The 144,179-nt window shown below is 41.0% G+C and overlaps 1 protein-coding gene and 1 pseudogene across 8 annotated transcripts; both read left to right on the top strand.

The window, feature by feature from the left end:
* Positions 1 to 12,074: 12,074 nt before the first annotated feature.
* RNF182 (ring finger protein 182) lies at positions 12,075 to 70,156 on the top strand. 8 transcript variants are annotated; one of them, XM_025382820.1, is made up of 4 exons: positions 12,493 to 12,649; positions 51,367 to 51,449; positions 64,358 to 64,512; positions 67,039 to 70,156. In XM_025382820.1, exon 4 carries the CDS (start codon positions 67,250 to 67,252, stop codon positions 67,991 to 67,993), a length of 744 nt encoding a protein of 247 aa, XP_025238605.1. In that variant the 5' UTR covers positions 12,493 to 12,649; positions 51,367 to 51,449; positions 64,358 to 64,512; positions 67,039 to 67,249; the 3' UTR covers positions 67,994 to 70,156. The 8 variants fall into 8 exon arrangements, with proteins under 8 accessions (XP_025238606.1, XP_025238610.1, XP_025238604.1 ...); XM_025382822.1 differs by lacking the exons at positions 12,493 to 12,649; positions 51,367 to 51,449 and adding exons at positions 12,887 to 13,121; positions 33,182 to 33,303; XM_025382821.1 differs by lacking the exons at positions 12,493 to 12,649; positions 51,367 to 51,449 and adding an exon at positions 12,075 to 12,201.
* On the top strand, positions 39,495 to 40,063 carry LOC112622845 (annotated as a pseudogene).
* Positions 70,157 to 144,179: the final 74,023 nt, after the last annotated feature.

Genomic DNA, 144,179 nt, shown 5'->3' on the forward strand with positions numbered 1-144,179 from the left:
AACCTCCACCTCCCGGGTTCAAGCAATTCTCCTGCCTCAGCCTCCTGAGTAGCTGAGATTACAGGTGCCTGCCACCATGCCTGGATAATTTTGTATTTTTAGTAGAGATGGTATTTTTCCATGTTGGCGAGGCTGGTTTTGAACTCCTGGCCTCACATGATCAGCCCACCTCAGCCTCCCAAAGTGCTGGGATTACAGGCGTGAGCCACTGCGCCTGGCCAGTAGTTATCCTTCTTGCAACGTTATCTTCCTTAAATCAGCTTTCCACAACCGTCCTCCGTCAGCATTTGTGCTCCTCCTGTCTCTTTACAGTATTGGCAGCTAGTTTGCCCCGAGGTCCTCTGAGTTTTCTTTGAGGCTGAGCTATCTTTCTGTTCCCTGGCATTTCAGTCATCCTTCTTGAATTGCTCAATTGCGCTGTTCATTCCCACTGCAGTCTCTTAAATGGCTCAAAATGGAGCACAGCTTCAAAGAGCACTCTGATATTTGTAGTCTTACATGTGATTTGTAACCTTGAAGGCTTCCCATGGAGGAATTTATATATCTGTGGGCAATGTTAGATTACAACGTGTTCAAAAAGAACATTGCAGTAAACGTGTGAACGCCAAGACATGGGGGATGAGTAAATCCATGCAAAAGTAAATAAAATAAATTTGAGGCGAGAAAGAACAACACAAAAACGAAGGACACAAGGAGGCATACTGTGAAGCAGTGATAAGAGATAAATGACAGCTATAGTCAGGCTAGCAGGAAGTGATAAAGGTTGGGTGACTCAGTTTGAATGAATGAAAGCTGATGGTGATGGACAGATTGAGAGGAATTTTCCCACAACTCAAGACAAGCCTCCACGTCAAATAATTATACATAAGCCCCTATTTAATTTAGCAGTCAACATGAAAACAATGAATAGTGATAACCTTTCAGCTTAATTTAGGTGAATATAAGATAGGTGTTTTCGGTAACTGTGTATAAAAATATTCAGGACAATAAAACAAGCTACAGCTTAAATCAAGTGGACAATCCTGGTCTTTTACATTCAACCTTTCATCATGATCCCTGTTGATGATGATGATGATGATGATGATGATGATGATGATACCAATGTAGGTTATTATTGTTATATGACTGGGTTTGGATTCATTTACATAGGAAATTCTTCATTCGCTCACAAAAGTGCTGATTTACTGTTTATAAGAACCTTGGCATTGAACTAGATGGAGAGCAGTAGCAAGCATTTGGCAGGTGTTGCTCAACAACCGTTTCTTTTTCATACTCTTAGAAGTCCTTTTTTTTTTTTTAACCTGCCAGTGTGTCCAGCCCCAGGGAATGATTTGATTGGCCCATGCCAATCACAGTTTCAGAAATTCCCTTTGACTATGATTGGCTCAGGGATGAGCACGTGACCCCATTCAATATATTGAGACTTCAGCCACTGAGGGTTTCTGGGAAAAATGTTGCTCCCTGATTAAAGGGAGTAGGAGGATGAGAAATGCATTTGTCACCTTCCATTTCCTTCTGTTTGGATGTATTTGTGTGAAGACATGAAGTTCGCAGCCATGCCAGCCATTTTGTTCTCGTAAGGGAAGCTCCTGCCAACCAACTGGGTAAACAGAGCAGAGATCACAAAAGCCCAGCCTTTGCTGACACCATGAGCTGCTGGAATCGCCTACCTCTGGATGTCTTGTTTTGTGAAATAAACACCTATCATTTGGACTGCTTTTATTCAGTTATTTCCCTCCTCATAGTTAAAAGCATCCTACCTGACAGGAGAACTTTAATAATTTAACATTTGCTGCCACAAGCGTGAAAACAACCAGTGCATCCATCTGAGGTGTATGCAGTGAGTTTGTCCCCACGTCCCCTGAGGTGAGCTGGCTTTCTTCTCCCCAGCACTTCAATCATCTTAGTCATCTGATTTTGTGCACGTGCATTACAGTTTTACAAATAAAGTCCCTGAAGAGAAAAACAAAACCAAATTAAAAGTTTGCTTAAGCAAATTGATCCTGTAAAATCCTTTTGGAGTAAAAGCTGATGAAAACAAATGTGTCTCCAGTACTAGGGTGTTCAGGGCTGTTAAACAGGGCAAAAGTCCAAGAAAGGAAAAAGACCTTCCCACAAAAGAAGCACCCATGAGTAATTAGGGACTGGGGAAAGGAAGCTCAGACTGCAATTCCAAAGCTGTGCTTTTGTGCCAATAAGAGTGCTTTCGGAGCAATGAGGCAAGTTAATTTCCAGGCCACATTTTACAAACTGGCATCTCTTCAGTTTGCCTTAACCCCAAAACAAACAAAACCCCAAACAACCAACCACCACTTCCCATACAAAATAGAAAGACAAAACAAACCTTTGATGTGCACGTTCACTGGTCAGCTAAACATAATGCCACAGCAGTGACCCCTGATGGAAGTTACACCTGGGGTGGGAATTCTATGTCGAACAAAATACGTAACTCGTTAATTCAGCAAAATAACTACCAAGGGAGGGCAAGACGCCACACTAGGGGCTACGTGGGATTCAAAGATAAGGCACCAAACTTTTGTTCTTGACGTATGCAAATGCCACTTGAGCAAAAAAATGTAAGGTTGTAAGCTCTGCAAGAGAGATACAAGGTTATATGCTACAGGTGATGATAGATGAGACAGAATCCATCCCACCCAAAGAATGAGAGATTGTTTCCTGCCAGTGAGGGCATTTGAAGTGAGCATTGAAGGGTGGGTACTATTTGAACCTGGGAGAGTGGGAGGAAAAGGGCACTCCAAAGCTGAATGAACATGTTGTTACAGAAGAATACTGTATCTTAGTTTAGGCAGGGCATGAAGACAATATAATGGGTGTTACAATGGGAAAAACGGAGACAGCAAAAGAGTTGGGTAAGATTGTCGTTCTGTAGGCAATGGGGAGTCATGGAGTATTTAGGGGCAAGGCATGACATGTTCAAAGCTATGTGAAGGTTAAGCCAGCAGCAAAGAGTGGGATGACCAAAGATGGGAGAGATGGAAGACCACATGACCAGTTAAGAAACTATTAGGATATTTCAGATAAAATACAGAAAGTCCTTACCAGGATAGTGGAAATGAAAGGGAGTAGGAAGGTCAATCTGAAACCTGAATATGGAGTTGATAGAATGCAGCAAATGGCTAGAGCCAGGAGAGAAGTTTCACCCCAGCTTGCATCTGTAGTGTGAGTTTCTGAAAGAACAGGGTACCCTTCCAGACTAAAGATTTGTTTTCATTAAAATCCAACAGTTCTAGTGAATGTCTTTTCTGTTAAATAAGTTAACTGAAGCCCCTTGTGAGTCTAAGGTCTCCATCAGCCAAATCAACAGGCAGCTTTGGGGGATTCCTGGCCCCCTGCCTGTCTCTGGCAAGCTGTCATTGATGAGGCTAACAATGGTGCTGGTCTTGGCGACACTGTATATCTGTCCATGGAAACCAGGACTGAAACTGTCCATGGAAACCAGGACCGAAACCAACAGGCCTGTTAACTTCCAATATACTTCATTATTAATCACATTGGGCTTTTAAATTTGCTAAACTCATTTGAATGCAGTTTCATAAATAATGCCAAAGAGCCTGCAAGAAAGGGTGTGTGCATATGTGTGGTCACTAACAGATAAAGTCCCAGCTCCTCAGTGCACAGGACAAGGGAACCCTCAGGCCAGCCCAAGAATGACAGCATAAGCATTGAGAGTTCCAAGGGGAGGTAAAATCTGGGAAGAAGCAGTGCCATATTCTGGTCACCAGTGAGGTCTTGGTAACCAGGAAAGCATTTTTCCAGGGTTAGATTTTACTATTCTGGATTTTAATGTTACTAAAGAAAATGAGTTTTCTGCACACAGGTCCATACAATCTGGGACCTTGCTACTGGCCTGGTGTCATTTCCTGCCATCAGCCCATGAACACCCTGAATTCTGTCCCTGTGGAATTGAGCCTCAGAACTTGATATGCTGGCTCAGTGTCTCCACGCCTTGCATTTGTTGCTTCCTCTACCTGGAATGACCTCCCTTCTTCTGTTGCCTCAGAGGCCAGTGCCAACATTACCTTCTTAATACCCTGCAGGGCCCCAAGCATGATCTTCAATGGTTACATAGCACATACCACCTAGGCTGTTATTAACTGTCACCCTTTCCTTATCTGCAGACAGCCTTTCCTCAGGGCTGGGGCCACCCGTTATTCATCTCTGGATCTCTGGCCCAGCCCAGAGATCGTACAGAGAAGGAAGAAGGAAGGCAGCACATAATATTGCATGAAGAAATAAAATCTTTGAATTGGCCAATGTCCATCAACAGGTAGTAAGTTAGCATCTCACATGATGGATTTTCCTTCTCTTGACATACCTGTTCTAACATTTACAAACCTATAGCTCTTCTTATTAGAGGTATTAGAGGCTGACCTAGTTGACACATTCCCTGGCCTTCATCCAGCCCTTCTGCTCGCTTAGACTCCTATGTGTGTTCTGGTTCAGCCCTTTTGTTGGTATGAAAAAGAAGCCACTCAAAGGATATTTTTTAAAAAAGTTATTTTAAGGACATGGCTATTTTATAGCATCCGAGGGCAGGAAAGAAATGAAAGCTGGCTCCCTGTGAACTAGAACCGGGCACTGGGAAGCTGTCTGTTTGCCCTTCGTCAGGTGTTTACTGAGTGATCATTGTACCTGGTACTGTTCTAGAAGCTGAGTTGTCAGCATGAAAAAAACAGGCAAGTCCCCTTGGACTCACATTCTAGAGGGTGTGGTGGCAGAGAAGGACAATACACATGTGAGCATCATGACAATGTCAGAAAATGGTAAATATTTTGAAAACAATAAAAGAGGGCAATGTGATAATGAGAAACTAAGGACTATTTCAGATTAGGTTGTCAGGGAAGTTCTCTTTGAGTAGGTAACATTTGAGTGGAAAGCTGAGAGCTGAGAGGCACAAGTCTTGTGAGACAGTCTTGTGAGAAGCTGGGAGGAAAAGCATTCCAGGCTGGGGAACGAACAGAAGGGCAGAGGGCCCAGAAAGGAATGCATTTGATGAGTTCCAAGACCAGAAGGAAAGAAAGGCTACCCTTTGTGACTCATAGGAGCCACAAAGCTCTTGTCTCTGTTTCTCTCTTTTTTTTGAGACAGAGTTTCACTCTTGTTGCCCAGGCTGGAGTACAATGGCATGATCTTGGTACACTGCAACCTCTGCCTCCCGGGTTCAAGCGATTCTCCTGCCTCAGTCTCCTGAGTAGCTGGGATTACAGGCATGTGCCACCACGCTCAGCTAATTTTTGTATTTTTAGTGGAGATGGGGTTTCACGATGTTGGTCAGGCTGGTCTCGAACTCCTGACCTCAGGAGATCCACCTGCCTCGGCCTCTCTGTTTCTCTTTGCAGTTGCTTATCTTCCCCCTACCCAGGGATCAGTACAGCGGTTAGTCTTAGTCATGTATCATGACATCTCAGCTATATCCACTTCTACCAACTGATCCCAGTCTCTTCTTTCAGGAAAGATCATCAAATTGGCTCAGCCTTTCTCCCATAACACAGAATCCTTCATGGAAGGCCAGAAACCTGTGGGAGATTCTTGGCACTTTCCTCTCCCTTATGTCTTGGAGGAGGCCCCTTACTGAGTCCTCTCTGTTCTTCCTTCAAAATGCTTCTTTAGAGTTTTTACCTCTCTCTGCCTCCACCGCTACACACCTTGACCCCGTCCCATCCACTATTTTCTTTTACCTAACCTCCTGAACTATTCTGCTCATGGGTCTTCTTGACTTCATCTTGCTCCCCACAAATCCACTCTCCATAAAATAGAGTGGTCTTTAAACCATTAATTAGGGGGAAGGTGGCATTCATGGTGGTGGTGCATATTTGGGGTGAATTTCTTAGACTCTACCTCCTTGTTGGGCAATCTGATACATCTCCAGGGAAATAGAAGTGAGGTGTCTCTGATGGGAGGGTTTGGTTTTGTGAATGGTACAGGGGCAGAGGCCACCCCTTGAGCCTATTGTTTTGGGCCTCACTGTCAGTTTGCTTTGGTTAATGTGACCTTAATCTTGTGCCATTTCTAATAACTTGCTCTTCCTCTCCCTCAGCCTCCCTACTTACTTTGCTGACTGCTTATCTCTTATTGGCCATTGACTAATATTGTGTTGATCTGGTTCTGCTCACTAGAATAGGATCTTCCTAGGAGCCACATCTACAAATATTAAAATCTTCGCTGAGCTCCCTGTCAAGGGTTAGTTGATTTAGCAAATAATAATACAGGATGCCCAGTTAGATTTGAATTTCAGATAAACACAAAGAATAGATGGTTTAGTGTCTTTATGTTCCAAATATTGCATGAATTGTATTTCATCTGGCAACTCTACTCTCCCCCTTTCTAGATCCACCCCACCCCAGTGAGCGGAGCTTGTTCCAGATCTTCACTCTGGCCTAATCTGCCACATCTGGCTGCAGTTTATAAGCCTGTGTCTGGGTATTTCCTGTGATCTGTAGCTATCCAGCAAAGCAAGGTACATTCTCAGCTGGGTGGCCAGGTGTCAGTGGAAAATGCTGTGTTGCATCTTTCCCTTGACATACTGAGTACCTCATCCATGAAGAGCCTGTCTGGTCACAACACCCTTGGCTTGCCTTTGATGGTGCAGACTTCTTCATTTATAATGTTCAAAAGATCTAGTCACAAAGAGGACCTTTAAAATAGTTTTACTATTATAATGATGATGTGTACCATATACAAATTTCCTTTGATAACCCTCTCACTCTAATAGTATTGCAACATTAGTCTCAAAGAGCCTTTGATCAGTGAGCTTTACTGAACGATCTAATTCTTTCCTGGAGATAAGAACAGACCTCACCACCCTCATTTTATAGATGAGGAAACTAGAAACAAATCATTTCCATTCTGCTAAGAGCTAATTTGCAGCTGTGTCAGAGATCAATAAATGAGTAAACAGATAATGAAATTTAAAACAGATACTATTGGAACTAGGTTATATTCTGACACATTTTTGCCACTGAGATGAGATAAACTGTGAGTGTGGGGAAGATGGGATGTGGAGGGGCCGTGAAAACAGATGTCTCTACTTAATGACCCAAGAAAAGAAATGATATCTTTACACTAACTCTCTAAATACAACATTTTTCAAGATAGCCAAAAGTTAATTTATTTAAAACAAAATTTACTTAAAATCAGGTTAAAGTACATAAAAAGTTTACTTTCATCTGATCTTATCAATATCAAATTATACGTTCAGTTGAGATATTATGTTGGATCTCTCTGTAGAGAGCTCTTGGCAGAGAGCTGCAATGTATTAGTTGCTTTCTTTTCTTTTCTTTTGCTAAAATTTGATGACCTGCAGTTTTTTAACTCTCTGTTTCCATGCCGTTTTCCCCTTTGTTAATAACATATATATTTTTAAATGACCTATACAACAAACACAAGGGCATAAGAAATGATGAGTAAGACAGTGCTTCTCAATCCCATTTACTTTTGGCTATATTTTCCAAGATTCTCAGAGGATACACTTCTGCAATCAGTGGCAATTACTGATGTGCCAGATAGTTTGGTGGTTAAATGTATCACCACTATCAATTATTGACAAAATTTTTCACAATGCTTGGTTTAGTAGCAAGGATATTTCAAAATTTATCTTATCTCTGTGGAATGGACTGAAAAGAGAAGATAGTCTCCTTTGCTTCTATCAGCAATTATGGGACTGTTTGGCATTGATAAGAAAGCTGGGTGTTCTTTAATTTCTTTATTGCTAAAGCCAGTAGGGTAGACCATAGTCTTTGTAAACCAAGGCATCATACACAGAACTCATTTCAAGTTGGGTAGAATTCTTGTCATTTGGCTGAATCTTTAATTTCTCGAAGAGATTCACCTATGATTAAGGAATTGAGAAGGTTAATTGGGCACCCCTTGGAGCCTTTGAAAAAAATTTGATTTAAACTCCCCACTATGGCCACAGGTTGTTGAATTTGAGGGACCAACATAACTCCTTGGAACAAGGATGTTCAAACCACTTAGGAGCAGTGTATTAAAAAGTACATTTTTCTCTACTTACAGGCATATCTTAGTCAATATTTGCCTTTTAGAACAGATTTGCCCAGTGCCCTAAGGGTGGCTATTGGGAAGATAGGAAATTGTGAGTTCTAAGTTTCTGGCTTCTATAGACTCAGCTGAGATGTATTTTTCTTTTTCAACCCTTCTAAATGGCTGGGGCTAGGTTTTTCCAGTCAAATTCAAAAGCTATCCATGAAGAAAACTAATTTTAAGACATAAACAAGTATTTTAACAAAAAATCTAAGACATAAACAAGTATTTTTAAATGTGTTTTGAATGTATTGATATCACCTCATTAAACAATGTCAGAACATGGCCAGAAGGCAGGGGTTGAAGGAGTTGTTGCTTAATGAGATAGTAATGAGCAAACATCAAAGCTTGCATTTTCCTTCTGCTTATTCCAAAATGCATGACTTAGTGGGATAAGATAATTGATCTCAAGCTCTTAAATAATTTTAAGATATTTCTTAGGATAGTTGCTTTTCCTTTTAGTGTCTGATTGTGTCAAGAAGTAAAGGTTAAGAAATGTTCTTTTCCCCTTTGTTGAAGCTGTAGGATGTAGTGGTTAATAGTCTGGTAATTCTGCTACTAAATAACTGTGCAACCTTGGACACAGTGTGCAATAAATGCCAGTTATGATTATGATGTATAATTGAGGAAAAAATAAGGATTTGGATAGACAAATTTCAAGTTAGGGAATAGGAAAATTTTTATACAAATGTTTTAGTAGGGATGTATTATTTACTTTAAATATTAGAAATTTGACTACAATAAACTGACTTTAAACCACTTGATAACATTTGCTGCATTTTGTTAAACCTAAAAAATTTAATATTTATCAAAATGAAATTATTATAGATGCTGATCTGGTTATTGAAATTTCTGGTTTATTTTACTAACTTGAATCAAAATATCTCTTTAATTTTGATAACTTTACAGTTAGTTCAAGGGTAAAGAGAATGAACTTTTGATGTCTCAGTTACAGTTCCAATCAGACCATTTAAAGGAAGATGAGAGATTTATCTATATATATAGATGAATATATATAGATTTATATATACATATATAGACTAACTTGAATTGAAGGTTAATAGAATAAGTGAGAGAGCTGGCCAGGCACAGTGGCTCACTCCAGCACTTTGGGAGACCGAGGCGGGCCGATCATGAGGTCAGGAGATTGAGACCATCCTGGCTAACATGGTGAAATCCCATTTCCACTAAAAATACAAAAAATTAGCTGGGCATGGTGGCACGCGCCTGTAGTCCCAGCTACTCAGGAGGCTGAGACAGGAGAATTGCTTGAACCAGGAGGCGGAGGTTGCAGTGAGCTGAGATCATGCCACTGCACTCCAGCCTAGGCAACAGAGTGTGACTCCGTCTCAAAAAAAAAAAAAAAAAAAAAAGTGAGAGACCCAGCAAAGTATAATAATAAAAGTAATAATAGTTAACATTTATTCAGCATTGTACACAATCAGGCATCTACTTTTTACAACTCAAGGAGGTAAGTACTATTATACTATTATAATCCCTATTTTATAGGTAAGGAAACTGAGGAACAGATGTATTAAATTGCTTGCTGAGGTCATGTAGTTGATAAACAGAGCTGGGATTCAGGTCCAGGTAATCCAACTTTAGTGTCTGTGCTAAAATCTTTCTAAAATATAAACGCATAAGCTAATGCTTGCATATAATAGTATTCTAATAAGTTGAAATTATTTAACAGAAATTGCCATACTGTGGCATATTTATGAGTTGGGGAGCATTAATGAGGTAATTACATTTTCACTGAAGGTTAAGAAGAATAGCTAACTTTAGATTTCTTAATGATATTTTGCTATAAACACTAATTCTAAAACAGAGCTGTCCAAAATGTCAACATATATAATTTAAAAATTTCTAATAATCATGTTAAAAAAGTGAAAAGGAACAAATGTTAGTGATTTTAATAACATATTTTATTTAACTCAATAAATTCAAAATATATTTTAACAAGTAACCAATATAAATACTATTAATACCATATTATTTTTTTAAAGTTATTGTTCCAAGTCTTTAAAATTTGGTGTGTATTTTGCACTTACTGAACATGTCAATTCAGTAGCTAATTCATATGTGGCTAGCAGTTACTGAATTAGACTGTGTAGCTCTAGATCTTTTTAGGAAAGCAAATTCATTATTTTAACCTCATTTCAAAAATGGTGAGAATAAGAAAGACTAGTTATGTATTCATACATTAATTTTTAAGCTTTAGTACCTTCATTTTCAGTTTGGCTAAATAGACTAAAAGCTGCCACTTAACCTATTCAAATGATATCCCCTGGTAAGTAAGGTGGCACATTTTAAGATGGTTTCTTGACAAGTCTTTTAATTTTCTCCAAGAGGGAGAATGGAAGCAGATCTTAAGATAAAGCGAAACCTCTTTTGGAAAAGTGAATGTCTGGAAGAATGTCTCACAGAATAAGGCAGGACCAGGTCACTAAGCAATTCTCTAAGTGCGGACGCAATGTGGACTTTTCCAAGCCTTCAGCTGAGGGCAGGGATGGCCAAGTTAATGGTCCCTCCCTGTTCCGTATTCAGTTTTTGATCAGGCAGTAATGTGCATATAGGTCAACAAACATTTATTAAAGCTCTTTGTTTTTGATTCTTCATTGATAAATTACTAATAAATGCTCATTTAAAAAAGCCAAACCAACCAAATATGTGTACCAAATTGTGCATCGTAACAGGTAACTATCCCTTCAATTTTTTTTGTAGTTAACAGGTTACCACCGGTAGCAATTAGGTAGGCATTCTTATAAACCTTTATCTCTATGTTTTTGTTCCGTTTCTATCTATCTAGTTTTTTTCTTTTGTACAGAATGGGATCACCCACACATACTGTTCTGAGTCCCCCTTTTCCATTTAATAAGAAATCAATATCTATGAATTTTATATATATTATTCTTATTAATGGATGCATAGTATTACATGGTATGAATGTGCTACAATATTTAACCATATCACGATTGATGGTCATATCAGTTGCTTCAAACGTTTACTATTACAAAACTTTTGCAATGCATATCCTTTTATATCTATCGTTACACATCTGTGTGTTTCTGTATGACAGATCTCTAGAGTTGAGATAGCTGGGAGAAATGTATGTGCATTTTGAATTTCGGCAGGTATTGCCAAATGCTTAAGGGCCTGCCAAAAAGGCTTGTCTTTTGACTTCATCTGGAATATTTTTGACTTCATTCAGAATATTCCCATTACAAGAAAGTGGCCAGTCTCTCCGAGGAATAAACTGTTTTCTTTTTCCACCATGAAATAGATCTTATCTTTTCATTAGTTAATATATGTGTACTTTCAAATGGCAATCACATTGTTCTGCTTTGTGACTTCTCAGATAAGTAGGAAACCCAGAAAACATCAGCTACCGTGGATTGTATTATAAGTTATTGACATTCCTTTGGTGATTCACGAAAGCCAAAAAATAAATGTCATGTTCCCCAGGGTTTAAAGAAAGACACTGTAGCTTTTGGATTCAGCAACGGATCTTTCAAGAAAACAGTATGGAGGGGATGACTCACTCCCCCCATGGAGGCTGTCCTCTAGCTCGTCCTTTAGAGGAAGCATGACCAAGGGTCTGCTAGTACTTTTCCTCTCCCTAAGAATTTCCTCAGGAGGGGAAAAAGTTAGCTTTCTTTTCTCTGCTCCTGAGTGCCATGGCCTGCAGTACGTGACCGGTCCTTGGCACAGAGTCACTCAGGGTTCATGGTAGATGCTTAGGCAGTCACGGCCAGTAGCTGCGCATTGTGGCTGCAGCTGAGATCCATACTGCAGCCTGAAAGTTATGTTTGAGCTTGTGAGGTTACAAGTGTATCCTGTGTTTACATCAGAGATAAAGCCCCCTTTCCCCTCTCTCCTACAGGAGCCCTCAACAAGACAGATACACGGTTTGGGTGGAGTGAGACCAGATCCAGCAGAGGCAAAGCTTGGTAAAAGAGGGAGGAGGAGGAGGGGGAGAGGGAGAAGGCGGCACGGCGTCCCTTGGCAGCTCCGTGCATGCTGCGGCAGTTGCAACAGGAGCACCGAGTCACAGTTGCTCAACACTTCATCACTTTGCCTTGCTCTTTCTCCTTCCTTAAGTTAATTTCCATTTTGAGGGTACAGCTCCACAGGAGAAAGGTGTGGTGGTGGTGGTGGAGGGTGTGTGTGGGGGGATGGTGGTGCGACGGCAGTTGGAATGTCCAGTGTGGGAAAGCAAAGGAGTGCCTACTAGGATGCGAATACCACTTGGCCCTGGGCTCGCTCCGCTTTAGCCTTCCGCTCTCGCTGGGGAGAAACAGGCGGTGTGTGAGGGAGACTGAGAGAGGGGCGTGTTTGTGTTGGTGGCGGCCCATCGGGGGTCCTTGTCCCCTCCGAATACCCGGACTGCTGAGGGGAAGAGCTGGGGGGGGCCCCGGCGGTTGCCATGGTGACGCAGGGTCGGCGGCTCCGCGCAGTGGAGACAAAGCAGCCCGCCCGCCAGCCCGCTAGCTCCTCGCGCGAGCTCCTCCTCCGCGGGAACCTCCCTCCCCTCCCAAGAGCCGCCGCAGCCGGAGCGGCTCCCGGGCCCTGGGCCGCCGCCGGCCAGGTAAGGCGAGCGCGCCCGCGGCCGGGGAGGGGTCGGTTGGACGCCGAGTGGGGTGGGGCACGCCTGGCGCGCGGAGGGAGGGGTGCCCGCATCTAGCTGCGCCCGAGTCCCCGGGGGCGCGTCCCCACCGAGGAAACGGCCGGCGGCCGCCCCCGACGCCGCTGCCGCCGCGGCCTCCCCCACGCCGGGGCAGTCGCCAGCCCCGCAGTCCTGGACCGCGCCGGGCCGCCTGAGCGCGCCGAGGAGAGGGGGCGGCAAACTTCAGGCCGAGCGGCGCCGGGGCCGGTGCGCGGAGTCTCCCTCTGGGCACCGCGGAGGCCGCCGTCCTGGCACCAACTTGAGGGGCTGCGCGGCGGAGGGCGGTTCCGGAGCGCCCGCGCGGGCTGCACCTGCTCAGGGAGCTGCCCCTCTGTTGTTGTTGTTGTTGTTTTTCCTTCTTGGCGTGCCATCGAGGCTTTTAGGGGAAAAAAAGGTATGAAAATATTTACCTTTGGATTTTCGTGTTTCATGGTATTCTCTTGGAGGAGGGCATGGAGGGACAAGCGAAAGATTTTTACAAATCTCTGAAAAGCGAGCCCATTTTTATGCCTGTGGCTGAAGAATTTTGAGGGGACTTCTGAAGTTCGTTTGGATATTGAATCGAAAGACCTTTTTCTTTGGACGGTGCAGTTGCACCTATAACTAGATAGTAAGGGTAGCCCGAGTTTCCCCGGCTGGCGAGACCAGAGTGTAGAGCTGTACCGATACTTTGTCGAGGAGATACTTGGCACCCAGGTCATTGCTTTTGTTTCTGGAAGGTATTGTGTTCATGCTGTAAGGAACTGGGAAGTGCCATGTGTTTTTTTATGTGTAGGGAGGCAATCCAAAGCACCTATGGAGGCAGGTAGCTGAGCGGTGTTTGCCTCGGTGTTTATGAGTGTGATGATAAGGACCACGATGCGGTTGCCATTGGGGCACTGGATATATTAAAGGTACCCCTGCCCTTTCTCAGTGGCCCCAAGCCTTACAATCATTTCGTGATAATTAGTTTGTTGCAGACGCGAAACACAGATTTAAATTGTGACTGTGAAGACTTATTTTTTTGGTACTTAGACATCATCTTACATGTAGTAATATGAAAGAAAACATACATTTTCAGAAATACAGTTGATCAATTCAGAAGGAACTTGTATATATGTTAATAAGATCTGTTTTAAATCATATTTAATATGAGATGTCATATTGATAACTGGAAAATTATCTAACATATAAAATTGTATATCCAACTTAGTAAAATAATGTATAAGTTGGAATAGGTCAGTTAAAGAACTCTATATGGAATGCAAGAAGTTATATTTTTGCTAAAAAGTAATTAATGAAAACAAACAGTACCAGTGATCATTTTGAATTGCAGTTAAGTTGATTGGAATTCTGGATATTACAGCTATTTGAAGTGTCAGGCAAAGAGTGATTATCTAATATTCCTCTTCCTTCTTTTGGGATTTCAACACCTGTTAGCCTGCTGATTACTAGGTTTCTCAGTCTGTTCATATTTGCCAGCAACTTTAAGTAATGTCGCTTCATTAGAAGATTGTATTGGAAACTAAAGGATTGAAGTTGCAATAACAGTTTGCAGGTTATTTCACAATTGGGCTTGTTTTTAAACTGAATTTTACCTGTGGAAGATTCACATATGCTCTGCTAAATACTCTTTCATGACGGTAATGAAATGGTACATTGATTAAAACGAAGTAGATCTGTTTTGAGAAGATAAACAGGAGAGAAAAATAAGTATTTTCTCACTTAAACGTGAACAGCAAACAGGATATTGAAGCCTAGGCACATTATATAGACAGAGAATGTAGCTTTATGTTTTGTACTAAAAATAAATTATTTGTGTGTGTGTGTGTGTGTGTATGTGTGTGTTTTTCCTAAGGGACCAAGAAAACAGCTTTATTCAGATCTTTGTTAGCAAAATGAGCATTCAAGTTAAAGGACTTGGTCCATGCTTTCAGCCAGATGAAACCCACACTGTGAATTCTAGCCTCAACATTTATGTTGAGGCCGTTAATCTGAGTGACGAAGAATGGAGATATCCATGGTGAATTTAGCACAGTAAGAACTGGTACTTTGCCTTTCCTGCTAGCTCACGCAAGCACAACATTCAGTATAGTTTGGCTTCTTCAAAACTGCATCATTTTCTGCCAAAATATAAAGTCAGTATACAGAAATCAACAATCACGTATTGCATGCACTGCTTGGTTGTAGTTATAAGAGCTCTGAAGCATGAAATGAAGCTTGTGTCAGTGCAGTGGAAAACAATAATCTGGCATGATTATATGTGTTACTAGTGTTCTGAGGTATGTGCATAACCAGATAATGAAACAAAAAATACTATGATATCTGCAATATGTCCTTAGAAAATGCAAACAGAAAATGTGCTTTGTGTCCATGGTGTAGCCACCTGGTGGAAGCAGGCAACAGCGCTGCATATCCCCAGGTGTAAAATACTAGTCATCACTCTTGCTGATTCACGGGACTTTTCCTGCATTTCTAGCTTCCGAGTTTTAATTTTATGAAGTAAAACTGGCCCTAATATTTGGTATAAGCTGTAAAATATGGCTTGATGATCGTCACCATAGCTGTATTCTACCTGAAAGAATTCTGTAATTTAGTTTATGAAGCATATCCAAAGAAAAAAAAATGAACCACAAATGTTCCTAAGTTAGGATTAACATTATATTTGTGCCATTGAAAGTCAGTTGTTTGTAACCACATAAGCCTGCATGGGCAGCCTAAAACCACTGAAGCCTTTATTAGCTGTTTCTGGGTCAACATTCTCTTGCGATTTCTAGTTGCACTGTGATAACATGATTACTGGCTGGTAATTTAGTATGTAGTGCAATGTGTCGTAGCATTTATAAAAGCACATTTGTGAAGGATGGTAGTTTTTAAATGATTTCTTCATTACCAAAACACTTAGGTTTAGATTTGTGCCTGGGGAGAATAATGTGACCCTGAGACCTCAAGACAAAATGCTGTAAATATAAGATATTGGTAACTGACCTGCTGTGCACAGTGGGTATTGATCAGAACTACTGTACTGCGAAAAGGCACAGGAGACACATGGTCATGGTGATAGGATGTGCTGTTTAGTAACATGGATTATTAATAGTGATTGATAGAAGCTGAAAAACTTTTGTGAGCATGTGTTTCGTTTTTCATGTTTTCAGTTCAAATGAAGATAAGATGTCTTAAGCTGGTAAGCCACAAGTGCTTGGGGAAAATATATACTTTTATACAGTATTGTACATAATTTAAGTGATATAAACATAGTTCAAGGTAAATGATTGTTTTCCTTATGTGCCAATTGTTTGTAGCAGTTATATAGTATGGTTTTGGACATCAGTCATCAAATGTTTATCAAATGTTTCCTTCTATATATTCTGTGTTGCTTGATGAAAGTCAACTGACCTCTTATAGTTGGGGACTTACTTGTTTTTCAACAATTAGGGTTATTTATTTTATATGTAATTCTTTATGTATGATACCCAGATATTCTCCTTTGGTCTTGTTTTCAGCCTTCCTTTTTTCAGAAGTCGTTAATTTTGTAATGTTTTTAAAAAACGTTTTGTATTTCCAGAGCTTATTTTAAAAATGATTTGGTTAATGTGTAATTTGATCAGAAAATAGTGTGCATAAAAAAACACATTATAATCTTTATATTTTGCGTTTTGAGTATTTATAGACATTGTATGTTGGAGAGTAGAATTTGGGATCCTCTTAGGTGATGGCTTATTTCCATACATGTTTTGAACTTGATCCTTGCTTCTTTATCTTACAATCGTTTGAAGTGAAAACCAAAGAACTAGGAGGTGGAGGCAGCAGTGAGTTAAAAGGTGTTAAAGAGATCAGTACACACTGAGAGTCTGCGGGTGTAGTGGCCAAAAGTGGTGCGGGGGTGGGGGTGCAGTGCTGGTGGTTGGGAGGGCAGGGTCAGGGAGTCTGGGGTTGGAAGCTGGGAGACAGTGATGGCTCTAATAATCTCTTTAACACTTTATGGTCCAGACTCTAAAGCAAATTACCTGAGGTCTTTACCTAGTGACCATTTCCAAAGGCTGGCCAGTCCTACAAAAGAGGTGCGGGTGCTGGTCCTGGTCACTTGCCTCTGTTTTTCCTCCCAATTAACTAAAACATGACTCTCTCAAATTGTGATTTAAGTGCACTTTAAATATTGTAAACCACAAATTAAGGCCCAATAATAAAATGTTTCCACATGAGTAATGTTATCTAATTGGTCAGGTACATGATTTAGATAATCAAGATAGCAATGGAACTATAAAATAAAACTGTGTGTGTTTGGCTAACATATTTGATGTATTTGAGTGAGAAGTTGTGTTTCCGAGCAGTCTATTGTGAACCATCTTCCCTCTTCTATAGCTATGGTCATTCAAGGCAGACATGGTGTTTTACATAAGTTGATCACCATGTGATGTGTCAGGCATAGTTACACTGAAGAATTGTTGTTTACTCAAAACTCTTGAATTTTAAATCTACAATAAAAGGTTTCTGTGTGGTCTTCTCTGGCCTTTTTTCCTTCCTGTATATTGGTTTCCTGAGACCTTGTTTAGTCTGATTGCAGTAATTTTGACTTCCAGCTCTTCTCTGTCAATCAAACGTTTATGAATTCTTCCCTATGGGCCACTTTTCCAAGCACTTCAGAAATACCAACTCATTTAATCCTCACAACAACCCTTTGAAGTAGGTACTATTATCCCCATTTTATGAATGAGGAAACTGATATGATCTCTTTCTGTTATGTTAACCCAAAGGTACACAAAATATACCAGAATCCTGGCTTTGTGTCAAGGAATGCAGCAAGCTTTATTTTCTATTTACTGATATCTACTAAGTGTAGAAATAATGACACTAATTATTATGCTTGGGCTTTCCTCCCCCATCTTATATTTTCTTTTTGCTAAAACTAAAACCTAAAGTCATAAAACAAGAAGCATTTCTTCATAACACATTGTGACATGTACCAGTATTTTTTTCTGTACATAGAAACTAGAATAATTTATGAAAAAGATATTTTCCAAAGGTGGTTGTTCTTTAATTTATTATTTGTATTCATATATTTAAAGAATATAGTCAGCCTTGTATATCTGCAGATTCTATCAATTATGGATTGGAAATATTTGGAAAAAAATAACAATACAATGATAAAAAATAATACAAATAAGAAACCCAGTCTAAGAACTATTTACATGATATTTACATTGTATTAGGTATTATAAGTAATCTACAGATGATTTAAAGTACATGGCAGGATGTACATAGGTTACATGCAAATACTATGCCATATTATACCAGGGACTTGAGCATCCTCAGATTTTGGTATCCTTGGGGGTCCTGAAGCCAACCCCCCTGCAGATATTGAGGGGTGACTACATATTTTCTGTGGTATTGGCCGTGCTATATACATGTAAATCTATCTTGGAAATGTTGATCCATTTGCATTGCCTCATGGGGTTATCCTCAATCTGGGCTCACCTGCTCTTCCCTAGGCTACCTCTTACATGTGCTAAGGACTAAGTGATACTCCCTTCTCACTCTCTCCCAGTGGAACTCTGTGCATGTCCCTCCTCTGAAATAACACATGTTCTTACTGTCTCCATAGAAGAATGAGTAAGCATTTTAATTTCAGGAGCCTTATTTAAGCTATGTGAAAAGTAGTACTAAATAAGAGACAGGTGTTCATAAAAGCAAGTGAGTAAACATAGTTCTGTAGGTTCATTTAATAGTAAATTTTGTAATAACTACTATTTATTAAGCATTTACTTGGTGCCAGGTACGCTATTAAGTATTCCACACAAGCTGTCTCTTTTGATCATCACCATAATTCTTGTTTCCTTATCTATAAAAGGCTAATAAATAGCTTATCCAAGATGGTACAGAGTTGGTAGATTTAAAAACATGATTTGTGTGGATAAACCACAATCTGAATTTGACTATGATTGCGTTGTTAATTACCAGCAGACAAAGAATGCCTTCGTGCTGCAGTGAAGATGCTTTTGGGATTATGTTACTTTGGAAAGAGTGGCAGTTGAGGACTGCCTGGTGGAGCAAATTCAGAGTGGCAGGTATGGATGGCTGAGAAGGAGGAGGTAGTTCTCTGGAGGTAGCCAAGAAAAAGACATTGTTGTTTACAATTATTGCTGCAGCCCTCAGATGGGCTTTTGGAGTAGAAGGAGGGAGAGAACCCCTATCCTCAAGTCGAATTTTGGAAAAAAAACCAACAAAATTAAATGGAGTTATTTTCTGTCTCCTGAATTTGTGTTTTGTTTTATACTGTGTTCCGGATTGGAAATGAACAAGGGCAAGGGCTACCTGAGTGGTATAGGATGAAATGAAATGAAAAGTAACTCAATAAATGTCATATACCGCAGGCTAAATTCTCTGAGGGTCAGAGCAACATGCTCTTTGTTACAGTGGGAGATTTCCTTGTTTTAGGATGCTGAAGGTCTGGAGCGTGGTATAAGGGATGAAGTTAGAAGCTTGGAAAGATGTTTTCATTTGGGTCATTCCCCTGCATGGCATGGGGTTTTCCTGGAATTCCTGGTGCATACTTGATAACTCCTGGGGGAAAAAAAGGAATAAGAGACTTAGAATCTTAATACTATGGAATAAAACCACTTTTATGATCATCTAATTATTTAGATCACTATGACCTACTATGGAATAAAACCACTTTTATGAGCATCTAATTATTTAGATCACTATGACCTTTTTTTTTTTTTTTTTTTTTTTTTAATGTTCAATGCCAATATGAGAAGCCAGACATCCTGGATTTGAATACTGGCTCTGCCACCTTTTAGTGATATGACCTTGAGGTAGCTGCTTAATCTCTCTGTGCCTTCATTTCATTACTGCAATGGACAGCATTCTTATGTGCCCTCCAAATTCGTATGTTGAAATTCTAACCCCCAAGGTGATCATATTAGGAGGTAGGGCCTTTGTGAGGTGATTAGGCCATGAGGGTAGAGCCCTCATAAATAGTATTAGTGCCCTTATAAAAGAGACCCCAGAGAGATCATTGGCCCCTTCTGCCATGTGAGAACACAGTGAGAAGGCACCATCTGTAAACCAATAAGTGGTCTTTTACCAGATACCTAATCTGCCAGCACCTTAATCCTGGACTTCCCAGTTCCCAGAACAGTAATAAAGAAATTTGTGTTGTTTATAAGCCATTCAGCATATGGTATTTTGTTATAGCAATCTGAACAAACTAAGACAATTACGTTTAAAGCGGAGACAATAATATTACTTCACTTGGTGATTGTAAGGATTAAATGAATTAACATTTCTAATGTACTTAATAGTTATTAAGGGTAAGTTTTGTGTGGAGAAAGGAAAATTAATATTTAATTTATTTCAGGTAGAAACAAAAATCTCATTTTCTTTGGGCCTTTAAGTTCAACTTGCATATCTTAATGCTCTGTTTATATATCTGGTGAATATGAGCAATCATCTTCACTTTTTCTTTGACTAAACTTTAATTCAAATTGAACATATTGGATTTCTTAAATTATCAGCCTCATTTATGAACTTAAATTTCAAACCTTAAATATTGTAAATTGCACATGTTACTTTAATTATTGATTGTTCTATTTAGATAAATCATATGCTTATTGGGCAAATTTATGACTCAAGTAAGTAAAACCTTACCAAATACTTAGGTGAAGTTCCTTTGAATATTTTGTCACTTACAAAATTAATATTGTATAGACATAGTCAAATACTCCTAAACATTTCAATCAAAATAAATCTTATCTAAAATCTATTACACATTTTGAACTAGAATCACAAGGCTCATCTGTCAGTTTGATGTCAGATTCTTTTAAATTGTGCACAGGCTGTTCCAATTAATATAAGACATATTTCTAAGCTTTTCTAAAAAGTAATAATACAAGTCTGATTTTCCTCATCTCTACATTTAATTCTAAACCTTCTCTAGATGGAAGTTAGTTACCCACTAGAAGGAAGTTTATAATCTCAGATAAACTAACTGAAGGTGCCATTCTAGGTGAACTTTAGTTATCTTACCATCCCATATTGATTTGAAATTGCTGTCTGACCATTTTTTAATTAAAATATGGTTGCTTATTGATCACTCATTTAAGGCTCGAATGCTGCAACTGGACGGCACACATTCTGGAGAATTCTTCCTATGACATAGATGGACAGGCTTGGCCCTCCTGTGTAGTCATCATAACAATAGGAGACTCCAAACTCTTCTTTTCAGATAGTGTTGGTTTTTTAATCCTTAGACCAGTGCTGTCCAATATGTACTTCTAAGTTATGGGTAGTGATATTAAAAAGTAAGATTTGGCCAGGTGCGTGACTCACACCTGGAGGCCGAAGCAGGAAGATCACTTGAGGCCAGGAGTTCAAGACCAGCTTGGGCAACATAGTGAGATTCCCACCTCTACAAAAAATGCTAAAATTAGCTGGGCACAGTGGTGCGCATGTGTAGTCCCAGCTGCTCTGAAGGCTGAGGTAGGATGCAGGAGGATTGCTTGAGCTCAGGAATTCAGGTTTCCATGAGCCGTGATTATTCCACTGCACTCCAGTATGGCGCGAGACTCTGCCCCTTAAAAAAAAAAGAAAAAGTAAAAAGTAATTATTTTTAGTAGTAGATTTTATTTAACCTAATATATCAAAATTACCATAATTTCAACATGTAATCAATAAAAAAATTATTAATGAGATATTAAACATTTTCATTTTGCACAAACTATTTGGAATCTGGTGTGCATTTTACACTTAGAGAACATCTCAATTTGGATGGTAAATTTTCAGCAATTAAAGTGAGGCCGGGCATGGTGGCTCACTCCTGTAATCCCAGCACTTCGGAAGGCTGAAGTGGACAGATCACCTGAGGTTGGGAGTTTGAGACCAGACTGGCCAACGTGGTGAAACCCCGTCTCCACTAAAAATACAAAAATTAGCTAGACCTGGTGGCGCGTGCCTGTAGTCTCAACTACTCAGGAAGCCGAGGCAGGAGAATCGCCTGAATCTGGGAGGCGGAGGTTGCAGTGAGCCAAGATTGCACCACTGCACTCCAGCCTGGGCAACAGGAGGAGACTCCGTCTTAAAAAAAAAGGAAAAAGAAAAAAAAAGAAAAAAAATGTGGTCTTACCAAAAGAGTAATGTTGTATTTGCAGGAAAAATATTTTTCATTGGTTCAGTTTCTAAATTTAAATTAATTGAAATTAAATGCGATGTAGATTTCAGCTTCTTAGTTGCACCAGCCACATTTCAAGTGCTCAATAGCCAAACATGACTAGTGGCTGCCATGTTGAATAGTATAGTCCTAGACTTGATTCAGAGTCACTCCTCACCCTGTCTCTCATTGTTATGGAGTCCCTTGTTGTTATGATGACTATACAGGAGGGCCAAGCCTGTCTGTCTATATCAGCTTTAGGCTTTGCCCACCAATATTTGAGATATCTTCTTTCATTCTGTTGGATTCTTCATTTCCCTTGCTCACAGTTATGTTAGTCGGTTTAATGACATCTCTTGGTTTGAAAGGCATTTTAATGTGATTTCATTAGATCCAAATATTCTATACTTTTGCCTATTTTTCTGAGTGACTTCTCCAACAATGTTTTTTTGATTTGTTTACAACAGTTGTACTTCCAAAGGTAGTGCAGTGGGGTAGGCTTATGCCATCTCTGTTTCTTCATAGGTAGTTTGCCATTTAGATAGGATTATGAAGACTGAACTGTGATCCAAGCATGAGCTCGTAATGCTGGCTGGCAGCCGCACTCCTTTTTTCTAGTCTGTTCATTATTCTTCTGTCCTGGACAAACAAAATCCAAATAAACAAGAATATTAGCAGAGATAAATAAAATTGAGATAATTAAAATAATGCAAATGAGTGGATGAGTACCTTAGATTAAAAGGTAAGGTAACATTTAAATAGGGATTTGAGTGACAAGAGAAGATCTGCTCAAGAGCAGAGCATTTCAGACAGAATCAGTCAGTGCAAAGGCCCTGAGGCAGAGAGAGAAGGCAGGAGAGTCATATGAAATGAGGTTAGAAAGAAAAGGGGTGGCCAGATTGCTCCAGACTTTGTTATTCATGGTAAGGACTTGAGTTTTATTCTATGTGGAATAGGAAGCCATTGGAGGACTTTTTGTAGAGGTGGTCCGGGAAAGATGGGAGTACTTTGGTTAACATTTTAGAAATATTATTCCATGTAGAGAATGAATCTACATGGAAGATGTAAGGGGACAAGATTGGTACCAGGGAGACTTGTTAGGAGCCAATTTCAGTAGTTCAGGTGAGAGATGGTGTATTTACCACAATTTTAATTTTACATTTATTTATGTGATAGATTTATACCATCCTCAGTAGACTGTAAGCTCCAACAGGGCAGAAACAATGTCTTTTTTTTTTTTTTTTTTTGCCTAAAGTTGTAATCCCAGTGTAGTATTCCCAGATGTAGTCCCCGTATGTTGACTTAACTGTCAATTCAGCATTTTCCATATTTCACACATAGAAGATATGTGTATGTATCATGACCAAATAAATTACTATAGCTAGCAGGAAAGTATTCCTAAAGTCAGAATATCAAGGCCTTTATTCAGATGTTCAGATTAGAGTTGGAAGTCCTTCACTCTGATTCTGACAGTGAAATGACTTACAAACCACTTATTAACAAGTAGAAGATATTTTCACAGGAAATCAGAACATTTGATGATCCCAAAAGATAGCACATTAGTTATAACCATATGATGTCACTGAAACTTTTGAAATTGTTATGATCTCTTAATCATGATAATGTATGGATAGAAAATTTACTCAGCAATGTATCTTACATTGAATATATACAAAAGATGTTTAAAAATAATACATCTTGCTATGATTCATTTGAGATAGACATCACTTATCATAATGGGGTACTAGAAATGCGCTATGCTGTTGATACAGTTTTGGTGGGTGAGTGTATTAGTCCATTCTCACGTTGTTATAAGGAACTACTTGAGAGTGGGTAATTTATGAAGAAAAGAGATTTAATTGAGTCACAGTTCTGCAGGCTGTGCAGGAAGCATGGCTGGGGAGGCCTCAAGAAACTTAACAATCATGGCACAAGGCGAAGGTTAAGGAGGCACATTTTACATGGCCAGAGCAGGAAGGAGGAAGAGAGATGGGAGAGGTGCCACACACTTTCAAAGAACCAGATCTCCTGAGAACTCTGTCACGAGACAGCACTATGGGTATGGTGCTAAACCATTAGAAACCGCCTCTTTATCTAATCACCTACCACCAGGCCCCACCTGCAACTTTGGGAATTAAAATTCAACATGAGATTTGGGTGGGGACACAGAGCCAAACCATATCAGTAAGGAACTAGCATCATAGAAAAATTAATGTTTTCCTTTTCCCTGTCTTTATAGACAATGATGGAAGAGTTAGAAATCCTTAAACAGCTTTATGTAGACAAATGGACACATAATTAGGAGAAGCTTAAAGCATTTTAGAACTCAGGATAATATCTCTGTTGAGATTCAGTTATTCTTTGATCTGCAGTAAATTTAAATGGTCGTGGTTGGTCTATAAATATAAATTTTTCTTTCACAGACAGTTTTAAAAGGGGAAAATTTAGACAGCTCTTGTAAAAATCTCACATTGTAGAGTAGGAAATTTCTTAAGTAACACTGTGCTAGGCTCTAATGACTCAAAGATGAACAAATCAAGTGTAGCCCTACCCTGCTGATACGAACAGAAGAAATTACAGGTAAGTGTCTGGTCGTTACACAAGTGTGTATCATGATAGGGCATATATATGATGCCTGTGGGATCTGTAAGAGAGGCATCCAAGCAAGATTTGGGATTTGGGAATAATTGATGTCTATACTGGATGAAGGATGACCCAGGAAAGCAGGCAAATATGGGACAGTTTGGGGTGGTAAGAGTGGGTAAAAGAGCTATAAAGAGGGAACTGGGCATCGTAAAAGCTTAGAATCCATTTGAGATGATATGGCTTCTTTTGGAGAGTAAAAAGAACTGGGGAGGGGATGGAGTGGGGTCGGGGAGGAGAAAGGAGTAAGAGATGTGGCTGGTGAGGTAGACAGAGGCCGGATGAGGAAGACGGTAAAATATTTTAAGCAGGGGAGTAAATGATCAGATTTGAGTTTTAGAAAATCTCTCATGGTGTTACGTGTAGACTTTTCACAATCACAACATTACCTGTTTTGTGTTGTATGTATCCTGTATAGACATAGGAAGCATTACTTTTATTTTTAGATACACTTGTTATTGAAGGTTAACGTACATATAGGAAAGTGCACGAATCATAAGGGTATACAGCTTTCATGCATTTTCAAGTGAGTCCCCTGTGTAACTACCTACTCACATCAAAAAATAGAAGATTACCATCACCCCCAAATCCTTCCTTTGCCTTTTTTTCAGTTATTACCTGCCCCCAAAGGTGACCCATAGTCTGAATTCTAACACTGTTGATTAGTTTTGCCCGTTTTAGAACTTTATACAAATGGAATCAGGCAGTGTGTACTTTATGTGTGTTTGTATGATAGCTTTCACCAACTATTTGGGATATTCATCCTTGCTGCTGGATGTAGTAATAGTTTGTTTTTTGTCTCTGTCATTTTGGTATAGTATTTCATTGTTGCCTGTAGCACACTTTTTAAAATCGTACTGTTCATAGACATTTGGGATGTTCCCATTTTCAGCTATTACAAATAGTGCTGCTACAAACATTCTCATACATGTGTATGTGAGCAATTCTGTTGTGCATCTCTTTAGAAGTAGAAAGGTCATGGGTTATATGTATGATTTAGCTGTGATATTGCTATCAAACTTTTGCCAAACAGTTGTCCAGGTGGTTATATCAGTGACATTCTCAACATCAGTGTATGAAAGTTCTAGTTGTTTCTCATTCTTGCTCATAGTTGTATTGCCATAGTGGCAGATGAAAAATGATACCTCACTGTAGTTTTTGTTTGTACTTTCCTAATAAGTGATGTTGAGCATTTTTTCATGTTTTATTAGCCATTTGGATAGCCTCTTTGATGAAATGCCAGTTCAAATATTTTTGTCCATTAAAAAAGATTATCTTTTTCTTACTGATTTTTATGGAGTTCTTTATATTTTCTAGATAGAAGTCCTTTGTGTGATATATTTGTTGTGGAATTCTTCCACATTATAGCTTGCTTTTAACTCTTATAATTTTTCAATCAGAAGCGTTTAATTTTAATGAACTCATTTATATATATTTTCTTTTAATGTTAGTGCTTTTTGTGTCTTAAGAATTTTTTGCCTGCTCCAAGATCATGAAGATATTCTCCTATGCTACCAAGAAGTTTTATTGTTTTACTTTTCACATTTAGATTTATAACTCCTTTGAATTGATTTTTGTGTATGGTGTGAGGTAAGAGTCAAAATGATTTTTATCTATGTAAATATCTTGTTGACCCAGCATTATTTATTGAAAGGATTATTCCTTCTCCATTAAATTGCAGTGGCATCCTTTTCATAAAAATAAGTAATCATATGCTTATGAATCTCTGTCTGGATTCTGTATTTTGTCCTTATGATGCATTTGTCTAATAAAGTGCCATACATAATCCCAGCACTTTGGGAGGCCAAGGTGGGTGGATCACTTGAGGTCAGGAGTTTGAGACCAGCCTGGCCAACATGGTGAAACCCCGTCTCTACTAAAAATACAAAAATTAGCCAGGTGTGGTGGTTCACACCTGTAATCCCAGCTACTTGGGTGGCTGAGGCATGTGAATTGCTTGAACCCAGGAGGCAGAGGTTATAGTGAGCCAAGATTGCATCACTGCACTCCAGCCTGGGCGACAAGAGCAAGACTCCATCTCAAAAAAACAAAAACAAAAACAAAAAAGCATCTTACATTGATGTAATCCTGATATCAGGTAGTATAAGTTCTTCAGTTTTGTTTTTTGTCTTGATTTTCTTTTAGCCCATTTTTAGTGTTTGGCATTTACATACAGATTTTAGGATCATCCTGTCAGTTTCCACAAACAACTGATAGATTTTGATCGGAATTTGCATTGACTCTGTAGATCAATTTGGGAGAGTTGACATTTTTGTAATATTGAGTCTTCTAATCAATGAACACAATATAGCTCTCCATTTGTTGTCTTTAATTTCTCTAAGTAATGTTTGGAAGTTCTCTCTGTAGTATTCTCGTACTTCTTTCATTAGATTTGTTCTTTTTATTGTTATTGCAAATGCCATCTTTTAAAATTTCACCTTGTAATTTTTTGTTTCTTGTGTATATAAATACATTTTTGTATCTTGACCTTGATTCCAGGGATTTTGCTGTATTCAGTTCTTAATCTTAATAACTTATTTGTAGAATTATTTGGATTTTCTATGTGCAAAATCACTGTATGTGATGGATAAAGAGCTTTGTTTCTTTCTTGTCTGATTCTTATCTCTTTCACTTTTTTTTATTGCCTCATTGCTCTATCTAGGACCTCAATTATAATTTTGAATAGAAATGGTGATAGTATGTACTTTGTCTTATTCCCAATTTCAGGGGGAAAGCATTCAATATTTAAAATATGGCTCTTGCTTAGAAGTGTTGAAACCTTTTTATCAATTAAGAAAATTCTCATTTCTAATTAATGGTTACTTTAATCATGAACATGTGTTGAGTTTTAGCAAATGATTTTCTGCATTTATTGAGATGATCATATGATTTGCTTCTCCTTTATTTTGTCAATATGGTAATCACATTTTTAAAAATGTTAGAACAGTTTTGCGTTTCTATCATAAATTCAGCTGATGTGCTATTATTTTAGTGTTTTGTTGGACTCAGTTTGGTGATATTTTGTTTAAGAATTTGTTTAGGAGAGAGATTGGTGTAAGTATCTGAATAGTGCCTCCCTTATCATTCTTGATATTTACGATCTGTGCCTTTCTTCCCCCCTTGCCTGGGGTTTATCAAATTTATTATTTTATCAGTGAACTTACTTTGACTTTTTTTTTTTGCTATTGTATGCTTATTTTCTAATTTATTAATTTCTGTTCATAGTTAGTACTTTCCTAATATTTTTGGCTTTGGGTTTTCTGTTTTTTCTAACTTTGTGAAAATGATACTTAGATTATTGATTTTCAACTTTTCTAACATATGCATTCAAAGCTCTGCATTTTCCTTAAGCATGGCTTTAATAGTATCCTCTTAAATTCTGTCACATTTTTTCTGCTCAAAATATTTAAAAATAGCCATGTGTTTTTTTCTTTGACCACAAGTTATTAGACATTTATTGCTTAATTTACAATGGTTTAGGATATTCTAAAAATCTTGTTGATTTCTAGCTTAATCCAGCTATTGTCAAAGAACATGCTATTAACATTTTAGTCTTTTGATATTTTTGAGACTATTCTTATGGCCTGGATATGATCATTTTTGCTGAGTGATAGACATGCACTTGAATAGACTACACAACATATTCTGTAGTTGTAGTTGCAGAATTTGGTGCACATAGATTGGGTCAAATTCATTAATTGTATTGATCAAAGTTTCTATCTACAGTTTTTCAGTCTGCTTATTCTGTCAATTATTGGGATGGATAAGCAAAATCTCTCACTGTGATGATGAATTTTTCTACTTTTCATTCTGTCAGTTTTTAAATATATATTTTGAGGATATGTTATTAAATACATACAAACTTATAATTGTTATAATTCCTTGGTGTATTATACCCCTTTCCTCTCTGTACCTCTCATAATGGTTCTTGACTTACTGTTTACAGGTCTTATAGTAGTATATACCAACTCTCCTTTGTTAGTTGGTTAGTGTTGCATGGTATATCTTTTTATATACTTTAAATTTCCTGACTCTATTTTTAGTTGTTTGTTTTATAAGCCGCATATAGCTGGCTTTTGTTTACTTATCTCACCTGACAATCTTTGGAGCAGCTAATAGTTCATTTACATGTAAAGTACTTGATAATATAATTGAGTTTAAACTTCCCATTGTACTATTTATTTTCTAACTGTCCTATCCGTTCTTTGTTCTTCTTTTCTTCTTTCTTGCTTTTAAAAAAATTAATAAAGCAATTTTAATTCAGTTTTCTTCTCTCTTTTCTTGATAGTTACACATTGTGTTTTACTCTTTTGGCTGTTATCCTAGAGATTATAGCATCTATTTTCACTTATGAATATACTTTAAATTAGTATTTTAATCCTTCCGTGATGATGTAGTGTTATTAGAATACTTTGACTCTATAAACCCCTTCCTCTTTTTGGAATGGTTGTATCATTTTAATTCCACACATGAATAAAATAACCTGATACATTATTATTGCTGTTTTATACAGTATTTATCTATATTTATCATTTATTTTCATTCCTTCATGTAAGTCTGTGTTTCCCTTTGGGATTATTTTCTTTTTGCTGAAAGAACTCCCTTTAGTATTTCTATTTTTACCTGTTTGAAAGTATTTTGTCTTAATTTTTGAAGCATATTTTTGTTGCATGTGGAATTCTAGATTGACAGTTTCTTTCAGTACTTTAAAGGTGTAATTTCATTGTCCTCTGTTTTCCATTATTTTTGTTGAGAAATCGGCTGTCAGTCTCACTTTAGTCCTTTAGAGGTGATGTGCCTTTTTCCTCTGTGTGTTAAAATTTTTTTCTTTGTCTTTGGTATCGAGGAGTTCTATTATGATGTGCTGAGGCACTTTTTCTTTACTATTTATCTTGTTTGAGGATCATAGAGGTTCTTGAATCAGTTTTAGAATATTCTTTAATTACAAATTTTTTTTTTTGAGACAAAATCTTGCTCTGTGGCCCAGGCTGGAGTGAAGTGGTGTGATCTCAGCTCACTGCAACCTCTGCCTCCTGGGCTCAGGTGATCCTCCTTCCTCAGCCTTCTGAGTAGCTGGGACTGTCTACATGTGCCACCACACCTGGCTGATTTTTTTTATTTTCAGTAGAGATAAGATTTTACCATTTTGGCCAGGCTGATCTCAAACTCCTGACCTCAACTGATCCACCTGCCTCAGCCTACCAGAGTGCTGGGATTACAGGTGTGAGCCACTACCTCTGGCCAGTTTTAGAATATTCTTAGCAGCTGTCTCATCAAATAGTATTTCTTCTGGTCTGATCACTTTCCTCCCCTCCTAGAAGTACAATTTTATATCCTTTAGATCTTTCACCCTGTTCTATTTGACTCCTAAACTCTTTTTCCTATTTTCCATTGTATTTTTTCCTCTTTAGTTTGGAAATTTTCGAATGACATATGTTTCAATTCACTAATGTTCTCATCTTCTGTTCTTATTTTTATTTTATTTTGTTAGGGCTTTATGGAAGTATAACTTATACACCATAAAATTCAGCCATTGCAGGTGTAGCATTCAATGATGTTAGTTAAATTCACAGAGTTCTGCAACCAGAGAAAGAAAATCTTACCTTATTCTTTGTCTTTTCTGAAATTCTTATTTGGTAGATTAGTAGATACAAACAGCCCTGATAGAGCTATAATTATTTAATTACATTCAGGGAATATCAGGGAATACTAGTGGCTACCTTATCTAAATGGTGAAAGTAGTTTCTAAATTATAAAGTACTATTAATATATACTTTTACTCATCCAAATAAAAAATTATATTTAATAACATATATATCTAAACCCTTGGTAAAAATAAAATGCTAAAATGCTATACAATGTAAGGTGTTATTACCATGTGCGTAGAGGTGGTTCCTGCTGGTTTTTTTTTTTTTTTTTTTCTTTTTTTAGAAATAGGGTCTCACTATGTTGTCCAAGTTGTTCTTGAACTGCTGGGCTCAAGTGATCCTCTTGCCTCAGCCTTCCAAAGTGATAGCATTAGAGGCCTGAGCCACTGTGCCTGGCTGAAGTCTGTGTTTTTTTGATGGAGATATAAAAATAGGACTTTTTTTTTTTTAAGCAGTAAATCATGTAGGCTACTGGGTAAGTGAATATTGAGGTGCTAGTAGAACTCTGTACCATTGGTACTTACCTTACTGCCTTGGAACTCCTATATTTTGCATACATGCCTGTACCCCCCTGTGAATTACAAATTTTTTGAGGAAGGTGACAATGTCTTGCTCATTGTTAGTATCGCTGTATGGTACCTCGAACATGGGAAGTATTCAACAAATGTTTGCTAAGTGAATGAAGTTTTGCAGCTGACACTTTAAAAAAATGATAAGACATATTTTATTCAGTACTACTTCAGCAGGGGAGAGACCTCAGCGTTACCAGAGCTTAACTGAACTGAACAAAAGACAGGAGCCCTTTTAAATGCTGGGATATACTAAACAAAAGGTACTAAAAGACATTAAGGGTGATTTGTGTGTGTAGTTAGGCAATGTGGGTTTGTTAATTGGTGTTTATCTGGAGAAGCAATTGGTTCTTGTGTCTTTAGGACAGGAAATATAGCTTTGCAATTTGGGACAAGATGCCCACCACTTAGGCTCTTGCCCTCCTACAAGAACTGGGCAACAGGAGAGGTATCTTTCTGGATGTTTACGTTTCAAAGAGGTGGCTCCCAGGTCCTTGAGGAGCTGTTTCTGGGTGGTAGAGGATTTACATCTCAAAGGTACAAGGAAAAGATTTACAGTTGCAAGCTTTCAAGAGTAAACGCTCTAGAAAAGGAAGGTCAGGGACCTATTATCAGGTGTTGGCTAGAATGAACAGAAAGTTATTTTGGCTTTAGAAATAATTTGAGAAAGCTCTGAGCTTTCTCAGCTAGGCATGTTCAGGAGGTGGTGTTGTCATCGTAGGAACATGGCCTTGAGCTGACAGAACCTGAGCTAGTGTTTGTTCAAATGTCTTAGTATGGAGGGTTGATGAAATGGGTTGTGCTGAAAGTTGCAGTTTGTATAGGCCAAAGTGGAGGCCTAGTTGAAAAGAGGACTCAGAGGAGCCTGACTAAAGTTTGGTCAAGGAGAGGGTCTTTGTCAATAATGCAGGGCAAGGAAAGGTAATTTATGCATGGAAATTCAGGATGAAACCAGAAAGGGGGTGGAAATCAGGCATACCTATAAGAATTTAACGTCCAGCACTGGCCGAGAAAGAACTAGTGTTTAGTTAACCAGGTCTGCTATATCTGTTATTTCTACTTAATCGTTTCAATACACCTGTGAGGTCAGTACTGTCTGTATGTTACAATCAAGAGACAGAAGCACAGATATTTTAAATAACATGTTCAGGGTCATATAGTTAGTGATCAGTGGAGTTGGGATTCCAACTCAGATTGTTTTTTACTTCAAATGACTCTGATCATCAGTATTTATTTTAATATTGTTATATAGCAATTTGCTTTCCTCAGAAGTGATTTACATTAATAACAGTTAAGATTGCTAAGCTGCTTACTAAGTGGCTGATCCTAAGAAGAACATTTAGCCGGGCTTAATAAACATTGAGGAGTGAGAACATAAGAATCTTAGTAGAGCTTTGTTTTCTTTTTTTTTTTGAGACGGAGTCTTGCTCTGTGCCCCAGGCTGGAGTGCAGTGGCGCGATCTCGGCTCACTGCAAGCTCCGCCCCCCCCGGGTTCACGCCATTCTCCTGCCTCAGCCTCCCAAGTAGCTGGGACTACAGGCGCCGACCACCTCGCCCGGCTAATTTTCTTGTATTTTTAGTTGAGACGGGGTTTCACCGTGTTAGCCAGGGTGGTCTCGATCTCCTGACCTCGTGATCCGCCCGTCTCGGCCTCCCAAAGTGCTGGGATTACAGGCTTGAGCCACCGCGCCCGGCCGAGCTTTGCTTTCTTAGGGTAGAAATGCCCTCAGTTGTCACTTGAATTCCTGCTAATACCCCAATACATGTGGAAAGGTTACTCTTAATTATATATGATATATGTAATGATCTATATATATAATGATCACCCTATAATGTTGGAGCTGGAAGGTCTTTAGCCATCAAGCCCAGAATCTTAATTTCTCAGATAAAAAAGCCATGACCCAGAAAGTTTGTGATTTACCCAAGTGATTTACTCAAGATCTCAGTCTGTGCATTAGAGAGAGCTGGGCTTGATTTAGCCAAAAATTATTGTGGCCCACTTTGGGGATTTACCCTCAGATGTTGTCATCACAAAATGTATCAAACGTGAAACTGCCACCTCGTTGCCAGTGCATTCTTTTAGCAAATAACCTTAAACGTTGGAATTGCCCTTATGGGGAGATTATGGTACCTCAGCAGTGCCCCTCAGAGCCCAATCAGGTGATTTTGCAGAGCTTTCTGTTTTAAACACTTCTGTCTAAAGTGTTTTGTGTGATGCTATAGGTCAGGCAAAAATATAGTAACAGCAACATGACAACAACAACAAAACAACCAACGTGGATAAACAAACGAACCTTAAAATTTTTTTGTCACTACAATGTTTTAACAATTTCAAAGATTGACATAGACCTCTTCCCTTACTTATGTTAATACCTATTAGTTTATGCTGTTTTTAGTGTTAAACGGTAAAATGTTTATTCCCTTGTTATAGTCTATTACTGCTGTGCCTTAATTTCATCTTGACAGTTTTCCTCTGCCTTTTTGGCATCCCATTCATTCTGATTACACCAGTGGATCTGTTACCAGAAAGGGGTCCCAACCAGACCTCAAGAGAGGGTTCTTGGATCTTGTGCAAGAAAGAATTCGAGGTGAGTCCACAGTGTAAAGTGAAAACAAGTACTTTAAGAAAGTAAAGGAATTAAAGGGTGACTATTTCATAGACAGACTAGGGCATTCTCAAAAGCAAGAGGAGAAACACGTCTGCCTTAGGTACAGTGCTTATTTCTATATAACAAAGGAAAAAGTCATGGGGAGATGTACTTTACTGCAAGGGTTTGTGACAAAGTATTGTTAATCTTTGTGTAACTACTTTGGAAAGAATCTATATTATCTTAAAAGCAAAATATTATTATTATTATTATTATTATTATTTTTGAGATGGAGTCCCACTCTGTTGCCCAGGCTAGAGTGCAATGGCACGATCTCAACTCACTGCAACCTCTGCCTCCTAGGTTGAAGCAATTCTCCTGCCTCAGCCTCCTGAGCAGCTGGGACTACAGGCATGTGCTTTATTACGCCTGGCTAATTTTTATATTTTTAGTAGAAATGGGGTTTCACCATGTTGACCAGGCTAGTCTCAAACTCCTGACCTCAGGTGATCCACCTGCCTTGATCTCCCAAAGTGTTAAGATTCCAGGCATGAGCCACCGTGCCTGACTGCAAAACTTATTCTTTTTTTTTTTTTTTTTTTAAATTTATTTATTATTATCATACTTTAAGTTGTAGGGTACATGTGCATAACGTGCAGGTTTGTTACATATGTATACTTGTGCCATGTTGGTCTGCTGCACCCATCAACTCGTCATTTACATCAGGTATAACTCCCAATGCAATCCCTCCCCCCTCCCCCCTCCCCATGATAGGCCCCGGTGTGTGATGTTCCCCTTCCTGAGTCCAAGTGATCTCATTGTTCAGTTCCCACCTATGAGTGAGAACATGCGGTGTTTGGTTTTCTGTTCTTGTGATAGTTTGCTAAGAATGATGGTTTCCAGCTGCATCCATGTCCCTACAAAGGACGCAAACTCATCCTTTTTTATGGCTGCATAGTATTCCATGGTGTATATGTGCCACATTTTCTTAATCCAATCTGTCACTGATGGACATTTGGGTTGATTCCAAGTCTTTGCTATTGTGAATAGTGCTGCAATAAACATACGTGTGCATGTGTCTTTATAGCAGCATAATTTATAATCCTTTGGGTATATCCCCAGTAATGGGATGGCTGGGTCATATGGTACATCTAGTTCTAGATCCTTGAGGAATCGCCATACTGTTTTCCATAATGGTTGAACTAGTTTACAATCCCACCAACAGTGTAAAAGTGTTCCTATTTCTCTACATCCTCTCCAGCACCTGTTGTTTCCTGACTTTTTAATGATCGCCATTCTAACTGGTGTGAGATGGTATCTCATTGTGGTTTTGATTTGCATTTCTCTGATGGCCAGTGATGATGAGCATTTTTTCATATGTCTGTTGGCTGTATGAATGTCTTCTTTTGAGAAATGTCTGTTCATATCCTTTGCCCACTTTTTGATGGGGTTGTTTGTTTTTTTCTTGTAAATTTGTTTGAGTTCTTTGTAGGTTCTGGATATTAGCCCTTTGTCAGATGAGTAGATTGCAAAAATTTTCTCCCATTCTGTAGGTTGCCTGTTCACTCTGATGGTAGTTTCTTTTGCTGTGCAGAAGCTCTTTAGTTTAATTAGATCCCATTTGTCAATTTTAGCTTTTGCTGCCGTTGCTTTTGGTGTTTTAGACATGAAGTCTTTGCCCATGCCTATGTCCTGAATGGTACTACCTAGGTTTTCCTCTAGGATTTTTATGGTATTAGGTCTAACATTTAAGTCTCTAATCCATCTTGAATTAATTTTCGTATAAGGAGTAAGGAAAGGATCCAGTTTCAGCTTTCTGCTGATGGCTAGCCAATTTTCCCAGCACCATTTATTAAATAGGGAATCCTTTCCCCATTTCTTGTTTTTCTGAGGTTTGTCAAAGATCAGATGGCTGTAGATGTGTGGTATTATTTCTGAGGACTCTATTCTGTTCCATTGGTCTATATCTCTGTTTTGGTACCAGTACCATGCTGTTTTGGTTACTGTAGCCTTGTAGTATAGTTTGAAGTCAGGTAGCGTGATGCCTCCAGCTTTGTTCTTTTGACTTAGGATTGTCTTGGAGATGCAGGCTCTTTTTTGGTTCCATATGAACTTTAAAGCAGTTTTTTCCAATCCTGTGAAGAAACTCATTGGTAGCTTGATGGGGATGGCATTGAATCTATAAATTACCTTGGGCAGTATGGCCATTTTCACGATATTGATTCTTCCTATCCATGAGCATGGTATGTTCTTCCATTTGTTTGTGTCCTCTTTGATTTCACTGAGCAGTGGTTTGTAGTTCTCCTTGAAGAGGTCCTTTACATCCCTTGTAAGTTGGATTCCTAGGTATTTTATTCTCTTTGAAGCAATTGTGAATGGAAGTTCATTCATGATTTGGCTCTGTGTTTGTCTGTTATTGGTGTATAAGAATGCTTGTGATTTTTGCACATTAATTTTGTATCCTGAGACTTTGCTGAAGTTGCTTATCAGCTTAAGGAGATTTTGGGCTGAGACAATGGGGTTTTCTAAATATACAATCATGTCATCTGCAAACAGGGACAATTTGACTTCTTCTTTTCCTAACTGAATACCCCTGATTTCTTTCTCTTGCCTAATTGCCCTAGCCAGAACTTCCAACACTATGTTGAATAGGAGTGGTGAGAGAGGGCATCCCTGTCTTGTGCCAGTTTTCAAAGGGAATTTTTCCAGTTTTTGCCCATTCAGTATGATATTGGCTGTGGGTTTGTCATAAATAGCTCTTATTATTTTGAGGTACGTTCCATCAATACCGAATTTATTGAGCGTTTTTAGCATGAAGGGCTGTTGAATTTTGTCAAAAGCCTTTTCTGCATCTATTGAGATAATCATGTGGTTCTTGTCTTTGGTTCCGTTTATATGCTGGATTATGTTTATTGATTTGCGAATGTTGAACCAGCCTTGCATCCCAGGGATGAAGCCCACTTGATCATGGTGGATAAGCTTTTTGATGTGTTGTTGAATCCGGTTTGCCAGTATTTTATTGAGGATTTTTGCATCGATGTTCATCAGGGATATTGGTCTAAAATTCTCTTTTTTCGTTGTGTCTCTGCCAGGCTTTGGTATCAGGATGATGTTGGCCTCATAAAATGAGTTAGGGAGGATTCCCTCTTTTTCTATTGATTGGAATAGTTTCAGAAGGAATGGTACCAACTCCTCCTTATACCTCTGGTAGAATTCAGCTGTGAATCCATCTGGTCCTGGACTTTTTTTGGTTGGTAGGCTATTAATTATTGCCTCAATTTCAGAGCCTACTATTGGTCTATTCAGGGATTCAACTTCTTCCTGGTTTAGTCTTGGAAGAGTGTAAGTGTCCAGGAAATTATCCATTTCTTCTAGGTTTTCCAGTTTATTTGCGTAGAGGCGTTTATAGTATTCTCTGATGGTAGTTTGTATTTCTGTGGGGTCGGTGGTGATATCCCCTTTATCATTTTTAATTGCGTCGATTTGATTCTTCTCTCTTTTCTTCTTTATTAGTCTTGCTAGTGGTCTGTCAATTTTGTTGATCTTTTCAAAAAACCAACTCCTGGATTCATTGATTTTTTGGAGGGTTTTTTGTGTCTCTATCTCCTTCATGCAAAACTTATTCTTAAACTAAGAATGCTTTTGTTCATAAGATATTGGGACATCAGCACATTTCCTGGGTCTGTTATTTCCTGGGTTTGTTATGTCCTGGGTCTATTCAGTAAACATTACTCACTTCTTCCCTTAACTGTAAATATCCTATGACTAAAAAGTCTAGCCTCCTGGGAATGCAGCACTGTAGGTCTCAGCCTCATTTTACCCAGCCCTAATTCAAGATGGAGTCACTCTGGTTTGAATGCCTCTGGCACATTTCCCGCCTCCCATTTATAAGGGGAGCCTTAATCCTAAAGGTTGCAGAGGGATAGAAATTTATCTTCTGTAGCTTCTTCAGGCTGAACAGGGGCTATGATGTTCCTGCCTAACAATATTTAGGGTCTCTTGTATTTAGAGTTGGGAGGAGTTTAGTCAGAAAGTGTTAGTATGGTGAAGATCATTCAAAACTCTGAGTCCTGATGAAAGATGATACCTGGAAGATTAATAAGTATTTAAGAAAACACTGAATAAGCTTCTTCTAAATTATAGACAAAGAGTACCACAGCAATATATTCTAGAACTGTAAAGCGAAATCAGTAAAATTGTCTCAAATAAACTAAATAAGACAGCTCTCTATGAACTGGGGAATTGTGGGAACCAAGGTGATATGGGGTTGCTAGCTGATTTCATTATGTGTCCAGAATTAGAATATTAATTCAGATTTTTATGTTACTTATGCCGCTTGTTTCTTTTGAGCAGCAACCAGAGATCACTGGTTGGTTCACAGGAATAAGCAGGGTCAGTCTAAATTGCAGAAAAAACTCAAAAACAATGGACGAGACTAGAGTCTAATAACAGGTGTTCCATAGTTTGTGAAACGTAATTTTTCTATCTCCAGTCCCTATTTTTATTAAAACAAACCATGGTAGGACTGATTTGTTTGCAAAATAAATTTTAGTCTTATTGTATGTGGCCTGGTTGTTTGTATAAAGTGAAGCAAGAATAATAATTTGCCATATAGTGTCTTTTGACTTTGATGGAACTGTGTTCTATAATCTAATCTTAGGTTAGACTTTTTAAAGCCTTGAGACCAGTCATGGATTTATATGTGCAAATATGAGTTGGGTAAGTTTCTCTTCTCTGGGGGGTCCCAAGATATTTGGGGCTCCAGGGCCTGTCAGAAAGTGACATTCTTTACTTACCACAGGTCAGGAGCCCTGTGCAAGGCTCAAGAGTCCTGTACAAGGCTCAAGATATGAGGTCAGTTTTCTTAGGGGCTTTAATTGGCTCTATAAATGAATTTTGATTCCTTAAAGCAGTCTGTTTGCATTTGAAAGCATGTCAGTCATTCCAGTCAAAGCCTTGGCAAAATAACTAGTGTCTCCAATTGTGTCTTGTCACAAAGGAAAAAGTCTTACTGGACTTATGTAAATAGCTATATCACTGTAAGTTAAAAATACTCACAAATAGTTTCCAAATTTGGGAGAAATCAGGTAGAGAGAACGAAACGTGCTCTAAATTTTGTTTACAGTAGTATATTATACTCAATTGTTAAAAGCTGTAAATAGCTCAAAATAAAAGTTTTCTTGACTCTGAAAAACAAAACAGAAAGGCAAAAAGTCATAAATAGATTATTTTGGTCTTTTATTAGTTGTCTATGCAATTCCTGTTTTTCTCAATATTTATGAATACATTAGTTTTCCAAGAGTCTTGGGAGTTTTCTTCTATTTTAATGGCATACATTTCAAAGCTGTCAAAGTCCTGCTTTATAAGAGTACTTGTCAGAGTCCTATAGCTGATTATAAACTGCCTTTTGAAGAGAATCAAAACAAGACAATTGCTTGTGGATGACAAAAAGTCTTAGGGCAGCTATAGTCAGACACAATTGACAAGGAAATTTGGCTACCCTTGTGGCACACAATAATTTAAGATAACAATTATAACTATTAATGATAACATATACTAAGTTATACAAGAATTATTGTAGTTGTGCATAATTTTGGAACACATACCAATGACACATATAAATAACCCAAAGAATGTCCGATGCCATTTTGTATTTGACAATACTTTGTATATGATTTTAGTATGTCAAATAAGTCAAATATGCCATTATTTAACTTCAGGGGACCTCATATCTAAAAGGATTATCAAGTCAGGAAAGACTTAATTTATAATTTGATTTTGGAAAGTTTGTTAAATAGCAAAGGTGTAAAACACGTTATGTTATCAAATAGAATCTCAGGTCACCGTAAGTCATTTATTTAGCCAAAATGATAACTTAAAGATTTATAAAAGGCAGAAACTTTTACCCATTGATAGAGGGAAGAGTTAGCTTTCCAAATAATGTCTCTTTTCTCGCCTTTCTTTTTTTTCTTTATTCAAAAGGCAAAAATATTTTATATTTAAATATTACATGAAAATCTTGTTCAAAAGAGAAAGCCAAATTTTGCTTTTGTGTTGATGTACTATTAATGTCAAATCCAATTTTTAATAAAATCATACGGACCAAACCTACTCACTCCGAATCAGTTTGACTGTAAAGTAAGATTCTCATAAACCTTTTGTAATCCTTTACATTTTTTGTTGATGGCAAGATGGCTGCCTTTGCCTTTGCCAGTGTAGTGAGAGCAGCTTCAGGAATCTTATAGCCCCGAATGTTTTGGCATCTTCAGCCTACCAAAATTGTGTCAAGAATGCCTCTCTTATTTCTGCATTGTCTACTGGACGTTTTAGTCATATTCAGACACCAGTTGTTTCCTCCACTCCCAGACTTACCACATCTGTCAGAAACCTGACATGTGGGCATCCTGCAGTGATCTTTAATAGAGCAGCCCCTTTGCTTCCAAGTGTCCTGAAGCTGCCAGTCAGATCTCTAACATTCGTCTGTACACAAAAAGGCAAGGGAAAGACTGTGAAAGCTGTCATCTATAGGTTTCTTCGACTTCATTCTGGCCTTTGGTTGAAGAGAAAGGCTGGTTATAAGAAAAAATTATAGAAAAAGACACTTGCAAGAAACAAAAGCGATTGAGGGAATCTGTGTTCTGCAGTAAAACCCAGAGTAAACTCTTAGATAAAATGATGACTTCCTTCTGGAAGAGACGAAAAACTGGTATGATGATGATCCTTATCAAAGTATTATGATTGAACAAACCTGAAAGTATAGATCAGAAGTTTCACTTGTTTCTCAGCTATTGAATATGTATCTTTGTGTACATGATATCTTCGCAAAAATGGGTAAATATAAAACTTCATGTAAATTGTACCAACGAATAGGTAAACATACAGTGCCAATGTTAAACTTATAAAAGTTTTAAAACTTAAACAATTTTTTGCTGAAGAGTAGGTCAGTGCTCTAATCTAACCCTGTTGTGCGTTTTTCCAATATTCAATTTATGGAAAAACTAAACAATATCCTTTTAATTTTAGTCACTTTGTTCACACACAGAATTTCTTTTACAAGATTAATTTTTTTACAAACCTTCCACCATTTGCTCAAATTTTTAGCTTTATTCTATCTAACTTAAAATAATTATTCAGGCCTCTTTTCTTTTCTTCTTCTTTTTTTTTTTTTTTTTTTTTTTGACAGAGTTCTGCTCTGTCTCCCAGCCTGGAGTGTGATGGTGCAGTCTTGGCTCACTGCAACCTCCACCTCCTGGGTTCAAACAATTCTCGTGCCTCAACCTCCCAAGCACCTGGGATTACAGGCACACACCACCACACATGGCTAATTTTTGTATTTTTAGTAGAGATGAAGTTTCACCATGTTGTTCAGGCTGGTCTTGAACTCCTGACCTCAGGTGATCCGCCTGCCTTGGCTTCCCAAAGTGCTGAGATTACAGGCATGAGCCACCACACCTGCACCCCCCTTTATTTTTTTTGAGATAGAATCTTGTTCTGTTGCCCAGGCTGGAGTGCAGTGGTGCAATCTCAGCTCACTGCAATTGCCGGCTCTTGAGTTCAAGTGATTCTCCTGCCTCAGCCTCCTGAGTAGCTGGGACTATAGGCGTGTGCCACCACACCTGGCTAACTTTTGTATTTTTAGTAAAGATGGAGTTTCACCACGTTGACCAAGCTGGTCTTAAACACCTGGCCTCAGGTGATCTGCCCACCTCAGCCTTCCAAAGTGCTGAGATTACAGGTGTGAGCCACTGTACCCAGCCACTTATTTTTCTTTAAGTCAGTTAACCAGAGCTCTTTCATATGTAAACATCACACACATAACACATATAAATACACAGATGGAAGAACATCTAATAGTTATAATTTTTTTTATTTGCCAGTTTTAAGTTTCTTAATTGGATTACTGGCTTCAGGCTGAAGCCCTTCAAGGAACAGGACCAGAAAGGCATGCAATTTCTAGGGCCTAATAAGCAGGCACAGTTGGAAGTCAAAACAGATCCTCCAAAATTAAAAGTCCCATTTTTATACTGGATCCTTGATCCCCAAAAAGAGAGAATTAGCCCATCCCCTATGGGAGTCTTATCTCTCAGTAGGGCTGGGGACATTTCCATACCTTCCAGGTGGTCAAGAACATGCTTCTCTGATCCCAGTGTGCCAAGTGCAGAGTATTCCTCCCTCACAGCTGCCATTAGCTATCCCTAAAAGTATATGTCCTACCTGGTTATTAGACACCAAGGCTAAAACTCTCAAAATGCAAGTGATTTTGACCATTCGTTTAACCAGTTTTCACAGACAGACAGACCAGAAGCCTGAGTGGTAGGAAATTCTTACTTTTTTGCCAGCGTGATAGGTTTCTGAGTTACCTTTCTCTGAGTGGCTTCGATAGTCTTGCTTGTTGCCCCATAGCTGTGGGGTCCAAGCCACGTTACAAAAGAAAATCATCTTTTTCCATTTCATGGACGCGTAGGCAAAGCCTCTCAGTTTTGCAAGATTCCACCCAACAGGCTCTGTGGGGGAAACAAATGAACATTTTCCATTTTGTCCGGAGCAAAATACACATGACAAACATAGATACCAGTCACCCCAGTCAGCACCCAGCATCAACCTGGCAAGGCTCAAACTTTCCCCTGTTGGCCCCTGTCAACCCGTCATCTTTGATCCACTTAAAGTGGGGTGGAATGACCTCTAACCAGGAGTTTCAACATGTGGTCTCTGGGCAAGATAGAGAAGCGGACAGTTGCCCTGCATGACAGAAAAGATAGTAAAGAGAAAGGAGAGAAAGAGAGAGAGGAAAGGGAAGGGCGAAAAGCATTGCCTGTGGTGGGGCAGGGAGGCAAGGAGCTCAGGGAGGCCAGGGAAAGACCCACCCAGTGCAGCAACACTGAATCAGAAGTCTAGGCAGCTGCTTGTCAATTGTGAAGAGATCTTCTCCAGCAGGCCCATCAGCTCTCACATTTCCCCCTTTGTGGGAGAGAAAGCTTCCCAGTGTCCGACAATCCTGTACATGCCTAATCCTGTCACCCACAGCCGTCAGCAAAGAGTTCAAGGCAGATTAATCCAAAGAGAAAAGCGGTCAACATCCCATAGTGTCAAATCCATTTTTGACCAAAAGAGGCCTTACTGAGAGGATTCTCTAACCCCTTATGTCTCAGGAGGGATGCTAACCCTTCTGAGCTGGGCCTTTAACCCAACTTTGTCCTTCACCTGGGATGAAATGTATCCTACCACTTATCCAAAGTTGGCCAATTGGTGCTGTGCAGACGATTTTCCTTTGGTTAAGTGGGGGTCTCTCCAGTATCATCCCTTCATGGCTCATCACAGAATATGTTACTGAAAAGGGGGTCCCAGTCCAGACCCCAAGAGAGGGTTCTTGGATCTTGCGCAGGAAAGAATTGGAGGTGAGTCCACGGAATAAAGTGAAAGCAAGTTCATTAAGAAAGTAAGGGAATAAAAGGGTGACTACTCCGTAGAGACCAGGGCATTCCCAAGAGCGAGAGGAGGAACACATCTGCCTTAGTTAGGTACAGTGCTCGTTTATATATAAGATAACAAAGCAAAAAGTCATGGGGAGATGTGCTCTACTACAAGGACTTGTGACAAAGGATTGTTAATCTCTGTGTAACTACTTTCACAAGAATATTATTTTTAAAGCAAAACTTATTCTTTTTTCTTTTTGAGACAGAGTCTTATTGGAAAACTTACTCTTAAACTAAGACTGCTTTTGTTCGTAAGACAGGACATCAGGACATTTCTTGGGTCTGTTATTTCCTGGGTTTGTTAAGTCCTGGGTCTGTTCAATAAACATTATTAACTTCTTCCCTTAACTGTTAATATCCTGTGACTAAGAATGCCTAGTCTCCTAGGAATGCAGCCAGTAGGTCTCACAGCATCATTTTACCCATCCCCTGTGCAAGATGGAGTCACTCTAGTTTGAACACCTCTGACAGATCTCTTGGTGTGGAAACTGTGTGGCGTTTCATTCCATTCAGTCACACAGTGGACAGGTGAGTTAGTAGTAAATATGTAGAACAAAGGGATTAGTACCGCCCTGGGTGTATGTGTATGGCGGGGGGTGGGGGTGGGGTGTCACTTGTTACTGACTATGGAGCAGGAAGTAAGTAGGATAGCACTGGGTGAGGATGGGATTTTGGGGCTGTCAGGGTACTTACCACAGAAGTCAAAGGCATGTGGGGGACAGAGTGGAGGAAGAGTCCAGTGTTTTATATTAATGAGTCATGGAATAGGCAATGTGAAGCCTCTGGCTTATAAGTCACGGCCACTTAAAGAAAGGAAATCTCTCCTCAGAAGAGCAAAGTAGACAATCAGGAGAGATGAGCCATACTGTTAAAGAATATTAAGGGATGGGAATGAGGAACATGGGAAGGCATAGATGCCCCTTCTCTGCATTCCTTAGAACCCTGTGGGTCCTGCTCACGCAGCATTGACCATCAAGTGTGGTTAGGCTGAGTTCCTTATTGGGCTCCCCCTCTAGAATGTACACTTCTTGAAGGTGAGGCCATCGCCAGCACCTAGCCCAGGGCTTATGCTGTACTAAACATTCAGTAGGCATTTGTTTAATGAATGAATATACGTGGTAGATGGGCAGGGGGAGAAACAAAGCATCCATGAGCACAGATGTTGGAAAGTAGAGAGAAAGCTTTGCTAATGATTTTATTTTTATCTTTTTATTATGGAAAAAGTTTAAGCATATTCAAAAGTAGAGAAAATGGTATAATGAATCCCTTTTTACTTATCATTCAGCCTCAACAGTGATCAACACATGGCCAATCTTGCTTCATTTATCTGCCCCCCTCCCCATTGGATTATTTTGAAACAAAGCCCAGATGTCATATTATTTCATCTGTGAAACCCCAGTATGTATCTTCAAAACATTGAAGAGACTTGCCTTTAAATAATATGACCACAATGTCATTATCACACCAGAAAACAATTGCAGAGTAATTCCTTACTGTCATGAAATATTGGTATTCAAATTTCCCTTATTGTCCTGTAAATTCCCTCCTTCCCCATTGGTCAGTTAGAATTAGAATCCAAAAAGGACTACTCATGTATTTAGCTAATAAATCTCTTAGGCTTCTTTTAGTCTATAGCAAGCTTGTCTAACCTGTGGCCTGTGGGCCACATGCTGCCAGGACAGCTTTGAATGTTGTTCAACACAAATTCATAAACTTTCTGAAAACATTATGAGATTTCAAAATTTAAATTTAACTTTTTGTAGCTCTTTGGGTATCATTAGCATTAGTGTATTTTATGTGTTGCCCAAGACAATTCTCCTTACAGTGTGGCACAGGAAACTGAAAGATTGGGCATCCTTGGTCTGTGGGTTCACCCCTCTTTTTTTCCTTGCAATTTATTCATTGAAGAAACTGGATCCTTTCCTGTAGAATTTCCCACAGTCAGAATTTTAACTAACTACATCCCCATGTACTTTAATTCATTTTTCTGTCCGCTGTATTTGCTATGAACAGGTAATAAGAACCTGAGGTTTGATCGTATTTTCAGATTTTTGGCAAGAAGGCCTATGAAGGTGGGGGTGCCGTACGCTTCCCACTTAATGGCATCGGGAGGCACCTGTTGCCTTGTCCCTCCCTTTGTTGTGTGAAGCCCCATCAGTGAGCACAGGTGTTGTAAGCCTGACCCATGTGTCATCCGCCTCCTTATCTGCTTTTTGCTTTGTGATTTTGGCAGCCATTGGTAATTAATTTCTAGGTTAGGGGTTAGTAAACTTTTTATGTAAAGGGCCAGATAGTAAATAGTTTTGGCTTTGAGGGTCAATATGGTCTCTGTCATTGTGGTAGGAATGCAGCCTTGGACAGTATGTGCATGAATGGGCACAACTGCGTGCCTATAAAACATTTACCAGATTAGATTTGACTTACTGGGAGTTATCTGCCAACTCCTGATCTAGATTATTTTACTGAGGATTGCAAAATAATACAGTTCCATCATCATTGGTTGAAATGCTTCTATAAAGAATTTTACCTCATCAATTATTTGGTTACTTTAAAGGCATAACAGAAAGGAAGCTGCATATAAAGAAAAGGCAGAATAAATTCTTGTGTCTTTCCCTTGGTTATTTGGTTTCAGAGTGGGTTATTTTCCTCACATCTTCCAAAGGTGTTCATTTTGTTTTTAAAGTATCATCATGAAATCATGGCTTTTTGACATACTTGGTGTTTCAGTCTTTCTAGACTTAGGTCCTGTGGGTACACAGGAGGAGCCCCATGGCTGGTGTTGGTTAACAGTTGCACTGCAACCACAGGGCCTTTGATGCGTTATGTGCTGCATGGCAGAATGGTTTCCATGTCTCAGTTGTACTGTTACTGTAAATTCTATGAGTGGTCTCTGTCTGCAGCTTTACGATCCATGATGGTGCCATTTTAAAAAAGTTTTATTAGGCCAGGTGCAGTGTGGCTCACATCTGTAATCGCAGCACTTTGGGAGGTTGAGGTGGGAGGGCTGCTTGAGGCCAGGAGTTCAAGACCAGCCTGGGCAACATAGCAAGATCTTATCTCTGTGCCCTCCCCATTTTCATACCTTTATTAGGTATGAAAATATATTGTTTTCAAATTCAGAAATTTGATTCTTTCTAACAGTTCTACATAATATTTAAAATTTCCATGGGCTAAAACTTTATTTTGCTCCCACATTTGAGTGAGAACATGCAGTACTTCTCTTTCTGTGCCTGCCTTATTTCACTTCACATAATGTCCTTCAGACTTATTCATATTGCTGCAGATGACAAGATTTCATTCTTTCTTAGGGCTGAATAGTATTTCATTGTGTATACCTACCACATTTTTAAATCCATTCATCTGTTGATGGCCACTTGATTCCAAATATTAGCTATTGTAATAGTGACCAGCTGTCTATTTTTATCTTCTGCTGCATACTCTCTCTGCTTTGGCCTAATATATCCTGACTGTTCTTTGCTTTTTTTTTTTTTTTTTTTTGAGATGGGGTCTTGCTCTTGTCATCCAGGGTGAAGTGCAATGGTGTGATCTACGCTCACTGCAACCTCCACCTGCCGGGTTCAGTCGATTCTCCTGCCTCAGCCTCCCTACTAGCTGGGATTACAGATGCATGCCACCACACCCGGCTACTTTTTGTATTTTCAGTAGAGACGGGCATTCACTGTGTTGGCCAGGTTGGTCTCAAACTCCTGACCTCAGGTGATCCACCCGTCTTGGCCTCCCAGCGTGCTGGGATCACCTGCATGAGCCACTGCTCCCAGCCTGTCCTTTGCATTAGACTACTCTATAATGTTCTTTCTCTGCTTAATGTATCTTGGCTCACTACAAAAGTTTCCTAAGTTTCACTTCTTTCCATGGAGGTTTTCCAGACTAATTATGACCATCTTCAAGGATACCAACGGCTGAGCTCTTTTTCTCTCAACCACAAATATAGGAAGAATTTATTTATAATGTAAAAGCTTCCCCAAATTCATCATTTCCTGGGCTGATATGAAAGGAAGCCATGCTCTACTTTCTTCCTGCTCTATAGTCAGTAACAAGCACTACCCCCTGCCCCCACCATACACACACACCCAGGGCAGTACTAATCCCTTTGTTCTACATCTTCACTAGTAACTCACCTGTCCACTGTGTGACTGGAATGAAATGTCACACAGTTTCCACACCAAGGGATCTGTCAGAGGTGTTCAAACTAGAGAGACTCCATCTTGCATAGGGGCCTTTTAGGAATAGAGTATTTAGAATGTCTGTCACTAGTATACAATAAATATAAAACTATCTTTCCTAGCAATCTTCTTTTTATGTAAGTATCATTTTGTCTCATTTAAAAAACACTACAGGCTTTTACTTTATCCTAATCTTCACAGTTGAATATATGTCAATCAATAATGCCACATTATGTAGCTGTGTTGCAAAGTGACACATTCATTAAGATTGATTCTAAAAGGCCTATTGAGAAAAGCCACTGAGGGCAAATAAATTCAATAAAATTTAATCTATAGAGTTCTTTTTTTCTTGTCAAGCTTGGATCAAGGCATATATTAAATGTGGTAGAATATAGAATGTTTTTATTTCCTTTTAAAACTTTTTGTCCATTATTAATTGAGGCATTTCATTAATTGGATTGGTGACATTTTTGCTGAGTCCAAGTACAACTGGACCTTGGTAAATAGAAATCTACTTCATCTCATGAGATGTTGTAGCCATTTTTATTAATGCTGAAAAAGAGATGGTGTATTCTTTAGAATTACAGAAAGTGAGCAAAACGTTTTGGATTGTGACTTTGTTTTTATTTTAGGATAATATTATAAAAATAATACCTTTCTAGCTTTAACTGTATTTATAATTTTTAGAACATTGTGAATATTGAAATATTGTAGTGATAACTATTTTGCTTAGTATGTAAAGAAACATTTGTAGAAAATTTAAACGCCTTAAGCACAAAGTATACTTCTTCAGGTACATATCTGAACATTTACAGAGAAACAATCCTATGGGAATTTTATTCTCTGAATTGTATTAATAGATACTTTCGGTGAGCCTAAACCTGAAGCTGATTGTGGACAAATATTTATCAAATTGGAGATTTTAAATGATAAAGACAAATAATGGAATTCTTTTATTTTTTCGACATGTATTGAGAGCTTCCTAGATGCTATAAGTCTTTAATGTGTTTTTTAATGTTTATAGATTTTTTGGGAAGTTCAGCTGATTTGATATTTTCATGGACATTTTAGATTGTTAAATTTATAATCTGTTGGGAGGCCGAGGCAGGCGGATCATGAGATCAAGAGATCGAGACCATCCTGGCCAACATGGTGAAATCCTGTCTCTACTAAAAATACAAAAATTAGCTGGGTGTGGTGGTGCATGCCTGTCGTCCTTGCTACTCGGGAGTTGCCTGAACCTGGGAGGCGGAGGTTGCAGTGAGCCGAGATTGCGCCACTGCATTCCAGCCTGGCGACAGAGCAAGACTTCATCTCAAAATAATAATGATAGTAATAATAATAATATAAAATCTATAATCTGAAAATCTACATTATAAAATGTGCCACATTCAAGAATATTTATCAAGACAAAGTGCTGACTTCACCACATTCAGAAGGGTGTGGTATACCATTCACGGATAGGAAGAGGTGGGAGGAGTCTTGGAAACATTTCAATATATTTATATGGCAGGTATTTATTGAGTATCTACTTTGTGCTAGCTTATGATAGGTGCTTGTACTAAAATGGTAAGCAACATATTAGTGGTTCTTGTATTCTTACAATTTACATTGTAGTAGTAGAAATTTAGAACAGACAAATTAGTTAAATTGGGCTTCTTGAAGTTTGTTGAAGGAAGTAAACAGAGTGCCATAACAGAAAACAAGGGGTAAGTGATTTTGAAAACAAGTAATTGGGGAGGACCTCCTTGAGGACTTTATATTGAGATCTGCTGTGGTTTTGGATATTTGTTACTTCCAGACCTCATGTTGAAATTTGACCAGATCTCTCATGAATAGATTAATGCTCTTCTTTGGAGGTGAATGAATTCTTACTCTGTTAGTTCCCTTGATAACTAATTGTTACAAAGAGCCTGGCACCTCCCCTCTCTCTTGCTTCCTGTCTTGCCATGTGATATCTGCACATATCAGCTCCCTTTCATTTCTTCCCATGGTTAGAAGCAGCCTGAGAGCCTCATCAGATGCAGATGTCCAGTCCTGAACTTGCCAACCAGTCAGAATTTTGAATCAAATAAACCTCTTTTCTTTATGATTTACCCAGCGTCAAGGTATGCCTTTATAGCAACACAAAACAGACTAAGGCAAGATCTCTAAGAAGGAATGAGATTAGTATGACATTTCACATTGAGCAAACAGCCTAAAACATGAAAGACTTTGGACTGTTCATGGAACTTAACAAAGGCCAGTGTGCCAAGAAAACATATGTTCAAGACAGGGTTGGAGGGAAGGCAGAGGCCAGGTCATACAGTACCTTGCTGCATAGAGTTTGGATTTTAATCTCTATGTAATGAAAAACAATTTAAGTGTAATAAACAGATGGTAGATATAATCCCATTTACATTTTTAGAAGCTTACTTTGGTTATTGCAATGAAAATAATTTATAACAGGGCAAGATTAGAAGCATGAAGATAAATTAGAAGGTTCTGCAATGAACAGGGTCAAAGCCTGGATTAGGATGTTCATGATGAAGATGGAATGATATTGGAAGATTGGAAACATACTTCGGTTGAATTGACTGACTTGCCAGTGGATTGGACATGAGGAGTAAGGTATAATGTAGAATCAAAGGTGACTCCTAGTTTTTGAAAAACTAAGAGAATTATGGTGCCATTTATTAAAATGGGGAAAACTGCAGGAAACAATTGGGTGGTAGTGAGAGGTGAGGATTAAAATTTGTCTTAGACCTGTTAAATTTGAAATGTTTTTTTTAATACAAGTGGAGGTGCTGTAAGCACTCTGGAACTCAGAGGGAAGGGATAGGCTGCAGACACAAATTGGGGGGCAGTCATCATGTCATGGTATTCAAAGCTACTAGAGGAGATGGAACAATCCAAGGGAAAGAGTGCAAGCAAGGGCTACGGAGTTCTAACATGTAGAGATTTGATAGAAGAGGAGCTAGAAGAAAAGATTGAGAATAGTGATCAGTGATCAGTGAACTAGGAGGAAAACTGGAAGACTGTGATGTCATGGAACTGTGAGAATAGATAGTTTCAAGAGTAAGGGTATAGTCACTGGGAAGAAGGTGAAGAACAAATGAGACAAGGTAAAGGCAGGAAAGGATCCATTTGCCTTTACAATCAGCCTCTGCTTTCAGGAACCTTGTCTTGATTGTCTTTGAATCCCCAGCATCTTGCACATGGTATGACACTTAAAAGATATTAAGTAAATGCTTGCTGAATTATTAAATGAAAGTGATAATATATCAAAAGAGGGCTACATCATGAGTCCATCAAGAATTAAAATCTATCTTGGCCAGGTACAGTGGCTCATGCCTGTAGTCCCAGCACATTGGGAGGCCAAGGCAGGAGGATTGCTTGAGGCCAGGAATTTGAGACCAGTCTGGGCAATATACCAAGACCCCATCTCTACAAAAAACAAACAAACAAATCAAAAACCAAACCCAGCTGTTACTCTTTTAAGTGAGTTCTATAGCAGTTGAAGATGACTTTTCTGTCAATCACAAATGTATTGATGAAGGACAGTTGGTGATTTTCAGCCATGGCTTTGGGAGTATAATGCACTTTTTTTGACGGAGGGAGGGAGAGAGAGAGAGAGTGAGTGTGTGTGTGCGCGCACGCGCGCATGTTATATACACTATTAGTTCCATTTAGTGAAATAGGCATCAAAATAATCTACTTAAGTTTGAAATTGTAGAAATGGTACATGTAATCTATGCTAATTTCTTTAGACATTTTAGTTTCTCTTGATAAGGTTAGAGAGTTTTATTACACTTTGGCCAAAGGAAATTATGAAGGAAGAAATTAATAGGAAAGAAATTAGTCTAATGGAACAGGATTCAGTCATTCTTAATAATGTAATTTTCCGGCCATATTCTTATTAACCATGATCTTATATCTTTGCCTCTTCCAAATAAAGAGTAAGGTACTAAGCAAAAAATCTAAACTTACGAGCTTTATGTGTTATTTGTTAGTGTTCCATATAGATAGTATAAACAAAAGAGAAATAATGACATTTCCCTCTCCATTCATCAGGTAGTGGAAGTTATTACAACATTGATAAATTGTGCTTTGCTTGCTTTACTTATTACCTGCTCTATCTATAGACAGAAAACCTGTGTACCTTCTGATACTGTGTTCAATACATATTCTATCCACTACCAATTTAGAATGCTGAAGTACCATATCATTGGATCCATTATTTCTAAATTTCTAGTCGCATCCATATAGTGCTTATGTATGTAAAATATTTACACCTAAATGATTTCATTGAATCCTCACAACCACTTTGTGAGGCAGGTGTTATCTTTTAGTCTAAGATGGCAGTGTCAGAGCCAGGTCCCAAATCTCGGTCTCCTGACTCTAGATGCTATGTGCTTCCATTGTAGACTGCCCGCAAGGGATGGTCATGCTCCTGGCTGCACTTCCAGAGTCTTGAAGAAGAAAGCAGATGTGGATACCTAAATATAGGGTGCGGAGTACCTGTTTTTTTCTCTCTTATTCCTGAACATTTATTCGTTTAAAACTGCTGGCAAACAGCACAGCATAAATCACAACTCCATATATAAAAATAGTGGCCTCTCTTCCAAAATTAATAACTTAGATTGCTAGGTTATTAACTTGGCTGTATCCTAATAAATAGATTATGACTCTCCATCAAATTAAATTGCTTGTTCTTGGAGAGGGGGGAGGTAAGAGTTTTAATTGTCGAGGGAGGCTTTCTGGAATTGCTCCTTATGCTGCCAAACCACCATTAGGGGTTATGAGTATTGTGGGTTAAATTCTTCTAGAGTCAGCTGACGGTCCTTCCAGAACGAGAGCTTGGCATTCGTTGAGCCTATTCTTTTTAGGTTTTTGAGTTTTGGAGACTTTTATTATAGTGAGAAGGATTGTTTTTAATGAAAGGTGTACTAAAACCCTTAATTCTGAGACCATAATCTCTACAAAGTTCAACTATTATTAATGTTCCCTAAGGCATAACTGTGAAAATTGGGACTGAGACCAGCATATTATTGTTAGTAATTATTAACAGTAATGCGGGTCTTTCAAGCTCTAACTAGAATCCAGCTTCTGAATCTCTAGGTGGAAAAACTGGACTTTCTTGGAGGTAGATGCCACATGTGTGGTTTAAGCTTAATTTGAGACTCAAGCTCCATAAATAATGAGGTTAGGAACATCAGGTTTTGTGAATGAGCAATTGGGTGTCAGAGAGATGGCAAGCGTGTGTACTTTATCAATAGCTGAGCGTAAAAACCAATGTTCTGCCTTGATAGTCACAAAGAAAAATGATGCTACAAGTGCCAGAATCTCTCATGTTTTTGAAGATAGAGTTATTAGTCAAAGAATTTAAGACGTCATAAAAACTGATGATCAAGAAGTCAAAGTGTTTGAAGAGTGATTCTCCATTTTGCACAAAAATAAATTGAACATAGAAGCAGGTATTTAGCACCATTTATAAAAACAGAAACCATAGTTAATGAAAATGGCAATACCTTAACTTGTATCAGTTTTCTTGTTACAGAGCCATTTAAAATATATTTTCTCATCATCTAGAGAGCAATGTTTACAACATTTATTTTCCAGGATGGGAGGAGTATTTTTGGAAATGAGAGTTGAAATTTGAAAGTTGTCTTTTCATAAGGGGAAAAATATATCTCCTGTTGATGCCAAATTAAAATGGTTGATGGATTCTATAAGAATAATTCAGGCTACATGAAACTGTATATGAAATATTTTGAAGAAACTCAACTCACCCTAAGACCTATACAATTAATTCATATGGACAGTGGAGTAACACAGCATAGAGCCCTGGATAGACAAATAATAGGATCACAGTGACAGCTCTGTTTTGTTTTTTGTTTTTTTGTTTTGAGCTCTACTTATTTTGACTTTTTTTGTCCTGACTTCTCATGTAATCTTAGGAAAGGTACTTAACTTCAATGGATGTTCATATACCTATTAAGTGGGAATTATAATTTCCACTTACTGTAGTAGAGCTTATGCAGTGTTTCTAAAATTTTTGAGCTTTTTAAAAAGACTTGAATTAGTAGAAGTTATTATAATACAAATTATTGAAGTTTATGCATGGAAGAATACATAGAAACTGTATTTTGACTGACAAAACTTGCAAGATGTATGGATTGGACAGCTTCAAAGTTCATAAAAGAGTCTTCTAGGTAGGCATGACACTCATTGATAAATGAGGGAAATAATTTCTTTGGGCAGAGATTGGCTTTGGATTAGTTTGGAAATAAATAGTTTAGCATGCTATTTTGCTTATCTATTGTTACAAAAGCATCTCAAAACTAGTGGCTGGAAACAACAACCATTTTATTGGTTCATGAGTCTGTGGCTCAGCATTTTCTACTGGGCTCAGTGGGGCACATTCTTCAGCTGTTCTTTCATGGTGACACTCATTCAAATGGGTGTTGTCCCTGGTGGTTAGTTGAGGCTGGATGGTCTCTAATGGTATCACATGACTGGATTTGGTGCTGGCTTTTGTCTGGGCCTTTCTCTCTGTGGTTTCTCATCTTTGGAGAGGCTAGCCTGGGCTTCTTTGATGGTGGTCTCAGAATTCCAGGAGAGCAAAGCAGAAGCTTCAAGACACCCTGAGGTCACAAATTTGCTTCAAACTCTTAATGTTGGTCAAAGCAAGTCACAAGGCCAAGATTTAAGGGGTGGGGAAAAACAGATTACCTGTTGATCTGATGAAAAGAAGGTCGCATTGTAGAAAGTGTTTGTACAGGTCTGTGGAGAATTATTGCAGCCATATTTGCAGACAAGTTGCCACACATGATAGGGGCTAGGGCAAAGAGTATTTAGGGGAGATGGTCTACTAATAAATTTTAAAAATTGAAATAGAAGGGTAGTATCATGAAAAAGTGGGGAAGAAGACCCAAAAACAGTTCAAGATCCAAACAGCAAAGACTCAAGACAATTTCAGTTAAAAAAACACAAATGTTTTTAAAATGTAAAAAAAAGAATTATTATCTAACTAGTATATAGCAATATAGCTCTTTGAATTAAAAGGTAGAACTTGAAAGGCATTACTTAAGAAAGATAGCCAAAGGCAAAGGAAAATGATTCTCATGCCGTTGAGTGTCCAGTTTATGGATTCTTAGAATGAGACAGTTTACTATCGAGGAAGTAAAACAAAATAATGTGCAAAAAGGAGAATTCTAAAAAGTGAATTTCAAAAACAGTTAACTTAGGGATGAGTATCAGTTTGGTATATATCTTTATTTAATAGTCACTGAACATGATTAGTATTGCCAGTGTTCTCCCCAAATTAAACTTTTATCACAAATTTCCATTTTTCCATCTAGGTAACTATTTGGGAAAAACTCCAGGAATTATAATTGGCAAGGATTCTTGAAAGATAATAAGCTAAAGTGGCTTGCTATCTTGCTCTCTCAATTCTACTCTGTCTGCCTTTCCTGATCCCAACTACTTCTGGAGCCAGCAGACCCCTGAGTGCAAGTGAAACCCCAAGCTTTGTGAAAGCTGAGGGTAGGGGAGTGGGGAGCAGATGGGGGATTCCCTTCTAGGCTTGGCTGGTACCGAGGGCTGGCATCCGTTGGATGAGTCCCACCAGAAGATCAGGATGCATTGGATACTGTGATGAGCTTGACCTACAGAGGATGGGGAATCCTGGGAGGAAAACTGAAACTTACCCTCACCCCATGGTGTGTGTGTTCCACAAGAGACCAAGGAGAAAAATCAGTAGTTGGGGGCGTCCTTTGGAGCAGGAGGCCTTGGAAGGGTCCTGGCAGCCCACCTGTCACACTGCTAGATCGCAGGAGAAGAGATCGTTGTGTTTCCCCTACTCATAGAACTTCAGTTCCACGAGTCCTTCAACAATCAGACCTGAACCCCAGTGATATAACAAAGAAAAATATTGGCACTGCAGCCAAAGGGAAGACAGTCTATGATAAAAGACAACTCACGCTGAATGAGATGGAGCGGCAGCCAGAGACAGATGACAACCTGACAAAAAATAGAAAGAGCACATAAGGAGATGCAGATGCAGCACAAGAAGACTTTCTAGAGATGAAATGCATGATTTCCCCATCAAACATTTTAGTAAATGAACTGAAGGTGATAATGATCATTCCTGGGGCTTGAATTGGCAGCCTAGTTGGTCAAGTAGAAGAATATGAAAGTATAGAACGAAAATATAAAGGAATGGAAACCACAAAAGAAAATAGATCCAGGAAATATAACATGTGAGTAACAGGAGAGAGCCAGAAAGAGAAAAAGGAACAGATGGAGGAAAGGCAATAATTAAATAAATATAAGGAACAAATTTTTTGAGCTTAAAAATCAGCACTTGAGTCTGTAAATTCAAGTGGCCTATTAAGTTCCAGGTAAAATTTATGAAAAAAGACACTCTGGATTTATTGGAAAAGTTCTTGAACTATATATTAAGAATAAGAGGCAAAATCTTAGAAGCTTCTAGACAGAGCAAATTACTTACCATGAAGAAGTATCAGACTAGCAGCAGATTTCTCATCTGTGACACAGAAAACTAGAGATAGCAATTTCTGCAGGCCATGGAGATGTTACCAAAATACCAAGGGTTTGGTCTAGGCCCTACTTGCTCACCGCACAGAAAGCCAATCACGAGACAATGAGTATTGCCAAGGAAGAAGGCTTTAATTGGGTGCTGTGGCTGAGGAGATGGGAGGTCCTTCTCAAATCCATCTCTCTGAAGACTAAAACCAGGGGTTTATATAGCAGGGAAGAAATGTAACAATGTGCAAGAAAACAGGAACTAGAGAGGGGCAAGGAAGCAATCATGATCAGTGAGGGGCCCCTCATCTGGTGTGGTGATCTGGTGAGTTTCAATTCTTTGATACTTTTTTTGAGAGACATGAAAGTCCTCTCCTGAGGAAGGAGCTCAGATTAAACAAATATAAGTTTTAAGCTTTAAGATAAGAAAGGGCAATCTATGTTTATAAAAAAGATTAGTCTATAGGACTATTGGGTTGGTTTCAGAGAGAAAAAGACAGCAGCCCGAAAATCCCATACATTTCCCTGTCAGGAGGAAATTTGTTACTATGTAAGCATTCAGAAATATCACGTGTTTTCTGACAAAAATAATAATACAAAACAAAAAGTAACTGAACCAAAAGTTAACCAGAAACACATACCTTGAGGTGAAGGAAGATGACAGGAGGGAAATATTTGGAATTGAATCAAATAAATCAAGTGAGAAGGAAAGAATGAGTTAATACATGACAGCCTTTACATTAAATGTGAATGAACTTGGAAAATTCACAAATTTTTATAATTCATTAAATGTTTTAATGGCAAAATTGTCAGACTGAGTTAAAAACCAAAACCCAGGTCAGGCATGGTGGCTCATAACTGTAATCCCAGCACTTTGGGAGGCCAAGGTGGGTGGATTGCTTGAGTACAGGAGTTTGAGACCAGCCTGGACGACATGACAAAACCGTGTCTCTACTAAAAATACAAAAATTAGCTAAGCATGGTGGCACACACCTGTAATCTCTACTTGGGAGGCTGAGGTGAGAAGGTTGCTTGACCCTGGCGGGTGGAGGTTGCAGTGAGCTAAGATCATGCCACTGCACTCCATCCTGGGTGACAGATCAGGAACCTGTCCCCAGGTTGTCAAATATAAATGTCTAAATTTAACCTAGGAAGAAATGGAACATTTGAATAGGACAATAACCCTAAAAGAGATGGAAAAATTGTTAAAGATCTACTATTGCAAATGACAATGGAATCATATGAAATTACAGCTGAGTTTTATGTAACTTTTAAAGAACACATAATTTTATCGGTATTTAAACTGTTCCAGAAGATGAATAGCTCCTGTTTCACTTATAAAATAAGCATACATTTAATGTCACAACCTAACAGCACAAAAAAAATCTAGAGACCAATTTAATTTTGAGTACAGATGCAAAATTTCTAAATAAAATATTAGCGAATAGAACCCATGAATGTATTTGAGGACCCAACTGTGACCAGGTGGGGTTTATTCCAAGAATATAAAAGTCAAAATCTATCAGTGCAGTTTATTACGTGATCTATTTAAAGGTAGAAAATCATATGATCACATCAATAGATGCTGCAAAAGCATTTAACAAAATGTATAGATGCTAGTAATAAAAACTATTGGAACAGACAATGGAAAGAAACTCCATAGGCTGGCAAAACTTAGAAGTTCGATAACTATTGATGTTCAGGAGAAAGAATACTCATATTACTGGTCGAGTATGTGTTACAGCCTTTTTGGAAAGCAGTCTGGCAAAATAGATTACAAGTAGTATCTGTTTGATCCAGAAATTCTACTCCTTGTTCTCCTAAAGAAATAAAAGCACCCACATGTAGGGATATATATTACAAGGTTGTGTTTGGCATTACTGTTTGTGTTGGGGGAAAAATTTAGACAAATAAATAGCCACCAGGAGAGGAATGGTTGGATATATTCTAGTACATCCAAATGGTGAAATATCATGCAGCCATTATAAAAGTAATTTAGGGCTATCTCAGTTGAATGAGCTATTATTGAGTAGGAAAAGCAAGATGCAGAAAACTTGGTATAATATACTACTAATAAAAAACAAAAAGATTGTGTTTATTTGTGTCCTTGCAATTATATGTAGATGGAGAAATACAGATGCTTTTCTACTTATGATGGGGTCACATCCCAATAAACTCTTTGGAAGTTGAAAATACTTAAGTTGGAAGAAAATGCATTTAATATACCTAACCTACCAAACATCGTATCTTAGCCTAGCCTACCTTGAATGTGTTTAGCACACTTACATTGGTCTGTTGGGCAAAATCATCTATCACAAAGCTTATAATTGATACAGAAGGGGGTCAGGGAAGTGCTGGGTAGAGGAGGGCATGGTCCCTGGTTAGGGCTTCACCCTCAGACCTGTCACAGACCTAGAGAGGACAGGCCCTCCTGCCTTCACACCCAAATGTTCCATTTCCCAAGACCACCCTGGCCCACCACATCCCCATCCTGTACCTATAAAAACCCTGAGACACACAAGTGACTGGACGTTGAGAGGAGCACTGCGACACAAGAGCACACTGACAGACGCTGGCAGGCTGGCAGTCCATCAACTGGTAGAATGACAAGAAGTTTGGCCGGGGCAGTTGGAGGAGAGTCCAGGCGCTGAGTTGCCCGACTCCAGGGGAAAACCCCTTCCCACTCCATCTCCCTTCTGGCTCCCCATCCATCTCCTGAGAACTTCCACTCAATAAAACCTTGCACTCATTCTCTAAGCCCACGTGTGATCCGATTCTTCCGGTACACCAAGGCGAGAAACCTCAGGATACAGAAAGCCCTCTTTCTGTGCGATAAAGCAGAGGGTCTAATTGAGCTGACTAACATAAGCCACCTACAGATGGCTAAACTAAAAGAGCACGTGGTAACACACACCCTCTGGGGCTTCAGGAGCTGTAAACATTCAGCCTTACACACTGCTGTGGGGTCAGAGCCCCATAACCTACCTGTCTTCATGCTCTGCCTAGAAGTTTGAGCGGTGGGGCACTGAAGAAGCGAGCTACACCCCCATCACGTGCCCTGTGAGAGGGATAAGGGAACTTTTCCCATTTCATAATGAAGTGTTGAGTATCTCGTGTCATTTACTGAATACTGTAATAAACGTGAAAAACAATGGTTTTGTGGATACTCAAAATATGGTTTCTACTGAATGTGTATGGCTTTTGCATGAGTGTAAAGTAGAAAAATAGGAAGTTGCGAACCATCTGTATGTAGAAGAAGACATACCAGGTAGTTAATATGGGTTCCTGGGGGAAGTGGAACAGGGAAGGGTGGTATTCTGGCTGATACTTGTGGAGGAGAAAAGAACCAAATAAAAAAGAATGCACACACACAAAGGCCACTAATAAATAAGCAACAATATGTCTGGTGACCTTTGTGTATTTATATATGTAAATATGTGTTTATGTGTACATGTGCATGCGTGTGTGCACACATGTGCAAATGAAATCTTAGAGAATGCCTATTGCCTCTGAGTTGTTTTGTTGAATTATTTATTTATATAAATTTCTGTAATACTAAGTAGCAACCTAGATCTAAAACAACAATAAACTCTCAACGTCAAGTACAGCATGGTAACTGTATTAGGGCCCTTTGGGTTGTAAGTAACAGAAATCCATCCAGAAAACTAGCATAAGCATAAAAAGGAATTTATTGGCTCACAGAAATCTTCATACATTAGTGACTTCAGAAACTCAGTTTAGGTCTCATCAGGTTTGTCTCTGTTTTTTTTTTTTTTTTTTTTTTTTTTTTTTTTTTTTTTTTTTTTTTTATCTCTGCCTCTTGTTTTCCTTTACTGTCTTCATAATTTTGGCTTTGTTCTTCTTATTCTCCCTCTTGCTGCCATGGCAGTTCCTTGATACATCTTTTTCTGGTTCTGTGTCCCCTCCCCTGGTCCCTGTCCTGTCCTGTTTTTCCCTAGCTTCAAATAAAAAGAGTTCCAGGCAGGAGCTTTGAGAAGTCTGGTTTGGCTCACATGCCCATTAGACTAATCCTTGTGAATAGGGGAGTAGTGGAGTATGTGATCAGTCAGGCCTGGTCCCAAGTCCACACCTTTGGAGAGAAGGGAGGTACTATGATTAGCACAGCCCACCCACCATTTTGTAATTTGAGTAAGTAGGGAACACTTCGCCAAAGAAGTGGGGGCAGTTGGGAAGGGAGCAGTGTGATATAAAGGAGCAAAAAGATCCTAGGTAGATACAAACAACAGATGTCCACTGGAGGGACTTTGCTTTAAAATATAAGCCAAGTTTGCATCTTCACCATCAAGGGAATTAAGTAGCAGAGTAAGATGGATTTGAGTCTGATAATAAGTGGTAAACATTTAGGGCTGTGAAAACAATCATTTGCCCAATAGTCCAGGAGCTCAAGCTAATTTATGAGAATAATAGTAGGTAATTATTTGTATAGTCTTATCCCCAGATGACTTATAAAAGGATGAAAGACTGTGAAGTGTTAGTTAGGTATACCAGCTTCATATATTTGAAAATGTATGTATTTTTTTAGGAAAAGAAAACTTTGTATTTATTTTTAAGGCAATTTTAGCATACCAGATTTTTTACTCAGTGTCTGGTGAGACATACTTTAGCCCTTGTTCTCACCAAGGCATGCACAGATATGTCCATCCTGGAGATTCCATCCACTTTCCCTCTTTTCTTAATATATAATAATGTACATATTTATGCGGTACATGTGAGTGTTTGTAACATACAAAGAATGTATAGTGGTCAAGTCAGGGTAATTGGGTTATTCATCACCTTAACTGTTTATTATTTTTATATGTTGGTATTTCAAGCTTTCTGGTTACTTTGAAATATACACATTATTGTTGCTAAGTATAGTCACCCTAGTATGCTATCAAATATTAGAACTTATTACTTCTATCTAATTGTATGTTTGTACCCATTAACCAACCTCTCTTCTTTCTCCCTCCCCTACCTCATCCTGAGATAGTTGTTTAGCTCCCATATGAGTGAGAACATGAGGTATTTGTCTTTCTGTGCCTGGCTTATTGCACTTAACATAATCACTTCTGGTTCCATTCATGTTGCTGCAAATGACAGGATTTCATTCTTTGTTATTGCCAAATAGTAGTTCACTTTTTTTATCTATTCCTCTGTTGATGGGCATATAGCTTGATTCCATATCTTTGCTATTGTGGATAGTCCTGCAATAAAAATGGTAGTGCATATATCCCTTTGATATATTGATTTCTTTTTCTTTGGGTAGATACCCAGTAGAGGAATTGCTGGGTTGTAAGGTATTTCTATTTTTAGTTTTTTGAGAAATGTTCATACTGTTTTCCATAGTGGTTGTACTAATTTATATTCTTACGAGCAGTATTGATTCATAGTAATTCATGAAAATTAAGATGATAGATAAATGACATTTCAATTTTGTGGAAAAAATTAATGAACTTACATACAGATCATATGGCAAAAGTAAGTTGATCCAAAATATACATCTATACATTTTGAATGTAGAAAAATCTGTATCTATAAAAATAGCCCAAAAAGTCATACATTCCCTTTCTTTCCTTTTTCCTTTTGTTTTTCCTTTCCTTTCTTTTTTTATGGTGAAAGATAACACTAGTACAGAAAATGGTACTGTGTAATGGAGTAGCACAAAATGAACCCTTGTAAGTACCACCCCAGTCAAGAAGAGTGCATTGTCAACCACTCTGTAGCCTGCACTGAGTCTGCTTGGACATTTTCCTTTCTTCCCTTCAAGGCATTGGCTGTCCTGATAATATGGTTTGGCTTTGTGTCCCCACCCAAGTCTCATCTTGAATTGTAATTCCCATGTCAAGGGTGGAGCCAGGTGGAGATAATTGAATTATGGGGGCAGTTTCCCCAATACTGTTCTCATGATAGTAAGTTCTCATGAAATCTGATGGTTTTATAAAGGGTTTCTCATTTAACTTGGCATTCATTCTCTCTTGCCTGTTGCCATGTAAGACGTGACTTTGCTCCTTTTTCGCCTTCTGTCATGATTGTGAGGCCTCCCCAGCCATGTGAAACTGTGAGTCCATTAACCCTCTTTTTCTGTATAAATGACTCAGTCTTGGGTATATCTTTATTAGCATAAGAATGAGCTAATACAGTAAATTAGTACCAGGAGTGGGGTACTGCTATAAGGATACCTGAAAATGTGGAAGCAACTTTGGAACTGGGTAACAGACAGAGATTGAAACAGTTTGGAAGGCTCAGAAGAAGACAGGAAAATGTGGGCAAGTTTGGAACTTCCTAGAGTCTTGGAGGGCTCAGAAGGCAGGAAGATGCAGGGAAGTTTGGAACTTCCTAGAGACTTTGAATGCCTTTGACCAAAATGCTGATAGTGATATGGACAATAAGGTCTAGGCTGAGGTTGTCTCAGATGGAGATGAGAAACTTGTTGACAACTGGAATAAAGGTAACTCTTGCTATGTTTTAGCAAAGAGATTGGTGGCATTTTGCCCCTGCCCTAGAGATCTGTGGAACTTTGAACTTGAGAGAGATGATTTAGGGTATCTGGTGGAAGAAATTTCTAAGCAGCAAAGCATTCAAGAGGTGATTTGGGTGCTATTAAAAGCATTCAGTTTTATGTATTCACAAAGATATGGTTTGGAATTGGAATTTATGTTTAAAAGGGAAGCAAAGTGGCCGGGTGCAGTGGCTCATGCCTGTAATCCCAGCACTTTGGGAGGCCAAGACGGGCAGATCATGAGGTCAGGAGATTGAGACCATCCTGGCTAACATGGTGAAACCCCATCTCTACTAAAAATACAAAAAAAAAAAAAAAAATTAGTTGGGCGTGGTGGCACGTACCTGTAGTCCCAGCTACTCGGGAGGCTGAGGCAGGAGAATGGCATGAACCCAGGAGGCGGAGCTTGCAGTGAGCTGAGATTGCACCACTGCACTCCAGCCTGGGCAGCAGAGCAAGACTCTGTCTCAAAAAAAAGGGAAGCAGAGTATAAAAGTTCAGAAAATTTGCAGCCTGACGATGCAATAGAAAAGAAAAACCCATTTTCTGAGGAGAAATTCAAGCTGGCTGCAGAAATTTGCATAAGTAATAAGGAGCCAAATGTGAATTGCCAAGACAATGGGAAAAATGTCTCTGCATGTCAGAGGTCTTCATGGCAGCCCCTCCCATCACAGACCCAGAGTTCTAAGAGAAAAAACGGTTTTGTCAGCTGGACCTAGGGCCTTACTGCTTTGTGCAGTCTCGAGACTTGGTGGCCTATATCCTAGCCATGGCTAAAAGGGGTCAGTGTACAGCTCAGCCCATGACTTCAGAGGGTGCAAGCCCCAAACCTTGGCAGCTTCCATGTGGTGTTGAGTCTCTGGGTGCACAGAAGTCAAGAATTGAGGTTTGGGAACCTAGATTTCAGAGGGTGTATGGAAATGCCTGGACGTCCAGGCAGAAGTTTGCTGCAGGGGTGGGGCCCTCATGGAGAACCTCTGCTAGGGCAGTGTGGAAGGAAATGTGGGGTTGGAGCCCCCACACCGAGTCCCCACTGGGGCACTGCCTAGTGGAGCTGTGAGAAGAGGGCCACCGTCTTCCGGACCCCAGAGCAATAGATCCACAGACAGTTTGCACCATGCATTTGGAAAAGCTGCAGACATTCAACGCCAGCCTGTGAAAGCAGCCAGCAAGGAGGCTGTACCCTACAGAGCCACACAGGCAGAGCTGTCCAAGACCTTGGGAACCCAACTGTTGCATTAGCATGACCTGGATGTGAGACATGGAGTCAAAGATTTGGCTGCCCTGTTGGATTTTGGACTTGCATGGTGCCTGCAGCCCCTTTGTTTTGGCCAATTTCTCCCATTTGGAATGGGTGTATTTATCTAATGTCTGTACCCCCATTATATTTTGGAATTAACTAACTTGCTTTTGATTTTACAGGCTCATAGGTGCATGGGACTTGCCTTGTCTCAGATGAGACTTTGGACTGTAGACTTTTGAGTTAATGCTGAAATGAGTTAAGACACTGGGGGACTGTTGGGAAGGCATGATTGGTTTTGAAATGTGAGGACATGAGATTTGGGAGGGGCTAGAGGTAGAATAATATGGTTTGGCTCTGTGTCCCCACCCAAATCTGACCTTAAATTGTAATAATCCCCACATGTCAAGGGCAGAGTCAGGTGGAGATAATTGAATCATGGAGGCAGTTTCCTCTATACTGTTCTCATGATAGTGAATTCTCACGAGATCTGATGGTTTTATAAGCGGTTTCCCGTTTTGCTTGGCATTCATTCTGTCTTGCCTGATGCCATGTAAGATATGCCTTTGCTCCTCCTTCACTTTCTGCCTTGATTGTGAGGACTCCCCAGCCTCCTCCACAATGTGGAACTGTGAGTCCATAAAACCTCTTTTTCTATATAAATTACTTAGTCTTGGGTATGTCTTTATTAGCAGCATGAGAATGGACTAATAAACCTGACATGTAGTCTAATCACCTCCAGACTTTTCATAATAACTTTACCACCTAAGCTTGCACCCCTAAATGCTACAGCTTGATTTTGCGTGTTCGTGAACTTTATATAAATGGACTCATATAGTATTACTCTTTTTGAATCTGGCTTTCACTGAACATCATGATTGTTGTCCACAGCCTTTGACAGAAGCGAAGACAGGGTGGAGATGGGATGGAATGGCTGTATTTTAGAGGCCCAAAGAACAACTCTAATTATAACCCTAGAAAGGTTTAGATTTTTGGTTATTATTCAAGTTCTTTGAGGGATCTTAAAATCATAATGACATAGATGAAACTCTTTTTTTTTTAAACTCTAGCAGTTGGTAGCCTGGCTTTTCAAGAGGAACAATCACCATGCTGTTTTCTGCCGTTCCAGGAAGAAATACTTGTGTTGGCTGCATTTCCAGGGATGCTGCCAGAGCTCAAGGCTGTCACCTGGTCTTGCCCAGAAGAGCCATTCTTAGAGGCAGGACTTGATGAAGGCTTTCCTGCTGATGGAATAGGTTTGCTAGAGCTGGCCTTGGAATTAGAGTAGGTATATTTTTTATTGGATATTTGAATATTGAGTATTTTCTTTGCATGTTACCAAGAAGTCCCTTATATAAATTTTTATAAATATGAACATTATAATCACATAACACTCTATCTTAACATATTCAGTAATCTGAAAGAGTATTTCTATGACAAAACAAAGCTTTGTTTCAAATAATAGCTCAATATTGTCAAGGAAATAATTTAGGTTCAAACAATTATCAGATAGAAATTGTGGCTGGCTCAACATAAAGTGTTATTGCTACTCTTCTAATGGTTGGAAGCTTGGTACCGAAAGGAGGAATGTGACTCGCTGACTGTCAAGTGCTGATGTTCTAATGTGTTCTCACGTATTCGTAAACACTTATGTGTCTACTCTAGCTTTCTGTGCCTCTAGATGTAATTTTGCCTAGTTATCCTCACTGGATGTTTTACTCTTTTTTTCTGATGTCTTTATGCATATGTTTACATACTTTTCCTTTTTCCACATGACTTCACATACCTCAGTCCTTTCTATGGCAGTGGGGACAGACAATGCTGCTAATCCTACTGGGACCATCAGCTTCCTAACCTCTGGATTCAGGAGAGCGTTATGTCTGGGTGGGCATGTAGCTCCAAAGAACAAATTACATGTTCCATTTGGGTTGGCTGAAGTCTGTGTGTGGCTAACGGGGGTACTGTTGTAAGAGCCCTGTGTTCAGCAGGGAATGAATGGGAGCTTTCTAGGTGGCAGATCACCAGTGAATTGCCCAGGGCTAGGGGCTGTCCCATGAAGTGAGCTAGGACTGTGTGTGTTGACCAGGATAGAACTCCTTCTTGTTCTTTGGCTATCATCCTGAAGATGTTCATCCCATAGGAGGAAAAATGCCAGCCTTGTGGAACTGTGAGCAGGACATAGTCATGTTTTGCAGGGACATGGACCTGCATATCCTGAATGGGATCAGCATCAGGAATGAGGAAAATTAGGGCACATGGAAGGAAAGGAGAGAGAAGACTTGATGTTTGTGTCTGTATATCTTTTTTTTGTGTTACGCTGGACGCATAGAGATTGGGTCGTGGTAGCAGTTTTGAAATACAGGCATACATATACTATATTTTAAAAAATCCTACCAACATTTTTGGTTACCAGAGATTCTATAGATTGACTTCTTTTTGCCACCAAGTATACATCTTGCCACTGCTGTCCATTACACATTCTTGTAGAATAGGAAGTCAATTAAAAATTAAAGTCTTAAAATGAAGACAATATGTATTAATAAGTCATCTATTCATGATTTTTAAAATTATCCAGATTCAGCTACCCCCTGCCTTTCTCTGTTCGTGCAGTATGATCCATAGCAAATTTAAATGTCTAGCAGTTACTCTCTGCCCTCAGAGCTGTTATGACAGCTTTTTGCTATTATTGCTTGGAGATGTGCTCAGAAAATCAAATACATTTTGATATTTTTCTAAGCCAAACATAATTTAAGGTGAATCAACTACCAAAAATACCACATATATTAAAGCTAGTTAAAAATAATTTGGAGATTTTCTATTAACACTGCTTCCTTCCATTAGCACTGAAAATTGAGAACTGACTGTGCATATGAAATTAACCTTCAGCCATTTGTCCAAAGCCAGTAATAACCAGTAATAGTAATAGTAATAGGAAGGACTGTAGATTGTATTACACTTTCCTTTTACTAAAGAGTTTGTGTGAAATAAAGTAGATGAGTAAGTGAATGTTGAGTATTTATTGATAGCCATGCACAAGTGATTTCTTCATGTCTAGAGACATAGCTATGCATGTTTTATCTGTATTTACTTCTCTTTCTTGGGACTTAGACTTGACTTGTTTATAGTGCTTATATTGGGTGTTACATGCCTCATTCTTCCTTTAGTGAATGTATATGCACAGCTGTGGTTTTCAAGACTGGCAATGAAACAAAAAAAATTGAAATGGAATAGTCAAACAATAAAGGCTTTTATATAACAGATTTCTTTACACTGAGAAGGTAAGAACAGTCTGCTCTACTTAAATATGCTCTTATCTCTATCAAAGCACTCTCTGAAAACACATTTTTAACATTTGTCCTTAATATTCCCTTTTGTGTATTCATGAGCACTATTGACGGTATTTAGACACCTGGTATTTACACCAGCAATACTCGAATTAGTCTTCTGTTTCCGATACATGTCCCATTCTGTTTTCAGAGGCCAGAATTTGTTACAAATTTCAGAGTGAACATCTCTTGTATCTAGACTAAAGTATGTTCTAGAGCACATAGCTAGCTCTACACTGTCCTTTACACCCATTAGGATTCTTAACTCTTTCTTCACTATCATGCTTGTTGACTGAAACAGCTAAGCATGGAGATAACACTTTCCTGTTCTGATGACAGAAGTATGTGAAAAGATGAAGGGGATTTAACCTTCTAAGTTTATTGCTTCTAATCCTTGAAGCTCAGAAAATTCCATAAAGCACTTTTCAGAAACACCTTTTCAATGAACTGTTCATTATATTAGAATCTCTCTTCTTCTTTACAGACTCTTCATGTGGCCTTTATAAATATGCATTTGAGACAGAGTTATATGCAGAAGTTGAAAATGCCTGGAAGACTTCTGGTTTCTTTCACTACTTGTCCTGCCTTTTTGTGTTGCTGCCAGATTTGGATGATATGATATTCAGAGGGGCACCTTAATCAAAGCCATTCTTCAACAAGACCCACCTGGCAGAAGATTACACACATAATTCAAGATGGCTAGTCAACCTCCCGAAGACCCTGCAGAGTCTCAGGCCTCTGACGAGCTCGAGTGCAAAATCTGTTACAATCGATACAATCTGAAACAGAGGAAACCCAAAGTGCTGGAGTGTTGTCATAGGGTTTGTGCCAAATGCCTCTACAAAATCATAGACTTTGGGGACTCCCCACAAGGTGTCATTGTCTGTCCTTTCTGCAGGTTTGAGACGTGCCTGCCAGATGATGAAGTTAGTAGCCTGCCCGATGACAACAACATCCTTGTTAACTTGACTTGTGGAGGCAAAGGGAAGAAGTGCCTGCCAGAGAACCCCACTGAGCTGCTGCTCACCCCCAAGAGGCTGGCCTCTCTGGTCAGTCCTTCTCACACCTCCTCCAACTGCCTGGTCATAACCATCATGGAGGTGCAGAGAGAGAGCTCCCCGTCCCTGAGCTCCACTCCTGTGGTGGAATTTTATAGGCCTGCGAGTTTTGACTCTGTCACCACTGTGTCACACAACTGGACTGTGTGGAACTGCACGTCCCTGCTGTTTCAGACATCCATCCGGGTGTTAGTGTGGTTGCTAGGTTTGCTCTACTTCAGCTCCTTACCCTTAGGAATCTACTTATTGGTGTCTAAGAAAGTCACCCTTGGGGTCGTCTTTGTCAGCTTGGTCCCTTCGAGCCTTGTTATTCTTATGGTGTATGGTTTTTGCCAGTGTGTTTGTCATGAATTTCTAGACTGTATGGCACCTCCTTCTTGACTGATATGTAAAATAAGAAATTGGACACACATTGCCATGTTTGAGTGTGAAGTTAGATACTTTATAATTTATTTCCTTTTATGTTCTTTATGATTAGTGTCCATGACATTAACAAAGCCCTTGGTCATGTATTGACTTGATTGGTTTTCCTGTAGGTCGGAAGTAAAAATGTTCATTTCTACTTAGGGGTTAGCACAATTGTATAAGCTCACCCTTCATGGAGCACTGACAGCAATGAGTCTTCCCAGAGAAAGGGCAGGGTTTCACTCAGTACAGCCAGACAGACGGTAGTGGTGTGGTATGTTATGCTGTAGGGAGATTTAGGAATGAATGGATCCTTCCTTTCGTATTCATGGATATTCTGTGATGGCGGTTGGACACAAGAGGAAGGTTGCTCTGAGACACATCCATTTACAAAGTGTGTACTCCCTCCCCTCCCCATATTCCTGGTATTGGAACACCCTAGAATTGTCTTCAGGTGTTTTCTCTCTTAAGTCACTCTCTATAGTCAGCATTCCCATTGAGATACCTGTTCCCTCTGCACATTCTCCCTTGCCAAGAGGAAACTCAGTTCCATTCCCTTGGGTGGTTTCAACTGAATACCTGTTTTGCCACATTACTAAAGAGAATGAAAAGCACTGAGGAATTTGCATCACAGTCAACTTCATGGCAGAATGTGGCCATTTGTCCTAGAGACACACTCTTTCCTCCATGTCTATTTTCCTCTCTCCTCAGTCTTCTCTGAGAAGAATGGAGGAGAATGAACTTCTCATAGAGTGGTTACTATTCATGAAAACCTTCATTTGACTCTTTCCTTATAACATCTTAGTTTTGGTTTTTTTAAACCACATTGCCCAATCAGCCTCACCCCTTGTCCTGAAAAGGTTACGTTTAAATTAGTTGCTATAAATTCATAAAGACTTTTTCCCCCATTGTATTTTTGGTTCTATTAGGATTTACTTTACTGAATCTTACAACAATTAGAGGTGAACTGTGGCAATGAAAATCAGAAACAGTTAATGAGATGCTTCAGTTTACAGTTTGAAGTGCTAAGAACCTAAGTATTTTGCTGTACAGTACTGAGTTGTACCAAAATATGATGGTTTAGGTTTATGTGCAAGACTTTATGTTGTGGTCTAGACAAAGGGGTGGGCAAGAGACATGCAAAGCTGATGCCCTACTTGAAAAGACCCTTCAAGGAAGTAAATGGCAGGGACAGAGTGGAGCTTAACATGTTGCTATTCCTGTTGTCTTTGAGTTGGTTTTGGAATGAATTCAAGTTCTTACACAATTTATTTTGAATACAAGCATAACCTAGGTGATTTGAGTTAATGAACTTATTTCATGATGGAGGGAAAGTTGAATGTATATATTTCTGAGAAGAACTTGTTTAGCAGATTACAAGTTGGCAGAATAGAATAGAATGTTCACAGAAACTAGGCAAAAATTTGAAAAAGCATTCTAGTCTCTAAAACCCATTACTAATTATTAACATTAAAATATTTGTAGCTTAGAAAGGGGGCATTACTAAGACGACTTTAACTTGTTCGTGATGAAATCTGTTGTGTGATGCAGGTACAGTGCACCCATTCCAACTGGAATAGCAGTTTGATTTTTATTGTAAAACTAAACTTTGGGAATATGTATGCCCAAAGTTAAGTAGGATGAGAAAAGTATACATGGGATATGGTCCAATGAATAAAAGCCCCAAGATACAGCTAAATACATTTATGATTTCATAAAGTCTAGTTTAGATAGCATTGTGATGCAATTTCCAGAAATCCATTTGTGTTTAGAGTAAATATCATATTTAGAAGATGTTTTGTGGTTTGGATTTATATATTTATAAGGTTTTTTTAAAAAAATGTTCGTTTTTTCTGAATTGTAACATTGAGTAAATTGATGAGTTATATAATGAGATTTCTAGAAAGCTCTGGACATGGGTACTGTGTGTTTTGCTTATCTGTATAATGTCTACAGTGATAAATTTGTGTCTCCATGTATTGTGGCAGTCTTTTTTCTAGTTAATTTGGCTTTAAAGAGCAATCTTTGTATGACACCAGAAAACTCTTCATGCTGTTGAATGAAAAAAAGATAATGCTTTAATATTTTATTCACTGTGATACTGTTTTGTTTGTCTATTAAATTGTTATTATTTCCAAATTTAGAAGTTTGATTTCTCTTGACTTACGGTTAAAATTCAGTTGTGACTTTGCACCTCTGTTAGTTTTAGATAATGGCAAACATGAACTTTCAGAAACGTTGGTTCAGCTAATGTCTTTATCATGCCCATGAAGACTTCAGAACTTTCCAACAACGGGGACCTAACCCATCACACTTCTAAAAGGCCTTCATAGTTTGTTTTGTTTTGTTTTTGTTTTTGTTTGTTTTGTTTTTAGCAGGGGAGAGGAATTAGGGGAGATGAAATAAAAATACTATCTTTATAAATAAATTCTTCGGTTTTAGTTTGTTTGATTTCATTTCTAGGTTTTTGTCTAACTGCTCAACAAAATAGAATCCAATTTAGTTGGGAAATCACTTACCTTGTATGGTCTGGGAAAAATTAAAAAATTACATGGTATCTAAATTTGACCATTGTTAGGCAAAGTAGAAATAATTTGGGAATATGCAACAGTTCTATGCTTATGATAATTAGTGAATTGGTACCATATGTTAATCAAGAATAATGGCTTCATTCACTTCTGAAATGTTTATGTAAATGAGCAAAGAATCAGCTTAAAGAAAGCAGTTACCTGTATTGGTCATAACTTATGGAGTGAATTCATGCATATCTCCCGGGAGACCTGAGAATGATGTGTGTTTTCCAGATTGTAAACAGATACTAGGCTTCGAAGACACCTTGAAGAAATTTCTTAATATGTCAACCAAGTAGTCCCAAAGCCAAATGAATCCTGGTATTGATAGGCGAACTGATATAGCCATTGTAAGTATGAGCTCTGCAGTAGCTCATATTTATAGTTCATGGGATACAGATGAGCTGCAATTGAGTTAACTTGAGAGTATAATGCAAGCAAACTATGATTTTATGTGTTTCTGCATTTTTTGACACTTGCTCTTTTTGTCTACTCTTCTTGGTAAAAAATACCTCCACTTGCTTTGATTCCTTGGAAATGCCACAGAAACACCACATATTATTCCAGAGCTTTACTCAAAACCTGTGAGAGTCTTGGTGAGGTCCCTGAAAGAGTTTAACCATTTGCTCTCCAAGTTAGAGTTTGGGGTGCTTTCTACATCTTTGCCCTTTTATTAAATTATTCTCTCTACTTCAGTACCCTTCATGAATTTTTACTCCTTTGTGAGGAGCTATAGGCTTAGTATTGGGTCTTTCCTTACACGTTTACTTCTGTGTAAAAGAGATTTAAAAAATGTGAATAAATGTTGAAATTTGAGTAAATTCCAAATGAGTCCTGGAGGTAAAACAGATTCAGCCCAGTTCCTGATATCATTTCATACTGTGGTAGACTCCAAATCTGCATATACTCAGTGTACATTTATGGTTCTGACATGAAGGTGCTTTAAGCTTATGAATAAAAGAATCAAAAATTAAATTACATCCTGAGTACTGTGTATACTAAGTACGGATCTGTGCTAATGTATTTTTAAAAGTGGTTAAACCTTGATTTAATTAAAACATCAATTAACCGAAAAGTCACAAGCATTTTAATTGAGTTTATTAGATTTGTAACATATTAACACTTTAAATTGAGAGGGTTGGAATTTCATAGGAGAAAAGAATATGCTCTGATTGTAGGTGATTTTAGATCTTGTTTTTCCCATTAAGTGTAAGGAAAGTTTCTTTGTACATTCACATTCACATTATATTTACATTCTTATTACCTCAGATAAGAGATCGGGCCTGAAGACAGCTTTGGGAGTCTTTAGCAATTCTTTCTTCTTTTTTATAGTCTGTATTTTAAAAATTTTTAAATTGAAATACAATTGTATATATGTTGTACATAGTAGTGTTTTGATACATAATAATATATAGTGATCAGATCCGGGCAATTAGCATAACCATCTCACACATTTTTCATTTCTTTGTTGGGAACGTTCACTATGAATCTATATACTCTATTATTAACTAGGGTCATCCTACAGTGTTATAGAACACTAGAACTTACTCCTCCCATCGAGCTGTAATTCTGTATCCTTTAACAAATTTCTCTGCATCTCTCCCTTCTCTCTACCCTGCCTAGCCTCTAGTGTTCTGTTCTACTTTTTACTTCTATGAGATCAACGTTTTTTTTAGCTTCTATATATGAGTGAGAACACACGGTATTTAACTTTCTGTTCCTGGTTTATTTCATTTAACATAAGGTCCTCCAGTTCCATCCATGTTGCCACAAATGATAGGATTTCATTATGTTTTATGTCTGAATAGTATTCCATTGTGTACTATACCACATTTTCTTTATCCATTCATTTGTTCTTAGATACCTAGGCTGATTCCATATCTTGGCTATTGTGAACAGTGCTGCAGTAAACATGGGGTGCAGATGTCTCTTCCATACACTGATTCCTTTGGATAAATGCTCTGGATTGCTGGATCACAGTTCTTATTAGTTTTTTGAGGACCCTATTCTCCATAGTGACTGTACTATTCTCCCTTGTGACTGTACTAGTTTATATTTCCACCAACAGTGTATTTCAATAGCAGTGGAAGGTGAGGGGGTAGAGAAATAGTGAGGCCCAGAGAGGACTGAGAGGCTGAGCTCTCCAGGCTATAACTCTGAATGCTTAGTAGGGCAGTGGGCACAGCCCCTGTCATGGTGCAGCCAGAGGGGGAGAATGGACACCAGAGGCAGTGGTGATGGGGGCAAGGATCGGGGGTGGAGTTAGGATGATTAGGTGAACACAACAAGCAGATTCAGGTTGGTGAAAGAAAGGTTCTTCAGGCTTATTTCATGAAGATTTGCAAAGATACAGAAAAGTTGAGAAAATAGAATAATTATCACCTGTACACGTACCACTTAGAGTCAACAGTTAATCTTTTGCAATATTGTTTTCTGTCGCCCTTAAAAATAAAGAACGTCCCTCTAATTTGACTAAAACATTATATTATCTCAGACAATTAAAATACTTTTCTAATGTCATTTAATATGCATTTTTCTCAAAATTTTCTATTCTCAAATATGTTTTGTAACTGAAAAAAAAAACCAACCAACAAAAATTTTTTTAAAATACCAGGATCTGGTCAAGTCTGGCACGTTGCCTTTGGTTGTTTTATATCTTTATTCTCTTATTCTGGAATAGTCACCCCACCTTGTTTTCCCCATGTCCTTGACTTCTTGAAGAAAGTAAGCCAGTTACCAGTGCAATGTCCCACATTCTGTGTTTGGTGGTGTTTAATTTCTGTTACCTGTATTTTCTGTAAGCCGAAAATCTAGAAGCTTGATTGGACTCAGATTTTGGGCAACAAGTTGTCTTAGTCACCTTTGTATTGCATCACATTTGGAGGCATAAAATGAAAGGTTGCCCTCCCATTGAAACTGATCAAAACTCAGTTTGATCCCTCAGTTAAGGTGGTCTCTCTACTGCCCCTGTGCAACTGTGAAAAAAAATCCATGAGATGACACTTTGGATCCATGCCAGTATTCTCTTCCCTAACAATTTTCACCTGATGGATTTAACAGCCTATTATGATCCTTGCATGAATCAACTACAGGTACTTCATTTTCCAAAGATTTGGAGTGTTATTCTGGTGAGAACTAACTCCCGCCTCACTGGAGGGTTTTAAGTAAGGGTGATCCAGTTACTGACCGTCAGCTGTGTAGTGGAGGAAATGGGACCATAGAAACCAACCCCTGTCTAAAGCTTCAGTAAATCTTAAGGTTTGAATGCATCGTTCTAGTTAATGAACTGGAATGAAAATCACTTTTATCTTCCAATGTACTTTCTATGATCTCAGAGGAGAAAGAAGCCCAAATCATCTGTGAAGTAACTTTTTTTTTAACCTTTAAATAATTCACTGAACTCTAGCCTTGAACTGTCCGCTCTCAACCACTCTCTTGTTGACATTTCATACGCAGCTCTCTGGTCATCTGCTGAATCATTACTTCCTTGAAGACTATGTACTCCTTATTCTCAGTCTTTGTCAAATTTAAATTCTTTGCTTTAGACAGCTCTTTTTCCTTGTTACTGTAGTAATTAGTTCACTCCTTATTCTGTTTTGCAGAGTGATCCTGTTTGCACAGAATAACCTCTTGCCTATTGTCTGACCATTTCATCTCTTCTTAAAATCCCTGCCAGGCAGTGGGTTCCTCCGCAGCATCCACTGTGTGTTATACTATCCTGGAACTTTTCTGTATATGTACTCCCTCTTTTTAGATCTTTTTCTTTTTCTTTTTCTTTTTTTTTTTTTTTTTTGAGACAGAATCTCGCTCTGTAGCCCAGGCTGGAGTCGACCGCGGCTCACTCGAAGCTCCGCCTCCCAGGTTCACGCCATTCTCCTGGCTCAGCCTCCTGAGTAGCTGGGACTACAGGCACCCGCCACCGCGCCCGGCTTATTTTTTGTATTTTTGGTAGAGACGGAGTTTCACCGTGGTCTCGATCTCCTGACCTCGTGATCCGCCCGCCTCGTCCTCCCAAAGTGCTGGGATAACAAGCGTGAGCCACCGCGCCCGGCCCTTTTTCATTCTTTCTAGCAGCAAGTAGAATGCGTGCAGGACGCCTATCAAGTCACACAATACTGTAGTCTTTAGATAATGTTTTCAAACTTTTAGTAAGCATTATTTTTTAGTACATATATGCTGTGTAATTCTAAACTTAACATTTGCCCCTAATTCTTGCTAATACAGTCCCAATTTGGTTGAGCCAATCACAAATGAGTGATCCACCCTATGACTCAAACCTTTTGTTAGGCTCCACCTCCAACATTGGGATCAAATTTTAACATGACAAGTAAGTATCCAAACTATATCAAAAGTTAGGTAATTAGCAGTGCCACCTTCCTCCCCAGTTTCAAGGACAGAATTTAATATTCTTTGGTCTCCCGATGACCACTTCTCCATTCTCCACTCTAGCAGCTCTTGGTTAACAGATGTATACTGGACTAAAGTCAGATAATTCTGAGTTGGCTTAATGGTAAATCCTTCTCAGTAGTTAAGAATAAGTTAAACTTTTTATTGTTCCATGCCTACAAATAAGAGAGCTCATCTTTTAACATAGAGTTTCAAAAGAGTTAAAGTAACACTTTAGCTATGAAATGTTATTTTTAATGCCACATAACATCGTTAGTCAATAAATGAACATCTGTTTTTGCTATGTGCTGAGCCAAAACCTCCTGCGCTCTTTGCTTTTTCCCCCATTTCCTCTGATTTCTTTAATGTCATTTAGGACATTAGTGACCTAGCACAGTCACTGCCACCTTCCTCCACACCTCCTGTGCACACACGCTTTATATTTCAGGAAACAAAGCTCTGTGAAAGAGAACCACATTAGTCTTCCACTAGCTGGGGATTATCGATTTAAGTACTATTTTAAAATATTTTTGTGATGACTAACAACTACATTTATGAATTCTTGTAGAACAATGGATTCAGCTGCTTGTCTCAGAGGTAATTATGCCCTCTTTTGCAATATTCACCATAGCTGAGCAATGGAGATTATTCCTAGCTAAATGATGGAATGGTTGTTGACACTGCTTCAATTTGATTTTTTTTTTTTTTTTTGGAGACGGAGTCTCACTCTGTCACCAGGCTGGAGCACAGTGGTGCGATCTAAGCTCACTGCAACCTCCGCCACCTGGGTTCAAGCAATTCTCTTGCCTCAGCCTCCTGAGTAGCTGGGACTACAGGCATGCGCCACTACATCCAGCTAATTTTTATATTTTTGGTAGAGACACGGTTTCATCATGTTAGCCAGGATGGTCTCAATCCCCTGACCTCATGATCCGCCTGCCTTGGCCTCCCAAAGTGCTGGGACTACAGGTGTGAGCCACTGCGCCCAGCCTGATACGATTTTTTTTTTTTTCAAGAGATTCCAGTTTGAACTATGTGCTTCTATGATTAAATTTACTGTCATTACAAATTTTATTGTTGGTTAGAGTTTTATAAATTATGAAATTATTTCTAGCCTATAATTTGACCAACTCTTAATCACCAGTTAAGAGGGAGTAAACAACATGCCCTAATTTTGTGGGATTTTTCTGCTGCTAGAGTGGAGAATGGAGAAGTGGTCATCGGGAGACCAAAGAATATTAAATTCTGTCCTTGAAACTGGGGAGGAAGGTGGCACTGCTAATTACCTAACTTTTGATATAGTTTGGATACTTACTTGTCCCCTGAAACCTCATGTTAAAATTTGGTCCCAATGTTGGAGGTGGAGCCTAACAAAAGGCTGGAGTCATGGGGTGGATTCTTCATGAATGGTTTGGTGCAGTCCTTCACCTGCTAGAGAGTGAGTTCTTGCTCTGTTAGGTTCCCCCAGAGCTGGTTGTTAAAGGAGTCTGGCACTTCCCCTCTCTCCCTTGCTTCCTCTCTGGCCATGTGATCTCTGCACACGCAGGCTCCCCTTTGCCTTCTGTCATGAGTGGAAGCAGCCTGAGGACTTCACCAGTAGCTGAGCAAACACTGGTGCCATTCTTCTTGTACAGCCTACAGAACTGTGAGCCAAACACATCTCTTTTCCTTATACATTACCCAGCCTCATGTATTCCTTTATAGTAATGCAAAAATGGATGAAGACAACCCTCTTGCCTACTTACAGCTTTATATCCCAAATGGGAACCTTGCCAGAGTTTTTGATACAAAACCTAAACCTTCATTATTTTAATTCAAACTATTGACTACTTATGATACATAGCATACAAATATTTCTTGATTCTTTGACAAGATATCCATACATGTCACAATGCATTGGAAGGATATAAAGACAATTATAATGTTTCCAAGGTGTATCTCATTAAAGCAGTAGTTTCAAAATATATGACATAAAACATGTCTCAGTAGCTGGCCCAGGAAGGGAGGACTTCCTGGCTGTGCCTGCTCAGAAGGTGTGCCTATGCATCTTTCTTTTAGAGGTTCTCATGAGTGTTGCTACAGGAAAGGGCCTGAGAAGTAATTTGGTTAAAGAAACTTAGTTAGCAGTCTAATCGATTAATGTTTCCCCAAACTTATGTAACCATGGAAATCTTTCTCAAAACATCTATTAATATTTTGTGGAATTAGTGTTCTGTGGAGCATATTTTGTGAAATCGAGAATTGATAAAACTGTCATAATATAGAATCTGACGGCAGACATAAATCACTAAACCAGTGCATGAATCTAAAAGGCAGTCAAAAAGTCACAATTAGGCAGTGCCTCCCAGTAGAGTGGCAAAGTGCAAAGGGGCAAAGGAACGGACCACCAGGAGCATGGATAGTGAAGGAATGTTGATCACTTCACTTGTTCCCAACATAAAACAATTTACAATGAACAGTTTTTGTCAGACTTTCATGGAATGACATATTCAAACTTTGTCTCTAGCCCCTACTAAATATCTAAATATATGTGGAAGGGGATTTCAAGTGGAATAATTAAGTGCTAGTTATTTTTTGAGCCTATGAAACTTCCACAGCTAATTCTCAGAGTAGACCTAATATTCCAACTGTTGGAAAACGTGTACCAGATTTTTAAAGTTTTGATCATTGAATGTTAGGGCTGGAAAGGTTTTATATGTCAGAGTCCAACTGCCTTGTTTTACGTTATAAAACCAACACATAGAACTGCCTTGTTTTAAATGACAAAACCAACACTTAGAAATGATCCCTCTCACAAAGGCGAGAGATAGGTTCTAATAAGGGCCACTGAAGTCCCAGTCTGCTTTCTACCCTACATTCCCTTCTTTGTCGTTAGCCGTCAATTTATTTTTTCCACGTGGATTACTGAATTATGGACAAAATATGCAGCGGGACAGAGATTATTTTATGCCTAGAAGCTATGTCTAGCTACAAAAATATGTCATGAAGATATGAAATAATCACCTACCTTCTTCATTTTGTTCTCGAGAAGTAAGGTCAAAGCATGTGAGAACAGAAAACTTATTCATAAACAGACACAGAGCTTTATCATATACAAGCAGACAGCTGTAGTCATTAGAGAAAGGAAGAGCGTTGAGGTGAGAGGTCAGTATGTGAGTGACAAATGATCAGAACCAGGAAGCTTTCGCGTAATCTTTCCTTACCCTGTGCACCTCCCTAATCTAGACCCTTACCTGTATAGTTGCAATCATCTTTGAGGCAATTTTACTGCATCGTGTAAAGAGCAACCTATGCCATTCTGACCTCCTCGGTACCCGGGATCATGATCAGACCTGGGAAGATGCTGTGCGCATGCTCTGCTCCCTCAGTGCGCGGACCTCCACTCTGGTGATGGGTCCCGATGCCATCCTCTCACGCTCTCACTCTCATCACCCATGCATGCTCTCGAGTGGCTTGCGTTTTGGCTTTTACCACTACAACTGCACTGAAACTGCTTTCTCAGAGGGACTGATAGCTCTTTTAAAAAGTAACTTCTATTTTTATTAAAATTATACATGTTCATGGTATTTAAAGTTACATAGTATTAAGCACTTTTAATGAAAACCAGGTGCCTCTGAACATCCTTCCCTGTCCTCCTAAGGGCAACCACTTTCTACTCTTAAATATTTTTTTCTCTTTACTTCCATATTTCTGAAAATTGTACTTATATGATAATTTCTTAATTTCTTTTTCAGTTTTAGCCATTATCTATTGATATTCTATTGTGGAAAATGACTTAATTTTCTTATGATCTTCCCTACACACACACACACACACACACACACACACACACACTTTTTCGCTTCTTACATCTTCCCAATATAATTATATCACAATTTGTGGTAAAATCAACATTTGGTGCTTAGATTGTTATGACTATGTAACATCACTCATAGCTGAGGTTCTAGTGTATTGTGAATACATTTTCTTTCATATACAACTTTTTGTTTTCCCTGGAATTAATTGCCTCATTTTAGAATTTGCTTAGTTTTCTTTGTATGTATAACTGAAGCATCCCCAGAGTCTATGATTATTGAAAAAACCTTTCCTTTCTGTCAAACATGATAGATAATGTGCCAGTTTACTCTCATGGGACAGCCCTCCTGGAGCCCTTCCCTCTCTTGATTTAATCCAGATTAGTTACTTTCTGCACAGCTGCCAGCCAGGCATCGTGAGTATTCTCTGATCCCCTTTTCTTGAGTCCCTTGCCGTCTTTTGCTAGGTTTATTCACTTTTTGACAACAAAGCACATTCTCTACTAGCTTGCTGGGAGAAAAAGATGCATGGAGGTAACAATGCTAAGACCCTGCGTGTCTGAAAATATCTTTCCGTCTATAGCCATACCATTCTGAACGTGCCTGATCTCGTCTGAAAACGTTTTTCCTATAGCCCTAAGCTTGATCGATGATTTGGTTAGAAATGATCTTTCCTCATTGCTCTGTTGCCTTTCAGTCCCCACTTTGCTGCGGAGGAGTGATTTAACATTCTCATCTCTGATTCTTCATATGTCATTTTCTTTTCCATTTTGAAAACCATTAGGGTCTTCTTTTTTATCCACAGTGTTCCACAATGTCACAATAAAAAAATTACTGTGCAGCTGCTTTCCCCCATTTCTTTTACCAGGGACTCAATAGGCCCTTTCCATTGGAAAGCTCATGTCCCTCAGTTCTAGAAATGTTCTTGCAGTTTCAAAAAATTTTAATTTTTTTTACAAAATAGCTTTTTTTTTTTTTTTTTGAGACGGAGTCTGGCTCTGTTGCCCAGGCTGGAGTGCAGTGGCGAGATCTCAGCTCACTGCAAACTCCACCTCCCGGGTTCACGCCATTCTCCTGCCTCAGCCTCCCGAGTAGCTGGGACTACAAGCGCCAGCCACCTCGCCCAGCTAGTTTTTTGTTGTATTTTTTAGTAGAGACGGGGTTTCACCGTGTTAGCCAGGATGGTCTCGATCTCCTGACCTCGTGATCCACCCGTCTCGGCCTCCCAAATGCTGGGATTACAGGCTTGATCCACCGCGCCCGGCCCCAAAATAGCTTTCTTTATGTTTTCTTTCTTCTTGTTTCTGGAACTCCTGCCGGTCAGCTTCTGAACCTTCTGAGTTGATCCTCTGATTTTCTTATCCTGTTTCTCATCTCTTTCATGTTTAATCTAATTTCAGAGAATTTACCTCAAATTTATCTTCAGCATTTGTCTTTAATTTTATCATGCTTGCCATCATTTTTAATTTCTTAGAGTGCTTTCTTGTCCTCTGAATGTTTCTTTTGTTTTTTTTGTTTTTTGTTTTTTGTTTTTTTTTTTTGAGTGATACTCTCTTCTTGTTTCTTCTCATTCTTTTGTGACAATATTAATTTTAGAGTTTTTACGTGTTCTTTTGCTCCCTGCGCTATTTCCTCATATTGTCTGTTTATTTTGGTCTCTATTTTTCATGGAGACAATCCCTCAAGTATCTGATCTTTAGCTGTCTTTTCAGTTTAGTGAGTAGCTAAACAAACTAGTTGGAAGCTGTGTATGCATGGCTGGGGCTTGTCAACTGATGGGCCTCCTGGGAGGTGTCTTCGTTTTATTGGCAGATGCCCAATTCTCAATCCATGTAGGTCTTTCTTTTAAATTGACGCGTCTCCCCACAGAGGATAATCCTGGCTGCCAGTGTCTTGGAAGCTGAAGGAAGGAGAGTGTCAGACTCCCGTCTCAATAGGCAGCCTGTCGTTGAATACCTTTGTTTTCAGCAGGGCTCATTCCACCCTCAAGTGCATCTGGTGTCTCTGAGGACAGACATTCTCTGGTCTTCAGCAGGGCAGGGGAGGAGCAGTTGCCAGGCTTCATGGAGGAGTAGATAAGGGGATCTGCAAGGTGAATTTTCTGGGTGCCAACTCTCAATAGCCCGGTCCTCTCCAGGTTCACAGGTAGCTGGTGTCTTTAATTCTCCAGCTTTTCCAAGGTTCTTCTGCAAGAATTAGCTTACCTCTTTCTGGTATCCTTCTCTCCTCCGTACTTTTCCACTTGCTCCTGCTGCAGGCTTGGGGGCAACTTTCAGTACAATGTATGCTTACTACCTTTACTGGCTGTAGTGATTCAAAATGAGCTCCCATGGGTTCCAGAAATGTTGGAACTTTTTCTTATAATGTATACACACAAAGCACTGAGGGTTAAAAATGTTCCCAAAGCACATACAATGCTGCATACCCATTCTACTTGGAGCATGGATGGGTTCACTTGGAGTTCAGAATTGCAAAAGAGATACACCTCCTCAGTAGCAATGTTACCAAAGAGAAAGATTCTTTATCAATGGGTGTTAATATCATCTCACTGCATTAGGGTGTGAAAAATGCACAGAGGAGTCTGGTAGCTTTGTTTTCCAACTCACTCCAACATTCCCTATATTTAATGGAGACATGGAAAAATGGTCACTGACTTAGAAGTTATTTTTAATAGAATTTGAATAACCATGAGCAGAAATCATTCTCTTTTTTAACTTCAGTCTAATAAACATGTCATGGTCCTACGGGTATAAAATAACTCTCGGGTAGAAATGAGACATAACACTTGGAGTGATTAATGATCTCATAATCTGAAAATCTCAGATCATAAAAGCCAGCGTTTTTCTTTGAAAAGGTTTATTGTGGCCAAGTTATTCATCAGAATCTATTTTGCAACATGCTGACATTGTTCTAATATAAAATTCAGAAATAATTAAACATTTGTCAGGCATCATTTGTTTTCAATTGTGCAGGTAAATGTGGGACTAGAGTCTGTTGTGTCTGTACAAGCATCTGACATTGGTACATCAGACAACTACATAACTTTGGGTTGTGAAATTATAACACGCTATATATTAAGAAGTAACAAACCTGAAGTGATGTACTCTGCTGAGCAACAAAGTATTTTTCTGAACTTTTTAAGTTACATTGTGGTTATGAATTATAAGTCCTCTGAGAAATGTAAGGTCTTGTTCCCTCTTCCTGTAGCATCTGTAGCATGGGAGACTTGCAAATGATAGCACTGTCAAATTACTGAGCACTTACATATACTTGGTTCTGGGCTAACTGCCTTTTTTTTTTGAGATGGAGTCTCACTCTTATTGCCCAAGTTGGAGTGCAGTGGTGCGATCTCAGCTCACTGCAACCTCCACCTCCCAGTTTCAAGTGATGCTCTTGCTTCAGCCTCCTCTAGTAGCTGGGATTACAGGTGCCTGTTAGTGGAGACAGGGTTTCACCATGTCGGCCAGACTGGTTTCAAACTCCTGACCTCAAATGATCCACCCGCCTCTGCCTCCCAAAGTGCTGGGATTACAGGTGTGAGCCACCACACCCGGCCTGGGGTAACTGTCTTAAAATGCATTATTTCAGTCAATCACCAGAGCAACCCTGTTGTGCTCATCTAGAGACTAAATTCAGGATGCTACCAGGTGAAAAAGAAAAGTTGTCTTTTCCCAAACACAGCTCTTTCCTTCAAGCTGTTTATTATTATTATCAAAAGGTATCTGCTTTACATAGTACCTGTAGATTCCCCTCTTTGAGAGTGGAGGTACTTAACTCACATTACTTTCCACTTTCTCTTCTCTTAAATTTTGTCGATTACGTTTTCTGTAATTCTACCAAATAGGTCATATGCTTCAACTTTGATCTAATTTCTCCATGGTTGGATGCCTCTCTTTGTTCCCTAAACTCTGATTCTGAGATCTCAGCTTTTTTTTGATTTGGGATGGAAACTCCGAAAAAGGCCAAATGCTATGTTTGTGAGCAGCCTGAAGTAAATATTTTTTAAATAAACTTTTTTATTTAAAAAAAGCTTTACACTTACAGAAAAATTCAGAAGACAGTAGAGAGAATCCTCATATACCCTATACCCAGTTTCTCTTCTTCTTAGCATCTCACATTGATGGGGTATGCTTGTTACAATTAATGAACCTGAATTAATAAATTATTATCGAGTCAAGTTCATACTCTATTTGGATTTCCTTAGTTTTGTTCTAATGTCTTTTTTATGTCCCAGGATCCCATCTAGGAAATTACATTACATTTAGTTGTCCTGTCTCCTTAGGTACCTGTTGGCTGTGACAGTTTGTTAGACTTTTCTTTTCTTGTTTGTTTTGTTTTGTTTTGTTTTAGTTGGAATTTCGCTCTTGTTGCCCAGGCTGGAGTGCAATGGTGCAATCTTGGCTTACTGCAACCTCTGCCTCACTGCAACCTCCGCTTCCTGGGTTCAAGCGATTCTCCTGCCTCAGCCTTACAAGTAGCTGGGATTACAGGCGAGTACCACTACACCTGGCTAGTTTTTGTATTTTTAGTAGAGACAGGGTTTCACCATGTTGACCAGGCTGGTCTCAAAACTCCTGACCTCAAGTGATCCACCCACCTTGGCCTCCCAAAGTGCTGGGACTACAAGTGTGAGTCATCATGCCCAGCCAGTTTTTCTTGTTTTTGATGACTTTGACAGATTTGGTCAGGTATTTTACAAAATGTCTCTCAACTTGTCTGATGTTTTTCTCATCATTAGACAGGGCCTATGGGTTCTGGTGAGCAAGACCACAGAGATTAAGTGCCATTTTCTTGCATTATATCATGATACAGACTATCAACATGACTCATCATGGTTGATGGCCTGGGTCATCTGGCTGACACAGTGTTTATCATGTTTCTCCTCTGTGAGGCTGCTCTTTTCCCACTGTTTGCACTGTACTCTTTGGAAGGAAGTCGCTATGAGCAGCCCGCACTTAAGGAGTGTGGGTTGTGCTCCATTTTCTTGAGCATAGAGCATCTAGTCAATTATTTGGAATATTTCCATATGGGATATTTGTCTCTTCTCCTTCATTTATTCATGTTTTCAATCTTTAGTTATTTCAACATGGACTCATGGGTACACATTTTATACTTTGGGATATAATCCAGTACTACTTTACTTATTTTGTTGCTGAAATTCTTCCAGCTTTGGCCATTGAGAAGTTTTTCAGTTGGCTTGTATTTCCTTTTGACATGTGCTAATTATGGTGGATTTTTATATTGTTTTTCTTTTTGAGCACTTTCTTACTTTGGGAACTACAAGAAGTTATAGATAGATAGATAGATAGATAGATAGATAGATAGATAGATAGATAGATAGATAGATAGATAGATAGATAGATAGGATTTTTATGTTGTTTTTCTTTTTGAGCACTTTCTTACTTTGGGAACTATAAGAAGTTATAGATAGATAGATAGATAGATAGATAGATAGATAGATAGATAGATAGATAGATAGATAGATAGATAGACAGACAGACAGAGATAAAGATCTCCTTTGGTGAGGTGTCTGTTCAGATATTTTGCCTATTTGTTATCAGGTTGTTTGATTTTTATTGAGTTTTAAGAGTTCTTTATATATTCTAGATGCAAGCCTTTTATCAGAGATATGTTTTGCAAATATCTTCTCCTAGACCGTGGCTGATCATTTCATTTACTTAACAATGTATTTTTCAGAGAAGAAAAGATCAAAGTCCAATTTATCGATTTTTTAATGAAATCAAATTTATCAACGTTTTTTGTGGATTTTGGTTTTTGTGTTGTATCTGAAATTTATCACCAAACTTAAGGTCGCCTAGGTTTTCGCTCTTGTTTCCTTCCTTCCTTCCTTCCTTCCTTCCTTCCTTCCTTCCTTCCTTCCTTCCTTCTTTCCTTCCTTCCTCCCACCCTCCCTTACTTCCTTCCTTCTTTTCTTCCTTCCTTCCTCCCTTCCTTCTTTCCTTCCTTTCTCTCTCTCTTTCTCTCTTCTTTCTTTCTCTCTCTCCTTCTCTCTTTCTCTTTCTTTCTCTTTCTTTCTCTTTCTCCCTCTCTCTCCTTCCTTCCTTCCTTCCCTTCCTTCCTTCCTTCCTTCCTTCCTTCCTTCCTTCCTTCCTTCCTTCCTTCCTTCCTTCCTTTCTTTCTTTCTTTCTTTCTTTCTTTCTTTCTTTCTTTCTTTCTTTCTTTCTTTCTTTCTTTCTTTCTCTCTCTCTCTCTCTCTCTCTCTCTCTCTCTCTCTCTTTCTTTCTTTCTTTCTTTCTTTCTTTCTTTCTTTCTTTCTTTCTCTCTTTCTTTCTTTCTTTCTCCTTTGTTCTCTTCCCTTTCTTTACAGTTAAGTCTATGATCCATTTTAAGTTCATTATTGGGAGAAGTTTGAGGTCTGTATATAGGTTCAGTTTTTGATATATGGACATCCAGTTGTTCCAACATCATGAAGGAGACTATCCTTTTCTCCACTGAATTGCCTCTGTTCCTTTGTGAAAGATTGGTTGTCTGTATTTGTTACCTTTGTTTGCAGGAGAAAGCATTCAGGCTTTCAGCATCAGGTGTGATGCTCCATAGGATTTTGCCTTATAACGCTCATTATCAAGCTAAGGTAATTCCCCTTTTTCCTTATTTCCTGAGTTTTTATCATAAATGAGTGTTGGATTTTGTCAAATGCTTTTTCCAATTCAATTGATAGTATCATATGATTTTCTTTCTCTTGCCTGTTAATATAGCGGATTACATTGATTGATTTCCAAATGCTGAACCAGTCTTGTATACCTGGAGTGAATCCCACTTGGTTATGGTATATAATTTTTATGTATTGCTGGATTTGATCTGCTAATATTTTGTTGAGGGTTTTTCCATCTATGTTCATGAGAGATATTGGTCTGTAGTTTTTCTTTCTTGTAACATCTTTATCTGGTTCTGTTATTTGGGTAATACTGGCCTCACTGAATAACTTAGGAAGTGTTCCCTCTGCTTCTGTTCTCTGCTGGAGATTGTAGATAATTGGTATAATTTCTTCTTTAAATGTTTTGTAGAATTAACCAGAAAACCATCTGAACCTAGTGCTTTCTTTATTGGGAGGCTATCATTATTGATACAATTTCTTTAGTAGATATAGAGTTATTCAGGTTATCTAGGTTTTCTCAAGTGAATTTTGGTAGTTCAGTTGGAAGCTGGACATTTTATATTATGTGATAAGAACTGGGCTAAATAGGCCTTTAGTGTGGGAATTTGTGTTAATCTAGTGAACATTAATAATTTTAAAATAAACATATATATAATATTAAAAGCTGAAAAATGTAAACCTTCAGGGACTTCCTATTATCAATAAGATTGAGTTTGAGCTCTTTAGCCTGGTAGACAAAGGCCTCCAGATTTTGGCTTCAACCTAACTTCTTAGCTTTCTCTTCAAATAATAGTGCTATCATTTATTGAGCACCTACTATTTACAAGTGTGTGACAATAACAATACAAGGTAGAGGTGTCTCCATTTTTTCAGATGTGAATACTAGATGTGGAGAACTGGAGTAACTTGCCCACAATCACACAGATAAGAAATGACTAAGCCAGGATTGGATCCCAGGTCTGTCTGGTTGACTGCTTTATTCCTTAGATTAATGTATATTCCCTTTATCAAGCCCTGTATTCCAGCCCAGTCAAATTTGTCTATTCATTGTCCCCCAAACATGCTACCAGCTTTCGCTGTTATCCTTGGAATGCCTGACTCACCTGCATTAATAATGAAATAGCCAACTAAAGCAACTTAAAGACATAGTTATTTCACATAACAGAAAATTTGGTAGTGGACAGTCGTAGGATGGACAGAATGGCTCTTCAGTGTTACCAACGGCCCACACTTGTTCCTTTTTGTATTCTGTCATCTTCACAGTTTTGATGGTATCTCCCGTATGTTCACTAGAAGGCTGATTCAGCTTTAAGAGTCATGTCTTGGCCGGGCAAGTTAGCTTACACCTGTAACCTCAGTACTTTGGGAGGCTGAGGCGGGTGGATCAGAAGGTCAGGAGATTGAGACCACCCTGGCCAACATGGTGAAACCCCGTCTCTCCTAAAAATACAAAAATTAGCTGAGCGTGGTGGCGTGTGCCTGTAATCCCAGCTACATAGGAGACTGAGGCAGGAGAATCGCTTGAACCAGGGAGTCGGATGTTGCAGTGAACTGAGATGGTGCCACTGCACTCCAGCCTGGCAATAGAGCGAGACTCCGTCTCAAAAAAAAAAAAAAAAAAAAAAAAAAGTTATGTCTTCAGAGGACAGGAATCCAGACAGAAAGAAAGGGAGTGGGAGCAAAAGGCAAGAAAATATTTCCCAGAATTCAAGTGGGCAAAAGTAGACCTTAAACCCATCCCCAGGTCCATCAGTTGCAGGCATCGGGGTTGCTATAGACATGCTTTATTTCCAGAAGTGGGCACATTGATGTCTAAACAAAATTGGGGATCTGAAAGCAGTCAGGAATGGGGGAATGACTTTGGGGGGAAACTTCAGGGTCTGCCAGACTTTGTTTTTTGTTCCTTATAACATAATACCTGAAACTGGGTAATTTGTGTTTTTTAAATTTATTTTTATTTTTATTTTACTTTAAGTTCCGGGATACATGTGCAGAACGTGCAGGTTTGTTACGTAGGTATACGTGTGCCATAGTGGTTTGCTGCACCCATCAACCCGTCATCTAGGTTTTAAGCCTTGTATGCATTAGCTGTTTGTCCTGATGCTGTCTCTCCCTTCCCCGTCCCCCGACAGACCCCAGTGTATGTCGTTCCCCTCTCTGTGTCCATGTGTTCTCATTGTTCAACTCCCACTTAAGAGTGAGAACATGTAGTGTTTGGTTTCCTGTTCCTGTGTTAGAAACTGGGTAATTTGTAAAGAAAAGGAATTTATTTCTTACATTATGAGGGCTGAGTCCAAGGTCAAGGTGCCATATTTGGCTAGGACCTTCTTGCTGGTGGGCACTCTCTCCAGAGTCCCAAGATGGTGCAGAGCATCACATGGTGGGGGTGCTGAGCGTACTGGCTCAGGTCTGTCTTCCTCTTCTTTAAAGCCACCAGTCCTACTCCCATGATAACCCATTCATTCATTAACCCATTAGTCCATGAATGGATCAATCTATTTATAAGGGCTGAGCCCTCATGACCCAATTACCTCTTAAAGGCCCCACCTCTCAATACGGCCACACTGGGGATTAAGTTTCAACAGTAGTTTGAGAGAGGACAAGCACTCAAACCACAGCGCAGACCATTCATCCTTCGATGCTCAGATCAGGCACCATCCCCTGCCCCAGCTCTCTCCTCACCACACCAACTGCTGTGGTCTCTCTCGCCACAGAATTCCCACAGGAATTGCCTCTATGTAATGATTTGTAAATTGTAAATGATTTACTAGCCTTAAATAATTTACTGTCTTATGAGTTTTCAAGCCTGTATTTTTTCATCAGCAATCTATTGCGAGTGTCTTGTGTGTAGAAGCTGTGCCTTATGCATTGCTTGTCTCTCACATCTAGTATAAGGTAGACACACAGTGAATGTTTGCTTAAGACACAGAATGGCACCTGGTCAGCACAGTCCCCCGATAGGCTATATGGTTACAGTCCTCTCTCTCTCAGATACCTAAACTCCTCATCACCCCTTTTCTCAACACATAAAGGGGAGATATGAACAATTAGTAGGTTGTTTTGAAAATGATGAATATTTAAAATTATTTTTATTTAGTTATTTATTATTAGTTTTTGAGACAGATCCTTGCACTGTCACCTGGGCTGGAGGGCAGTGGTGCTATCTCAGCTCACAGCAACCTCCGCCTCCTGGGTTCAGGCGATTCTCCTGCCTCAGCCTCCTGAGCAGCTGGGATTGCAGTGCCCGCCACTGTGCCCAGCTAATTTTTTTGTATTTTTAGTAGAGATGGAGTTTCATTATGTTGGCCAGGCTGGTCTCGAACTCCTGACCTCATGATCTGCCCATCTTAGCCTCCCAACGTGCTGGGATTACAGGCGTGAGCCACCACTCCCAGCCTAAAATTATTTTTGTAATACATGATATGCAACATCAGTAGACTTTGAAAACAGAATCTGTTCTTCTGAGGTTAGGAGAAGTCTAATTTATGAGCAAAGTAATTTAAAAGCCTGTGGCTTGGTAATATGGCATCTTTCCTTCTATTGTAAAGAATTAAAAAAAGAAAAAGAAAGCATTTTCCATTCATCACTTCAGTGGTATTATTTGACACATTGAGATAATGATACCAGTTAAAAAGAAATATTGAGAATCCAACAGACCAAATCGTTGGATGAAGAGCTATGTTTTGGGTGTAAACATGCAATTATGGCTTTCAAAATAACAAGCACACATTTCAATAAGATGGACTGGGAAAGCAGCAGGATTATAAACTGTTAGATCTAGAGCATAGTAAGTAGGTTGGAGAAGAAGAGAGAAGGGAGACTGGGACATCGGGTGGGAGACGGTGTTGAGATGTTCAACCCACTCCTAGGGCCTAAGCAATCTGCTTGTTGTTCATTTCTTTTAAGATCATACCATAGAATAATGAAGTTTTACTTCAAGAAAAGACATCAGAATTGTATACATCAACCCCACGGAGAAAAATTACTTGTTAGTGTGATAAGTCAGATACTACGCTGGGTAATTCATACACATCATTATTTTGTAATTCTTCTAGCAATCCAACAAAATAGGTATTATTACCCCATTGTACTGATGGAAACATTGTGCAATTGGCCAGGGTTACAAAACAGTGGCAGACCTGGGATTTTTTCCCCACGGCTGGCAGATTCTAAAACCTGGGTTTTTCCCTGCGTTTCTCCTAATGCAGTGGTTTTTCGCCTTGGCTGCAGACAAGAATCACTTAGAAGCTTTAAATACTCTTCCTACCCAGGCCACACACTAGACCAATTTAATTAGAATATCTGGGGTTCATCTTGCAATTTGCTCATTATGAAGCTTAGTTTGTTTTTGTTGCTATAAGGGAAATACCTGAGGCTGGATAATTTATAAAGAAAAGAGGTTTATTTGGCTCATAGTTCTGCAGGCTGTACAAGAAGCATTTTGCCAGCATTGGCTTCTGGGGAGGGCTTCAGGGAGCTTCCACTCTGACAGGGAAGAAAGGGAGCAGGCATCACGTGTCAAGAGAGGAAGGAAAAGAGATAGGGGAGGGAGGTGCCAGACTCTTCAACGTCCAGATCTCACAGGAACTAAGAGTGAGAGCTCACTCAATGCCACAAGAGTGGCATGAAGCCATTATAAGGATCCATCTCATGACCCAACTACCTCCTACAGCGCTCCACCTCCAATATCAGGGCTCAGATTTCAATATGAGGCTTGGAGGGGACAAATACCCAAACTATTAATATACCAGAGGACTTGGGAAATCATAAATGAAAAAACTATATAAATGGAAAATTACAGAAAACAGCATAATGAGTTTACCTCCCAGCTATATCCAATCTCAGTCCAAAGTTGTGCTATATTAGTTTGTTTTTCTTAATAATTAACTTTGTACCCCTTTCTGACCCTGTTATCCTCTCTCTTCAGAGTTGTTTATCATTCTTCTGTGCACTGTATTGCCTTACTATGTATGTATTTACTAAAGCGTAGATGATTTCTAACTTTGTGTAAATGGTACATATACCACACAACTTTCTGTAACATGATTGTTTTTGTTGTTGTTTCATGTTATGTTATGTTTTTGAGATTTATCCATGTTGACACAAGTAACTGTGTAGTATTCCATTGCATATACCACAAATGTGGTTTTTCCAACCTTTCACTTCCACTAATGTTATCAAAAGAGTTTCCGGGCCAGGTGCGGCAGTTCACACCTGTAATCCCAGCACTTTTGGAGGCCCAAGTGGGATGATTGCTTGAGCCCAGGAGTTTGAGACCAGTCTTGGAAACATGCCGAAATCCTGGCTCTACAAAAAATACAAAAATTAGCCTGGTGTGGTGGCTCACACCTGTAGTCCCAGCTACTCAGGGGGCTGAGGCATGGGGATGGCCTGAGCCTGGGATGTTAAGGCTGCAGTGAGCCAAGATCATCAGCCCTGGTGACAGAGCGAGATCCTGTCTCAAACAAACACCCAAAACCAGTTTCTGTTTCTTTATGTTCTTGACAATCCTGGGTATTATCAAATTTTAAATTTTTACCAAACTGATGAGTGTGGAATGGTTTAAATTGCTTTAATTTGCATTTCCCCAATTATTAAGTGGTTTCAGCAGCTTTTCCGTATGTTTCTTGTCTTTTCATGTAATTTGCTCATTTTTCTTTTTGCTTGTTTGTCTTTTCCTTATTGGTCTTTAGGGTATTGTTGTGTAAGCTATTTGCTCATCTTTTGTCAGTTAGACACACTGCAAATATAATTTCCAGCTTGTGGCTTATCTTTTCAATTTGTAGTGTTTATTGGTGAAATGAAGACTTCAAATTTGACATAGTCAAATGCATTCATCTTTTCCTTCATGGTTTATAATTTTAAAAACTTTAAAAGAAATCCTGCTATACTCTGAGATTATCAAATTTGCCTCTATCGTTTCCTCAAATTTTAAACATTTCTATATGCAAGTCTTTAATCACCTGGGGTTGTTTATTTTGTATTAGGTAGGAGAGGCTAGGTTATACCAAAGAAACAACCCCAAATCGCAGAGGTTTAACCCCAAGTTGTGTCTCATTTACACAAACTGCATATCCACTGTGGGTTTGCATGGGTCTCTGCTCATCAGAGTCCCTGAGGGATGCAGGTTGAAGGATGCTTTTCTAGACAGGGGCATCTGAAATGCCTGCAGCAAGGAGGGGATGTGGAGAGTCATACATGGCGCTTTGGTTCTGCTTGCAGGTAACACACATTTCTTCAGATCAGTTTCAGCAGCCAAAGCAAGTCATGGGACCAGGTCTAGCTTCAGAGGGGACAAAGAGGTACAACCCCATCCTGGGCCCAGAAGGCAGATACAGTTGGTGCTTTTGGTGAACAGCCCTAATGATGACTCATAACTTTGAAGTAAGAAATCAATTTTCATGGAAATAATCAATAGTGTCAGCTATTTTTGGAATCTCCTACTTCTTGGTCTGTAACATCACCTGTCACCAAGTTTTCAAGTTGGTGTGAGTTTTTTTCTGGCTTTCTCTTCTGTGTCATTGTTCTACTCATTCAGTTCCGTGATGACTCCCCAGTTTTAATCACAGGAGCTTCGTGCAGCTATTAATCTGATATCTTGCAGTAAGAGACCCCTAACCTGACTGTCTCCTTTAAAACGATGTTACCTGGGCTTGGTGGCATGCTCCCGTAGTCCCAGCTATTCAGGAGGCTGAGATGGGAGAATCGCTTGAGCCCCGGAGTTCTGAGCAACATCGTAAGACCCTGTCTCAAAAAACAAGACAAAACTGCAAAGAGTAAATTTGTCTCTGCTCATCCCAAATTTTTGCTTTTGCTATGAATTTCTAAATCAGTTTGTCAAGTTTTATGAAGTCCATCTTAGAAGTTGGTCTAGTGCTCCACAGCAAGCACTTACCAGTGCCAAGATATGAGCCTAGGATACAGATTCCCATGGGGAAAAGCAGCAGCATTGCCTCTGAGCTGCTGCCAGCAAGCCAGGAGAGCGTGATTGTCTTGTGTTCTCCCCAAGCTCCTTTAGTGCATTGGGTCTTCCTTTTGTAACTTCTACAGCTCCTAGCATGGGGCTGCCCAGAGGAAGCAGCACTTGGTAGACATTTATTGGGCTTAACTAAATGTGAATGTGTGAGACAAGAAGTCTAGAGGCACCCAGCAGAGAGGGTCTCAGAATATTAATAGCCCCGCTGGGTGGAAACACAGAATCTGCTTCCTCCAATGAAGTGGCCTGATCTCGTCACTAAATATTGGAAGGAGGCCACGTTACAGTGCAGAGACTGAATTTCTCATCCACATCCGGAGCCAGGCATTCTAGAAATGAGGTCTGTTTGCCACCTCTCCCCAAAGCATTGATCTCTGATCATGAGTCATTAGCCCCCAAGCACCTCCTCCCAGCTGGCTCATAAGAATTAATCAGCTTTATCACTGTAGTCATTCCCTTCGGGGAAAATGGTCAGTGTATACGCAACAAATGCTTGCTGAATTGGACTGAAGGGAGTCTAGCTGTCAATTTCTCCTCAAATATGGCTGGTTGGAGAAAAAGGAATGTAAGGGAACATATCAAAGATGTCTCTCCCGGCCGCTTGACGACCGGTGGGATCTTCCCATGACCAGCGCTGCTGTATGACTCACAGCTCCGCTTCCTTCCCCACCCTTTGTGACAGGAAGGGAAGATGCTGTGCTTCTCACTCGTGAATTGTGCTTCTTATGACTCAGTCGGCCAGCCTTTTAGCATTGATTTGTTCTTGGTGGGCACCGTTGGGCAGAAGGCCCTGCTAACTACAGACGTGAGGGTGAAGTGTGCGTTCACTTTTCTATCAGCAAGGTCAGAACTCACAGGCTGTTAATTTCCATCCAAGTGCCTCATGCTTTTGCTGCCTCTGGGTGAACGATGGTGCCTTGATTATGCGCTAAGAGGCAGATGCTTGCATGCTTTTCCACACAGCACCCTTTTATTGAATGTAAAGTGGAGCTTTAAAGAAAAAAACAAAAATGGTGAAGTTTAACGTTAGTCAGTTTTACTAATAATTATATTACAAAAGCTTGGTACTCCATGCAATGTAATAATTGGAGCTATTCAGTAACAGAGGGTGTTGCCCCGAGAACAGTGAGCTCCCATCACTGGAAGTGTCCCACGGAGGCTGGCTGAAGGGAGCATCTATCCACGTTGGGAAGGAGATCTGTGTTACAGAGGAAGTTGGACCAAATAGCGTCCAGGACCCCTTCTATATTAGTTTCCTGAAGTTGCTGTAACAAAGTACCATAAACCCAGGGCTTAAACAACAGAAATTTATTTTCTCTCACTTCTGGAGTCTCGAGGGCTGAAATTAACCTTTTGGCAGGGACAAGTTCCCCCTGATGGCCCCAAGGAAGGCTCTGCTTCACCCTCTCTCCCAGCTTCTGCTAGTTCCGTGGCTTGTGGTGGTGTCACTCCAGCCTTCACGTAGCCTTCTCCCTGCATGCGTGTCTGTGTCCAAATTTCTGCTTACAAGGACACAAGTCCTGTTGGATTAGCTTTCCTCTGGTGTGACCTCATCTTAACTAATTACATCTCCAACAACCCTATTTTCAAATAAGGCCACATCCTGAGGTACTAGGGGTTAGGACTTGAACATACGAATTTTCAGGGGACACAGTTTAACCCATAACACCTTCCAACTCTGCAATTTGATTGACCAGATTAAAGACATACACAAATATAACTAAAATAAGCACCCATTTACACTATTCGTAACCGTTTTTAGTTATTGCGCATCTAAACTTGGCATTCACGTGTCTGGTCTGAAAGAGAACATGTGTTTTTTCTTATCCTGAATTCCTTTCAGAAGAGCCTTCACTGTCTATGTTCCATTAGCTCCACGGAGGACTCACTGCCTGCAGCCTCTGCTTGCCTCCCATAAGAGATGCCTTGCCTTGATTGCACTTAATAGAAGTATTATCTGGCCTTCATATCACTCGTTCATTTGATTTTCCCAGTAATCCCTTTGCTCTCTGTCTCTGCATTTGCCAGCTGGGTCTAGAGCTGACTTTTTCCCATCTGAAGGGAGGATGCTTCCCCCGTCAACATTCACTTTTTTTCCTTTGAACCTCGAGTGTGTGTGGATGATCCCTCAGGATTTAAAACAAACCCCCACAAACCTCAGCAACACTAGAACATCGCTTTCCAATCCCTCCTCAATCAGAACGTAATGAAATTTTGAAACAAAAGCTTTTCAAATGCGATGAATGATTCCATCACAGGAGAACAAAGGCAAGACAGCTAATTAGGAAAAAATCTTGTCCACGGAGTTTCTCTGGTAGTAATGGAAATATTCTTACCATGTTACAAGGAAAATTCATATATCCAGTATAATTTCAACCGTGGGGACAAAACATAAAAAGGGCTGTAGTGACTCCAAGGAACATGTGAACAGTGGTTATCAGCGGATCACAGAATGCAGGTGATTTTAATTTTTTTCTTTCTACTTGACAGTATTTTCCAGATGTCTTTCCATTGCCTGTGTTTCTTTTATCCTTTCTCTTTCTCTTGTTGATGAAGGCACAAGGATAGAAGTTTCTGCCCCTCCAAGGCAGAGCTGTGTGTCATATAACCTGTCAGGCTCAGCTCTCCAATAACTGACGATGTTCTCTCAATACTGGTTGAATAGCTGTAGAACAAAGATGGTTTGAGCTGTGGAGTTTCGTATGACAAATAATGTAGAATGGCCATTTATTTCATTTTCTCATCTAATTACACTTCTGATGCATGTCATATGCCATACGTCATGATGCCGTTGTGCTCAGGAGCCCAAGGTTAGATGAAAATGGGAGTTTAGGTGAGGGCCAGAAAGCTGCTAGTGATGGAAGCCAGTTGCACAGCTGCAGTCTTCTAAATTGTCTCAATAAAAGAAACTTGTGAATTTGGGTACCGGAAACCAACAAACTGGGGGAACATGAACGGAGGGAGATGTGAGGACTGAGCCTAGTTGCCTGACCAGCCCTCTTGCTTGATTTATGTAGAGCTGTGTGATAACTAAGGCCCAGATTGGAATACATTTTATTATTTCAAATTCCAGCAGAAAAACAAGAGACAATGCATTCCTTCAACCCACTGCAAATCTTCATAGCAAGAGAAATAGGTGGGCCTCCCCGATGTGAATGATGAAGAGCCATTGAGGGCATTAAGACACTACCCAGCTGCCACGACTTTTCTCAGAAAAACCTTCTGTTCCTGCCCTCAGCGAGGAACTCCACAGTAAACTGTTCTGAACACAAGGAAAATGGAAATTCATCTTCTCAAGATTTTTGTTTTATGACCTAAACAGAGGACCCCAGGCTACTTCCAAGAATGCATCTAGATGGGTAGCCAAGAGCTTTCTAGTGATGAAGTCTCAGAGTAGAGCTAAGAGAGACGCAGGTGTTTCCATTAATGATGATGGGCACGTGGCCATGCTCCTTGTTCTACTTGAATGCATCCTTTTACACAGCATAAAAATAAGGACCACACACATCTGCTGCCCTAAATTTGAGGAAAGCATTTCCAGTAGAGAATTGGATTCTTCTCTTTTTTTTTTTTTTTTTTTTTTTTGAGACGGAGTCTCGCTCTGTTGCCCAGGCTGGAATGCAGTGGCACAATCTTGGCTCACTGCAACCTCCGCCTCCTGGGTTCAAGTGATTCTCCTGCCTCAGCCTGCCGAGTAGCTGAGACTACAGGAACACGTCACAACACCCAGCTAATTTTTGTATTTTTAGTAGAGACGGTGTTTCACCATGTTGGCCAGGATGGTCTCGATCTCCTGACCTCGTGATCCGCCCACCTCGGGCTCGCAAAGTGCTGGGATTACAGGCGTGAGCCACCGTGCCCAGCTGGGTTCTTCTCTTGAATCACTCCAATGAGGACTTTTCTGTAGAACACAGAATGTCACAGAAATGACTTTTTTCGTCCCAAGTGAGGGGTGTATCCCACTTTGACTACACAGTCAAGGAGTTAAAGCCTAGAGTAGAGGAGGTAATTTGCACTGTAGCGTTGAGATTTTATTGAATAATACCATTTACTTTTTTCACACAGGAAAATATCCATTTCTATCTTTAAACTGATCCGAAAATTTAGGACCAGAGTGGAAGTCAACACTGGTCCTGCATGTAGTTTCAGAAGAGGCGCCTTCTGGACCTGCCGCACATTGATACCCTCCTTTGCACACCCCCTTTCACTTGTCCTGCTATCAACTTGACATGGGCATTTCCACACCCAAATATGCCTCATGTGCTCTTCTGACAGTGAGGATGTTTGCTCCCTACTGAAACAGAGTTCAGAACTCACACCTTGTTAACAGGTTGTCAAAATTCGTTTTGCTTGTCTATTGTTTTTCTTCTAATACAAAAAGATTTGCTGATTTGTTCTTTGGGATTATTACACCTGTGTCTAAGCCACATTTTAAAGTCGGAACAGGGGCTGGGTGCAGTGACTCCCGCCTGTAATCCCAGCACTTTGGGAGGCCAAGGCGGGGAGATCACGAGGTCAGAAAATCGAGACCATCCTGGCTAACATAGTGAAACCCAGTCTCTATTAAAAAAAAAAAATACAAAAAAATTAGCTGGATGTGGTGGCGGGCACCTGTAGTCCCAGCTACTTGGAAGGCTGAGGCAGGAGAATGGCGTAAACCCGGGAGGTGGAGCTTGCAGTGAGCCGAGATCGTGCCACTGCACTTCAGCCTTGGTGACAAAGCGAGACTCCGTCTCAAAAAAAAAAAAAGAACAGGTGTGGCAGTTACCTTGGGAAGGTGCTTCTAGCAAAATATCGAGTCTATCATTTAGAGTGAATTCTCATCCCATCCCTCTGCATCCCTCCTCTTTCTCTTTTTTCCCTTCCCCCACTCCCTACTTCACTCTCTTTCTTCCTTTCTTCCAAGTAATAACTACTTCTCAGAATTCATGGCTCCCTTAGGATGGAGGGAATAAATTTCTTTTCTCTTTCTCTCTCTCTCTTTTTTTCTTTCTTTTTTTTTTTTTTTTTTTTTGAGACAGGGTCTTGCTCTGTTGCCCAGGCTGGAGTGCAGTGGTGTGATCATAGCTCACTGCACCCTCAGCCTCCCAGGCCCAAGTAACCTCCCACCTTAGCCTCCCAAGTAACTAGGACTATAAGCATGTGCCATCACACCCAGCTAATTTTTAAATTTTTTGTAGAGATGGGGTCTCCTTATGTTGCCCAGGCTGGAGTGCAGTGGCATGATCATAGCTCACTGCACCCTCAGCCTCCTAGGCCCAAGTGAACCTCCCACCTCAGCCTCCCAAGTAACTAGGAGTACAAGCATGTGCCATCACACCCAGCTAATTTTTAATTTTTTTGTAGAGATGGGGGTCTCCCTATGTTGCCCAGGCTGGTCTTGAACTCCTGGGCTCAAGTGGTCCTCCTGCCTTGGCCTCCCACAGTGCTGGGGTTACAGGTATGAGCTACTGTACTGAGCTTGAATTTCTATAGATTTATCCTTATCTTGTCTGTACTCTCATTTGAATTTTCCCAATGTAGAAGTTTCTTTTTGGCCGGGCGAGGTGGCTCATGCCTATAATCCCAGCACTCTTGGAGGCCGAGGCAGATCACCTGAGATCAGGAATTCGAGACCAGCCTGACAAATATGGTGAAACCCCGTCTCTACTAAAAATACCAAAATTAGCCAGGCATGGTGGCATGTGACTGTAGCCCCAGCTGCTCAGGAGGCTGGGACAGGAGAATTGCTTGAACCCGGGAGGCAGATGTTGCATTGAACTGAGATCCCGCCCCTGCACTCCAGCTTGGGCAACAAAGTGAGTCGCGTCTTAAAAAAAAAAGACAAAAAAGTTTCATTTCGAGGACTCTTCCTCTCTCTCTGCATCCTCTGCAGACATTTTTCAGAGCCTGTCGCTGGTAACTTTCCTCACAGAACGGTGATGCTTTGTTGGTGGCTGGAAAGCCAGCGGAAGCTTTTTCAGGGTGGCTCCCTTGATCTTCTCATTGAAAACAGTATACTGCTGACTGTGATTCCTACTGTTACGGGAGAGAGATGAAGTTGTTTTTTTTTTTTTTCTCTTTCTTTCTTCTATATTCTTTTTAAAAATCTGACAATTTTCTCCAACCCACCTGAGATCTAATTTTAACTTCATGATCCTTTATATGTTTTGACATTCTAGAAATCGAAATGTCAGTGAGATGATCTCCTGGCAGAGTTGGATCAGTTATTACACAGACTTTACCAAAATAGCGATTAGTCTTGCCTGTCTGTTTTCTGTGGAAAGGGGACTTAAAAGATGGCTTAAGCTTTAAGTCTCTACCGGGGCATAGCATGGCAGAGGTATTAGGTCTGAGCTCTTATCCGGCACTGTCACTTACGACTTCTGCGTTCAGAGGAAGCCCTTGGCCTTCTCTATCTCAGTTTCCCTGCCTGTAAAATACTCATTAAGGTCCTTTTCTAACAGGATGTTTGCTCCATGCCCATTTTTTACTTAATAGCAAGCTCCTTCAATCATCTCTCTGAGATAGTCAGATAAAGTTAGGGAGTCGAAAAGAAAATTAGGGATGTTAACTGTCTCCGCCTTGTGTCAGAGGCCTGATTTTCCATCATCACTCACAAACATTTGTTAGGGACTCATTTGTGGTGGACCCTGGGCTACTGTCCCCATTTCTCTAGGGCTTTAGGAAGTCTTTTATGGGTTTCTCTTTCACCATTTATAAATTGCACATGTTATATGTTATTATAAATTGCACATGTTATATGTTATAATGCATTGCATATGTCATATGTTATTATAAATTGCACATGTCGTATGTTATAAATTGCACATGTTGTATGTTATGTTATAAATTATGCATGTTATGCATTATATGTTATAAACATGTTATTATAAATTGCACATTATGTATGTTATAAATTGCACATGTTGTATGCTATTATAAATTGCAAGCTTTATGTTATTGCACAACTCCCTTGTGAGTACCCCTTTCACCATTTATAAATTGCACATGTTAATTTCTACCTCCCTTGCCTCATGAATCTGTTATTAGGCTACCTGGGAGTGCTTTAAAATGCTCTGAGCTCATTAGAGGAAACAAATTTTCTGTTTTCCTATTTTACAGATTCTTGTGGATCTGATAAGAACAAATGCATTCCCTTATGCCTCTGCACTCAATATGAATCTTACAACACTGGCATTAACGAGATCTTTGAAGTAGCCATCAGCCTAAATAGCATGCTAAAGACACTTCTGGTTTCATGGAATATACCGCATTGCAAGCTAGAGAAATAAATGCTGGAATCTATTTTTTGAGGAGAGAAAAATCTATCAGTAACACCGAGAGATGTTCACGATGACATTACTCTTAAGACCATTGCCTCTCTGCAACCTGCTAAGTGCTACAGAAGATAGCATGGGCTAATTTTGAGTGTGACGGTCTCAGCTCTTTTCCTGCATCTGCTGGCAGGGCTGCCGTCATTCCTATCGGCTGCTTCTGGAAGACACAGTTCCCCGCCAGCAACATGTCCAATCCCAACTCCTCTCATTGCTGTTCCCTTCTTAGGGCTTGTATGAGTTTGCTGTCTCCACCCCACAGATGCCATCAGCTTCATTTCCAAAGCTCCTGCTGGGCCTTTCTCGGTTAAGCTCCTGCACACAATGGAAACATGCAGAGACTTCAGGGACAGAGAGTCCACTCAAATACAAGCATTGCTGTTGCCCTCTCACAAACACTGACCGTCTTTGAATGTCCTCTAGAAAATGGGGCTCTGCAGAGCAAGGTTTAGAGACTACCCTGAATTTAGGACAGAAAAAAGCATCTTATGAGAATAGATTCTGGCTAGTACACTCTGCCCTCTTTACACCAAAGCCCTTTATTCCATTTTTATTTCTTGCTGCCCACAACCGATTATTGATGGTTAAAAATTTCTCCTCGTGTCCTTTCACAGTGTTTTACTATTTGCTAGTGTTTGACAAACTGCAGATGTCATCAGGAATTACCACATCTTCTATTACAGATCAACCCGGCTCTGAACAAGGCACAACAGTACAATCACACTGAACTATTGTGACCTGTATGAGGAATCAGCATTTGTGTATATGTGCTTAAGACTGATGTATAGCATGCAAAACACCTAAAGGGGCAGAAATACATGTCCACAGAAGTGGTAATAAATAGGACACACAGAGTGTTTGTGTATGTGTGTGTTGCACTTCTTTCTTCAGTGTTCTCAAGGAATAGTGATGACACTACAAACTTGTTGTGCAAAATATTTGAATTAATACATACCTGTTAGTGCGAATGAGCAGTAACAATTTCTTACCTGTATATAGAGTTTCAGAGGTTACAAAACATCCCAACACCCCTGTCAACCAAATGAGTAGAGAATAACTGATTATGCGATGATTTTTAACAATGACCTGCCACTATTTACTCAGTCTTAGATACTCAACAAACATTCTAAGTCATTTTTTTTTATCACTGTTGAATCTCTGTTGCTCTAACTATTTCAGAAGCTTGTTGGGCAGGCTTTCAAAGTTTCCAGTTGTCTTATGGTTATAGAGCCTGCATTTCCAATAATACTGGAATCAGTTTAGAATTAAGCCCTAGTTGGTGTGTCTCTTCTAATACAGGATGAATAGAGCCATTTAGGACCTGGTGGGACCTGCCCAAGTGTCAGATTTTCCACTGGCTCATTTGTTTGGGCCCTGAATATGCTCCAGGGTTGCCAGCTGGGGATGAGGTGCCCATCACTGGGGGTGTTCAAGGGTAGGTATGTAATGCTTGTGTAGATGTTAAGGGGAAGTGTAAAAGGTTGTACTGGGAAACTGTGGTTAAACTTGGCTCGTTGCTGTTTTCTTTTCTTCTTGGGCATCAACTCGATCACCGTTCCCAAACTCCCTTGCAGTTTTAAACTCTTATTTTGTGAAGTCACTGAGCTTTCTGTATTTACTTGTTTTAGCAGCTAGCAGTTACCTCAGCTAATACAGTAACCTTTAAGGTTCCATCCAAGCAGAGTCTAGGATTATAAATCTGTTTCTTTCTTTCTTTTTTTAAGATGAGTTTTTTCTGTGTTACCCAGGCTGGGGTGCAGTGCTCACTGCATCCTTGACCTTCCATGCTGAAATGATCCTCCCGCCTCAGCCTCCCAGGTAGCTGGGCCTATAGGAATGTGCCACCACACCCAGCTTTTAAAAATATATATATTTCGTAGAGACAGGGTCTCACTGTGTTGCCCAGGCTGGTCACCAACTCCTGGGTTCAAGTGATCCTCCCTCCTCAGCCTCCCAAAGTATGGGAATTGCAGGTGTGAGCCACTATGCCTTAAGGTGATAAATCTTGACAGACAAGACTCAGTTATGATTCCCTTTGACTTTCTCCCCGCTTATAGTTGGTTCTTCTTTTGTTTTTCTCCTCTCCTCTCTCCACAGGGTATCTGTTTACCCCCTTTCCATTTTTATAAAGCCTCAGATTCACTTATGGACAGGGAGGTGGCTAATGGTGGGTTTAGCCTATCCAGTTACCCAGCTATATTAGTCAGGGAGTCAAGGTTCTTCAGAGAAACAGAACCAATAGGACACAGACACACACACACACACACACAGACACACACACACACACACACACAGAGAGAGAGAGAGAGATTTATCATGGGAATTGTCCCATGGGACCGTGGAAGCCAAGAAGTTCCATGATGTGCTATCTGCAAGCTGGAGAACCAGAAAAGCCAGTGGGGTACTTCAGTCTCAGTCTGTAAGTCTGAGAACCAGGGAAGCTGGTGATGTAAGTCCTTGTATTCGTCTGTTTTCACGCTGCTGATAAAGACATACCTGAGACTGGGTAAATTATAAAGAAAAAGAGGTTTAATCGACTCACAGTTCCACGTGGCTTGGGAGACCTCACAATCATGGCAGAAGGTGAAAGACATGTTTAATGTGGCAGCAGACAAGAGAGAATGAGAGGCAAGTGAAAGCAGAAACCTCTTCTCAAACCATCAGATCTCATGAGACTTATTCACTCCCATGAGAACAGTATGGGGGAAACCACCTCCATGGTTCAATTATCTCCCACTGGGTCCCTCCCACAACAAGTGGGAATTATGGGAGCTACAGTTCAAGATGAGATTTGGGTGGGGACACAGCGAAAGCATATCAGTCCTGGTCCAAGTCCAAAGAGCTGAGAAACAGGAGTGGTGTGGGAGCCTAATAGTGTAAATCTCAGATAGACTCCGAAGGCCTATCTGAGTGCCTGTGTCAGAGGACAGGAGAAGACGGATGTCCCAGCTCAAAAGGAGAAAGTGAGTTAGCCTCTCCTCTGTCTTTTTGTTCTGTGCAGACCCTCAAAGGATTGGATAATGCCCTTCCACATTGAGGAGGGTGATCTTCTTTGCTCAGTCTGCTGATTCAAATGCTAATCTCTGCTGGAAACCCTCACAGTCATACCCAGAAAGAATGTTTGACCAGCTATCTGGGCATCCCTTAGCCCAATCAAGCTGACACATTAAATTAGCCATTGGACCAGTTTGAAAGCAAGCATGTTTATCGGGCATGCATTCAGCCTGCTGTGGTTGCTACATGGGTCCAGGGCCTAGGCTGAGTGCACAGAACAAATCCCAACCTGGGAACAAGAGTGACACAGCCTCAGGACATGGTGATTACAGATGGAGTTTGACAGAGCAGACTCCAGGGCCCAAAGTGGAGACTGGGCAGGGATGGTGGAATCAGTGGATCAAGGTGCCTTTGAAAGAGTTACCTACAAGAGATGCCTAGCCCTGATTTCCCAACACCACCACTAAGCTGAGTTCTACTTCCCCATGCTGCTGTAGGGAAGTACTTCATCTACTGCTTAGAAGCCAAGCAAGCAAGTGCTAAATGGCTCTTGCATTCCTTCTGTTGTTTCCAAGTGGGTCTCTAATACACTGCACAATCGTTAAGTAATTAATAGAAGCAGAGAGTTCAGAACGATGGAGAAGGAATTTAATGAAATTTGCTTTTAATGGTAACGGATTATGGATAATCCAAAGGTGTTGACTCTAGTTAGTATAAACCTCTTCCTGAGAAATTAGGTGTTCTTTTTAGAATAAATTTGAATTGGGCTATCTCTCAAAGGGAAAATCATTCTAAGAGTGCATTTTTCCAAAAATTCCTGGTTTTGTTTTTAAACCTTTGAAAAATTATTATCATTATCATCCTTTTCCTCGTCTTCATCATTGGATCTAGAATCTGAATAAAGGTCAGAATTCTGGTTCAAGAGATTAAAGCTCTTGACCAATACCTTGGCCATTTTTGTTAATGTATATAATGGAGTATGATGAATGAGTCCGCTCTGCCTCCCATCTGAAGGCAGGTGGTGGTGGTGGTGATGGGGTGTGTGTGTTTGTGTGTATGTGTGTGTATGTGTGTGTGTGTAAGAGAGAGGTTTCATCAGACTTTTAAGATAAAACCATTTTTATCCCATTACATTTGTCAATTACTCTTGACCCAACCGATTCACAATCATATTCTAATAAATATAAATAATACTGGAGTGGGTGATTTAAATGGAAATTTTACATCATTTGAATGTGTTTATTTACCTACAGCCTTCTAATAAAGTACTTCTTATGTCGAATTAGATGATTTTAATAAGAATTGAAGGTGAGACAATTATTCAGCTCTGACATACAGTACTTGTGGGTTTCTTCTCTTCTTTTACTGAACTCTTTGATATTGCATAAGCTATTCACAAATATCAGTTGCTGTTGACATCCGCACCAACAAATAAATTTAGCATAATACACCAGAGGCTGGAAAGTAAAGCTTTTAATTAACCTTTAGAGGATTTTCTAAGATCAGAGGTTTAAAAAAATTAGAGGTGGGAAGGTCCCTGACAAAGGTAATACATGCATTTTCTCCTGACTTTTTGATGTGCCCACAGAGCAAGGCCCCGCTGATGTACCTGCATAAGGCAGTAGATTATCCATTTAAAAATGTATTCAGGGAATGTCAGTTCCAAGAAAAAAATGTACTCATACATTTTATTTTATTATTTATTTATTTATTTATGTATTTATTTATTATTTTTTGAGATGGAGTCTTGCTCTTGTCACCCAGGCTGGAGTGCAGTGGGGCCATCTTAGCTCACTGCAACATCTGCCTTCTGGGTTCAGGTGATTCTCCTGCTTCAGCCTCCCAAGTGGCTGGGATTACAGGTGGCCACCACCACACCTGGCTAATTTTTGTATTTTTAGTAGAGATGGGGTTTCACCATGTTGGCCAGGCTGATCTTGAACTCCTGACCTCAGGTGATCTGCCTGCCTTGGCCTCCCAAAGTGCTGGGATTACAGGTGTGAGCCACTGTGCCCAGCCTACTCATACACTTTAAATGGCCCAATACATATCTGCCCTGCTGAAACCAGTGAGGAACATCAATAAATGTGACACAATGATTAGTTGAAAATTTAAAAGCCCCAGTTCCAGCAAAGTTATGAGAAGGTGTGGTTTCCTCCCTCTTTCTTTTTGAATTCTTCTCTTCACTCAGGGAATTCTCCTGCCCTGTGTTAGGAGCCAGATGCTTTCCTGCTGCTCCCTCATCTTCCAGAATGTGAGGGTCCCTGTTCATGTAAGCAGCCCCTCCCAACTTCACATGCCCCACACTGGGATCTAAGCTCACCCATTGGGACTCCCAGCCCTCGCTCTCCACTTTCCAACACGATGAGAATTTCCACGTTCCAGATGTAGTACCAAGTGCATTCCATTTAATCCCAAGACCATCCTTTGCCACAGGTGTTAGTATCCCTACTGGGTATGTAGGAAGCTGAAATGAGAAACGCCAGTGACTTGGCCAAGGAATGCACACATGGAAGAGGCCAATCTTCTCCTTTCTTCTTTTCTTAAGGGAGGTTTCCTGGAAATAACTGCTGCTTTGTTTTGCTTATTTGTTTCCAGAATCCTTTGTTACTTAGACCTAGCCTGTTACCAATCCCCGTCCATTCTTTTGGACTGTCCGTTCCCACAGACAGTCAACCTCACTTCTGCATTTTTTCCTCCATCCTCTTTGCCACGATCTTAGTCCATTTTGTGTTGCTATAATAAACCATCACAGACTGACTAATTTATAAAGAACAGGAATTTATATACCCACAGTTCTGGAGGATGGGATAAATCCAAGATCAAGGTGTTGACATCTGGTGGGGACTATTTTGCTGTGTCTTCACATAATGGACGGTGGAAGAGTAAGAGGGGATAAATGTTGTGTCCTCACATGGTAGAAGAGTGAGTGAACCCACTCCTCCAAGCTCTTTTTATAGCAGCGTTAATCCAGTCATGAGGGTGGAACCCTCACAACCTCCATTGGGCCCCACCTCCTGACATTGTTGCATTGGGGATTAAGTTTCCAACACATAAACTTTGGGAAACACATTCAGACCATATCAGCCACCCACTCCAGTCCATTCCCCAAGCTCCTCCCAGGCTCATCATTCTCAAACACATCACTGTGCTGGCTCTCAGGCTGGGAGTCAGCAGGATCGGGGACATCTACCGAGACGGGTGCCTGGGATGCTGGATGGAGGAGATCTCCACTACTATGGTTCTAGCTCTTCCTCTGCTCCTCTGCTCTCTCTCCTCCTCTTCTTTTCTCATCCCTCCCACTCTTCTTCATTTTCCTGAGATTATCAGATAGACCAGGAACAAAACAGCTCTGGCACCTGTTGCTCTCCTAGTCCAGCACCTCCACTCCAGCCTTTAGCACACACATCCACACTTCCACTTGCCTGGCCCCTTTACCACATCATCTGGATTTCTCTACCTGGCTGTGTCATTCAGGGTCCAATCAGGAAACAGAAACCACACAATAATTTGAATGTGGGATGTTTAATATAAGGCTTAGTTAACTGTAACAGGGAAGTAATGAGAAGATGTAAGGAAAACTCTGAAGGTGACCCTGAGGCTGATGGAGAGCACCTGGGGAAGGATGAGCTTAAAGAAGACCCCTCTTCAAGGCTGAGATTTGGACTGCATCAGAGGTATGCTTGTAGCCCACTGGGTGGCAGAAAGGCTCCCTGGGTTGCCCATGGTTGCTGGGCAAGGAGAAAACAACAGTCTTGGGTAGAGGTTAAGGCTGGTGCAAGAGTGCATGGAGGGCTACGGGTGTCAGGGGCCTGCTCTCCAGCAGCGTAGTGAAGACTGGGGCATGCCAGACCTGCATTAGGAACATCGTGGTAAGGTGGTCACCATGAGTGGCCAAGAGGTGGGGCCGGGCCATGAGCCTGAAGACTGCACACTCGACACACAGCTGGGGCAGTGATAAGAGCCATGCAGCTGGAGGCAGAAGAAGACAGCAGCAAGACAGACCCAGGAGGAGAAGCCCCTTCCTCCTGCATTGACTCAGAGCACGCTACTGACAAAGCTGAATATTGTTTGGTGCAAAGGAGAAATGCCTGAACTCCCTTGTCACAGAGCAGGTGCAGAGGGAAAGGTTTGGGGCTGAGAGGCAAGGGATAAATGGATTGCTAGCTGGACACCGGCCTTTCCCTGTGTCCCCAGTCTGGCTTACCCCACCTCCTGGATTCTGTTTTCCAGCACTCGCCCTCTGGCCTGTCAGTCTGGCTGCTTCGGCTGGCTCCCTCCAGGCTCTGCTCATTCTATTAAGGAATTCTATTCACTTCCATTAAGGAAAGCATTCTTTCTTCTCTCTTCTTGATCAAACACTACCCATTCTGCAGGCCCAGTGCAGGGCCCAGGCAGACATCTGTGAACCGCCTCCTGTTCAGTCTTCTGTTGCAGTTCAGCCAGCTCTATGACAGTGAATTCTTGTCACTTCTTGAGTGTCTCCTTAATTAGATTGTAGCTTCCTTGAGAACAAGGACTGTGTCCCTTTCCCTCTGTTTTCGTACATGCCTGGAATCATGCCTTATTCTCCGTGGACCTCCAGTCGATATTACAATGTGATTGATTGATGGCGTGTGAATTTCAGGGTTAGGGGAGCTAGTTGGGGAATGTTTACAGATATCTGGAAAGAAATTCGGTGGCTACTCCTTTCTCCACATATACCCTAGACCCCAGTGCTCACTGGAGACTGAGAGCCTCCCTGACACAGAGGACTGTTTATATCCTTTCTGGTGCTATGAAATAGTGTGATTGCAACAGCACTAATTAATAGTGTGGAGTTCCCTCCTGTAACTCTGTGTACTGGTGAAGGAGATGTAAAAATTTTAGGAGCAAATTAAAATGATTTTAACTGCGCTGACCTGAGTCTGGTTGGGCAAAAATATCTTCCTCTCTCATCACTTTTAAAAAGCAGAGTTCCTTTCATAATAGAGACTTATTTCTTGTGATGAAATACCAGACATCGTAAGGAAGTAGAGAAGGAAAATGACCCTAGTGCTTTATAAGGGACAGTTTATTGAATCAATGCCTCTTTGTCTTATTAATTTGTGTTTTCCCAAATGGCCTCTAAGTGATTCTTGAATCACTGTGATCTCAGTCTCAATAGCCAGAAGTAGGATATATTAAAAGCTTTGGCCTGGTCAGTGAGTCACTTATCAAACAAGGCTCCTCTACTCTTTTTGCTGGCATTTCTGGACAATCTTTTATGAGTTACATATTTCCTTTTTTTTTTTTTATCTGAGTGAGATCTGCCCTGACTACCTCCTACCATTAGACTGAGCTGATGTTCCTCTTTTGTATTTCCATAGCATGAAAGGGCAGCAGGGAGAGTACGTATCTTGTATTGTAATTGCTAGTTAACTCTTTGTCATTCTGGACTGTTCCTTTTTAACCATGTATTCTCAGGATTTAAACTAGTGCCTTACACATAGTCAAGGCTCAATAAACATTGTTTGAATGGATGGATGGTTGGATGATGAAATAAATAGTCATGGTTCTTTGGGTGGCAAACATCAATAACCCAAGTGTCTTAGTCTGTTTGGGCTACTATAGCAAAATCACATAGACTGGGTGGCTTATCAACAATGCAAATTTATTCCTCACAGTTCTGGAAGCTTAGGAGTCCAAGGTCAAAGTGCCAGCAGGTTTGGCGTCTAGGGAAGGCCACCTCCTCGGTTCATAGATGACCTTCTTCTCCACCATACCCTCATGTGGTGGAAGAGGCAAGGAACTCTCTGCAGCCTCTTTTATAAGAGCATGTATCCCATTCCTGAGAGCTCCAATCTCATGACCTAATCACCTCCCAAAGACCTTTCTAACACCATTACCATGGGCATTAGGATTTCAACATATGAATTTGGGGAGGAATAAATATTCAGTCCACTGCACCAGTTTAACTGGTTTTAAGCATAAGAGAAAATACATGGGCTCATGTAATTGGGACATTCTAAGGGTTCTTCTAGCTTCAGGCATGAAGCTAGATTGAGATTCTATCTATCTGCTCATTCTATTAAGGAATTCTATTCACTTCCATTAAGGAAAACATTCTTCCTTCTCTCTTCTTGATCAAACACTACCCATTCTGCAGGCCCAGTGCAGGGCCCAGGCAGGCATCTGTGAACCGCCTCCTGTTCAGTTTTCTGTTGCAGTTCAGCCAGCTCTCTGACAGTGAATTCTTGTCACTTCTTGAGTGTCTCCTTAATTAGACTGTAGCTTCCTTGAGAACAAGGACTGTGTCCCTTTCCCTCTGTTTTCCTATATGCCTGGGATATATATGCAGGGATTGAAATTCTATCACTGGGACTTGATCTTTCTTTCTCTTTCAGTGTGTCTCGGTTCTTCTGTCACCTAGACTTGTGTCATTCTCATGAAAACTCTCTCCATATGGAATAATAATAATAATAAAGCCACAGAGGGTCCTACACCAGGGTTTCTCGTTGTGAGTGCTAGTGACAACATGGAATGGATAGTTCTTTGTTTTGCGGGACTGTCCCATACATTGCAGGATATTTAGCATCCCTGGCTTCAAGTTATCAAATGCCAGCAGTGCCTCCATACATTGTGACTACTAAATACATCCCCCACATTTCCAAATGCCCCTTAGGGGGGCAGTATGGCCTCTGATTGAGAACCACAAATCTAGGCTGACTTTGTACCCACGGTCATAATCCCAGAGAAGATGGCCTGATTCTCTATCACCTACTATCCATATCAGTTCCTGAAAAGGATTCTGATGAGCTCTGCTTGGCTTATGTTTCCACCCCTGGGCCAATCACAGTCTTTAATGTGTTTAGGGCTTTGCCAGAGTCTGATTGGTCAATGTATAGTTATTGCTACTGAACGAATTACTCCAAAACTTAGCAACTTAAAATATGTATTACCTAAACCAATTTCTCTGGTCGGGAATTTGTGAGCAGCTTAGTTGGGTGGTTCTGGCTCAGGGCCTCTCATGAGGCTGCAGTCAAACTGTTGGCCAGGGCTTCTTCTCAAGGCTCAATGGGGGCTGGAGGATCTCGTCCATACTCACCCACATGGCTGCTTTCAGGCCTCAGTTCCTCACTGGCTGTTGGGCACCTTGCCATGTGGCCTCTTCACAGGCTGTTTGAGTGTCCTCTTCAAATGGCAACTGGCTTTTTCCAGAATGACACATCCAAGAGAGAAAGAGAAAAGAAAAGAAGGGACAAGGAGAACCCATTGTAGAAGCTGCAGTCTTGTAAAACCTAACCTTGAAAATGGCATACCATCCTTTCTGCCATTATTGGTCACGTTAGAGCAGCTGTGGTCAACTGTAGGCAAGGGCTCCACAAGGGTGTGAATGCGAGGAGGCAGGACCCCTGTGGGGCACTCTCAGAAGCTGCCTCCCTTAGACAACAAGGACGCAGTCTGTGCTCACTGCTGGACATAGAGGGTAAAGTCCCAGGAATAACAGCTCCAGGAAATCACAGAGGGTGGAGAGGGGCATGTCCCAAAAACAAGGTCATGCAGTACAATCCAAAAGTGCATGTCTGCTACAAATAAATACTGCAATCCACTTCCTCACAAACCGACTCAAGGAGGGCTGCGTAGGGTAAGTTCTAATAAAAATAGTGCTGTGAATTATTTCTGTCTATCTGTAGATCATCATTTGTCTCTTAAGAATCTTTTTCTACTGCCAACTGACATTCCTACTCAGCGCTTATTTGTGCAAAAAGCTTTCACAAGCAATTCAACTGCGGGCTTATAGATAGGTTTTGGAAATCTTGGGAGTAGATCAATATTTGAGTGTTTGTCTCATATAAATTTATTCTGACAGCTGCTTACTTCCTTTCCAAAATTCTCCTTTCTTTGGTGCTCTTTTAATTTTTTGAATGTATAGCAGGGAGAGAGCATCACTGTGTCCTAGTATGTTTTCACTGGAAAGAAGCAGAGGCAGCGTGCAGGACTGCAGGAGCAGCTGAGTTTACCACCAGATAAGACATGGCTGCTCAGAAGGAGGTATCTTGCTTGGTTCTGTGCATTCAGAGGGCTTTTCTGCAGTTGGTTTTCCCAGAGCCTATGTTTCCTCATTTGAGGTCAGTGGCATATAGAGGCAAGGTGACTTTTTATGGCTTTGGTCTTTGGTGGAAGTACAGCCAGCTACTGAACCATCCTGACACTCCACTGGCCCCAGGAAGGAGAAGCCACTGTTTGTCTTCCCACCCACCCTGCCGCACGAAGCCTGCCAAGCACTGCATAACCAATGCCCGAGACAGTTGATGAAAGGTTTGGCTTCACTGGAGCCTTCTCTCAAAGCTTTTGGGAAGTCATACAAGAGACAGATTACAAAGAAGTCTTGCTAGGGTTTAATCACACAAATGAGGAAATAGTGTTTCATTACTCCTTTGACGAATGAAAAAAAAATGCTAAGTGTGAGACCTTGTGTTAGTTAACCCTCCCTTCCTCTCCCTCCCTCCCTCCCTCCCTCCCTCCCTTCCTTCCTTCCTTCCTTTCTTTCTCACTCTGTCACTCAGGCTGGAGTACAGTGGCACAATCACAGCTCACTGTAGCCTCCACTTCCTGGGCTTCAGTGATCCTCCTATCTCAGCCTCCCAAGTAGCTGGGACCACAGGCACACACCATCACACCCAGTTAATATTTTGTATTTTTTTTGTAAAGATGGGGTTTCGCTATGTTGCCCAGGCTGGTCTTGAACTCCTAAGCTCAAGAAATCTGCCCACCTCAGCCTCCCAAACTGCAGGTATTACAGGTGTAAGCCACCACACCCAGCCATTAAGCCTGATTTCTTACATAAATCTTTTGTGTCAAATTGGGCACCCCATTGACAGTGAGTATTTTGTGCAATGTGGGAGAAGATGTCTCTCCCTCTTGGGGCAGCCCAGTAGGTCACCAAGCTGAGACCAAGCTTTGCCACTCTCTGGGTAGAGGTTCCCAGAAATGGAGCGTGTGGTGCAGTGTAGCAAAGGCATGTGGGTCTATGCACTGGACATGGCAACTGGTTTTCAAAAATGATTAGACATTTGAAATTGCCATCCTCTTATACTTACTTTGTCCCTGACATTTCCCACCCTTTTAACCTTCCAGGTAGCCGAATACAGGATAATAGAGTAGGTGAAGAAACACACCATCGTTGGTAAATAATGCTTGCCTTTCCTCCTGCCTGTTCTAATACAGACCAAAAAGGAGGGAAAGGAAGAAACCATGAAGATTAATTTGGTTGTCTTAGCTGCTATTTATGAGGCCTGATGTTTCTCTTTTATATTTGTAATAATCCAGAATATTGGGGCAAAAGTTCGTCCATGGCTGGATGGATCTATAGGATGTGGGATCATTCCTGGGAGTTCTGGGAGAGGTGAGGTTAGGGTTGGGATGTCTCTGGAACGGTGGGTAGGATATGGGTTGTGTCCATGCTTTCCCCCAATACTTAGGCTCTGGCTTTTGATATTCCTCCCCTTGGTCCCTCACCCTGAAGTGAGCAACTGGCAGGGCTTGAGGTCAGAGCCTCAAGTCTTGGTCTCAGACAAGCCTGACTTCAAATTATACTAGCTGTGTGAGCTTGGACAGGTTACTTAACCTCTCTGGACTTCTGTTTTCTTATCTGAAGAATGGAGATAATCATTGATATGGTTTGACGCTGTGTTCCCACCCAAATCTCATTTCAAATTGGAATCCCCACGTTTGGAGGGAGGGACCTGGTGGGAGGTGATTGGGTCATGGAGGCAGTTTCCCCCATGCTGTTCTTGTGATAGTAAGGGAGTTCTCACGAGATCTGATGGTTTAAAAGTGGCAGCTTCCCCTATGCTGTCTGTCTCCTGCCACCATGTAAGACGTGCCTTGCTTCCCCTTCACCTTCGGCTATGATTTTACGTTTCCTGAGGCCTCCCCGGCCATGCAGAACTGTAACTCAATTAAATCTCTTCTGTTTATAAACCACCCAGTCTCAGGTAGTATCTGTACAGCAGTGTGAGAACGAACTGGAGTGAGGATTGAATCGGGTAATGCAGTGAATGGCAGACCTTGGGGAGGGTCTGCTTCTCTTGTTCTAGCATCCAAGGTGGGCCATCTTCACAGTGTGGCCCCAGGAGCTCCTGGCTTCAGAATGACAGAGCCGGTGCGGCCTCACTGCTCACGAGGTAGGCATCCCTCCTTGGCTCTTTGTTTTTTTTTTTGAAAATGGAGTCTTACTCTGTCGCCCAGGCTGGAGTACAGTGGCATGATCTTGGCTCACTGCAGCCTCCACCTCCCAGGGTCAAACAATTCTCCTGCCTCAGCCTCCCAAGTAGCTGGGATTGCGGGCACCTGCCACCATGCCTGGCTAATTTTTGTAGTTTTAGTGGAGATGGGGTTTCACCATGTTGGCCAGGCTGGCTTCCAACTCTTGACCTTAGGTGATCCACTCACCTGGGCCTCCAAAAGTGCTGGGATTACAGGCGTGAACCCCCATGCCCGGCCCCTCCTTGGCTCTTAAGGGTCAAAATACAGTGTTGTTGTTGCTGTTGTTTTTTCATCAATCTTCATTATTTTCATTTCGATGGAGGGAGGCTGTAATGTCCCAAATGCTTTATCTTGGGCAGTGGGATCAGCATAGCCCTTGGAATTACCTGCCACCTACAGTGTTGCTGGAAGAAGCAGCACCCTCCCTCATGCTCTTTTTTTTTGAGGTTTTGCCTCAGTGAATCCTTATGAGGCTCAGGCAGACAATTTGTCCTATCTTTTGACCAGGATTTTTGTTGATAGAAGAAAGGTAGTAATTGTGGAATGCAGCCTGCAGGGAGTAAACAAAATGCTTCCCTGCTTAATAAGCCTGTCGTTCATTTTCTCAGTCTCCTGCTGGGTTTGTCTTTGTCTTTTTCTTTTTTAAAATGGAAAAATCATTTTGTTGATTTTTTTCCCCTCATTGAAAGACTTTAATGGAAGAAATATTGTGGGATATTTAGTCTTCTGCCTCCTTTCTCCTCCCTGAAGCTCTGCTTCAATCATATCAAACTGGCTGCAGCCGGGGCTTCAGAACCCAGCTGGGAATAAAACCGGGATGGAGTGGAGCACCACCCTGCCATTTTGCTACCTGGGGCTGTACACGGTGGGGCAGGCTTTGTCCTAGCTCCCAAAACAGTGGTGCTGAGTGTTCTATGTGCAGAGCTTTATGCAAATGCCTACACACTTCTGCCTGCATCCCACACTGGCCCATAAAACTGGACCACCAGTGCCTAAGCTAATCAGGAATGGGGAGCCCAGAAAACAAGCCTGCCCAGCCCCTGCCTGCAGGAGCTCTCAGTCTGATGTGCACAGGAGGTATAGACAGGAGGCCATGGGGACCGCATTGCTAACAGCTGTGGTGAGTGAGGCTTGGGGAAAGTAGGGGAGCTGTGGAGTGGTGTGATGGGGATCTGCTCTTCCCTGGATGCTCCAGGTCAAGGCAAATCACTTGAAAAAGGCATTGTTTGGAGCTCTGCATTCACAATCATATTTGCGACTGAACTAAGGGAAGAAAAACAGTGAAGGGTGGGGAAGGGAAGGAGTTAGAAGAACAAAGTAGGCAGCAGCCCTATTTGCAAGCCCTCTACCTCTCAGTGAGTGCTTTTATTATGGAAACCCAGGCTCTTCCTTTCCCTGAGGTTTCTGCACGCACTGACAGGAGTGATGCAGAGGCTGAAAGTGCAGGGCTGTAGGACAGACCGATCCTCAGCCTCCGGAAGAGGGGCCTTGAAAGCTCAGCCCTTGGGTCCCTGCTGCGGTGTGCACCACAGCCCCAGCAGCCTGAACACAGCCTTTCTACTCACACTGGAGACTAACTTGGTGACATCCTGCCCACCTTTGGGCTTGCTTGCATTTGCTGCCAGGACTAACGCATAGCCATCGTCTTGGTCTTTCAGCTTTTGAAACATTTTCCTCTACTTCCTCTATCAGACACTATCTAAATGACACCAATAAGTGAAACTGAAGCAGTCAGATCTGTGGCCCTGTTTAGGGTTTGACAATGAATGATAGTGAAGGTGGCTTCCCTGGCCCATCCCGAATATTTAATTCACTCTTGCGTCAGTGAGCTCACCCCTTATAACTGCCACATTAGCCACCTCACTCTAATAACTTTCCTGGCAGAGGCAAAAGTGACAGCCCAGCCTCAATCATTACATCACTCCCCAACCCTTTCTCAGCATAGACCGCCTCCCACGGTTTACCATCGCATCTGAAAACACCCGTGGTGCTGAGGCTGGCATTGCCACTTGCAATGATCTGGCCCATGCTGCCTTCTCAGCACCTGCTCCACCCCACCTTCACTTAGTCTATGTTCTAGGAAAACTGTATCCACTCTTTCCTGAACATTCTCTGCACCTTCCCACTTCTCTGCTTTTCCTTAAGGAGTTCTGCCACAGGAATACCCTCCACATCTCTACCTGCTGAAATCTCATCGTCCTTCAGGGCACAATGCAAATGTAATTTTCTTCATGAAGCCCTCTGTGATTTCTGCAGCCAAACGTGATTCTGGGCTTCATTATGATTTTCTGAACTTGTGTCTCCTTGTTCATTCCTGACCATGGTTCACACCCTAAGCCCTCATCTTTGATGTGGGTCATCAACTTTCTGGACCAACTTTTTAAAAACAAATATGCATTGAAGGCTTACAGTGTTCCCACTACTTTGCAGGTATTGGCAATGGAAAGATGAATAAGAGACTGAATGTGTCTTTGAGGACATCAAAAATCCAGTGGACAGACAGGCAGGTAAACAGCTAATTACAATGAAATGTGCTAAGTGACAGGAACAGGATTCTGGGAGCACACAGAGATGGACAAGGGCCCAAACCTACTGAAGTTCCTGGTGTGTGCAAGGAATAGTTGCTAGTCTCTGGGTGGCTGGAGGAAGGACTTGTATAGGGATGCATTGGGAAGCGAAGCTGGAAAACCATGATCCCAGAATGGAAGGGAATTTGTGGGTCAAGCTATTTTTCAGGCAATAAGAAAGCATCAGAAATCATGGAGCATGGGTCCATGGAGTGATGGGTCAGAGCCGAATTTCACAAAGGCTCCTTTGACTTAAGCCGGTTCTACTCCTGGCCCAATTACAGCTGTTAGTTCCTGAGTACCCAGCAACCGCAGGGTGCTTGGCCGTTCCCTGGCAGCAGTGGGGTTCTGTCACAGCAGCCATCAGTAGGGAGTTCCTGTCTCATTGCTGACACATGTGTTCTGAAAGCCAAGTGCAGGATGTGAGCATGTGGATTCGGAGTGTGTCCAGGCAGAGATGCTGGCCCCAGTAGGGTCTATAATCATAATGGGGTCCACATATGTAGCCTGTTAAATCCTGCTATCCTCGATAGGCATTGAGAAATGAGTGGCCCTGCCATGGGGCGAGGTGGAAAGAACCAGGATATGGCTATGAACAGCAGATACTAGGACTGCCCTGCCTAGAGTGTTGGAGCAGCTAATCAGGCCCAGGTAGTAGCCTAGGTCCATGGAGCGGACCCACACTGGAAGGGCGAGGCATGCTCATATGAAATCTTGCAGGTCTTGCCTCGTTGACTAGCACCCGGATATGGTTGGCAGCAAAGAAAATGCCCATGGGCAGTTGGAGCTTGCAGGAGCCCAGAAATATATATGGGTCACTCGATCCTCATGGGGAAGGGGTGCAGCTGAATTCCACGCCATGTGGCCGAGGATGCTGACTTATTTCCTGTTGCTGTCAAATCAGGCTCAGGTGCTAGAGGCGGGCAGCCATGGCTGTGGCTGTGGGTGGCTGAAGAAGGCAGAGGCAGGGGAAATGAGGCAGGGCCGACAGTTGTCCTGGTATCGTGTAGACTTTCTTAAATTAGCTGTGTGGAGAGGAAGTAGGAAAGAAGAGCCAGAAAGTCAGCAGCCAGACTCTTCCATACCATCTGGGATGGGAAGCAGAAAGCTGCCAAGAAAAACCATGTGCTGGAGCTAATTGGTAGGACTTGGAAGCAGAAGTAACACAGCACCCTACTAAATCAAGAGGCTTTTTTCTTTTCTTTTTGTTTCTCCTTTCTTTTCTGATTTTTCTTTTCTCTTTCCTTTTCTTTTCATTTTCTTCTTTTTTCTCCTCTCACCCTTCCTTTCCCTTCTCTTCCCTTCCTTTTCCTTCACTTCCCTCTTCCTTTCATTCTTTTCTTAAACATATAAATCTACGGAGCCTCAAAGAAATGGCACTACTAAGAAATTACAGACCTAAAGATTCCAGATAATAATGTAAACCAGCGAGCCAAGATTAAGCTGAGTCACTTTTGATAGTTTCATGTAAGAAGATACTAACTTTGAGTGTGGAAGTTTAATTTTTAAAAATCTTGCTACAAATTGGATTCCTAATTTGTAATGCCATTTGAAGGGATATTATCTTTAAGAGAAAGTCATTGCAATTGGATCATTGCATGCCTTAAATTCTTAATTAAAGAAAAAATTACTCACGATAAGGAATAGTCAACTGTGAGGTCTATGCTACTGTGTCAGGTACAACCAGCCACCTGGTGTAGTGAACACTCCATGTCTTGGAGGAATTAAGGGGTTTTTAGATAGATACATTCTTTTTAACCTTATTCAGATACCTCAAAGGTCTCATAGAGAATTGGTACTTCTCAGGGGCGAAGTTTTTCTTTTTTTCTAGTCTGTCCTCAAGCATTTGAGGGGACCGGGGCTTTAAGGGGTTGTAACTAAGCTGACAGCTAATGGTTTGAAAAGTCTGCATCTAATAAGGTGTTCTCCTTCCCCCTCCCTCCATTCTTCTTTCTTTGCATCCATTTACTCTTTGCTGATGGCTCTAGTTTTTTTTTATTTTTTTTTCCTAAAAAATATCAATATAGGAAGGAACTGCTCTTTCCAAACTTGCCTGTTATGTTTCTGTTTCTCTAGAGATAGAGAACAGGCATCATTAATTGCAGAATAACACTTTAATAAACCTTTTGGTTATGAAACGCGTATATCCCAGACCGTCTTCTGGAATAGAGTGGTTTAAGACCACAAATTTTGTGTAATTAATATGTCTTCATTGAGGGCAGAATTGCACATCTCAGATGACTTTTCTCCTACAAACAACTTTTTTTTTTCTTCTATGGGAGCCTCAGAAAATATCTGCCTGGACTCAAAGTTGAAGAGACGTGGTTCTTTGGGAGCCGAGTTGACCTCTTCTCTGTGACCACAGAGAATGGTGTCTAGTGAAGACCTTGAGGATAACTTGACCCCTGGGCTCCAAGAGTAGCCAAACCTCCTGTTATCCTGATCAAAATGTATTTATGTCATCAAAGCTTAATTAATCATTACAATCTGTAATTAGAACTAACAAGTAGTGCAGGGTTCAAGCTTGTGCAGAGAGCCAGACGGCTGATAAGGTGACCCTGACAGTGAGGACAGCATTCCTGGGGCAGTCCCAGGAGTACAGGGTTTGGATTGCTGTTTTCAGGGCATTATTGAGCGTGTGAGCCTTGAAGGGTGGAGGAGCCTGGGGCACCTGGGTGTCTGGCACAGCCATGGAGCCACTCTTCACACTTCTGTGTGCTCACAGTACCACCCTACAGTCACTGGCTCAGATTCTTGGTGAAAGGAGACAGGACGTCATTCCTGCCTCCTGCCATCAGAAAGGGGGCCAGCAGCAGGCCTGAAGTCAACTTCACGGAGGTGGGTGGACTGGAGCTATGATTTGAACAAAGCACATCCTTCCGATTGTCCACTTCCCTGGCCCCCTATTACTTACAGTTTGCTCTCCCACTAACACTCGATTTTACACTCTTCTGTTGATGCTCAGATTTCTCTCTCCCCATCCAGGTGGAACCTCCATGAAGGTATCCTTCCCCTACCAGGATTTCCATAAATACCTGCAGAAGAGCAGCTCAGTGCCCAGTTTTCCACAAGACCTATTTGAGGTACAGCAGAACCATAGCTTAGAGACTTGGGATCAGAAAGTCAGAAAATGTCCAGTTCCTTAGCCCAGAATAGGCCACTCCACACCACGTCTAACCCCTTGAGGATCCACCAATCCCTTATTTTCCTAAAAGGCGCTTGCAAGTCTGCACAGGTGAAGAAAGAAGATAATTCCCAAGAGTGCCAAAAAGCCCCTCCACCCCTGACCCCCGCGGCAGAAACTGCCCCTTTTAAAGAGTCACACAAATGGGAAAAAAACACTGGATTTCACAGCTCAGCAGTTTTGTAATCAGAAAAATCTGGATTTGAGTCCCCAGTGTATCATTCTCCGGCTGTATGACCTTGGGTAAGCTGTTTTACTTACATGATTTTCAGAACAAGTGGAGAAGGAGGTGTTTTCATTTCCACTTAAAAAATAAGGAAAATGCACTGGGTACAGGGGCTCACTCCTGTAATCCCAGCGTTTTGGTAGGTAGCGGTGGGAGAATCGCTTGAGCCCAGGAGTTTGAGACCAGCCTGGTCAACATGACAAAACCTCTACAAAAAACAAAAGGCAAAAAATTAGCTGAGTGTGGTAGTGCATGCCTGTAGTCCCAACTACAGGCTGAGGTGGGAGAATCGCTGAGGTGGGAGAGTCGCCGGAGCCCAAGAGCTCATGGCTGCAGTGAGGCACGATTTTACCACTGCACTCCAGCCCGGTTGACAGAGTGAGACCCTGTCAAAAAAAAAAAGAAAGAAAATGAGACATGAGACTAACTGAGGCTATGGGAGTAAAATGTGGAGCGTGATGCACATCCACGTGCAGTATACGGAATGTGTTCAATATACAGAAGGTACTTGCTATCATTAGAGTTTATTTCCTTGGAATAATGATGATGATGATATGAAGAAGTCTTACGTTTATATAGCTTTTCAACATTTACAGAGGACTTCTAATTATCCTCAAGAGAGTGGCATGCATTTAAGGAGTTGGTCCTGGAGAAACAGGCCTTGGCTTCCTTACAGGCAATTGATTTTTTTGTTTCAAGAAAGATAAGTCATTTCTTACTCCTTACTAACACTGGTGCTTCCGTTGTGTGCCACTAAACAGAGGCATGGTCTTGGTACAAAGCCCTGGGGAGAGCACAGCTATCTCCTCTTGGAACCAGTGGACCCACCTGACCAAGACCAGAGATTCCAAGAGAGGCAATGGTATGGAGGCCCCCCTGGGACATACTGTCCCAGCCAAGGAGGGGCTGATGCTTATCCCTAAAATGGAAGAGCTTTCCCATGAACCCTAGTTCCTTATTCCTGGACCTTAAACAGTTTTCCATTTCATTGCTGTCATTTGGTCTTCTGTACTGGGTTGAAAGGTCTCCTCCTCCCCAGCAGAAAGCACACCCACTAGGAATCTGTGACTGTCATTTTATTTGGAAAAAAGAGTCTTTTCAGATGTAATTAAGAATCTCAAGATGAGATCTTCCTGAATTATTCACGTTGACCCTAAATCCCATGACAAGTGTCGGTATAAGAAATAGAAGAAAAGAAGATAGGGGCACACAGATGAGAGGGCCATGTGAAGATGAAGGCAGAGATGGGAGTGAGGCTGCCACAAGCCAAGGGATGCCTGAAGCCACCAGAACCAGACGAGCAACGACGAAATTTTTCCCTAGAACCTTCGGAGAGAGAACATGACCCTGCTGAAACTTTGATTTTTGGAGTTCTAGCTTCTAGAACTTCAAGAATAAATTTCTGTTGTTTTAGCCACATCGTTTGTAGCAATTTGTTACAGCAGCCCTACCAAACTAATATACCTTTTCTCTCTCTCTCCAACACACACACACACACACACACACACACACACACACACACACACTTCCACCTTTAAAAAAAGGAAGAAGATGAAAACAACGTTAAAGGGGAGAAATACTGAATTATTCATATGCCCAAAAAAGGTAACATCTCCCCTACTTGAGGGCAAGACCCCTGGAAGGAATTTCTCCCTCCCTACTCTCTTTCTCTGCTCCCTCTAAAAGGTTGGAGAAAGGCTGGCAGGTTTATTCAGCTGTTTTACATGCTTCCCCCATCTGTATTCCCTTCAAACTCATCCATTTATCTCAATCACAGAAGGGACTTGCCGAGCAAAGCCTGACATTTTCCAGTTCTTGGGTCTGTGCCTGGAATCAACAGCCCTCACCGGGAAGGCGGAATGAACTCCCGGGATGTCAGCGCAGAAGCCCTTGGGCTGCCTGGCTGTGGCTTCCCTTCCCTCCCCTGGAGCCACTGCAGGGTGATGCCAGGCTCCACGTGAGCAGATGAGTGCTCACTGAGCAGGATCATAAATCCTGCCTAAGCAGCCCTGGTGGCTTCAGGAGAGTCAACACCAGAATGGTCCCCTTCGCTCAGGATGGCCAACCTTTAAGAAAGGTTACATGGATTTAAGGTGCAGCTTTGTGTCTGTTTGCTGGCCAAAATTTTAGTTTACACAAAGCCCACAAGACTTCTGAAAGCTCCCTTATCCATCCATGGGTCCAGGGTTTCCGTGATGGAGAATATGACCCCAGTGTAGCTGACATCACCGGTTCATCAAATGAGCTAGACTTGGTGCAGGGCAAGCAGAAAAACAAACAAACAAAAAAAAAAACCTGATGCTCCTCGTCATTACCTCAACTCACTGACATATATATCTATCCAATTAACAGCTTTCCTGACCAGGTTTAGGACTTAATAAGCAGTCTCATTTTTTTTTTTTAGGTTTTAAAAAAAAGTCTAGTTTAATCTAATATGAAAGCTCTAAGGTCTCCCATTTAAAGCTTCTTGCCCTCGTCCAGCGTTGACCTGCATTAGTCTTGGAAACCCACACTGGGGGAGATAGCAGAGCCGTCTGCTTCTTCAGGATTTGTCTCCCACCCTATACTCATCTCCCACTAGGCTGACTTGGTCTCCATGGGGAGGTAGAGGAAGAGTGGGGAGACAAAGTGCAGGAAGGGGAGACAGTGCCCAAATGCTAGCTCTGATTATGGTAAGTTCTGTGAAAATGTCCCTCTGGGGAACCCCCTGGGAGTCCCCTGCCCACTGCATGGCTCACGGGTGCAGTGGTGCAGGTGATGCCCCCTGCATGGTTCATGGGTGCAATCGTGCAGGTGATGCCCCATGGACCTGCCATTTTGATTGCTCCTCCCAGTTTCTACTTTTGGAGATCCACCCTTTCACAGACTCTTCATTTGTGGTCACTTCCAGCTGCAGGTGGACCTGTTGGGAGAGACCCTTTCAAGACAGCTCAAGCCTCATGACCTTCTGCAGCATCCGCTCTGGTCCATGGTGAGCACGCATTCACCCCTCTGAACTCTGGGAAAGCAGGCTGCTCACACTTTGTTCTCCCACCCTACACCCAAGGGGGCCTCAGGTCAGACTTTTGTTTTCAGAATGCTACAGACAGGCTGAGATCAGGCACTCTCTCTCTCTCTGGGTCCTCCAGACTCCAGGGGCCACATCATGTTCTGCAAGTATTTCCCTAAAAGCCCCCTCACCTGACTTCAGGAACACCCATCATTTTCGTAACAAGGATGAGGGAACACCCGGCCCTCCAGACCATCAGGAATCCTGCCTTGCACCTGCTTCTTGATCACTCTCACCCCAAGTGCAGAGCCTGTCGGCAGCCCTGGGCTTGAGGTCACACACTTGGTTTAGGGGACCCAATAGGCAGTCCTTCGTAGACGGTGCAGCGCCTTTTGTAGAGTGCGGATGCATTTGCCGCCTCTGAATCTCTTCTTTGGGGCATCAGCAGAGGACTCACTGACTATACCTTCAGAATACTCTCATTCCCCCAGTCCTCCCTGTGGTCATTCTACAGCCCGTTTAACCCTCACTGCCTGGTGTCCATGTGTTCTCCGTTAGATCATAAGCTCCCCCATGGAATAACTGATGAACTCCAGTCCTAAGACAGTCTGGAGAAGCTACAAGTTCTGTCAGTCAATGTCACTAGTGTCTCTGTCCCTCTGGGCATGGTGACTCTCACCTGTAATCTCAGCTACTCAGGAGGCTGGGGCAGGAGGATTGTTTGAGCCTGAGAGTTCAAAACCAGCCTGGGCAACATGGCGAGACTCCATATTGTCTCTGTCTGCCCTGGCTCCTGATGACTTCTCCGGAGAGAGGGCTGAGATGGGGTTAGAGAGAGGAACGAGAGCAAGGTGCCTGTGGGCACCTCCGTTTCAGGGAGGTTCCTCTCCACCTGCAATGCAGGGCCGTGTGTGCTTTTCAAGTGCATACAAGAAGACTTGGAGGCCACCCCGGAGAGTGCTTCCCTGGCTGAACCCCGTCTAGTCTGCATGAGGGAAGGCAGATTTCTCCTGATAACAATACTTTGACCCAAATCTCTGCCAAACAATGATCTGGGGCTATGATGCTACGTCTAGTCAGATTCCCCTTCAGTATGAACGGTACCATGTTCCAATCATTCCTTCTGCAGTCGCAATAGAGGAGCATTTTGTTCGTCATCCCGTTGGAGACAAGTGGGAAGTCACCTGGGGAGGAGGGAGAAGGTGAGAGGGCAGGAGTTCGAGGCAGAGGAAGGGGCAGGAGCCCATTTTGGGAACCACAAGTGGTAACGCTTGGCTGATTGTAGCGTGCATGGGAGCGTTTGGGAGAAGGGGCATTGGAGAAAGCCGAGGCTGGGGGAACAAGCAAGAAACCAATTATGTGGGGCCTTAGTGGTCATGCCAGGGATTCTCAGTTTTGTTCTAAAGGCAATGGGAATATATTAGCAATGGGAATATATTCAGATATATTAGGAATTTTAAACAGGGATGACATCAGCAGCTTTATGTTTTAGAACGAGTACTCTGCCCCATGAAGCGTTGGTGCCTCCCTGGAGGCAGGGAGGCCAGGTAGGAGGCTGTGGCAGAAGACCAGGGAGCAGTCATGAGGCAGTGAGATTAAGAAAGTGGGATGCCTTGGAGAGAGAGCCAGGAGGTGAGGTCGACAGGGTGCGATGTTGGGTAGTAGGAGGTAGGAGAGAGAGGAGCCTGGCTTAGGGAAATGGGTGGATGGTGGTGGCATTCCTTGGGGTGGGGAACACAGCATGGGCACATGGTATGTGCGGAGGTGCACGGTATGATCTGGTTTTCCTGTTGGGGTTCCCCGCCCTGCTAAGAATGGTCCTGGGCCCCCACTTCACTGGATAGCCCTCTGTCCCTCCCCCGTCCTAATTTCACTAGGGAATAGCACAGTTGTAGAACAATTCTCAGGAGTGGCTTGTTCCTCCTTCCTCAGCTAGAGTCCAGTGGATACACCCACCTCAAGACCGGATTGTCGTAGTGTTGCAAGGGGACTGTATCCTGGGATGCTCTTCGGGTAAGACAGCTCCTGCAAGGTGTGGTGTCTATACACGTTGGAATAAAAAGTAACTTTGAGGTCTATATATTGGATGTTCCACCCTGATTTAACTCCAGATGGTCTACCATTTGGGGAAATTGGGCCCAATCAAAGGTCTAATTTTATCAGACGTACAAAGCTCTTATTTAGCTTTTTCTTTGTTACCTTTGCTTATTTAGCACACTCAAAGTTTAAAAACTTAATAGACTGAAGAGAAATCACCTATGGCAGGGGCTGGCTAAATATCAATCCTGTTTTCTCTTCCAGGCACACCGGGAGATTGCATTTCCCAAATTCCATTGTACTTAGGCTGGGGCCGGATGACTGGACTTTCGCCAGTGGAATGTGGCTGGAAGAGATGCAAGCTGCTTCTGGGCCTGGCATGAAAGCCTGAACATGCTCCCTCTTCCCCTTCTGTGACAACATAGAAATTCACGTGTTTAAGATGGTGGCAGCATACGATGGAAGGAGCTTAGATTCCTGAGTCATCTCCTGGAAGAGAGCCACCAAGCTGCTTTCCATGTGATTTGAGTAAGGAATAGGCCTGTATTGTATCAAGCCACTGAGATTGGGGGGTTGTTGTTGCAGTTATTTATCCTAACGTACTACTACAGCAGTATATCAAGGTGTTCTATGGCTGGAAGACCTCTCTTCTGCTGATTTTCTATATTAAAACTTGCTTGCTGGGTCATGGGGTGATGAGAAGACAGACAGGACATCATACAACTTCTTTAGCTAAGCTCAGCCTCTCATTGTACTACTTTGAAAACAGAATGCACATATTTTAATGCGTGTATGTACACAGACATATTTCTAAATCTTGAAGTATGCACTGGCTGACAAGCACAAGCTTTGAAGGAATTCCTAGATACTAGAGCACAGTCGAGAAAAACAGAGTTCAAAACGTCCAGTGCTTCCAGACAGGATTTTTTTTTTTTTTTTTCAGAATTGGAAGTGTAATGATGACCCCTCATGGGCACACCCTCAGACCAACCCTCATCTCAGTACTTCTCTTTTGGAGGGAGCGACTTCTGTTGTACCTTAAATATTCACCCTGTCACCATCATCATGGGGACAGCTCGGCATATCTTTCCCTCCCTGCTCAAGGGTCAGCATGTAGGCAGTGGGGACTCAAGGTTAGGATGACCAGAGACGAAAGCGAGGAATCAGAACCATTGTGTATGTAACCAGAAGACTGAAGTTACAATGCTTGACTATTTTTCTCTTCTCTAAAGGAGGGAAGTTAATTTCGTCCCCACTGAAGGGTTTTTTCATGATGTATCCTCAGCAGAGTGAAGGATGGGGAACCCGTTTCTATGAAGGGCCACTGAAACCATAGGCAGAAAAAAAAAATCACCATATAAGATTTCTTTTCGAGGCAGAGTCTCACTCTGTTGCCCAGGCTGAAATGCAGTAGTGTGATCTCAGCTCACTGCAGCCTCCACCTCCCGGGTTCAAGCGATTCTTGTGCCTCAACCTCCCAAGTAGCTGGGATTACAGGTGTGCACCATCATGCCCGGCTGATTTTTTTGTAGTTTTAGTGGAAATGGGATTTTGCCATGTTGACCAGACTGGTCTCGAACTTCTGATCTCAAGTGATCCACCTGCCTTAGCCTCCCAAAATGTTGGGATTACAGGCATGAGCAACTGCACCTGACCACAGTATAAGATTTTTTAAAAAATTATTCACATCCCAAAATAAATTATAAAAGCTCATTATTTCTACTTCATAGCCATGTAAGAGAAATAGATGTGGACCTGTTGGTATAGAGAAAGGGAGTGGTAGCTGGCCAGGCCAAGACAGACATGGTAAAGAATTGGGAAATGAAGGCAAGAAAAGAGCCCCTCTCTCTGTCTCCCTCCCTCTTTCTCCCTCAATTTCTTTGTTTCAATCTCTCTTCCGCTCTCTCTCTCTCTATGCACGTGCCCTAAAGCTATAACTCATATTTTAAAATGAGAAAATGTTATCTGAAACGTCTCTAAAATGCTTTACCTTCTCCCCAAGATCTGGAAACCACAAGTGCTTTGGAAAGTTTCTCTTTTTCTCATTTTCTGATAAAAAATTCAGGTTAAAAACACCCAGCTCCAGGTTTTTTTGTCGACTCGTGTATCTATAAATGAGCTGTGGTACTCCTCATTTCTAAGTATAAAGTCGTTCTCTCTTTTTCTGGTTTTAAAAAACTTTTCGAGCTAAAATCATAGATTTGAGATTTAAATTTTGTGTGTTGTTACTAGAAAAGCCACTGAAACATGTGGATTTATGCTCTGTATGCCAGATGGGAGGTAGTTGGAGCCAGAGCTGACTCATGGTTTGGAAGCTACATATTTCCAGTTTGGGGTTGTGTTGTTTTGCTTTTGTTTTTAAACCCAGCCTCTTTCAATAGAGCTTGGGAGAGGAATTAGCAGAAGAGGATTCCAATCCGTTAACCATTTGGGTGATCTGGATCCCTGAATTTTACAGCTCTGGACTGAATCTCCAAGTGGTCACCTAGTTCTTGCATTCAAAGCTTCTTGGACACTGACTGACCCTCACTGGGGCAGAGCCGCCCTAATTTGTAGAGTATGTTTGCTGGCTTGCTGTTGCTCACTGTCCTTTTTAGGCAATGGCCCCTCTGTCGCTTGACAGCTTGTGATCACCTGCAGAGGATGGGAAGCGACAGCTGAGCCTTGCGTTGAAGACATAAGCTTCTGTAAAAGGTTTGGGGAAGCAAATTAAATGCTGCCTGAATTTAGATGACTTATGGATTCAAACCCTACTTTTATTAGATTATTTGTGGGTTGAAATTCTAAAGTTAATTCAATCAAACGTCTAGTAAAAATATTACAAAATCAGCTACATGAGTCTGACATCACTGAAATGAGACCCCCTCGCATAATTTGATTTTCTTTTCTCCTTACGGTGTCACTGCAGAAATTTTTGCCCTACATAGTGGGGAAGCTGGGGCCATGTGCCGTCCAACATAACAACTGAGTTTAAACCAGAATCCCTCACCAGCTTCAGTTTGAATGTACTCAAATATTAGGCATTACATGGAAATAATACATACTTGGTATTTAGAGACAGAGTCTCACTCTGTAGCCCAGGCTGGAGAATAGTGGTGCAGTCATAGCTCACTGCAGCTTCGAACTCCAGGGCTGAAGTGATTGTCTCGCCTCAGCCTCCCAAAGTGCTGTGATTACAGATGTGAGCCACTATAGTCCACGGCACTTGGTATATTCATACCTGTAAAATATCAGAACAAACAAGTATCCTTGTAAATAAGAAGCTGACATCTTGAGTTGGTTTTATTCTGAAAGTGCATATTATACATTTCCTCCACCATTGTTTAAAAAAACTGAATGTTCATAATTGTCCTGTTTGTTGCCTATGACTAATATGACTTACAACAAGATGCAGGGTCAGGACAAAATGAGAAGCCAAAGAATCATACTCTAGAGCTGGTTCGTGTGTATTCTGGGGCATTTATACTCTGCAAAAAAATGATGTTCCTGTACTTGCAGTGTGTATCCATAGATCATAGTTGAAATTCTACACCGAATGAACTTATCAGCTGCCTTTTCTCATCGCGTTCATTGCCTCTGACAGATCTATCCCCAGCTGGTGTTGACTTCTCCCTACGGTGCGGGGAGATCATTAATCTTGTATGTTCTCTTACTCCAAGGCCTTTTTTCTTCTTTGCTGAGGTTTTAAAACAGATTGTGCCTGTTTCCACAGGCCTTTGAGAGACCTGTCATGTGTCCTCTTTTAAGCAGGTTGTGTAAAAACCAATTACTTGAGTATAGCTGGGGTCATGGGCAGTAATTCTGTTACCAGGGTGGGAGCCCTGATTTTGTCATCCTTCCCTATGTCAAAATCAGAGTGAGGGCACTACCAACAGAAGCATTTATTACTTAGCAACTGAGAGATGCTTTCAAGCCATTCTAATTGGTGATTCTTCTCCAGGGCTGGTGGAGTATCTCCATCTTGCCTCCTGGGCTGCATTGATAAGGAGCTGGATACCTCACCAAATCATGAGTGAGAACTGCCCACAGTGAGTGAGAATGCAATTCCTGAGGGTCTCAGTCACCAGTGCAGACCTCCTTGTAGTTGAACTTGGCAATGGGCAAGTCTCGTGGCTTTGGAGAGAGAAAGGATTGTGTCTGCACAAGCAGAATAGAGAAGTGCAATAGAATGATCTAGTGGAGGCAGGTGTTTAGAGAACTGTCAATACTTGTTGAGTGAAAAGACAGGTGTACAAAACTGGACACTACACCTTAGACTTAATAAGCACTTCCTTCCCAGTAGCTGGTTATTTGTTTGTTTCTTCCCAAATTATTTAGGGAGTCATATCAACTGCCTATTTTATATCATTTCCATTTTCTGTAGCAAGGAACTTACTACTTTAGTATCATTATTTAAAAGTGACGAAGACACACCACTTATTGAATGTTTACACTGCTTTCCCCCCACATTAAAGCTCTTCGTGAGATTAAAAGCAAATGATGACAGAGCGCAGAGACCAAGGCTACATGCTCCCATCAGACTTAATCCTCCATCAAAACCTATCTCTTCCACGTTCCTTTTACCTGGAGCCTGAGAAGTGGGAAGTGACCCACTGGGGCCCACTCCATAATCTCCTTTAAGCTCTCATTCTGAGACTTTTGGTACAGGCACCAAACAGATTGCTTTACCACATTGACAAATCCATACTGAACCGTTTTCCGTGCTCAGTTGTGACATCTTATTTGGACCCTCTCAGTCACCAACAGTGCTGTTCATTCTCTGATTGAATCCTTTCTTCTTTGGGAGTTGCAAAGCGCTGCAAACTCTTGGCTGTGACCTTGGAATAACAGTCTTGGCTCTCTCCTGGCTGTACCTTCAAGTCACCTGAGTGTACATAATTCTGGTTATATTTGGCCCCAAGACCCTTCTAAACTAATTCTGCCCCCGCTGGTGGGGGGTTTTACCAGGTTCAGTCCAACCCTTTGAAATGGAACAAGACAAAAGGCCCAGTCAATAGGGTGGTTAACAGGAGAATGTTCATGATTTGAAAAAGAGTTTGGTGATACATTGGAAAGAGTCCAATAACACATATGAAAACACTGGCTTACTGCTGATCTCCATACACTTTTTTTTTTTTTTTTTGAGTCTGAGTCTCACTCTGTTGCCAAGGCTGGAGTGCAGTTGTATGATCTCGGCTCACTGCAACCTCTGCCTTTTGGGTTCGAATGATTCTCTTGCCTCAGCCTCCCAAGTAACTGGGATTACAGGCACCCACCACCATGCCTGGCTAATCTTTGTATTTTTAGTAGAGACAGGATTTCATCATGTTGACCGGGCTGGTCTCAAACTCCTGACCTCAAGTGATCTGCCTGCCTCAGCCTCCCAAAGTGCTGGGATTACCGGCATAAGCCACCGGGCTCGACCTCCATATACTTTAAAAATACTACTGTTGTTACTGATAAAAGCCATAATAAAAATAAGTAGCTGCTGTGTTTAAAAGTGTTTGTGATTTGACCATTGTGGGGATTTCTGTCTGGGTTGGAGGCACCGAGGCTCCCAGGGAGAGATGGCGTTTTCCTCATGATCTCTGAGGAAGCAGTTGAGCCTGTGCAGGTGGTGAGCACTTCTTCTGGGTTTACTAAGCACCTGCTCAGTGCGGGGAAAAGTTTTTATTTTTTATTTTATTTTAAGTTCTGGAATACATGTGCAGAATATGCAGGTTTGTTGCATAGGTATAAGTGTGCCATGGTGGTTTGCTGCACTTATCAACCCGTCATCTAGATTTTAAGCCCCTCATGCGTTAGCTATTTGTCCTAATGCTTTCCCTTCCCTCCCTTTACCCCCAACCCTTGACAGGCCCCAGCGTGTGACGTTCCCCTCCCTGTGTCCATGTTCAACTCCCACTTATGAGTGAGAATATGAGGTGTTTGGTTTTCTGTTCCTGTGTTAGTTTGCTGAGGATGATGGCTTCCAGCTTCATCCACGTCCCTGCAAGGACGTGAGCTCATTCTTTTTTATGGCCGAGTAGTATTCCATGGTGTATATGTGCCACATTTTCTTTATCCGGTCTATCACTGATGGGCATTTGGGTTGGTTCCAAGTCTTTGCTATTGTGAATAGTGCTGCAATAAACATACATGTGCATGTGTCTTTATAGTAGAATGATTTATAATCTTTGGGTAGATACCCAGTAATGGAATTGCTGGGTCAAATGGTATTTCTGGTTCTAGATCCTTGAGGAATCGCCACACTGTCTTCCACAATGATTGAACTAATTTACACTCCCACCAATAGTGTGAAAGTGTTCCTATTTCTCCACATCCTCTCCAGCATCTGTTGTTTCCAGACTTTAATAAGTGCCATTCTAACTGACATGAGGTGGTATCTCATTATGGTATTGATTTGCATTTCTCTAATGACCAGTGATGATGAGCTTTTGTTTGTATGTTTGTTGGAGTGTGGGGAAAGTTGTAAGGACTAGGGCTGTAGAGGAGAACCAGACACATAAGGAGCTCACACAGCTTATATCTTAGTAGGTGAAGAAAAGCAGAAGGAAAAAGTACATAAATAAGACATGTTTGGGTAGTCCACTGCCAGGGACCTCCCTGGGGAGAGAGTGCTGATGGGACCCCCTTCATCTCCTGCCTCTCCCCCTTCTAGAAGCCCTCCACCCAGTGTAGCCTCTACTTTTCTACTTTTGTTTGTTTGTTTGTTGTTTTTTTTTTTTGAGACAGAGCCTTGCTCTGTTGCCCAGGCTGGAGTGCAGTGGCACAGTCTCAGCTCACTGCAACCTCTGCCTCCTGGGTTCAAACTATTCTCCTGCCTCAGCCTCCCGAGTAACTGAGATTACAGGCAGGCACCACCACGCCTGGTAGCCTCTACTCTTAAGCATTCCTCACCACTATGCCTAAAAGAAATAGTCAGGCCCCTGTCCACAGACTTCTACCAAGGATGTGATCACTTCTGCTCTCAGGGCCTCATCTTCCTCATCTGTAACGTGGATGGGTGAGACTTGATCTTAGGATCTTTCCTACCTCTATGATTTTGAGAATATGAAAAACTGAAGTGGGTGGCAGGAGTCAAAGGTAGCTCTCCCCCATTCTGCGCCTAGAAAGATGTGTTTCAAGTGTTGGGGAGGCAGCATTTTTAAGTCAAAGGTCATAGTTCCCCCACCATTTTTTGAACAGTGACTGATATGGGGCTGAGAGCCCAGGTACTAAGAAGTACCTGCTTATTATTGATCTTGCCATCATCTGGACCATCCCTGTTGTCACGGCTACCACACATCAGCGCTCCTGTGTGCTGGACACTGTGCACACAGGACACATCATCTCACCTAATCTGTACCATAACCCTGCAAAGGGGGCCAAGTTCCCACTTCAAGTTAAGAAAATGGAGACTGAAGAAGTGAAGGAACTACCAGTAAGTGGCAGAACTGAAATCAAATCCAGGTACAGACGTCCAAGGCACTCTTTCATGTGAGTGTTTTGGATTTTGCTTTTGTGCAAAGCCTTAGCCAAAAGGTGTTTATGAATCAGACACCAAAGCAAAATCTCCCCTGGTTGACAGCCATGGGCCTATCTCAAATCTCCCCTTCCCATCTCGTCTTTCCTATTTCTGTCTTCTTTCTCTTCGCACCACTGTTCACTCTCTAGTAGCAGCGTGTTGTATATCTGTTTGCCGTCTGTCTCTCTGGCTAGAGCATAAAGTACCTAAGGGTGGGGGCTTTGCTTTGTTCCCTGCTGTAATTCCAGCCCCTGGAGCAGCATCCGCTACATCACAGCTGCTTAATAAATACGAGTGAACGACTGAGTGTGAGGAGACAAGGTTGGAGAAAGCAGGAAAAAACTGCAAGGCCCCGAAAAGGAAAGGATGGGATGTAAAGGAAGCCAGAAGGAAGGATACAGGAGGCCAGAGGCCAGGAGTCCCTACATGAGGACGGGTGGTGGGCCAGGAGGCAGCTGGTGCCCAAAGGGCGTATAGGCGATGGAGAAGCCCATTGGCACTTTGGTGTGGTCGGCAACACAAGCCTTTTTACCAAATCTCTCAAACATCTTTCCATATACCATGTAACAGGGTATTTTTCTGTGTTTTTTTTTTTTTTTCAGGGAGTTCTATGTCCTCCCCTACTACTGATTGCTGAAGACAGACCCCCCGGCAAGAGCATTTGACCAAATCTTGGTGACCCAGAGAAACACGTGTATCCATCAGGCATTGAGTCACATCAATGAAATGACAGTAAGCCGGGCTCAATTCCCCAACCTAGTTTTCTTTACAGTTCACTTTCTCCCTGGGGAAGCACTGAGGACCACAAGAGGCTGGTAACGGAGATGACGTTAATTATAAACGGTGCAGTGTCCCGGTGAACATAAACCACTGGCTCATTCACAGTTATTTCTGAGAAAATAATTATTTTGCTTTTGCTCTAGTCGTTCTTTCACTGAAATCTAATGAGATGATAATGGGTGTGACAGTGTTTGTTAAAGTGCAGAGTTCCATTAAAACGTGGGGAAATGATATTATTGCTGTGAGAGGAAATGGCTGCTTTCTTTTGGCAAGGCTTTGAACATCAAAGTGTTTGTTGGCTGTGAAAGTGAAAAGGGCTTTGTGTGCACCCTGGGGAACAGATTCTGCCCCAGTTACTAAAGAATCCTTTTAAGGATGGAAGCCAGGACAGTCAGGCAGCGCTTCTCTTGGTCTCCAGATGGGGGTGCCACTGAGCCAGACACAGATTCCTCCAAGCTTCTCCCTGGACAGTTCCCTGGGGCCAAGGAAGTTTCTGTCTACTGCAACTCGCCCCAAATAGCTTTCTCAAGTATTGCAGGACACTGGGAAGATGAGATGGGGTAACACTGATGCTATATATGTCTTAGATATACGTGCTTCCTAGCTCATGAGGTGCTCACATGGTCTAGTGGCCCTTGATGCTATTTTCCTGTACAGTGTGAGAAATACAAAGTCTTAGGAAGGAATATAGGTCATCAAGAAAGAAAGAAAAAATGAGACAAAATGCCCTGCCATTAAGTGGATTACCAGTTTCTTTTGTGAAGTATGGTTTTAGTAATGAGTACATTATTTAGATAAAAGCAAGCATTTAGAAGAAGCCCAAAACCATAAAAACAAAAACTCTCTTCAAATTACAATGCCCTTCATTTGCCACAGAAGCTATGTATTTCAAAACATGCCTGCTATGAAAATTCTGCCTAATAAGAATTAGGAAGTGATTAAAGTCTACGGCTTACAACTTTTTACGTACAGCCTGAATTCTCCGCTCTGCTGCCTCTCCAACCACTTGCTGAAACTTTCTGAACCTGTATCATATTAAGATGGGTCGGAACGTCCACATGGTTAACTGGGAGGCCGGGAGGGAGGAGAACTAGATAGTACAATGTGTGAATAATGTAACATAGTACATAGAGAGTGCTCGGTACATGGCTCTGAATTATCATTATGCTTTTATGTGGGATGTGCACGTGGTTTTTTTGTTTTTGTTTTTGTTTGACAGAGTCTTGCTCTGTCACCCAGGCTGGAGTGCAATGGCGCAATCTCTGCTCACTGCAACCTCTGCCTCCCGAGTTCAAGCAGTTCTCCTGCTTCAGCCTCCCAAATAGCTGGATTACAGGCACCCGCTACCACACCCAGCTAATTTTTTGTATTTTTAGTAGATACAGGGTTTCACCATGTTGGCCAGGCTGGTCTCGAACTCTTGACCTCCAGTGATCCACCAGCCTTGGCCTCCCAAAGTTCTGGGATTACAAGCGTGAGCCACCCTGCCCGGCTGGAGGTGCGGGTTTTCTATCCAGCACCTGCGGTGAGGTAAAGCCAGTAGGCAACAATAATGACTCTGGGAGAGGGCTGTGGATGGCAAACTGCTGAGCTGTTAATTCTGTCTGCCTCAGGAAAAGGGCAAGCCTGTTAAGAGAATGCCTATAGGATGCCCACCCTACATTTCTGGCAGCAAAAAATAGGTTTTGAGCTTTCCCTGTGTGTATTAGACATTATGGGGGCCGTATGGGGGCATGAGATACTTGTGTAAATAGTGATTTTCTGGTTCTTGAGTTTTACTGAAGCCTCATTTATGCTGGTTGAACCAGATAGGGCTAGATATCTACTCTGAATTTTAGAGTTTTTTTCAAACAAGAGGGTCACTGTTGTAGGTTGGGAGTGTTACAAAAATATTATTATTATCATTATGATTATTATTATTATTATTTGAGACACGGTTTCACTCCTGTTGCCCAGGCTGGAGTGCAATGGCATGATCTCGGCTCACCACAACCTCCACCTCTTAGGTTCAAGCGATTCTCCTGCCTCAGCCTCCCGAGTAGCTGGGATTGAAGGCATGTGCCACCACTCCTGGCTAATTTTGTAATTTTAGTAGAGACAGGGTTTCTCCATGTTGGTCAGGCTGGTCTCAAACTCTCGATCTCAGGTGATCCGCCCACTTCGGCCTCCCAAAGTGCTGGGATTACAGGTGTGAGCCACTGTGCCTGGCCAAAAAAATATTATTTTTATTATTTTATTATCTATTATTTCCTCCCTCCCCCTGAGCAACAAACCATTTTTTATTAGGCCCCATTTTCTCAACAACTACTGTGTCTGGACATACATTATGTTAAAGCAATGGACTACTTCATGAACCAAATCTCTGGTTAATTTAGTGTGAGAGGATCGTCATGCAAACATTCCAAATAAATGCTCTTTATGCTGTGAGAAGTCACAGAATTCTTATTTCTGTATGGCTAGCTCATTGATTCAGCCTCACTGATAAGTCCTGGGGGAAAAAAATACATGTTTTTGCCGCAACTGAACTCTGCCTATCACGCAAGAGTACTGTTTCTACACAAACAAGGAAAGAAAATCCTCAACAGAATAAGTATTCTATGACCTGGTGATAATTAATAATAATTTAAAAAATACTATTAAGAAGTTTATACTGGCTGGGAGTTACTGGGTAATTTACTTACTTGGCAATTGTTGGGGTTGATTCCACGTTGCCCTGTCAGGTGTTTACTTAGGAGCTCCGCCGGGTGGAGCTGTGTCTTGCTCTCAGTCTCCCTCTGTTGGCTGGAACATGGATCGTTCTCTCTGCGAGGACTGAAGAATAATGACCTGCCTGCACAAATATTCAGCAGGCACATTATGCTCTTCTGGACCCCCCCACCAATGAAAGGCTTATTTGGATTTCAAATTAACAAATTTTTAATGAATGCACTCTTCACTCTTCACCTGCCTAATTTCTCTTTCTAGCACCCATCTGACATATATCCACCTATGCTCCTAGACTTATGAACCCATCATAAGTTGAAAATATCATAAGTCAAAAATGTTTTTAATAAACCTAGCCTACCAAATATTATAGCTTAGCCTAGCCCACCTTCACATGCTTGGAACACCTACACAAGCCTGTAGTTGGGCAAAATTATCTCATACAAAGCCTATTTCATAATAAGGTATTGAATATCAAATGTAATTAATTGAATATTGTACTGAAAGTGAAAAATAATGGTTGTATGTGTACTCAAAGTAAAGTTTCTACTGAATGGGTATGGCTTTTGCAACACTTTAAAGTAAAAAAAAAAAAAATTGTAAATGGAACCATCATCATTTGGGGACCATCTGTATTTATTTATTTGCCTTTTGTCTGTCACCCCGATCAGACGGTGAGCTTCATGAGATCAGGAACTTTTGTTTGGTTCACTGCTGTATTTTCGGGGCCTAGAAGAATGCCTGGCACACAGTAGGTGGTTTATGAATGTTGGCTGAATAAATGAATGGGCACCAAGCATATCTAAGAAATGGGTACTGTGATAAAAGATTAATAAGACATTGTTCTGGCCTTTTAGAAGTTCATAATCTAGAATTGGACCAAAAAGCACTATGATTGAAGGAAGAACTGTTGACACTAGCCCTTTATAATCTATAGGACACTGGCCCTAGGAAATCATTCACACTTATCTTCAATATTTGAAGAGTTGTCTGTGGAAGAAAGATTAGACCAGTTCAGTTTATTTCCAAAGAACTTTCCAATTGGTAGAAGCTACAAGGCAAAAATTTCAGCTTGACAAAAATCTCAGAATTGTCTGAAGTAGTTTTGGATTGCTTTGCACATCATGGAAGTCATTTAATCATAAAAACTCATTTTCCTTAGCCCTTTCCCAGACATACTGAACCAGAGTCTCCAGGAGGAGGTCCCAGGAATCTCTATTTGATAATAAGCTCAGAGGTGATTCAGAGGCAGTCGTCTGCAGACTGTTGTTAGAGAATCAGGGATTGGACTGGGAGACTCAGGTATCAGAGGAGTAATGGAACTAAATGATCTCAAACCATAATATTTTATGGTTCCAGCCGAGCGCAGTGGCTCATGCCTGTAATCTCAGCACTTTGGGAGGCTGAGGCGGATGGATCACCTGAGGTCAGGAGTTCAAGACCAGCTTGACCAAAATGGTGAAACCCCATCTCTACTAAAAATACAAAAAATTAGCTGGGCATGGTGGCGCATGCCTGTAGCCCCAGTTATTCAGGAGGCTGAGGTAAGAGGATCCCTTGAACCTTGGAGGCGCACGTTGCAGTGAGCACAGGTTGTGCCATTGCACTCCAGCCTGGGAAACAAGAGCAAAACTCTGTCTCAAAAAAAAAAAAAAAAAGATTTTATGGTTCCAGAAAATCATGGAACTCTCCTCTTAATAATGGTAATGTTAGTCATTGTGGTCTTTGCTGGGACTGCTACCAAACTAGAAAACCAAATCAAGAAGGTCGGCATGGGAGTCTGGCAGCTGCTTTAAGCAACATGGGGTAAAACTCCATGCATTCTACACCCTGCAGAGGGTAGAAGTGATTGACCTTCAAATATCCACGCCCAAATAACCCACCTTACAAATTGCTGCATTGTAGTCAAAGTCAAATTTGTAGTGATGATTTCTACATATTTCATTTCTAATTTAGAGCACTTGGAGAGGAAACTGAAATAATGGGTCAACTTCTTTTAAGGAGAATTATCAAATAATGAAGTGTTTGTTGAACTGATATGGTTTGGCTGTGTCCCCACCTAAATCTCATCTTGAATTATAAGCCCTGTAATCCCCACATGTTTTGGGAGGTAATTAAATAATGGGGGCTGTATCTCGTATGCTGTTCTCGTGATAGTGAGTGAGTTCTCACGAGATCTGATGGTTTTATGCACTGTTTTTGTTTGCGGGAGGTTTGACAGTTTATACCAGGAGTAGGGAAAGGAGTTGAAGGTTAATTGCTCACCCTTCTAAGCTTTTAAAGCTAAAAACATTTATTTAGGAACTCAGACGAGGAGGAATGGGGAGCTCTTATTATAGAAGTCCTAGCCTGCACTGACTCATCCATCTTAAGTACTCATTAAATATTAGACGTGATGATTGTTTATTGAGCGCAGAATTGGAGAGTGGCACAAAGATGAATAGTCTATGGTCTCTGCTTTCAAAGATCTCGGAGTCTAGCCTTGATGACGTAATCACAGTGAATGTGACAAGTGTTATATAAGAAGTTCTTAGGGCATGTGGCAGGGGGAATGTATAAAGGTGTGTGTCTCCAACCCAGTCTGACCAGAGATGGTATGAATGGGGCTAGTTACCTTCCCTGACCAGGTCATTAATTTACAGGGGTTGGGGCATCATTGCTTGTATTGGTTTGTTTCAGATTGGAAGAAGGAGAAAAGGCTGATGCATGGTTCCCAGGATGCTGAAGGGAAAGACAGGAGTGTGGAGGGGAAGGCATGGCTCCCTTGGCTGCCTGGTCTGAGAGGTTGGACCTACAGTGAGAGGAAATACAACCAGAGGTGAAGGAGGGTCAATAAGACTTGGAATACATGTAGTGGGGTGTTTCAAGGCCCTTGCAACCTAATAAGGCACAGAGCGGAAGGACAGCCATTTTCCCATGGTCTGCCATATGCCAGAGCAGCCCAGGGAAGCAATTCAGACCAGGAAGTGTTGAATTTTCACAAGGCCATCTGCCATCAGGCAGAGAAGGGTGCCTCCTCAAGGAGACGTAGATTATCAGAGACTGAAGTTCACCCATGGAGGTGTTCCTGAGCTCCTTTATGAGAGCCCTTGGGGACACACAAAAATAACCAGGGGATAATTTGAGGGTGGACTTAGTTCTAGAGTCAGCGTTTAAGAAGTTGATAAAATTCAGGTAATTGTGATCCAGTCATGCATCACTTGGCGATGGGGATACGTTCTGAGAAATGCATCGTTGGGCGATTTTGTCATTACACGAACATCATAGAGTGTACCTACACAAACCTAGATGGTATGGCCTACTACGCACCTAGGCTATATGGTATAGGCTATTGTTTCCAGGATACAAACCTGTACAGCACGCTACTCTACTGAATACTGTAGGCAATTGGAACACAATGGTACTTATTTGTGCATCTAAATACAAAAAAGATACAATAAAAATATGCTGTTATAAGCTTATGGGGCCACCTTGGTATATGTGATCTGTTGTTGACTGAGACATCATGGCTGTTTCTGTTCTAGAAACACAGAGAAAGTAAAAATCTGTGAGAACGTCCTGGTAGATGGGGCTACAGAAATGTGTAAAAAGGACATTATGAACTGGGCTTCAAATGTTAAGTAGGAGTTTGTTAGGTTGACATGGGTTGGTGAGTATCTCAGATAGAGTCAGTATCCTTTCTAGAGTATCTCCCTTGCACCTTTGCACCTTTCCCCCAACACCCAGTATTAACTCATTGCTTTCTTGTGCCATCTAGTTATGCTGGGGGGAGCAGCGTGGTCTTTGGGGTCTCTCTCCTGCTCAGTCTTCTCATAGTCATGCCCATGACGTCCATTGTAGACTGCTGGCCCTGTGCTTTTCCACTTTACCATGGGTGGGGCATAGAGTTGGCCCCAAATGCTAGAACAGGGAGGAGACATCTCTGTCCATCTATGTCCATATTACAGATTCATATATGCACATCTAAGGGAGAGTGATTCTTATTTAACAGCAATACAAGTTCCACTTGAAGGCCCCTGTTATCTCTTTTCTTTACCGCCAGTGTCATGGTTAGACTGCTGGGCTGGGTGGACAGGCATGGAGAATGGGTGGCGAAGAATGCTGGATTACCAGATAGCGCAGGGCGGGGCAGGTGAATGAGGGGAGCTGAGATGGACCAACCAGCAGCTTGTGGGGCAGTACACAAACACTTTCAGGATGTCGAAGGCGGGCTTCAGCTGCTTCTCCTGGGGAGCCTCCAAATCCAGAGGCATGATGGCCGCACATCACATTGATCTGTCTGGTGCTATCAGGAGGGGCGTGATCATTTTTGTCCAAACCTGTCAAGAAGCACATGAATCTAATAGGCTGCCCAAAGTGAAGCAGCAGACTTGGGAACTTGAGTCCCACCTTTGATTCACCATTGCTCATGCAGATGGGACTCAATCTGTTCCCTAGAAGGGCTCTCAGGGGAGCCCGGCTTTCCTTTTCTACCATAAACCCTAGCTTTCTTCACACTTAGACCTGGGGATTTGGTGAATATCTGCAAAGATAAGAAGATGCCCTCTTTTCTGTCAATCCTCTGATATCCTAGGTTTTGCAGGGAGCTAAGAAAGCGTGTGTAGATTGTGGTCACCTGGGTGATGTCTTGCACAGGACTCTACACACACACAAACACATGGTAGGAAGTGAAGGGGCTCCATTTTGCTAAAGCAAACAACAACTATCTCTGTGCAGTTGCTCTGTTGGTCAGGCAGCAAATGGCTCTGCCACACAATTAGAACGATATAACCATTTTCTTTCAGTTTGCATGCCTCCTGCTGTTGCAGCACCTGTTCAGGAGACCCTGGGGGTTTTCCATCCTTGTACTCATAATCCTGCAGATTTGAGCTATGGACTATGCTCATTTCCCCCACTTTGGCTTCATGTAGTTTTTTTTTGATGTGTGGAGGAATTAGAGAGTGCCATGTAGCTGTGCAGGGTGAACATCAGCTCATTAAACTTGCCAAGAATTGGACAGTCCATGAAGATTAATTATTGGCTCTGCCTTTTATGTGCTCTGTCATTAGGCAGACATCTCTGTTGCTCTGAGAAGTTAATACAAATACTTAAAGCCAACTTTTCCTCTCTTTGGAGGCTATTCCAATAGCTTCCTGCTTCTCAAAACATAGAAGACGCTTCACTGAGTGAGCTCAGGAAGGTCCCAGCAAAGCACTGTGGAAGAAATTGAGGGTGGGGTCAGGGAGCTGGGACTCTGCCTGGGGAAAGGGTGATCCTGTCCATCTCAGCTGGGGCTCTTATAACTCCCCTGCAGTGTTCCTGCCCACAAAGTCAGAAGAGCCTAGAACCTGTGCTTGTTAACAGGCATGTTGATTTCAACGGAAGAAATAATCCCCAGGAAACCTATTGCATTGAATTCAAATGGATTTGTTTCTGCTGTGCTATTATTTAGTTAACTAAACAGACTTCTGCACATCAGAAAGTGAAAATGTACATTTTTGAAAGACTCAGATTTGAACCACTCAAAGCCAACCAATATCTGTATTTGGGCCTGGTTGATTGGGTGGGATACCATGTTTTTTTGCTTTTGCTTTTTAGTAGAAGAGGCAGTGTCTTTCACATGAGTTATTTGTAAAATGCCCAAAAAAAAGCTGTTTAAAATGGTATTTAGGTTCCTAGGCTAGCCCATAATGCTTGTTTAACCCATGCATGCTGAGCCACACAGCTGCTACTTCGTTGGTCTACTGGAAACACATCCTACATCCTTTGTTTTGTAGCAGTGGCAGCCTGTGAACTCTGGAAAGGGTTATCCCTGGCCCACTTACCCCTGCTGGTCTGGCACACATTCTGGGTCCAAATGAATGGACTGGATCAAGTAGAGTCCACATGTCTTTGGCTCACTCTTCGAGCATACAGCCTGTTCCAGCCACTGCGCTAGTAGGTTAGGATACTGAGATGAATAAACTGGACTGCTGCCTTGAAGGAGCCCATGGGTTCGTGAAAAAGGTAGATGAGTCAGTCAGCTGTTTCATTGCAGTGTGAGGCTCAAGCTGCTTTGGGAGCACAGAAGGGATTATGTCCACAAAGATGCTCCTGGTTAGAAAGAAGAAATCAAAGTAGGGAATGAGGCAGCAATACCCAAACAGCAGTTATTTCATGAGTGTAACTCATCAAATAGTAATTTAAAGAACTGAGTTTGCAGAACACTTTACATGCATTCAAATGAATTTGATCCTCGCACCAGCCATGAAAGGTAACATTTGTATTTTACCCGATTTGTTTAGCATTCCCTAATTCAGTGCCCACTGTGTGCTGGCACTGTGCTAGGCTCTGGGAGAGCAGTGAACAGAGCCAGGTCCCTGCCCATGTGCACCTTGCCCTCTAGTAGGAGGCCAAGCTATCCTCCATTGGTGTGACTTCTCTGTGATCATACAGCTAGTTAGGGAGGCAACAGTTGGTACTGGGCCTTCTGTGCAATCGCCTTTTCCACCCTATAACTCACCCACTACATTGAGAACACATTTTTCTAACACTTTTTCCAGCATCCCCCAGATAACTCTGCTTGTTCTGTTGGCAACAATGACCAACACCAACAAGCAGAGGTTGTCACTAGGCATACAATAATGTGAGATTTCAGCAGTGCTTAAACTAGAAAACATTTCGGATTCCAGAACAATGGTGTAGAGGAATGAAGAGGTGGGGGAAATATACCCTTTGAAGGAAGGGGAACATTTCCCCTTATACCCAGCTAATATTGAAAGCTTGGAAATGACTGAGTTAAGCCAGCCCACCATGTGTCTTATTATAGCTTGTTCCACCTATGGCTGCTGTCTGGCATTTTTTAACAATCATAGACATTTTCAGGATATATTAAGTCATTTTTATTTTACTGTTTGATATATAGCTGAAGTTGGCAGGATTGGCTTACTTTGCCTTTACTGGAGCACCACACAAAGTGTGCACTGATAAATGTTCTGGGAAAGATACGTATGCAGATATATAAGCAGATATATAAGCACATACATTTGTCATAAATTTTGCTGATACAAAGTGTGTAGCACACAATTCACAAATAAGTATAAAGTAGGCAACACTCTTGATTATAAATTTCAATAGCCAATTGATTCTTACAAAAAAAGGCTTTTGTTGATTTCTGCTGAACCGTTGTATCCATAGTCAACCTGTGGTTATAATTCAACCATGATTTGACAAACATCAAACTATGAACTAACGTTTGATTACTACCCCATTCAGCAAAGTCACTCAAGGCATTAACAAATGAGTGTAGTTCTAACATGAATGCTGGTCGATGTTTTTGTTTACTCTGAATGAACAGAAGGAAAACCATCAAGATGTGGAAACTTCATTCATTAGTCAGTATGAGTGACGGTACTGAATTAGATCATCAGTATTTTTGAATCGGCTCTCCCAATAGTTTTGCATCATGAAAGAATATTTCCTCAATTTTTGGTGCTACTCACAATCTAGCAGCTGCAGATCCACTTTTAAGTCTTATGACACACTTTTACATTGATCTGCATCGTTAATATTTCCTGTCACCTTTTAAAGTATAGACAAGCAAGAAAAAAGAAGCCCTGACTTTTAGTGTTTGCCATTTTTTGTGGTGTAAATACTCCTCATATGACTGATTTCCAACGTGACATGACTGAGCACATTGACGGGAAGAGATGTGCGTACATATCATTATGTAGTACTTTGACAATACAGGTCCAATGGAAGAAAATAACTCCCAGAGCATAGGTAATAACAAAATATAGTAAATTTATTAGAAAGAGATGCTTTGAGAATTTATCATCTTTGTTTTTAACATAATTTATTGCAATTTTATGTAATTTAGATTTTTGGTTTTTGTTTTTTTTTCCGAGACGGAGTCCTGCTCTGTCACGCCATGAGCCACCGCACCCAGCAATTTAGTTTTTAATAATAGCTGTATTTAACGATCAGCTTACAAAATCCTGAAAATTTAACAATCAGTTCCCATGGGCTAGTACAAACTGGCTCTAGCACCCCACTACTGTCTGCATATCACTCCCATTTAAGTGGAAAAAATTAGTTTCTTCTCATAAAGTGCTGTGACACTTACCTTCTAAAATGAAACTTATGGCCGGGCGCAGTGGCTGATGCCTGTGATCCCAACATTTTGGGAGGCTGAGGCGGGTGGATCACGAGGTCAGAAGTTCGAGACCAGCCTGGCCAATATGGTGAAATCCTGTCTCTACTAAAAATACAAAAATTAGCCTGGTGTGGTGTTGCACACCTGTAATCCCAGCTACTCGGGAGGTTGAGGCAGGAGAATTGCTTGAACCCAGGAGGCAGAGGTTGCAGTGAGCTGAGATCATGACCCTGCACTCCAGCTGGGTGACACAGCAAGACGCCATCTTGAAAAAATAATAAAATAAAACAAAATAAAATGAAACATATAAACAGGTGCCCTATATATGTATGTTGAATGAATGAATTTAGAAGAATATTTAATCAAAGCGTGTCTTGATTTTTACAAAATCATACAACTGAATATAGAATAACTACATCTGAACTAGCAAATACTGTACTTACTGTAATTAGTCTCTGTTCTCTGCTACAGTGTGATTTTCCACCCTTCTTCTAAAGGTACAGCTTGAATTTTGAAACTAGATCCCTACAATTTGATCCTATCTTGTTTGACTTGGAAGAATAACTCATAACGAAGCTGATTTTTAAAATACTGGTAGGTTCCTTAAGACCCTGAGTGTGATGTCTGCTCAGGTGAACGTCTGCTAATTAGCTAGCTGGGATTTGGTCCTTGGGGGACTTGTTTTACCAGCTGCTTCAGGTTGTTTACACTATGAGACACTCACCTTTATCCCTGCAATTAATTAGGGGTGGAGCCTTCACAGTCTTGCTTTTGATTCACAAATGACAAACAACTTCCCCCATCAGCACACTCCTCTCCACAGTGTTATTCTTCTGTGAGTGATCTGTTTGTGGGTTACAGAAGGCAAGTCTAGAGCTGTACTGAAGTCATTGCTTTGCAGGCACAGAATAAGGTAGCCATCCATCAGATGAGCAGGGACCTGTGGCACAACTCGTCTTTCATTTATTCCAATTCATTCTCACTCATTCAAATAATTAATAAGTAAGTACCAAGTGCCCACCTGGAATCTGAGCAGTGTGATTATTATTATTATTATTATTTTGGAAACAGAGTCTGGCTTTGTCACCCAGGCTGGAGTGCAGTGGCATGATCGCAGCTCCTTGAAGCCTCAAACTTCTAGGCTCAAGCAATCCTCCTGCCTCAGCCTCCCGAGCAGCTGGGACTACAGGCGTGC

This window comes from Theropithecus gelada, chromosome 4 (assembly GCF_003255815.1).
Source record: "Theropithecus gelada isolate Dixy chromosome 4, Tgel_1.0, whole genome shotgun sequence".
Taxonomy (NCBI): Eukaryota; Metazoa; Chordata; class Mammalia; order Primates; family Cercopithecidae; genus Theropithecus; species Theropithecus gelada.

Bases quoted from the DNA above. Each gene is read 5' to 3' on its own strand.
- RNF182 (XM_025382821.1), top strand. From the start codon at position 67,250: ATGGCTAGTCAACCTCCCGAAGACCCTGCAGAGTCTCAGGCCTCTGAC.